Source organism: Cannabis sativa, chromosome 1 (genome assembly GCF_029168945.1).
Source record: "Cannabis sativa cultivar Pink pepper isolate KNU-18-1 chromosome 1, ASM2916894v1, whole genome shotgun sequence".
Classification (NCBI taxonomy): Eukaryota; Viridiplantae; Streptophyta; class Magnoliopsida; order Rosales; family Cannabaceae; genus Cannabis; species Cannabis sativa.
In genome coordinates this window covers 29,411,318-29,533,499 of record NC_083601.1, presented here as the reverse complement: position 1 = coordinate 29,533,499, position 122,182 = coordinate 29,411,318, and the positions used below count along the sequence as shown (strand labels likewise).

The 122,182-nt window shown below is 31.6% G+C and overlaps 16 protein-coding genes across 20 annotated transcripts in view; 8 read left to right on the top strand and 8 right to left on the bottom strand.

Annotated features, from left to right (window-relative positions):
- Positions 1-20,920: 20,920 nt before the first annotated feature.
- On the top strand, positions 20,921-24,862 carry LOC115705392 (dnaJ protein homolog). Its single transcript, XM_030632726.2, has 7 exons — positions 20,921-21,274; positions 21,378-21,540; positions 22,002-22,167; positions 22,264-22,408; positions 22,550-22,826; positions 22,946-23,144; positions 24,288-24,862. Exons 2-7 carry the CDS (start codon positions 21,391-21,393, stop codon positions 24,608-24,610), a joined length of 1,260 nt encoding a protein of 419 aa, XP_030488586.1. The 5' UTR covers positions 20,921-21,274; positions 21,378-21,390; the 3' UTR covers positions 24,611-24,862.
- Positions 24,863-30,522: 5,660 nt separating this feature from the next.
- Positions 30,523-43,642, bottom strand: LOC133032847 (uncharacterized). The gene is made up of 3 exons (XM_061107346.1): positions 43,607-43,642; positions 31,990-32,370; positions 30,523-31,918 (listed from the first exon to the last, which is right to left on the bottom strand). The coding sequence occupies exon 3, from the start codon at positions 31,692-31,694 to the stop codon at positions 30,657-30,659; it is 1,038 nt and encodes a 345-aa protein (XP_060963329.1). The 5' UTR covers positions 31,695-31,918; positions 31,990-32,370; positions 43,607-43,642; the 3' UTR covers positions 30,523-30,656.
- LOC115716195 (uncharacterized) lies at positions 34,401-36,485 on the top strand. 2 transcript variants are annotated; one of them, XM_061107348.1, is made up of 5 exons: positions 34,401-34,843; positions 35,023-35,102; positions 35,287-35,331; positions 35,423-35,470; positions 35,555-36,485. In XM_061107348.1, the coding sequence occupies exons 3-5, from the start codon at positions 35,329-35,331 to the stop codon at positions 36,119-36,121; spliced, it is 618 nt and encodes a 205-aa protein (XP_060963331.1). In that variant the 5' UTR covers positions 34,401-34,843; positions 35,023-35,102; positions 35,287-35,328; the 3' UTR covers positions 36,122-36,485. The 2 variants fall into 2 exon arrangements, with proteins under 2 accessions (XP_060963331.1, XP_060963330.1); XM_061107347.1 differs by having other exon boundaries at positions 34,401-35,102.
- LOC115704847 (uncharacterized) lies at positions 37,224-38,093 on the top strand. Its single transcript, XM_030632059.2, has 2 exons — positions 37,224-37,432; positions 37,528-38,093. Exons 1-2 carry the CDS (start codon positions 37,226-37,228, stop codon positions 37,663-37,665), a joined length of 345 nt encoding a protein of 114 aa, XP_030487919.2. The 5' UTR covers positions 37,224-37,225; the 3' UTR covers positions 37,666-38,093.
- On the bottom strand, positions 38,206-39,659 carry LOC133032857 (uncharacterized). Its single transcript, XM_061107349.1, has 2 exons — positions 38,810-39,659; positions 38,206-38,730 (listed from the first exon to the last, which is right to left on the bottom strand). The coding sequence occupies exons 1-2, from the start codon at positions 38,976-38,978 to the stop codon at positions 38,537-38,539; spliced, it is 363 nt and encodes a 120-aa protein (XP_060963332.1). The 5' UTR covers positions 38,979-39,659; the 3' UTR covers positions 38,206-38,536.
- On the bottom strand, positions 39,668-43,244 carry LOC115704256 (uncharacterized). The gene is made up of 5 exons (XM_061108823.1): positions 42,606-43,244; positions 41,050-41,916; positions 40,606-40,926; positions 40,121-40,507; positions 39,668-40,015 (listed from the first exon to the last, which is right to left on the bottom strand). The coding sequence occupies exons 1-5, from the start codon at positions 42,867-42,869 to the stop codon at positions 39,668-39,670; spliced, it is 2,187 nt and encodes a 728-aa protein (XP_060964806.1). The 5' UTR covers positions 42,870-43,244.
- A 9,405-nt stretch (positions 43,643-53,047) lies between the features above and the next one.
- On the top strand, positions 53,048-54,042 carry LOC115706804 (RING-H2 finger protein ATL70-like). Its single transcript, XM_030634537.2, has one exon. The coding sequence runs from the start codon at positions 53,243-53,245 to the stop codon at positions 53,816-53,818; it is 576 nt and encodes a 191-aa protein (XP_030490397.1). The 5' UTR covers positions 53,048-53,242; the 3' UTR covers positions 53,819-54,042.
- A 2,087-nt stretch (positions 54,043-56,129) lies between these two features.
- Positions 56,130-57,817, bottom strand: LOC115708181 (acetylserotonin O-methyltransferase). Its single transcript, XM_030636390.2, has 2 exons — positions 56,718-57,817; positions 56,130-56,633 (listed from the first exon to the last, which is right to left on the bottom strand). Exons 1-2 carry the CDS (start codon positions 57,543-57,545, stop codon positions 56,307-56,309), a joined length of 1,155 nt encoding a protein of 384 aa, XP_030492250.2. The 5' UTR covers positions 57,546-57,817; the 3' UTR covers positions 56,130-56,306.
- Positions 57,818-67,756: 9,939 nt separating this feature from the next.
- Positions 67,757-69,135, top strand: LOC115704255 (putative RING-H2 finger protein ATL71). The gene has a single exon (XM_030631471.2). The coding sequence runs from the start codon at positions 67,999-68,001 to the stop codon at positions 68,584-68,586; it is 588 nt and encodes a 195-aa protein (XP_030487331.2). The 5' UTR covers positions 67,757-67,998; the 3' UTR covers positions 68,587-69,135.
- A 439-nt stretch (positions 69,136-69,574) lies between these two features.
- Positions 69,575-70,406, bottom strand: LOC115704254 (cucumber peeling cupredoxin-like). Its single transcript, XM_030631470.2, has 2 exons — positions 70,178-70,406; positions 69,575-70,089 (listed from the first exon to the last, which is right to left on the bottom strand). Exons 1-2 carry the CDS (start codon positions 70,404-70,406, stop codon positions 69,575-69,577), a joined length of 744 nt encoding a protein of 247 aa, XP_030487330.2.
- Positions 70,407-74,811: 4,405 nt separating this feature from the next.
- LOC115704517 (upstream activation factor subunit UAF30) lies at positions 74,812-77,210 on the top strand. Of its 3 annotated transcripts, XM_061107345.1 has the most exons (4): positions 74,813-74,960; positions 75,005-75,043; positions 76,286-76,485; positions 76,825-77,210. In XM_061107345.1, exons 3-4 carry the CDS (start codon positions 76,312-76,314, stop codon positions 76,951-76,953), a joined length of 303 nt encoding a protein of 100 aa, XP_060963328.1. In that variant the 5' UTR covers positions 74,813-74,960; positions 75,005-75,043; positions 76,286-76,311; the 3' UTR covers positions 76,954-77,210. The 3 variants fall into 3 exon arrangements, with proteins under 3 accessions (XP_030487579.1, XP_060963328.1, XP_030487578.1); XM_030631719.2 differs by having other exon boundaries at positions 74,812-75,043; XM_030631718.2 differs by having other exon boundaries at positions 74,813-75,072.
- Positions 77,211-77,305: 95 nt separating this feature from the next.
- On the top strand, positions 77,306-79,211 carry LOC115704848 (uncharacterized protein At3g28850). The gene has a single exon (XM_030632060.2). It carries the CDS (start codon positions 77,827-77,829, stop codon positions 78,997-78,999), a length of 1,173 nt encoding a protein of 390 aa, XP_030487920.2. The 5' UTR covers positions 77,306-77,826; the 3' UTR covers positions 79,000-79,211.
- Positions 79,212-87,361: 8,150 nt separating this feature from the next.
- LOC115705386 (uncharacterized) lies at positions 87,362-90,801 on the top strand. Of its 2 annotated transcripts, none has more exons than XM_030632724.2 (10): positions 87,362-87,565; positions 87,672-87,801; positions 88,158-88,218; positions 88,300-88,432; positions 88,615-88,738; positions 88,953-89,009; positions 89,110-89,206; positions 89,442-89,649; positions 90,331-90,391; positions 90,580-90,801. In XM_030632724.2, exons 1-10 carry the CDS (start codon positions 87,471-87,473, stop codon positions 90,628-90,630), a joined length of 1,017 nt encoding a protein of 338 aa, XP_030488584.2. In that variant the 5' UTR covers positions 87,362-87,470; the 3' UTR covers positions 90,631-90,801. The 2 variants fall into 2 exon arrangements, with proteins under 2 accessions (XP_030488584.2, XP_030488583.2); XM_030632723.2 differs by having other exon boundaries at positions 87,382-87,565; positions 88,279-88,432.
- A 160-nt stretch (positions 90,802-90,961) lies between these two features.
- On the bottom strand, positions 90,962-94,842 carry LOC115705385 (uncharacterized). Its single transcript, XM_030632721.2, has 4 exons — positions 94,191-94,842; positions 93,239-93,394; positions 92,464-93,147; positions 90,962-92,345 (listed from the first exon to the last, which is right to left on the bottom strand). The coding sequence occupies exons 1-4, from the start codon at positions 94,524-94,526 to the stop codon at positions 91,260-91,262; spliced, it is 2,262 nt and encodes a 753-aa protein (XP_030488581.2). The 5' UTR covers positions 94,527-94,842; the 3' UTR covers positions 90,962-91,259.
- A 16,016-nt stretch (positions 94,843-110,858) lies between these two features.
- On the bottom strand, positions 110,859-113,887 carry LOC115703675 (uncharacterized protein At2g39795, mitochondrial). Its single transcript, XM_030630914.2, has 3 exons — positions 113,355-113,887; positions 112,879-113,231; positions 110,859-111,313 (listed from the first exon to the last, which is right to left on the bottom strand). The coding sequence occupies exons 1-3, from the start codon at positions 113,508-113,510 to the stop codon at positions 111,133-111,135; spliced, it is 690 nt and encodes a 229-aa protein (XP_030486774.2). The 5' UTR covers positions 113,511-113,887; the 3' UTR covers positions 110,859-111,132.
- Positions 113,888-119,225: 5,338 nt separating this feature from the next.
- The window catches only part of LOC115705380 (nuclear pore complex protein NUP1), an 8,101-nt gene continuing 5,144 nt past the window's right edge, over positions 119,226-122,182 (bottom strand). Inside the window, exon 9 of the mRNA XM_030632711.2 lies at positions 119,226-121,399. Within this exon, the coding sequence (XP_030488571.2) occupies positions 119,686-121,399 (1,714 nt within the window). The 3' untranslated portion in view covers positions 119,226-119,685. The remainder of the gene's footprint in view (positions 121,400-122,182) is intronic.

Sequence of the window (122,182 nt, the reverse complement as noted above, 5' to 3'; positions counted from 1 at the left end):
CAAGGGAGAGAGATAAATGGATTGATATCCCTTCCTTTGGCAAGAAAGAAAGAAGAAGCGAAAGGGGAGATAGTGAGAGGCTAATCCCTTCAAATATATGAGAATCCAAACAAAAAAAGGTTTAATAGTCCAATATTTTCGGCTCAATTGTATTGTGGGTTTCTCTCTTTTTTTTTTTTTTTGCCTTATATATAAATTTCATTATAACCCTACTAAATATATTTGTTGGTATTTTATCGTATTCCACATAGCAGTAGATGATAGGTTTTATCTCTAATATGGTATTAGAGTGAAGAACTTTGATGTTAACTAAAAATTGAGTGGTAATAAGAGAAAAAAATTGAGGAAGAATATTATCCAAACCTAAATATCTTCCTGATTACATTTGCGATACTACTGTTATTTTTTCTACTGCTCACCCTATTAATAAATATTTGTCTTATAATAAGTTAACACAACACTTTCGAGCAGCGGCTCTTGCTGCCCATTCTCTTGTTGAACCCACCAACTACAAAATAACAGTAAAAGATCCCATATGGCAAAAAGTCATGGACACTGAAATTGATGCTCTTGAAGCCAACGGCACTTGGATCGTCGTCAGTAGGGGTGTACATAAAACCGCTCAAACCGCTCAAACCGCCCGCACCGCACCGCACCGCAAAAAAAATGTGGTTTGAAATTCTTCGCGGTGCGGTTGCGGTTTGAATTTTTCCCAAACCGCGCCGTGCGGTGCGGTTTGCGGTTTTGAATTATTAAACCGCGATTCAAACCACACCGCACCGCATATTTTAAAATTTCAATTTTTATATTAGTTTAATTAATCCCATCCATATGAGCCCAACCCAAGCCCATAAATCTTAGGCCAAAATCCATAACTCTTCACAAACCCTCTTTTCTTAGCAACAAACCCAAGCTCATACATGTGTATTGAAATTTGGAGTTGTAAGTTTGTGTTTGTTTTATTTTTAATCTATTGTTGAAAGTATGTTAGTTGTACATTTATATTGTTGTTGGAATTTAATTAGTTTCAAGTTTGTTATTTTGATTTTAAGTGTGTTGTTGAAATTTTAAAAAAATTATTGACTTATTGTTATTGTTATAACTTTTATTAATCTTAAGTTTGTTGTATTTTCTTAAGTGTTTTGGAATAATTATATTAATGATAGTTTAATTATTTTATGATAATTTCAAAAAAAAAAATTGTGATAGTTCAAACCGCAAAAACCGCACCGCACCGCATCTTTTTTTGCGGTGCGGTTTTTGCGGTTTTTTAGCATCGCGATGCGGGTGCGGTTTGGAAAATTAGAAAAACCGCATGTGCGGGTTGGTTTGAAAAAATGGTTAAAAACCGCACCACCCGCACCACGAACACCCCTAGTCGTCAGTCTCCCTAATGGACACCATGCATTGGTTGTAAATGGGTATACATAATCAAATACAATGTTGATGGCTTAGTTGATCGTTTCAAAGTACGATTGGTTGCCAAAAGCTTCAATCAAAAACAAGGTATTGATTACTTTCACACCTTTGCCCATTTTGCAAAGTTTAATACCTTAAAACTTCTGCTTGCCATTACGGCAATTAACAATCGGTCTCTGTACCAACTTGATATCAACAATGCCTTTTTTCATAGCGATTTCAATGAAACTCTCTATATGACACTCCCCAAAGGATATAAACTCAAGGGACAAATTCCCCCAAATGTTCTTTGTAAATTGACCAAAAGTCTATATGGCTTGAAACAAGCCTCTAGACAATGGTTCACAAAACTCAACAATTATCTTCTATCAACTGGTTTCACCCAATCTCTCTCAGACCACACTTTGTTCATCAAAAATGATAAAGGCATTTTTCTCGCCCTTTTAATATATATTGATGACATTGTGGTTACCTCCAATAATGATGATGTTGTTACTTCTTGCAAACAGCAACTTAACTCTGTGTTTCAGCTTAAGGACCCAGGTCTTTTACATTTTTTCTTAGGTTTGGAGATTGGTCGTTCTTCCTCCGAGATTTCTGTCTCTCAAGGACCATTCACCTTACAACTTTTGACTGACATAGGTTATTTAGGAGCTTCCGCTGCTCCCACTCCAGTGGAACCAGCATCCGACTCTCATCCGATGTTGGAAAACCATTAGAAAATCTAAAAATTTACCGCATCCTCATTGGTAAACTCATTTACTTAACTATTACACGACTTGATATTTCTTTTGTCGTAAATAAACTAAGTCAATTTTTATTCAATCCGAGAGTTACCCACCTCACTGCTGCTCATAGAATATTACAATATCTTACGGGTACCTCTGGCCAAGGGCTATTTTTTTACCCAGCATCTTCAACTAACTTATTTGCTTATGTTGAAACTGATATGTCAAGTATAGACTTTCATCTCAATATTTTTTAGATGTTGATTGGGCTTCATGTAGTGACACTAGAAGGTCTATTTCTAGCTACAGTGTCTTTCTTGGTAGATACTTAATCTATTCGAAATCCAAAAAGTAGTCCATCGTATCTCGTTCATCCGCTGAAGTAGAATATCGGGCTATGGCCAAGGCCACTTGTGAGATTACCTAGTTGTTAGCATTCCTTCAAGACTTTGGCATCCATCACAAAGATCCCACCATCTTTTATTGCGACAATACAGCCGCCATCCACATTTTTAAAAACTTTGTATTCCACGAACGACCAAGTACATTGAGATTGACTATCATGTCGTCTGAGAGAAGATCCAAGAAAGCACACTGAAGCTAATTCATGTTACCACCAAAAACAACATTGCTGACATTTTTACAAAACCTCTATTTCTTGCTTATTTTCATACCATTACTACCAAGATGAACTTAAAAAAATTGTATATTTCATCTTGAGAGGGAAGTATTAGGTTTAGTGGCCCAATATTTTCAACCCAATTTTATTGTGGGCTTCCTTTTTTGTGCCTTATATATAAACTGTTGGAATTTATTTTACCAGGATCTTAGATCTACTCACAAGTATGTTGATTAACACCCTAAATATGAACTTTCTAAAACGATAAAATAAACACATATAAAGTTTAGGAAACCTTACATTGGGTGCAGCGGAACATAATGACTCCTTCCGTTCAGATATCTAGCCCTTGATTCCTTTCTGTAGCAGAGCATTATCAATATCTGAACCTGGATCTCTTTCTCTGAATCTTTGATGCTGAAAATCCTTACTGAAAGTCTTTCTTCACGATCTTCCTTACTATGATTGAGGTATCACTTGTTGTGTGTGGGCACTACTCATACACTAAGGATTTCGAAATTTCAATGAAGAAGAGAAAGAGAGTGGGTTCGGCCAAAGATAGGGAGAGAGAAGGCTCAGTTTTTTCTGAAGGAAAAATAGAAAATTTAAGTGTGTTTTTCCTGAAGCCTTCACTATCTATTTATAGCATTCCACTAGGGTTAGGTTTGAATTATTTGGCATTAAAATAATGAAAAAATCAGTTTAAATTTCCTACAAAAGTGGCTGGCCCTATACTAGTGGATTTGGGCCTCACTTTTTGCAATTTTGCAGTTTTATCTTTTCTGCATCTGATTTTCTCAAAAATGCCAATTTTCTAATTCAACCATTTAAATGCCAATTCTAACTATTTAATAACTATAAATAATTATTAAATAATATTGTCATTTATCATATTTATTAATTGAACCATACAAAGTATCATAATTAACAAATATGCCCCTATAAACTCTTTCTTTACAATTTCGCCCTTACTTAGTGAAAAATTCACAAATAGACATAGTCTAATTTGAGAATTATAATTGATTAATCAAAACCAATTACATGAGTCTTACAAGCAATATTATCTCAACTAGTGGGGGGACCATGGGTCTATATAACCGAGCTTCCAATAAGTAGATCAAGAATTTAGCACTAAAATTCACTAACTTATTAATTCTTCGTTGAATCCACGCATAGAACTTAGAATTGCACTCTCAGTATATAGAATGCTCTATATGTTCCACCATATAGACACATCATTAGTTATCCATTGTTATAATCCTAATGTGATCAATGATCCTCTATATGAATGATCTACACTGTAAAGGGATTAGATTACCGTTACACCCTACAATGTATTTATTCCTTAAAACACTTGACCCCGTATAAATGATATTTCAGCTTATGTGAAATGAGTACTCCACCATTTATGTTCGTTTGGTCAAGCTCGAAGGAGATCATCCTTTGCTTACTATTCGCCAGATAGAAGCTATAGATTCCATGTTTATGATAGCGCTCCCACTCAATTGCACTACCGTGTTCCCAAAATGTACGTATCACCCTGACCTAAAAGTAGGCTTAACTAACAAATCAAAGAACACGAATAGCCTTTCAAGATTGAGCCTAATCATAACAGGATTAAGAACATTTGATCTAGGATCAACTAGGCGATATTGACTTGAATAGATATTACGGTAAGTTTAATAAATCTAAGTCAAAGTTCAATATCGGTCCCTTCCGATGCATACTCCATGCATCCAACCTGAGCTTTACTTTAACCAATGCTCTGGAAAGAACATAGCACTTCTCCAAATGCAAGTAAACTCTGTTGTAGATTATCATATCAGTAAAACCCTGTGTCTGATAAATCTAGGAAACTTTATTCACATAGTCATGTTTACTTTCCAATGTGTTGACGGCACAATAAACAGGATCAAGTATGTGAAAAGGGTTTCAGATGAATCTATACATTATGTACATATAATCATGAAATAAATCATGTGAACCATGCAACATTAAATGTTATTTCTGATCTATATTAATAAGTAAATCTGATTATATTGAAATGAGTTTTATTTAGGGCATAAAACCCAACAAACTCCCACTTGCACTAATATAAAACAAAAAGTGCGTTTCAAATAATCTCAACACCTCGATATACAAATCAAGTGTAGTAGTAGTAAACTCCTCGTAATAGGATCTGAAAGGTTGAATTAAACAGAACCTTTTCTCCACCATTACTCTTCCTTTAATCACAAAATCATTGATAATGTGAATTCCTCTCTATATGTCTACTCTCTTGGGATACTGGATTCTATATCTTTGGCAACTACATTTGGTTAATCAGGAAATTAACACTAGTAGTTTAAGGCAATTTGGAATGGTGCCAAAGATGTATAGAACTTTCCTTAGACTGAATAAGTACCTTTCTTGCAACCTTAACATGCAGTCTCTCTCTGGTAGACCTAGAAACTACAGATAGGTTTTTACACTTCTCCAAAATCACTATTCCACCCCCAGAGTAACCACCATCTTATCAGAAAGATTTACTAGCACAAAGGCAAATTTCGAAATCTGATATGGTGTAGTCTAAGAGTTTTAAACACACCCTTATAGACTAACATATAGTTCCTCTTCTTAATCTTAAAATTTACTTGATTGTCTTCCAATGTTCTTCTCTTGGATTAATCTGATACCTACTCATTACTCCCACTCAACAGCAGGTGTCTGGTCTAAGGCATACAAAAGCATATCTAAGACCTCTCACTGTTGACATAAGAAATTCTTTCATGGCTTTATCTTTTCTGGAATAGTTAAGACTTTTCCTTAGATAAATAAAATCTATACCTAAGAAGTTGTGAAGCTTCTATAGATTGCCATTAGAAAGAAAATGCTTCAGCATCTTACTAAAGTAAGTTGCTTGCATTAGAGTAAGTAATTACCAGGTATACCACAAGCCATAGGTTTAGATAAACTCAAACCTATAATACTAGGAACAGGAAGTTTTGTTAAGTCCATTGAATGGACTTATAAACGAAAATTTCCTTTTATGTCCTTGTAATAGAAAACTTTAGGTTACTCCATGTGAATGGATTAAACCATAGTTCTATTGGCTTTCTTCTTAGTTTCTTATCTTGACAATCCATTACTTGTTTAAACTCACAATGGATTTTAATCACTAGTGTCTCCCAAGTCATAAGAAGGTGAGTTCCTAGAAACTCTCCCACTACGACAAGGCACCGTGAATTATGTCTAAGAAACTAAATGGTATTGATCTCTTCGGTTGTGACAAGACAACAGAGGCAGTGGGATCATCATATGTTATATAAGATGATAGAACACTTTTGGAATCAAGAATTAAATATCTCCTTTATTTGCTACTTGTTTTTCAGACTTAGTCATTTTCTTAGAAAAGTAGTATTTGTTTGAACAAACACTTTCTTATCTATTGACAATGGGATAGTCCACCCCTAATCACTTAGAATAGCTAAGAAACCATGGTTAACAGTTCTAGCTTTTCTTAAGATTTTGATTAGGTCATCCATGAATCTAGTAATGATTTACATTAAGTATACAACCATTACATCATTCTGAAATTGTATTACCATAGAAGGTATTAGGCAACGACTAGTAACTAATCATCAACATGCAACTCGAAATTTTTGGGGAGGTAAGTTTTGATATAATTCAAAAATCAAATTAATGATCTTTGAACTGCATATCTACTAACTATTTCTCCACCCCTATCAGTTCGCAAGATCTTTAACCACTTACCTTAATGGTTTTAACCATTGCTAGAAATTAATGAAATTTTTTAAACATTTCAAATTTCTTGCTAAAAGGTATAATCTAGAGTTATCGTTTGAAGAATACAACAAAAAACTCATATCCACCCCTGAATGTACATTCATCTGCGAATGAGATGAACTACTTTCAGTGGATATAGGCATATTAACTCTTTGCAGAGATTGATCTTGTCAAATCCACTATGAACAAGATACAAATGCCAGAAAAAAAAAATGGTAGTGTCTATTGATGACATAGGTTTAGTTACATCAAAGAGTTCTTAGAATACTGTAAGTGGATCCTGGTCACAGAATACCTAACTCATATTCCATACAGTTTTAATCCATTAATAGAAGATAGATATTAAACACTTGAGAAAGTGTAACTGTATTGTATTCTGGAATTAGAAATATAAGAAAATTTCTATTTGGAATCTAAAATTAAAGTCAAAGACTTAAATTTATACCAGATATAATGAGTAATTCTATCTTGGACCAGCACTACTAATACAAACTCTAAGTCAGATTTGCCCATACAAGTAGGAGATTTCTAAGATTGAGGATTTATATCAATTGGGAATAGAATTTCGGGATTATAATCATATGCGTCATTTAATTTCTTAAGAGAAAATATAATGACATGAAATGATTTATAGACCATTCATCCAATGATATGTTTTGAAGCTAATTCGAAATGAATAAGCTAAGAGGAATTAGGATAATTTCGTTTAAAATAAGAATCCAACGATGCTTCGATTAGCGAAAGTCAAAGTAATCTTATTTATACAATCTTCTTGTTTCATATCGTAAAAATGCTAGTCTAAGGTGTCATCAATTGATGAACAGCTAGATGTCGCATATACAATATTTATCTTTCGAGATCTAACACTATTATGAATGTCTAATGGTGAAAATCCACTAGGGATTTATCTCATTAGATAAACAAGCCAAGTTAGACCAACAATGAAGATTCGAAATTAAACTACAACTTAATAACAGAAAATAACATGGTTCAATATAAATTCATACACAATTCAGAAATTATAAGCATATAAAGAAGTAAAATGAATGACAAGTGAAAATACTAAAACATACAATCCTAAATAATTTCCAAGGTTTTTCAACAAGGCGATACGAGTGTCCCGTTTAGGCGAGAGTCAAAGCATCATCCATTGAATAGAGTTGTCAGCTCATCTAAAATGATAACCATTCTAGCAACCTTTTATTCGATCAAGATTGGAATTCAGCGTTGTCCCGTTTAGGCGAGAGTCAAGGCAATTCTATCTTACGAGCTTCCACCATTGTTTCATAATTTGCAAGTCAAGTATGGTCGCCACCATTAGGGTGATCTTTACCATACAAAACACTTACAAACTACTTATCATGCGAGGTTAAACGGTGTGAAATTGCTAATGAACGTTCCTCCATTAGGGAGGATTACTCACTAAAACAAACGCGGTGTAAAACCCACAATGGAGATCGAATGTCTTAATAATAAAGCTCATTATTTAAAGAGAGTTGTATTTTCTTTGATTTTCTTTATTTAATCTATTTATTTTAAATATATATTTATTTAAATTTCCAATTTAGAATGAAAAATTCTAAATATAAATTTTAATTTAATATTTATAAATTTTACTTAGATGGTTATGAAAATAACATGAATTATTTCCATCTTAGTAATAATTTCCAATAAATATTTTGAAAAATATTCAATTTAAGTTGTTACAAAATTAATTTAAATTAATTTACAACTCAAATTTAATTTTCTATAAATATATATTGCATTTCGAAAAATTAAAATATTCAAGGATACAATTTTCGAAAATGCAAGTTAAAATAAAAAAAATTAATCCTGGAAAAATTATTCTAATTTAATGTTGGCCCAAAATTAATTAATAAAATTAATTTACAACAAAAAATATAATTTTCCTATTTAATTAAATATATAAGAAAAATTTCAAATATTTAAGTATGATGATGAAAATCAACTTAAATATTAATTTTCTATTTAATTAAATACACTAGAAAAATACTTCAAGCAAAAATATCATCTATCTAGATTTTCCTTTGACTAATTAATTCAATTTCTAATAATATATTTTAATTCATTTATTTTTAAATTAGTCAATTAATGAAAAAATCATTGATTTAAGTTGGTCCAAAATTAAAATAAATAATTTACAACTTTAATCTATTTTTCAAATAAAATTCGAAATTCCAACATTTAAGAAATGCAATTTCGAAATTTGATTAATAAAATAAATAAAAAATATATTTTGAAAATTATTTAAATTTAGTTGAAAAATTAAATTTCAACTAAAAATAATTTTCTATTTAATTAAGTGTCATGAAAAAGAAATATTTAAGTATCATGATGAAAATCAACTTAGATATTTAATTTTCAAATTAATTAAATGTATTAAATTAAAGAAATAAATAATTAAGTGTAGAGAATGCTTAATTATTAATCTCTAGTTTAATACTAGGAAAAATATACTTAAAATAAATTGTACCAAAATTAATTATATAAATAATTAATTTCACAATGTATATTATTTTCCTATTTAACATTAGAAATAATAAGTAGTCTAGAAATAACTATCTAGAAAATATCTTATTTGACTAAGTATCTTTTCCACAAAATTTGAAAAAATATCTAATTTAAGTTGTATTAGAAAAAATCTAGAACTTAAATATTTTCAAATTTAAATTTAATTAAATATCAAAAATTAAGTTGTAACCACTTAATTCAAAAATATTCCATTTTAAGTTAATATTCGAAAAGATATTAACCTAAAAAATATCTAAAATATTCCATTTTAAGTTAATATTCAAAAAGATATTAACTTAAAAAATATCTAAAGAATCTTAATAACCAATGCCTAAAATTCCTCAACTTAATTTTGAAATTTGAAATTCAAAAGATATTCAGATTTAAGTTAGTTAGTTGTAGATAACTAAATATCAACTTAAATAGGAATATTTAATGAAAAATTTAAATTAAGCTCCAGAAAGAATCTAGATGGTTATAATTTTATATTTAATTAAATACAAGAAAATACATATAGTTTAGCTTAGAATAAAAAATTCTTTAAACTATAATTTTCTTAAATTAATTTCAAAATAAATGAAATTAATTATGTTGCTAATCAATTTTATTAGGTTAAACTAGTTTAATTAACCTAGTACAGTTATTCAAATCAAGCAAATGGGCCTTCACAATTGGGGTGGTTCATGTGAGGGGGTGCTGGGTTCAGTATGTCGTACCCACTACTATGGCTCCCAACTCTCACACAAGGCCCAAAAGAGAAGAATTTAACCTTAAAATGAACAACTGTTATTAATTGAATAGGCCCAAAAACTAAATGGGCCTAAATAAATTCTATCAAGAACTATGATAATTTATTTAGCAACAACAACCTATATGCATCTATAATGAAATTAAACACATAGGCTCACACAGACACACTTTGGATGGGTCCTATCATGTTGCTAGGTCATACATAGATGAAAGAAGATTGTGAAAATTACCTATTACAAATTATTTACTTGACCAAGGGAGCCATCAGATCATTAGATCTGGCAAAAAGTAACCATGGCTATTTGCAATCAAGTAATAATAGGTTTTGAAAACTTACACATAAGCTAAAACACAAACTCATGCAACAAGGTTAGCTGGATAGTTGGATGTAGGATTTATTTAATTTTAAATTAAATATTTAATTTCGAAAATAATTAATTAAATAATAAAAAAATTTCGAAATTTTTTTAAAAAAAAAAATTGAAAAATTCGAAATTTTAAAAAATTTAAATTTAAAATTAAACCTACAATTTTTGAAAAATTAGGTTTCAACCAACCTAAATATCATTTCAAAAATTTGCTAACTATTTTAAATTTTAAATGTTATTTTATAAATAAAAATTAAATAAAAAATTAAAAAAGATAAATAAATATCTTTTTCAAATTTTAAATGTAATTTAAATAAATAAAATAACAAAATTTAAAAAATTAGCAAAATATCTTATATCATTTAAAAATTACATGATTATAAATATCTTATTTTAAATTTAAAATAAGGTCAAAATATCTAAAAAAAAATTAATTTAAAAAAAAATATATAAAATCTGACCTTAAATTTAAAAATAAGATAAGATATAATCAAATTTAAAAATAAGATAGATTTTTAAGCAAGAAGATAGATACTAATTCTATTCAAATTCAAATTACACTAATATCTTGAATTAAATTTAAAAAATATTAAATTAATTCAAAAAGATAATTAGAATTGAATTAGGAATAGTAATAATATAAATACAAAACTATACCAAAAATCAGAAGTTAATTCCATGAAAAAGCATGAAAAATCGAAGAAAACGAAAAAATTGTGAACTGTACGGACAGATTTGCGATCGCAGGAAAATTTCAGCACAGCCCCGATTTTTTTAAATCTTCAAAAATTCATAACTAATTCAAATAAAATCGAAATTGAGTTCTGTAAAAGGCTAACTTACTTAATTTTTTCCATACTATCCAATAAAAATAATTCCAGAAACAAAATCGCAATTATTTTTCACGAAAATTTACAAACATCAATCAATCATCAAATAACACTCAATACAACATGATACCATCCAAAGAACATACAAACAATCGTTTTAAAGTCCAAATTTCTTGCAAGTAAATCAATTACCATGGCTCTGAGGCCAGTTGTTGGAATTTATTTTACCAGGATCTTAGATCTACTCACAAGTATGTTGATTAACACCATAAATATGAACTTTCTAAAACGATAAAATAAACACATATAAAGTTTAGGAAACCTTACATTGGGTGCAGCGGAACATAATGACTCCTTCCGTTCAGATATCTAGCCCTTGATTCCTTTCTGTAGCAGAGCATTATCAATATTTGAACCTGGATCTCTTTCTCTGAATCTTTGATGCTGAAAATCCTTGCTGAAAGTCTTTCTTCACGATCTTCCTCACTATGATTGAGGTATCACTTGTTGTGTGTGGGCACTACTCATACACTAAGGATTTCGAAATTTCAATAAAGAAGAGAAAGAGAGTGGGTTCGGCCAAAGATAGGGAGAGAGAAGGCTCAGTTTTTTCTGAAGGAAAAATAGAAAATTTAAGTGTGTTTTTCCTGAAGCCTTCACTATCTATTTATAGCATTCCACTAGGGTTAGGTTTGAATTATTTGGCATTAAAATAAGGGGAATTTTTAAATATACACATAAAACTAATAATATTTATGTATATAACGTCAGCTATTTTAATAACTCACGTAACGCCCTTAGTTTACCGAAAGTATAAATTAATCTATACTCATTCACTTCCCGTTTTACTCAGCATATCATTTTTTTTTTCATTTTTTTTTCTCTTTCTTTGTAGCCTAGCCAACTATTTTTTATTTTATTTTTTAATAAAACATAAACACAAGATAATATGCCAACAAATTGTTTTAATGTGTTTTTTATCATTATTTATTTATGTATTTATATTTTTCTCCTTTATAAATATGAACATCTCTATATATATATACAATTTCATAAAACTTTTTAGTTTCTTTTATATACTATATGCTATAATTAGAAAATAAACCACTAACATATATATATATTTTTAATAAGTGTTCCTTTACAATTATATTATTTCATATAATTTTCTTTATTTAAAGAAACTAAATAATGGTTTAATTTCAAAAAAAAAAAAAAACTAAATAATGACTTTTTTAACAAATTAAATAATATCTTAAACATTACAAAAATTTATTTTAAGTAACAATATACTATCTTATTGTTTCTTTTACATTATTTTTGTTTCTAGCACTATTTCAGTTACTTTCAAAAACCTATTCAAGAATTTAATAAGGTACAGTAAAAAATAAGTATTTACCACATATCTCTTATTAGTAAAGTTATTAAATATAATAATTTTTATAATATAGTTAATTCTATAATATTTAAAATACTATTTAGTTACTTTATAAGTTTTTTTTTTAAGAAATATATTAAAATAGATATTAAGCAAACTTATTCTAAATATATTATTTGGTAACTTTTAAATATAAAATATAAAAATTATAGAGTAATTTATAATGTTGGTTTTTATATTGAATTTTAATATACTATGTGCTTTTCTTATATAAAAAATAAGATTCTAGTAACTTTTCTTAATCCACAAAATTTGTTGCTATATTAAATTTTGTTTCAGTTTGATTGTTAGCTAAGTATAAAATATATTTTAGAAATTTATCTACATTGGTTCATAGTAGTAACTTTCAAATATTAAATAAAAAAATAATTAATAAAATTAGTTGGTATATTTTATTTTGTTTAAATTTAAATTTTTGTATTTTTTTTTTGGTTAATTAAATCAAAAAAAAAAAAAACAAAATGGTTACCTTTGATTTAGATTATTTTTTTTAGGTAACGGTAAGGTAAAGAAATATATATTTTTCACACATCAAAATAATAATATTGAAGAGTAGTAATACAATTCTGATGGCCAAACAATTACCAGTATAGTTGAAAAGTATTTTTAAAATTATTTTTTCAATAAAAAAAATATCTAAAACTATTAAAAGAAAAAAAATTTATAAAAATATAAATATTTGATAAATGTCCCATCAGGAAAAGAATTATTATAAGGAAAATAAAATGTAGCAAGTATATGAGTTAGATAAAAACAAGGAATAATAGATAGATATTCAAGAAAAAAAAATAGTTTATTATCGTAATAATACAAGAGAAAGAGGAGAAAAACAAAATAATATATGTAGATTGTAAAGCAAAATAGGCTGATACGTATACAATTATCCAAACAAAATTAAAAAACTTAACGGTATATGCTATAATTAAATAAGCAGTGTTAATTGTGATATTTATTTCAAAATTAAGTCACTAAGTGTAAAAATGAAAAAATCAGTTTAAATTTCATACAAAAGTGGATGGCCCTATACTAGTGGATTTGGGCCTCACTTTTTGCAATTTTGCAGTTTTATCTTTTCTGCATCTGATTTTCTCAAAAATGCCAATTTTCTAATTCAACCATTTAAATGCCAATTCTAACTATTTAATAACTATAAATAATTATTAAATAATATTGTCATTTATCATATTTATTAATTGAACCATACAAAGTATCATAATTAACAAATATGCCCCTATAAACTCTTTCTTTACAATTTCGCCCTTACTTAGTGAAAAATTCACAAATAGACATAGTCTAATTTGAGAATTATAATTAATTAATCAAAACCAATTACATGAGTCTTACAAGCAATATTATCTCAACTAGTGGGGGGACCATGAGTCTATATAACCGAGCTTCCAATAAGTAGATCAAGAATTTAGCACTAAAATTCACTAACTTATTAATTCTTCGTTGAATCCACGCATAGAACTTAGAATTGCACTCTCAGTATATAGAATGCTCTATATGTTCCACGATATAGACACATCATTAGTTATCCATTGTTATAATCCTAATGTGATCAATGATCCTCTATATGAATGATCTACACTGTAAAGGGATTAGATTACCGTTACACCCTACAATGTATTTATTCCTTAAAATACTTGACCCCGTATAAATGATATTTCAGCTTACGTGAAATGAGTACTCCACCATTTATGTTCGTTTGGTCAAGCTCGAAGGAGATCATCCTTTGCTTACTATTCGCCAGATAGAAGTTATAGATTCCATGTTTATGATAGCGCTCCCACTCAATTGCAGTACCGTGTTCCCAAAATGTACGTATCACCCTGACCTAAAAGTAGGCTTAACTAACAAATCAAAGAACACGAATAGCCTTTCAAGATTGAGCCTAATCATAACAGGATTAAGAACATTTGATCTAGGATCAACTACGCGATATTGACTTGAATAGATATTACGGTAAGTTTAATAAATCTAAGTCAAAGTTCAATATCGGTCCCTTCCGATGCATACTCCATGCATCCAACCTGAGCTTTACTTTAACCAATGCTCTGGAAAGAACATAGCACTTCTCCAAATGCAAGTAAACTCTGTTGTAGATTATCATATCAGTAAAACCCTGTGTCTGATAAATCTAGGAAACTTTATTCACATAGTCATGTTTACTTTCCAATGTGTTGACGGCACAATAAACAGGATCAAGTATGTGAAAAGGGTTTCAGATGAATCTATACATTATGTACATATAATCATGAAATAAATCATGTGAACCATGCAACATTAAATGTTATTTCTGATCTATATTAATAAGTAAATCTGATTATATTGAAATGAGTTTTATTTAGGGCATAAAACCCAACATAAACCTCACTATAACCCTATTGAATACACTTTTTGGAATTTTGCTTTATTTCACATACCAGTAAATGAGAGGTTTTATCTCTAATAGATATCTTTTTTATTCTTTAGAAAAAATAATATATAATTTATTTAAAATAATATAACTGTAATTTTAATAATATTAAAATAATACTTGTTTTACTTTTTATTCTTCAAACTTCATTTTTAGAAGAATGCTAATGACATATCTACTGTTTATTTGTACCTATAAGTTATAGTATTATAATTTTTAGACAATTCTTGTACAGGGGCTTGGGAAAAGATCTCATGAGTGGGGTCTTCTTTAGTTTATGAGAAAACAATACATGAGCTAATGAAATTTGGTTTTGTACGTTGGAGACACATTATTGAGTTATATAATTTAAAGTATTATTATTGGAGACTAATAGTGTCTATCATGTTTTATGGGTGGCGCCTCATAATTGGTTAGAAATTTTACTTAAAAGTTATTTTCTTAAACTATATGAGATTTAATATTTACTTATACCAAATTAGCAATAGTGATATGACACCGATGAAGATGTAAGATACCAATAAATACATGAGACTACGGTGGAAAGCTAATACTTTTCTCACACAGAATTAAATTCATTATTTTTAGAAACACTTAATTATTTCTTTTTATGTTATTTTATTATTCTTTCTATTTTCTATAGTAAATGTATGCTTTTGAATATCTCACTTTTTTGAGCAAAAAATAAATATTTTCCATTTTTTAAAATTGTGAGTTTTGCTTCACATATGGTATATGTCTTGTGAAATTTGTCATCTCAATTTCTTTTTTTCTTCTCTCAATCTCTTTCTAAAATTGAAAAAAAAAAATTAAAACCTAAAATATAAATGGCTCTTTTTTCCTCCTCTCCACCTTCTTCTTCTTCTTTACAGTAGCTCAATAGGTACTTCACAAAAGAATCTTAGTTGTATTATTTGAGATGAAAGCTTAACCATTTTTTGAGTTAAAAGCTTCACCTTCTTGGATCTCACTCTTAAGACTAGCGTTTCAAAGATTCACTAAACCTAAATTTGGTCAGATAAGGATCGTCAATGTCTCCAAACCCATAACCCATGCCAGCTTCGACTTTCTTTTCTCACTGATGAATACACATTTGTACACTCATTCCTAATCAATTATTAGATGAATTAGTATTTATTTTTAAAATTTTGTATAATTTTGATGTATTTTTTGTAGTGTGCAATATTGAGCATAAAATAATAAAATTATAACAAATTAAAAGTTTACTGTACATATTTGCGCAAAGTGCCGAAACCAAGAAGCGAACGAGTTGAGAAACAAGCAAAATCACGAAAAAAATGATTTTTGGCGATATAGCACTGTGAATATGGCGTTATAGCGTGGCTCTAAAAAAATCAGCATGTTGAGGATTTCGGGAATTCTCGAAAGGTGCTATAGCGCTGTACCTATATTTTTTTTTTTAATTTAAATCCTAATTCTAGATGGATTCTTTCTATTTTTTTGGGTCTATATAAATAATGATGTAAATCGAATTTGAGAACGACTGGAGAGATACAAACAAATAACTTTGAGATTAGAAAACGCATTGAAGAGTAAAAGAGAAGAGATTTCAAGCAATCATCATCAACTATCACCATTAGCGTCTTTTTCTTTTTCTTCTTCTTCTTTATTCTTTTGTTTAGTTATTTAATTAAGAGCATGAATTAAAAATTTTAGATTATTCTCATATTTATTCATGCTATTTTGTTTATGTAATTTTGTATTAATTATCATCTTGTTAATGTTTAATCACCATTAATTAGTATAGAGATTTTAGACTTTACATTAAAGAGAAGTAATTTAAAATAAGGCTTAAAATTGCATGACATGGGAAAAGTGTGAGATTGAGATATTCCACTAATTCTATGAGTTTCATTTAAAGAGAATCATATTACTTTATCATTGCTTAATTGATTAACATTAAATAGAGATATGTTATTAGTTAGTTAAAGTTAATTTTATAATCACTCGAGAGAGTTTAATTACATTAGGACTCTTGAAATTACAAATTATAAAATAAATTAGGATGATTGGTAAATTGAGATTCATAGTTTGAAATAGAGAAATCAATGCTTTAAGTATTTACTTTTTAATTAAAATCGTTGTTAGTCTATTTACTTTTCAGTTATTTTATTATTTTATTTTTAATTATTATTTATTTTGAATTCTCTAATTAAAGCATAAAATAAAAAGGTATAATAATTAGTGAAATTTAATAATTAAATGGGTTTAATAACGCAGTAAAAATTGTGTATCACTCACCATCATCTGTGTTGACACAGGTGACATCAACCTCGCAAAAATTTTGAATCTTTCTCATATCTCTATTTTTTTTTTTAAAAAAAAAGAAAAATATATATTGTTTGATTAGAAATGAAGAAGGAAAATTAATCATTGCAAAAAAAAAAAAAAAGGAAAATTAATTATTTAAAAAAACTATATTGTCTTTGGCCCTTATCCTACCACAAAAATTATTGCATAAGGGCCAGCTACATGGAGATAAATTTGGGTGTATAAGTTAAGTCTAATTTGATGAGTTCTTTAAACAAAAAAAAAAAAAGTTTGACTTATTGAGAGGGAAGACATTACAATTTCCTAGTAAACAATCTTTCTTCCTAAGGGAGAGAGGGGACATTGCACACATTTTAAAGTTGTGTAAACAGTTTTTTAATTTTAAAAAAAATGTTATACTACGTGTTACCTCACAATAACATATGATGTGTCAATAATTAATTAGTTTTAAAATACCTCTGGAGTCTTTTTTCTATATTTCTATAGTAAAAAATAAAAAAAAAAGTTGAAAAATATTTTTTTTTTATACATTAATTAAATTTATCTTTAAATAAAATTTAGTTAAAATATACTTCTTTGAGTCTATTTTGTCATTTAATAAAACAAAAGGTCCATTTAGTAATTTTCGTAAAGCACAAGGTCCAAAATGATATTTACCCAAAAATTAAAAAAATTAATTTAAAAGAAGTATGTAATGTAATTTCGTCTTAAAAATTCCAATAATTTTATTACATTTTTGTTATTCTAATTAAATTACTATACTATTTTACTATTTTAATAATTTGTTCAATTTACATAAGAATAGAATGAATATTTTTTAAGTGGAATTATATACATCCCAAAAATATATAAATATATTTGGCATAAAATACATATATTTTTAATTCATATTTTTTTTTTCTTTTCTTACGTTGTAACGAGTTCCATATAATTGTGTGCATAAATTATTCAATCCAATGATAACTGACCGATTCAATTACAATTGACTGTCAAACATTAGATATCCAATTGTGATTAATCGGATTGGATGTTATTTTTGAATATCCAATTTGATCGGATCGGATGTTGGATGTGGTTTCCAAAAATTCAATACATCCAACATCCAATCGAACTAATTAGAATTTTTATTTAGTTTGGGTGAGTAATTAGATTTTATATTGTTGTATGTAAAATATATATGTATATATAAAAATTAACAATAAAACTTTACTTTTTTTTTTCTTGGATTGGATGGATCAAATCCGATCCAATACATACTGGACCTATAATATTGGATGGATCCGATCCAATCTAAAAAATACTAGGTTTAAAATATTGAATAAACTCAAATTAAACCAATAAATATATATGAAATATATCCAACGGATAGAACCGATCAAATCCAACATCCAATGAATGCTGGATCGATTGGATGATTGAAATTAATTGGATCGAATGATCAAATCTAACATCCAATATATAATTAGATCGAATTTGGATATTCTTAAAAATATTGAATGTGGTCCAATGAACATCTCTAATTCCATACATATAATTTGATTATTAATACAAAATATTAAAATAGTAGAAATTCTATTAGAGTTCAAATAATAAAATATATCATTTTCTAAAAAAAATATGGAAACAATATTAAAAAATTATTAAAATTAACAAAAATAAATATAAAAAATGTATCAAGATTAAATATTGAAATTAGTTTAAGTTGATTGATTACATCTAATGGATTTGGATCTAACCGATCCAATTAAATTATTTATTGGATATTTAATTTTGTAATCGATCCAATCTAATCAAATTAAGTCATCCGATTCAATTCGATCCAATAAATGTATTGGATTAGATTGGTTCCAACCATTGGATGCATTAACTAATTTTTTATTGGACTTAATTGGATTCATACAATCTATTTTAGCTACCATTTAAGTTGATTTCATTTAAAGAAATATATATGTATAAATATAATTTAAAACTAATAATCCAACATACATAATAAACAATAGTTTAGTCTAACTTAATTATCATGATCACATAATAAAACTGCTAAAAAATAAAACTTATTCAGTACTAATGACAATTTTATTAGCGTTTAGAAAGATGAAAATCAATATTTTAAATTTAAGATTTTTTTTTCTTTAATCTCATGTGTTAAATATATATTAAATCAATTAATATATTTTTTAAATAAAATATATTAAATATGTAAAATTATAAATGTATTTTAAAAATATATAAATATAATTAGATGACCATTGAATAATGATTGGATCAGTTCGATTCGATTATTTATTGAATCAGATATCCCATCCAACAACTAATCCAATCGGATTGGATTTTCAAAATTTAACATCTGATCCGATGTAATTATGATTGGATATTCGTTTCAATTTGATCGGTAAGGATTGGATCAGTCAGTTACAATTAGATTATATGACTTTCTACACACCCCTAATTTTTATAATTTCTCAAACTGCAATCGCAGGATCTTAAAATAGCAAAAACCACACCACCAAAATGCGATGTGGTGCAGTACAGTTTGGGCGGTTTACACTATCATCATCATCAAACATTATAATAAAATTTAAAAATCAAACTAATAAAGCTTTAAGAATACAAAACAAAAGAATCTTATTAAAGTTTTAACATCTATAATAATCATCAAGTCATTATGTTGAATTGTCTCTGAAAAATAAAGTAATATACATATATATTATATATATTTGTTCTTATATGAAAAAAGAATAAAAATCATATTGTAAAAATTGGTGACTTTGTAATATATAATGCAGTGCGATTTGAATCGCAATTATTAAACTCAAAATTGTAAATCGCACTGCATCTTACCTTGCAGTTTGACAAAAATACAAATCGCAACCGAATCGTAAAAAATTTCAAACTGTATTTTTTTGTAGTGTGGTACAATGCGAACGATTTGTGCAGTTTAGATAGTTTAGTAAACACCTCTATATATAAACTAGAAAACAAAACCACACTATATAATAATTTAAAAATATATATATTGTTTGAGAGGAAATTACTCAATGAGATATTAAATAATTATTTAATAAATATAGCATAATTTTGTTTGTGCATATTTTATGACATTTTTATTTTTTTTGTGGTATTTACTTTCTATTATTTTTTATGGTATTTGTTTTGTCATTTATTTTTTTTAAATAATTTAAAAATTTATATTTAAATTTGTAAACTTTGACTACCCTACATTTTTATATTTATATTTTTTTCTCATCATTTTTCTTTTTATTTTTTTATTCTTCTTTATCATTTTTACTTGATTATTAATTTCTTACACATTATTTCTTTTTTATTTTTCTATTTTTTATAATATTTAGATAATATATAAGAGAAAAGATAATTTTTTTTTATGTATGATATAATGTAAAATTTAAAAGTAAAAAGATAATTCATTTTAAAAAATAAAAAGATAATTAATTAAATAAACAACATTGTAACTTTAAAATTAATGATTATATTTTCACTTCAAATAAACAATTTTTTTAACATATTTTTTTGAAAAGATAATAAACTAATATCACTGTAAAACTTAGTTTTTAACGAAGTTAAAAGATTTATAACTACTAAATAAATAAATAAAACTATACAATAAAATAAATATCTGTTAACACAAAGACCTGGACTTTTCTACAAGTATGTGGAATCTTACTAATCCTGTGTGTGTAATATATATAGTAGGAGAAGTATCGTGATGTTTTCCTCAAATCAAACGGTTGATTATATAATTGATTTCAAACACTTTTTTCAGAATTAGATTGGAAATAGAAATATTCTAGATCCTTCCTATGCTTCTCGGCCATCCACTCGTCTAGCCATCTAATTCGAAGTTAATGTGAATTGTCAATACTGCCCTCATCACCGCTTTCCAACACAATAAATCCCAGCCGTTCACTTCCTCTCTTTATAATCGCAGATCTACCCCAATTTCTTATTCTTCTTTCTCTCTAGCCGTCTCGCCTTGTTGCTCTTTCTCTCGCTTTCTCTCTCTTTCTCTTCGCTCTCCTTACACAAAGGAAGAAGGGAATAATCGAGTTTGCATACTCCTTAGGGTTAGGAATAGGTACTTTGATCCTTAGCTTCTGGGTTTTTGTGATTCTGAAATTATTAGTTCGATTTTTGAATTTTTAGTTCTGAATTTACTTTTTTGGGTTTTGTTTTTGCAGAATTTATAAGAGGATGTTTGGGAGAGCACCGAAGAAAAGTGATAATACCAAGTACTATGAGGTGTTGGGCGTTTCTAAGAACGCTTCGCAAGATGATCTGAAGAAGGCTTATCGTAAAGCTGCCATTAAGAATCACCCCGACAAGGGTGGTGATCCAGAAAAGGTATAACTTTATTTTTTTGGTTGTTGATTTTGATGGGTGGATCGGCCTGATAATTAAGTGATTGTTGTTATGATATATGTCTCGGATTAGTTTGTTGATGTGACTGGGTTGATGTTCGTGAGCTCTTTGAGTTATTGGTTGGTGAAACTGTGTAGATCCGCGTTAGAGGGTCGTTACTTGTTTGTATATGCGGTTCTTTAAGATGGGTTCATTGCGAAATTTTCAGGCATGGACCTAGGATTGTAATCCATCCATGACTGTTTGACTGACTTTTAGTTTACCTTCTTCGAGGTAGTGGATGCTGGCGATTATACAGTTACACAAGTGAATTTTAAGCTTGACTTAGAATGCTATTTACTGGTTTTAACTCTTCTTTTCCGGCGATCCATGTGTTATTGTTTTAAATGATCTTTTGGATATTTTGTTGATGACTAACGCTGGTTTTCTTTTGTTGGCTCCAGTTTAAGGAGTTGGCTCAAGCGTACGAGGTTTTGAGTGACCCAGAGAAGCGTGAGATCTATGATCAGTATGGTGAGGATGCCCTTAAGGAGGGAATGGGTGGTGGAGGCGGTGGCCACGATCCATTTGATATATTCCAATCCTTCTTTGGTGGCAGCCCATTTGGTGGTAAGAAGACTGACATTCTATGACGATGAGCATATTGTATTGTCCTGTAGTGATGCAAAATTCATTTTTTGAACTGGAATTCTTCTGTTTTCTTAGGTGGTGGTGGGAGTAGCAGAGGCCGAAGACAGAGAAGGGGAGAAGATGTAATTCATCCTCTTAAGGTTTCTTTGGAAGACCTATACAATGGCACATCAAAGAAGCTATCCCTTTCCCGCAATGTACTTTGCTCTAAGTGCAAGGGGTTAGTACTTGTCGTCTTTCTTTATGTAAATACATACACCCACGCACAGTAGGGGGTAGTCGGGAAACAAAATTATATAGACGCACACACTTTTTGAATTGTTTTTACTCTATGTTTACTTAATTTATATAATGTATGCAGCAAGGGCTCAAAGTCCGGTGCTTCAATGAAGTGCCCTGTCTGTCAAGGCTCTGGAATGAAGATTTCCATTAGACAGCTTGGTCCATCTATGATTCAACAGATGCAACACCCTTGCAATGACTGTAAAGGTACTGGCGAGACCATTAACGACAAGGATCGATGCACGCAATGTAAGGGTGAGAAGGTTGTCCAGGAGAAGAAAGTCTTGGAAGTTAATGTGGATAAGGGTATGCAAAATGGACAAAGAATTACTTTCCCTGGTGAAGCTGATGAAGCTGTAAGTCCTATTATTTTGTACTTTTTATTACTGAGTTTCCCTTAAGCTTACTTTGTTATCGTACTAGGTCGTATAGTTTAGGTTGTTAATCTACTGTTTGGGCTCTTTTTTTCTTGCAGCCTGATACTGTTACTGGAGATATTGTATTTATCTTACAACAGAAAGAGCACCCCAAGTATAAAAGAAAGGGAGATGACATATTTTATGAGCATACCCTTAGCCTTACAGAGGCACTATGTGGGTTTCAATTTATTTTAACACATTTAGATGGCAGGCAGCTCCTTATTAAGTCTCAACCTGGAGAAGTTGTCAAGCCTGGTAAGTGAAATATCATTGCATTACCTCCTGTCAATTGTTTGAAACTTGTAATTTGAAATAATATTGTCGCAGAAGGTTTTTCTTCTGTTTTTGCCATTTCTTAGTGCAGGCATGTCTTTTTTGTCTGGTGGAACTAGACTTAGCTGAAAGTAATGAATATGCGTTTGATTAGTTGATTGTTATTTGACTTGCCTTTTGGCTTTGTTTATCCAGTTAGACTTAACAATTTATAAGGGTATTTATTTAGTATATGCTACACAGTTCAAATGTTTAATACTGTAATGTTCCAACTGAGTTAAGGAAGCTGTTTGATTGTGATTTAACCTACGTTTTGGCCTGGCCTCATTCAGTTAAGACTTGGACAGTTTATAAGGGTATTTATATAGGATAGGTTACCTAGTACAAATGTTTAGTACTGTTATATTCTCACTGAGTTAAAGAGAAGGTTTGATTGTTATTTAACTTACCTTTTGGCCTGGCCTTCTTGGACTTGACAGTTCATAAGGGCATTTATTTAGTATATGTTACTTAGTTCAATTGTTTAATACCGTAATGTTCCAACTGAGTTAAGGACGCAGTTTGTTGCTTATAGATAATTGTTAATGGTAATGCAATTGGTAAGCCTTTTACTCTGTTAGGCAATAGTCATTACTTACTGGCCACCCTTTTGCTGCCCTTCCTCTTGTGCTCTCTGGGTATTTCTAAGTATGATTGAGGGAGCATTATTGGGGGCTGTATTTATGACATTGACTATTCACGACAAGGTTTGTTCATTTGTTTTAAAAGGCTTCACATGTATTCTTTAAGTTGTTCTCTTGTAAAAGGCTTAGTCTAGTGGCTCTTGGCAGTGCCATACTAGTGTTTACGACTAGTTGAAAAAACATGCTTTTTATGTAGTTAATGCTTATACATAGTGGTGAACTTCAAATTGTCATTTTAGATACAGAGACTCTTCCATTGAGTGTAATTTAAAATACAGGTCATTGCTCTGTTCTGCTTGATTTAGTTAATGCTTCCTTTTTTTGGGGTACTCTGTTTAGAATTTTTAGGTTTGTTAAGGGTGCCAACTATTGTGACTATTTCCTGGCAAATGCATGTACTGCTATGGCTCTAAACTTGTTTGTGTTCTTTTTGTCGTGACAGACCAATTCAAGGCTATAAATGACGAGGGCATGCCAATGTACCAGAGGCCCTTCATGAAGGGCAAATTGTACATTCACTTCACCGTTGAATTCCCAGACTCTTTGAGCCCAGAACAATGCAAGGCCCTGGAGACTGTGCTGCCACCAAGGGCAGGAGCTCAGCTTACCGACATGGAGATAGATGAGTGTGAGGAGACCACAATGCACGATGTGAACATTGAGGAGGAGATGCGCCGCAAGCAAGCTCAGTCTCAAGAAGCTTACGATGAAGATGATGACATGCACGGTGGTGGTGCTCAAAGGGTGCAATGTGCTCAGCAATGATGAGAGCGAGGTAGTAGTGTGAGCGGTGTTTTAACAAATTATTTGAGAGAAATAAACAGTTAACATTGTTTCTCCTTTCCTTATAGGTTTTGTTTCTTACTTTATTCTCTCTTTTTTTTTTCTTTTTTCTTTTTTAGTATTTAAATTCTTCTTTGGGAGGTTTTCCTCCCCTTAAATGTTTGCAAAACCTTTGTGCTGGAGTCTAGAAATAGTAACTCTCAGACATATTAAGATATATGCTTGGTTTGTTCATCTGGCCGTAGAAGACACGTGAATATGTTTTTAGGGAATGAACCTATTGCAACTTACTAGTGAAACTAAGCTTAACTTTGGTTTTCTTAAGCTCAAATACTTTTAAATTGGGTTAAAAATAAAATAAATAAGAATTCTTAAGTTTATTATTATGGATTAAATTATTTTACTGACTTCTCTAACAATTCTTCACCGGAGAAAATGTTGACTTGTGCTCGTAAATCTTCTCTTTTGTTTGGGAAAAGAGAAAGAAAGCTTCTTAAGTGAAAAGGTTAGTGTAGAAAGTGAAGTCATTGATAATAAAAGGAGAAAATTAGGAATAAGGTTACATAAAATATATATGTCTATGATTTGATTCTTTTATTTTCAATTTTTAAAAAATATATCGTGTTTTCTAAAATCGAACATGTTGATTGTGGAGCATGTACATTATAATAAAATTTAAAATGTATAAAAAAAATTGATAAAAAAAATTTTGTTACATTGAAATGATCATTTTTTTTATTTTTAAAATAGAATGTCCATTCTACTAAAATGGTGGAAAGAGTATTCCATTGGAATACCATTCCAATACTTTAAAATACAACCAAACAAAGAAATAGAATAAAAATTGTTTCTATTTCATTTCATTACCTCTAACCAAATGCCACCTAAAAATTTGAAACAGTATATTCACTAGAATAATAATACAAAATTTTGATAGGGATTAGGTTTATGATAAATAATTCCAATTTCATATTTGGTGGTAATAATGTTGACTGGATAAATAATCCTTTCTTAAGATTTATAATTGGGTAGCTGTTTTTATAATTTTTATTAAATTAAAATAAGTAAATTTTAATATAAAATTATACCAAAATAAATATTTTAAAATAATTATATAAAGCACTAATTTTTATAAAAAAGATTACATATTTACGTTTATAAAATATATATATATTTTTTTTATATTTTTACAATTTTCTATAGAAAAACACGAAAACAACAAAAAAACTACATAAAAGTAGCATGAAAATAACATCTAAATAACATCAAAACAATAACAAAAAATAACATACAGATAACAAAAAATAACATATAAATAACAAAAAATTAACAACAAATTAACAAGAGTACAACATAAAAAGACTGTATTTTCTGTAAATAAAATAAAAAAAATCGTAAAAATGTTTAAAATTCCATGAAACCGTATTTTTGTAAATTTTTTGTTGTTTTAGTGTATTTGTGAAATAATCCCTAATTATTTTGCTTTACAAGAGTTTTTTCACTAAATAATGAGGTTTTTAAAAAAAAATATTAGATTTTGGGTAAAATTTTACAATTTTATGATACTGTCTATTTTTTTTGTCTTTTAAACTGTAAACACACACACAAAAAAAAAAAAAAAAGAGACTCCCATCTTCTATAACCATAGATAGAACCATCACAGTAACACTAGAAAACCGAAAAATAACTATTAATTTTGGCGAGATTGAGCAAAAACAGTAAATTGACATTAAATAAATAATCATGACAAAACAACTGTAAAACAATAAACCATCACAGCAACACTAGAAAGTCGAAAAACAACTATTAATTTTGGCGAGATTGAGCAAAAACAGTAAATTGACATTTAATAAATAATCATGACAAAAGAACTGTAAAATAATACTAAAACAAATAAAAAAATATGAAAGGAAAAAAGAATTAAAAAAAAATAACCATTTGCACAACCTCAACACCAGATGCAATGCAATAACAATTATATTTGCAAGTCCAGTCTTGAAACATCAGAATAAAAAAAAAAAAACTACTAAAACAACGCAAAAACAAATGTAAAACAATGAAATATATAGAACTACTTAAAAAAACATAAAAAAAATCACACACTTCAAATTTTTTTGTCAAGGAACTCGTCAAATGTATTTATAGGAGATCAGAATAAAAAAACCACAAAAATAGTCAAAGAGAACAAAAAAAAATGTATTTATAGACTTCATCTTCAACACTCATGGATAGAACCACCACAGCAATATGAGAACACTCAAAAAATAACTATTAATTTCGACGAGAAACAGTGAAATCAACGTTAAATAAATAAACCATGACAAACAACTATAAAACAATATTAAAATAAATAAAAAAATTAAAAGAAAAAAATGATTAAAAAAACCAACAATCTTCTGCACAATCTCAACACAAGATGCAATAGAGACTATATTTGCAAGCAAGTTCTGAAAAATCAGAATAAAAAAGCCACTCTTATCTTTCCCGAAAATGTGAATGAAAATTTCAAATACTAAATTAGAAAATAAAAAGAAAATGAAGAAGAAAAACTTAACAAGAAATAAAATAAAAGGTTTACATATTAATGGAGAAAGATAGAGAGAAATAAAATAAAAAGTTTACATATTAATGGAGAAAGATAGAGACAACTTGAGGAAGAGAGTGAAAAAAAGAGAGTTATTTGTTATTTGTTCAATAGGAGTATATATATAAACACATAAATAGTTTCTTGGTTTGGGAGATCAAGTGGGCTTGCCCCAATTTTTTTTTTTTTAAAAAGAAAAACAATAATTATTTTAAGGAAAGAAAATAAAAAAAAAAACTGTGACTTTTACGATAGCATAGTAACAACATCACTTCAAATATTCAAGCTTTTGTTTATATACCGTAGCCCGAAAGTAAAAAAAAAATAGTACACAATATAAGAAGAAATAGTAAAAAAAGTAATTTTTTCCTAACAAGAGTAAAATTAAAAGAAAATAGGAAAAAACAGTATAGAGTGTAAATTTCTATTAAATAATCAAAGTGAGATTTAGAGGTTTTTTTTTTCTATTTTTTTGATAATTACATAAAATACTATTTTTGTAAAATTACTAAAATTTTACGTATAAAAGTTTTTTTTTTTTTTTAATAATTTTACGATTTTTTTTTTTATGATAACAACACGAAAATGATAAAAAAATTACACAAAAGTAATAGGAAAATAACATCAAAACAATAACAAAAAATAACATACAAATAACAAATTAACAAGAGTACAACATAAAAGACTGTATTTTTTGTAAATAAAATCATACAAATTATAAAAATGTTTAAAATTCCATACAACTATATTTTTGTAATTTTTTTGTTGTTTTTGAGTATTTATGAAATATATATTTTTTTTTGTAATGGACGGATTCTTAAATTGCAAAAGTGTTTAAAATTCTGTATAAATTTTGGGTACTTATGTCGCTAAAAAAATCATTAGATTTATGTCTCTTACAAACTCAAAACTTTAGGTAATTATACCGCAATTTACTTTTAAATTTACAAATAACCTAATGATTACGACATAAGTACTCAAAACAATTAAATTGGTATACTTTTTACGGTAAATTGCAGCATAAGTACCCAAAATTTTAAATTTGTAAGCGGCATAAATCTAATAATTTTTTCAGTAGCATAAGTACTTAATATTTGTAAAACTCTATTTTTTTTTTCAATTTTATCAATATATATATAAATTCTATTTTGAATTTATTAAAAGAAAATTTGCAAGTAACTGACACTATATATTTTTATCCAAATCTAATGATATAGAACATGAGTCTTATTATATGTGTTCTATTGATAATATAAAAGTATATACTAACGAAATTGATGAAAAATTACAGTTTGATACCATATTTTTATAAATTCAAAACTTTAAGTATTTAAAGATGCTAAATTTTATGAGACACTACTTTTATATTTGGAATAATTACATAAGACATTATTTTTTGTAAAATATTTACATTTTTACGTTCAAAGAATGAACAAAATTTCAACATAAAAGACCATATTTTATGTAAATAAAATTAAAAAAATCGTAAAAATGTTTAAAATTCCGTGAAATCGTATTTTTATTATTTTTTTTTTTGTTATTTTTGCGCATTTGTGAAATTATCCCTTTATATTTTTGTTACTCTTTTTATGTGTAAAACTTTCATATAAACTAACTTTGAATCGGGGCTTTGGCCCATTTATATAACCTTATTGGCTCCGTGTCTGAGTGTAAGCTGTATCTCATGTACTGTGGTTGCTGACATTTCTCTACGTGAATAAATTTATTTTAGCATGAAAGCGTACGTCTCCACATGAACACTAACTACATAGAAAACACCCCGAATGGCCGAACAGATACACGCACAAAATATAAAACAAGCTGTAGAAAAAGCAGAATAAATGAACAATAACCAAAAATAAAATAAAAAAATACACCTCAGACTCAGAGGTAGACAGGCAGCACAACCCTCCAACAAATAATAACAACCAGCATCAAACTGAAAAAACTAGGCACACAACAAAAAAGCCAGACATACATACAACTAACTACACCATCATCAAGCTTGTTCACTTACAGCAGTCCAAAACTACCAAAAACAAAAGACTTAACAACAATTCAGTACCACTACACTACACTACACTATAGTAGTTCCCCATAGTCATTGAACATCTGCCTATCTACTTGAGATGACTCAATAATTAACACTTGTGATATGATCCTGAAAGCCCACTTAGCCAAATTGTGGACAGTGATATTGTAAGTCATATGCTAATCTTAGAGAGTTTCAACAGATCACACCACTCTCCCAACAACCATAGCCTGATACAGGTATAGCCATGACCCATGAGTGGTACTAGTAGTCTTCCCTTTCGGCTCTTGGCCGGTTCATTCAAATCACTCCTAACAAGAAGTGCATCCCTTACTATATGAAATTACATTATTGTAACATATTTAGCTTCACTGACTTTCAGTCAAGCAATAGCCCAAATCTCTTTTCGCTAATTAAGAATCAATGCTACCGTTGTTCACCATATTGACAAACCTCGAAACCCAAGGCCTTCTGTCAAAACTCGACCTACAGAGCTTTTCCAAACTGGTAAGGTGCGCAAAATGCCTCTGATTCTCTCATTGGAATGATGCATATTTTTCATCACCACAAATACTATTCTTATTAATTACTTTTGTACCATTTTTTTTATGGCTAATTAGGATTCGTCGCCTTAATCATGTCCCTCGAACTTTTCAGTTAACTGCCAAAAATTCTCTCTGATAACTTGAGATTGTTGGATTCAACAACTTCGGTTTAATTTTACTAATGAACACCTGATGCGGATAGAAATTCAATCACAACGTTAGACGTATATTAGTTAGATTGAACAAAATTAGACGAAAATTGTTGAATTCAAAAATATTAATAGTTTGGATAAATTTTTAATAGCATGAATATTTTAGGGAGCAATTTAGTAATTTTTTACTTTATTTTTTCAGAATTATTATATATAAATTTTGTATGGGTGCGTAATATACAATGTGCAATTTCACTATAAGAAAAAAGAGATATAGGTACGACAAAATTAGTGCCAACAAATGTAGATTTTAGTGCCCATAGTTATTTTGGCACGACTTGTCGTGCCAATAGGTTCGTGCCTAAAATTAGCAATATGCACCACAAATATTGGCATGCCAATTGCCTGATCTAATGACACGACTAATGTGGTGTCAAGTTGGAAACGGAAACTTTATTAATCTTACATTTTAGCACTACAAAGTCGTGCCAATTACATTTTGTGTAAAGAAAAAAAAGTAAACTAAAAACAAATATATATATTTTAATTTAAATATAAATTATCAAATTAATAAAAATTAATTAATAAAAGTATTTTCTACCTCATAAATTAAAATCCAAACTACAATAAAAGTATTAAAATAACAATAACTAAAATAAACATTCAAATAAACAATACTTATAACATCATATTTATAACATTACAAATAACAATACTATAATCCCAATTGTGTAGAATCCTCATCGTCAGTATCATCATTCTCTCCAGACTGTTGTTCTGTAATATTTGGCATTTGGGGATAGTAAGACTGTTGTGATACTTCTGGCATTTGGGGATAGTATGGTTGCTGTATGTGAGACATTTGCTGCATCGATGGCAATGGTTGCATCTGAGACGTTGGTGCCATATGCTGCATCAATGGCATCGAAGGCGTATGCGGTGTCTGCTGCATTGAAGGCATCTGTTGCAAATGTGACATCTGATGCATATGTGTCATCTGCTGCACATGTGGTGTGTGTTGCATGAAAGATGGTTGCATATGTGGTGTCTGCATGGAAGGTTGTTGCATTTGTGGTGTTTGCTGCATCGATGACATATGTTGCATGGAAGCCTGCTGCATCTGTGGAGTCTGTTGCATCGATGCCATCTGCTGCATGGAAGGCTGCTGCATCGATGCCATCTGCTGCATGGAAGGTTGCTGCATTTGTGATGTTTGCTGCATCGATGACCTTTGCTGCATTTGTGGTGAATGCTGCTGCAGTTGTGATGTATGCTGCATCGATGGCATCTGCTGCATTTGTAGTAGATGTTGTTGCATCTGTTGTGTTTTCGGTGTCTGCTGCATGTTCATCACTTGCATTTGCAAAATCGGCGATGACATCCAAGGAAAAGGGGACATTTGCGGAGGTGATGACAAATGATACATAAAAGGAGGCGACTGCTGGGCTTGGTGATATTGCGAAGTCCCAGCTGGCTGTGAAGATGAAGCAGACCCTCCTCCAGACATTTGAGGCATTGCCATTCCGAGCAGCTCCTCATCAGTAGGTAGACGAACATCAGGTCCCAACCTTTGAGACATCCATAACATTAGTCTGGTCAATTTATCAATTTTTTGCTCCACTCTTGGATCCACAGGCATATCTTGAGTCGGAGTAGGTTGTGTGTTCCGCGACAATGATTGTCCCTTTAATTTTCGCCCCACTCCACGATTATGACCATGCCTTTCACCAAGTACCTCACTAAGTACACTCATTCCAACATCAGGAGTATTGGCTCGTTTTTCATAAGCTGAAACGAGCTCACCCTATTTTAAGAATATAAGTTAGAAAACATTAAAGATACATAAAATAGTATTTTATTTAAAAGTTATGAATAAATACTTACATGTTTCTATGCAGCCAATTGATTAACAAATGTATTTGACGATTTCTTGGTGTGAACTTCCTTCCAAGTCTCAATAAAATTACCCTTATTCTTCTACAAGAGATTAAAAAAATTAGAAAATGTGCAATGTAATATAATTTAACTAAATTGATATTTTAACTTACTTTTTCATGACGCCTCTCAGCCATAGATTTTGTTCCTTGTGTTGTAGGGTACTGCATCTTTTTTCTATTTTCTACATTTATTTTAGAACAAGCAATAAACTCCGGACTAGTGAAAAATTGACAAATAGGAAGCCATTGTTCTGGAGTCAATTCACTAGGCGGGTGGGCAACAGCATTATCAAAATCCACCGGACTTTTATAGTATTTTTTGAAATGAACATGTCTTAACATCTTTCGTTTCTTATATCTGTCTGCCATTTCAGCCCATGCAATGTTTGTAACTACTTTCAAATCCACTTCATTGTCCTCGTGAATACCGTCGACAAGAGGTCCATCTGATTCCCCGTGCCAAATTCACTTTTGATAACTACTTTCAAAGCCCTTGTCAAAAATATGTGTCTCCACGGTTAATAGATCATGTCGTCTCGTATTTCGACATCTCACGCATGGACATAAAATCTTTCCACTAGAGTCTATATGTTTCGATACAAATTCAATAAAGGCTTGAACACCTTCCCAATAAGCATCATCACAACGATTTTTTGTTATCCAACTTTTATCAATCGTCATTTAAATTTTTTTTTAAATGACGAAGATTATTATGATGAATTTTAAACAATTTATGCTCACTTATTATGATAAATTATTTTTAGTATTATGAATTCATTAGTTATTCACTTATTATGATAAATTATTTTAATTATTAAGAATTAGTTTTTTATTTAAATTATTTTTTAAAAATTATTTAAAATTATGAAACTTTTCAATTGAATAATTAACACATCATATATTTTTTTTCCATATTAAAATGACTATTATGATGAATTATTTAATTATTCATATTTTTAGAAATCATAAATTATTTTTACAATCATTTACTTATGATAATGAAACTTTTAGAAATATTACATTAATTAATTTGTATCTCACATCTCACATTTTCTCAATATCAAGAATTATAGCATATTATGACAAGTTAATTAATAACTATTCATCATATTAATTTAAATATAAATTTCTTACTTATTAAATTATTAAATTATGTAATCATAAAGATATTAATTTAAATTTTTTTGAATTGTTTACTAAAGTTTTAATATCTCAGTATCTTATTAAGTTAAAAATGAAGTTCAAAATTAATTTATAATTTATTTTAATTTTCTACTACAATTTGGGCAACATAACATTTATAACTAGATATTTTTCAAAAATTTAAAGAGAAAACCAACAATTAAAAGAACCAACAAGGATAACAATTAAACTAAAATAACATTTCACAATACATATATTAATTAAAAAATAACCAATACTAATTTTAAAATGCAAGTTCTTCCCAAAGATAGAGAACACCAATAAAAAGAGATTAACTTCTATAAAATAATCATTTAAAATATAATTAGTATTATATTTACACCTAAATAAACATCGTACATTCACATTCACACACATATATATTCACATTGATATTCATATTCACACGTATATATTCAGATAAATATATATCCACATATCTATTAATACATTCAAATTTATATTTACACATATATATTAAAAAAATACATATTTAGAGAAATTTACACGGTATATTAACTTTTACTATTTTTTTACAAAAATACTGACAGACGGTATTTTTTATTAATTTTTTTACTGTATTTTTTTATAAGTTTCATACTGCAGTATACTGTCTTAAGTTTTCACTAGTGTTCTATTAGTGTTTTACTAGTGTTCTACTGTTGTTTTAAGTTGTTTTACTTTTGTGTTTTACAGGTGTTTTATAAAAACACAGTATTTTTGAAAAAATTTCCGTGTGACAGTATTTTTTGTAAAAATTAATCCAAAATCCAATATTTTTATAAATTTCCCTATATATTGACTAATGGTCTGATGTATTCACTGAAATAATCAATTACACATTCTGAATTTTTAGTTAAATGAAAAAGAATAGTTAAAGAGTTATAATTTATGTCTATATGTGATTCAAGATGATAGAATGGAGCACATATAATTTTTTCATTTTTCATTGTTTTAAACCCATCAAAACTCATAATTGATTACATATAAATAATTATATAGGACTGTATCATAATTACGGACTACATTTTTCTCAGCCATTTCATCAAACACCCAACACGCACAACATGCTCTACAGTACAGCAATATTGTTGCAAAAATTATGCCAAAAATGATAGTAAAAAACTTTGCAATACAACAATAGCTACATTTCACAAGATTATCAAATTTTTCCTTATCATTAGTAGAAAAAGGAAAACAGTACTCTTTTGAAATCATTTTTTTTTTTCTGTTTGGTAAAAATGTGAAATAATATTAATGTGGAGGAATTTATAAATGGCAGGGTACAAACATTTTTTTTTTCAATTGATTCTAATTTGTACATATATATAACTACATTTAAATTAGGGAAAAAAACAGGAATATTCTAAAAAGGGAAAAATATTACAACAATACTGTGGGCCGGCCCAATGAACATTTGTACAGCCCAAAAGGAAAATATTACAAAAATACCACTTGCCCTTACCTTCAGCCGCACGTCACAAACGGAGAGGATGAATGAAGCTCCATCGATGCAGTCGGCCACGCAACCATAATGAAACCAGATCGAACGTAAAACAGCTGTAAATCCCGTCGAATTTCAATAGGAAACGATCAAATCCAACGATCTAAACATAAATTTTTTTAAAAAAAGAGCAGGACAACCGTGGAGAAACTGAAATTCAACATTTGATTTCGGTTTTTATAGTGCAATATCACTCAAACGATCGTCGAAAATTCAGATTGAAGCAATGTAAATCTGTATTGAACAGATCTGGAGCTCCCCCTCAAATCCAAAAAAAAGGTATGAACTGAATTTTTTTTTCAACAATGATACACAACATTTTTAGTTGCATTCTGGTTGATTCAATGGTGTGCAACAGGCAATTCATATGGTAAAACCAATAAACAAGAACTGATTCTGATTAAGGAAACAAGGGATACTAATAACTTTTTTTTAATTTTTTTTGCGTTGGCTTACAGTTGCATTATCGTTTGAAAATGGTTTAGAAATCATGAAGAAGTGTTATATGACAAGTACCAAGAGCTAGCATATATACAAGGTAAGATGTATGTTAATGGTAGCAAATTAGTTTTATAATAGTTGTAAATCGATCTGATTCGAATAAACATGATGAAAAATGACAATGCGTAAGAACTATGTAATTTTGGGGATATAATTGTGGTTTTTCAGTTGGTTTACAGTTGCATAATCATTTAATAATAGTTTCATTACGTTTTTTGCAGGAATTTATTGTGGAAAAGATAGAGGACAGAACAGTTTGAGAAATGGTTAGCTTCCCAAAATTTAAATGAAGTTTCTTAATAGTTTTATTCTCGTTTCTTTGTAGTTTATTAACAACCAAAAAAATGGCAAAATCAGGAATCAGGACAGGAAATACAATGCTTGAACAAAGGAACAGAGATAGAAGTAAGTTTGTACTCTATTTCATAACATAATAAAACCAGTTTTAAAATTCGTTGCCTCGGACTAATAACCATTGCAAAAACACAGGAAAGGAAAGACATTCCATTCCTAGTCTTCTACAATGGAAAATTCGATGATCGAATGAATTATGAAAATTATGAAGCCAGTGGACACTACATTTCTGCCAATTGTAACTATGAAGATTTGCAACAGAAACTCAAAGATGCCCTGGAATGCAACCAAGAAAACACTGTTTTGCAACTGAAATATCAAGTGAAGGAAGGATACCAACCATTGAGGATAAAGGATGATCAAAGCCTGCATTTCTACATACAACTCAAACTGAAAGACCCCGACTTCACAACATACCCAATGTGTGTGAATGTCATCAACAACCCAACAACAACCATCGATGCAACATTCTTTGGAAATGACAATTCATTAATTACACATAGAAGCGCCTTCCAACCAATCGAATACAATGCAGCAACAACAGAAGACTCAACAAATCAACAACATATAATTGAAGCAAGAGTACTGGAATTTGGGGAAGAAAGTTTTGACTTCATGGACTATGCAAAACTTGTGGCAGAGGAAATGGTTGAGCAACTGGAAAACAACAGAAAAAAAGGAACCATAAATCACAGATTATGACGAACTACTAATCACAGATCCGCATCATCCTGAAATAGAAGAAGCACAAATATACAAAGACAAAGAAACACTGCAGAGTGTGCTTGGTTTCTATGCAATTAGGAACAACTTCCAATTCAGAGTTAAAAAATCATGTGCAAGAACATACAAGATTTGTTGTTTGGATCCAAAATGCAAGTGGGCACTAACAGCATCCAGAAACGGGCCAACAAAGTCATTCATCATTCGAAAGTACGACAGAAAGGTGATACACACTTGTGATCTAAACATCAGATTTGCCGACAAGAGACAAGCTACAACGAAATTGATTGGAAACTACATCAAGCCACGGTTCACCAACATAAAAACAACTCAAACGCCACAAGACATCGCAGGAGAAATGAAACACAAGTATGGGGTCGAATGAACTACATGAAAGCATGGAGAAGCAAAGAGCACGCGCAAGAAGAATTACGAGGAAAAGCCAACGAATCATACAGGTTGCTGCCCGGTTTTTTGCACATGTTGCAAAAAACTAATCCCGGAACAATAGTGCACATGGAAACAGAGGATGACAACAGCTTCAAGTACTTGTTTGTCGCACTGGATGCATCAATAAAAGGATGGAAGAAATGCAAACCTATAATAGTTGTTGACGGAACTTTCCTTAAATCAACATATGGAGGTACACTGCTCTCTGCTTGTACACAGGATGCAAATGGGCACATTTTTCCACTAGCTTTTTCTGTTGTGGATTCAGAAAACAACAACTCATGGCAATGGTTTTTCACAAAAGTGAGAGAAACATATGGGATTAGAGAGGAACAGTGCTTGATCTCAGATAGACATGAGAGCATAAGTAAGGCAGCTTGTCAAGTATTTCCAGAAATCACACATTGCTATTGTGTATACCACCTGTTAAGCAACCTAAAAGCAACCTTCAAGAAGAATGCAAGCAAGCTGGATAAACCATTCTTCGCTGCAGCCAGAGCATACACAGAGAGGAAATTTGAATACCATATGAGCGAGTTGGACCGCTTGGACATCCGTGTAAGACCATATTTACAACAAGTTGGATACCACAAATGGTCAAGATACCACATGCAAAAACAACAGTATTCAACTATGACTTCAAACATTGTTGAATCTCTAAATGCAGCAAACTTGGCAGCTAGAGAGCTACCAATCACAACACTGATGGAGTCATTGAGAGCATTGATTCAACAATGGACATACACAAACAGGAAAAAAGCACAGAAAACAACAACATTTTTAACACCTACAGCAGAAAAGAAATTAGTCGACAACTTTGTGGAATCATTGACAGAAAATGTAATGACATGTTAAATATTTTAGTTGCATTTTAGTTTCTTTATAGTTTGTTTTTCGTTGTTATACATATTAACAGTTTTACACTTAATCCGCAGGTAAAACCAATAAACGAGACCATGTTCGAAGTCATTGAACTAACCAGATCATGGGTCATCAACCTCAAGGAGAAACATGCAGTTGCAACAGATTCCAACTTGATGAGTTACCGTGTGCTCATGCGCTTGCTGTTATAAAAGAGATGAACTTGAATGTTTACAACTACTGTTCGGGTTATTACACCACGCGAACATGGCTTGAAACATACAGCGGCTCAACATATCCGGTACACAATCACACAACTTGGGATGTGCCACAAAACATAAAAGATATCATTGTTCTGCCACCAAACCAAAAAATAAGATCTGGAAGACCAAGGAAACGAAGGTTTTTATCTGAATGGGATACAAAAAAACATAACAGGTGCGGCAAATGTGGACAACACGGACACAATCGAAAGACATGCAACAATCAAGCAATAAAATAGATACATATGAAATATTTGAATTGTTTAATTTTGTGTGCAAATTCAAACAGGTTGATCTGTGATGCTCTAAATACATGGGATTTCATTTTTATGAAATTTGAAACAGTTTTTTAATAGTTTCAAAATCGTTTTGTTACAGTTGCGACCCTTTGTAAAATATTAAGTACCAGAATGACTTCTTCTTTACAAGCTTTAAAGGCAGTCAGTCAATAATTGATAAAACATAACTTGAATAAGGGAAAAGAGTTAATGGAATACGAAGAATAAATATACATTCATAGCACTATTTAGGAAAAATGAAAACATAGTTTGTATTTAGTTGGTTAATAGTTTCTCCATAGTTGTGCGACCGTATATAAGAACTTGAACAATTAAAAAAACACACAACTTTGGGAAATACAAACCTATACAATAAAGATATTATAAGGAGTGAATGTCAAATATCCTAAAAGTTTTAAACCAGCTACATAGTATAAAATCAAATATAATACCTACATTGAAACAACAACACTAAAACTTGTCAAGTAAATAGATTCAACAAATAACATAATAGAGCCACCAAATTAAAAGATCCTATTTCTTCAATTTAGATGCCTTAGAAGACTTGGTTTGCTTCTCATCCTCGCTGTCAATACTTTCGTCAATTTTCCTTTGTCCGTACGAGTAGAAAAGTGAAGCAAGTCGGGTTCGATAAACTTCGATGTCAAAGTCTGCAGGGACATCCTTTCCGTGTATAAAGAATTCAGCAAAGGCAGCAACATATGCTCCACAATCACTGTTAAAAAACATAGAGAAAAAATAAACAGATTAGAAACTAAAAAACAACATAAAAGAAACTTAAAAGAAACACTCACTTCTTCTGCTGAGACGCAAGACCACTAAGCTCCACGATTCTGAATGGAGTCGTAGGGTCGAAACTGAGGCAGGAGCTTGTGCTCTATTCTTCCAGAACCCAAGTAAATCGAAAAACAAAGGCAGCAACACGGAATAAGCCTTCATCGCATTCCTAGCTGCGGCATTCATCTTCGCGGTTCTCAAAGAATTGTACAGAAATAACGTCCCTTCGTTCACGTCAAGACGCCCAAAAACCCAATGACTTTCCCTTCTTAAATTGATGATGAAAAGCACGTGATCGGCTTCATACCAAGGCTTGGAACAGGGAATGCGCAATTGGGTGGGCAGCGTGAATGTGTGACATCTTAGTCTTCATTGACTTGGCCTTGTTAAATTTGTGGTACAATGCTTGGATGGAATCATCAAAAAGACAATCAGTAGTTGCGAAATTCAACGTCACAGCGGAAGAATACTTACCTTTTTTCCGAAGGTAATAGAATATGGTGTTCATATGCTGAGAAAAAAAAACAACACAGAAACACAAATGAAAAGGTTTAACAACTGTAAAAAAACTGAAATGTAGTATCAAAACTAAAAAACATTTATAAAGCAACTAAAAACAAACTACCATAAGTACAATATAAATTGGAAACTTTACCGAGTCGTTCATAAACATGTCGCATGTGGCCAAATGGTAAAACCAAGTTTTATCCTCAACATAATCAACACCTAGCCTAAAACCCGGGGTAAATTTCTTTGCGCCGTCTTCATAACAATTATAATGCCTACAACAACAAAAAAACAGCAAAAAAATAGCATTAAAACAGGAATAAAACTGGAAAAAAAAATAATACAAAAACAGATTTAATAAAAAACGATCACACAGGATGTTTAAGCAATCCTTCACCAATCCAAGAGTCAAATTTTGCCTCAATCTCGGTAGATACGGGATCAGCAAAAGCATCATTAAGAGCATAAAGGCCCTTCACATAAGTCACCATTTTGAAATCCCTATCATCCCCAGCTGATTGAGAACCTGAGGACATAAGCTCCATTGGAGTGCTCCCGACATCAGCAGACCCGAAATCAACAAATGGAGATTTCAAGGCCGGAGCACGCTTCCTCTTATCCAACAGAGGTGTATCAGAGACAGTATCCTCAGTTTCTTCATCAGTATGAAGGGCATCTGACTTTTCACCAACAACATCTGGATTGGGTGCGGGGACCTAAAAAATAAAGAATGCATTAAAACAGTTGCAAAACATATTAGAAACTAATGAGCAACCAAAAAGAAACCTAGTTTTTTTGAAAACAATTAAAAGTAAACTTACATTGATTTTAGCAACAACCTCCAAGCCAGCCAACACAACTTGATCATCATCTATTACAAGCTGGCTCAACCCATCAAAGAAATCGTCCCCCTTCAATCGAGACTCATCGCCCTTCGGCTTCTCAACATCCTTAACATTTTTATCACTCCCTCCAACATCCTCAGAAGGATTCACATCAGCAGAAGGAACAGCAGTAACAGCCTTGTCAGCATCATCAGCATCCCCACCAACTTTAACCAACTCACCACCATCGTCGGAGTCGGAATCAATATTTTCTGGATCAGGCAATTGCTTCTCATCATCCTCGGCATCATCATCATCATCATCATCATCATCATCAGCATCATCATCAGAATCTTGAGTTACTAATTCATCCGATGACTTTCCCTGTATCAACCAACATAAATGAAACTTAAATAAAACAGTAAAGAAATTATACAAAAAAAAATATAAAAAAACCTAAACAATAAAATAAGAATAAATACCTCGTCAGAAGGACGACGATGAATGGCATTAACCTTCTCTTGGATATCCTTAATTACAGTCATTACGGATTTGAAATTAAAATCAACAAAACACCTCAACGAAATGAAGTCCTCGGCCAATGATGATTGATTCGAAATGAGCATCTCCAGCTTAGATTTCATCCAATCAATATCTGCTGAATCAGACTTCTTTGAAGATGACCCACCCTCGAAGGATTGCTTCGCTACACCACGTTCATCAATAGATTCATCGATAAATAGACCGTCAAGTTGAAGCTGCTGCCTCTCTTCATCAGTAGGACGCATGTTTTTTATCTTCAACTGAACAGCATAATCAAACATAATATGAAAAAAAAATTAAAACAATTGGAAAAACCAAAAAACAACAACATATATAAAACTGAAAAGAAACAGGAAAAAAACAGTAAAGAAACTGTAAAGTACCTTCTCCAAAGGTAAATCAAAAATCTTGCCCTTCAAGTCTCGAAGGGTTGGATTTTTGGTGACGATGGTGTTGCTCCAGTTCAGAATCCTGGGAATAGAAGATGAAACTCTCTTACAGAAAGAGTTCACCATTGCAGGACAGCATTCATAAAACCAAACAGTGAAAACCCAAGGACATCCCAATGCCCTATACCAGCCATCATATTGGCCTCCCTTCTCTGCCTTTCTATTTTTCATAATGATCCCATGCTCAATCCTACCTTTGAATGAGTCAATTGTCAATTCAAATGATTCCCTACCCCAACAATACTCATCCCACCGACCGCTATCAACTACATCTAGAACAAACCTAGACACTTCTTTGTCAGGAGTATTGCTAAGAAGAAAACACTGAATGAAATACAAAACAGCCATTTTCAAACCAATAGACTCATCCAAACCCCACCGACTACCCAAAAAAGCATCCTCGATGGCTTTGTTGTCAATAGTTTTTACACCACGGAAACATGTTTCTACCAATTGATTTGTTTCCTGTGAAAACAACAACTTGTTGCAATCACCGAAACAATCTAAACCAGAAATCAGGTAAAATTCTTCGGCACTAAACCGTATGCAACGGCCAGCAACCTTAGCCCAAAACTCCTTAGGATTAGGCTGTAAAACTTCCCTTAGTAATAAACTATGAACGACTTGTGGATGAAAAACAAACTCAGGCATATCCAGAAAATGCCCAAACTGAGTTTGACGAAACAAAGAAAGCAAATTAACAGATAAAGTGTTTTTAATATTATTTATCACAGAATAAACACTGGTGCATACACACTTAGATCTGTAAAAATCAGAAGGACTAAATTTACAGTCCCAAACCTGCAACATAACAAAAAAGGGCCAAGATAAATTATAAATCCTGAATAAAACAGTATGAAAACTGTAATACAACTACAAACAAACTAAAAACAAACTATCAATGGCAAACAACTACACAGAAAATAACAGCAAAGACCTTAAATCGTTTGGAAACATAAAAAAAACAGTAAACAACTAACCCTAAAAGAAATCGAAAAATGCAGTATAAAAAGAACAACAAAACTATATTAAAACAACAAACAAACTAAAAAACATATACAACTATAGAAAAATATAGAGCAAAGATTTGAAAATCGTTTTGAAATCTAAAATATAACAGCAAACAACTAAACCTAATGAAAATCGAAAACACATCAAAACATACCAGTAACAAACTATTAAAAAACTGAAAAGAAACTACCGAAGAATGATTGAAAACACCAAAAACGAAAACAAAACACATAACCTGTAAGCACAAAAAAACACTGAAAATAAAGAAAACAAAACAAAATTAAAGAACAACACCCAGACCAGAATCAAATGAAATGATCAAAAGCAACAATAAATAACTAAAAAATTTAAAAACATAAAACAAAATGCGCAAATGAAACCCTAAAATCACACAAAGCATAATGAACATGAAAACGCCAAAATCTGGGTAAAGCATAAATGGAAGAAAGGGGGAAACGAAAATAAAACTAAAAACCAACCTCAGTCCGATCTTCAGCATGTGTAATAGATTTTTGAAATTTTTTCCCAGAAATTTCTGGAAGCGTGGGCTCCTCCAAGTTCAGCTTCGATTTCTTCGAAGAATGGGGTCTCACACGCTTCGGCATGGGAGCTTCAAAATCAGAATCAAAATCATCAATGATTGGGCGTTTACCCTTGGATTTGTTGGCCAAAGATTTCTTGCCCATTTTTGATTTCTTTTTGAGAACTGGAGAAGGGGATGAAGATGACCGAGTGATTGCCATGGTATAAATAAGATTGAAAAAAAATGAAACAGAGAGGGAAAAACAGTTGCTAAATCGTGGGCTAAGAGGAAGTTGAAAATTCGTGGATGAACCAAAAATAAGAGGGAAAAACGTGATAAATTATGGGTGGTTAATGGAGGTTACTTGAATTCAAAATGAACTTAGAGAACAGAAATGAAGAATAGAAAATGAAATGAAAACAAAATGAAAAAAGAGAGGGAAGAGAGTATGATTTGATTGATGATGCATGGGGAGAGCACACGTGTATGCATGGTATGATGAGTAAGTGGTAAATGTGTAATAAAAATAAGTTTGTAAGTAGAAATGTAGTAATAGGCGTGTGAGGGTAATTATGTAATAAAGTGTGTAAAAAGGATTTTTCATGTAAAAATTTCTTTAAATTATCTAAATAATAATTTAAAATAGTGTTTAATTTGCTATAACGTGATTAAAAAAAATAAAAAAGATTTTTTCACTTTGAAATTTAAAGGCTTAATTTATTAATGAATTTTAATTTAACCAGATAATTATTCCCTCAAAATAAATATATAGATTAAATAAAGAATCTCAAAAAATTAAATAAAAATTACCCGAAAAAAAGGTCAGATTTCTCTTTTATTACACCACTATATGAGAAAACTCAAATCAAATAAACATAAAATAAACACAAATCAAAACCTAATAAAAAACCATAAAATTTATTTTATAAATTTAAATAGCATATATTCATTACTCACATTCTAAAGGATTGAACCTTTTATTCAAAATTGCTGCCTATCGAAGGACTCCATAGCCAAATCTTGCAATCTAACAAGTGAGAGTGATTATTGTGAGAGAGACAAAAATGAAAACTAATAAGTGTAGAGATTTTTGGGCTTACCGACGGCTTGGAGAGTGTGCTCCGACGACGGCTTGGACGGCGCCGATGGTTAGATTTGGCCAAAAAAAAAAAACTGTTTTGGCTCTGAGAGAGAGGCCAAAGACGGAGAGGGTTGGAGGAAAATGGTGAGGAATGAGATTTTGGGCTGAAATGAAAATGGACATTTCAGCTTCTTTTTTTTTTTTTTAAAATGAAACAACTTGGCCCGACACCTGTCGTGCCATATGTCGTGCCAATGTGCAAATGGCACGCCGAATGGGCCCGACCTTGTCGTGCCAATGGTCAAATGGCACGCGAAATGGCACGACCATGTCGTGCCAACTTTCTTGGGAGGGAAATTTCCCGCCTTGACCAGGTTTTCAAATTAACTTTGGCACGACATTTTGGTGCCAATTGCACCTACTGTCGCGCCAACTTGCAAAAAAATAAAAAAATAAAAAATGGCACGACATCCTATGTGTCGGGCCAATATAAACAATGAGATTGGCACCACTTTTGGTTGTGCCATTATTGGACGTGCCTATGTGGTATTATTGTTGTAGTGTTTGTAGAGTAGTGAGTAGAGTGTAGACTAATAAAATTATAGCAGTTGATCCTTGATAGCATTGTAACAGTAATAATTGTGGAGTATGGATAACAGTACGAGTACAGTTCTGTAACGACTACGTAATAATTTATATAATTGATGACTCATTATTACCTAACATCCTTTAAGAATCATTATTCACATATATTAATACTTCGCCTATGTTCTGGCAACCAAAACCAGCTTTTGTTTAATCACAAAAATGAAAATGGAAAATCAACCTTTGCTTTTTCTTCAACTCTTAAATATAATGAAGTAATTTGCTAATAATAACTTATATTCTCTCTCTATTTTTCTTTTTTGAGAGAGAGGAAATAGAAACCATCACATCTTCAATTGGTCAAAAATATGTTTTCAAATGTTGTCTTTTTCCTTAATACATTATGTCACCACATACATGTACATATTTTTCATCTCTAGATAGCTCAAAAGTCAAACATCATATATATATAAGAAAATTCAAGAAGAAAATAAGAAGCTAGCTAGCGGTACTGAATCTAATACATAGAAAGGTAACAAAACAAGAAGAGTCGTTTGTTAGGCTTTTATTTGGGCTTACATTAAATTTTATTAGTTTTATTAAAACTTGGGTTGATTGGATAGTTCTTTGCTGTGTTAGCCCATGTTGTTGGTGATCAATTGTTAATGGGCTTAGCATCTGTGTGTAAAGTCTAGGTGAAGCAGAAGTGTGAGCTTTTCTAGTTGACTGAAGCCTTTGATGAGCAGGCCCAGCCCAACTAGGGTTGTGTAGCTAAGTCCCCTCCCTAACTCTATAAATACATATTGTCTCATCACAATGGTATACCTTTTGATAATCAGATAAAATAAACTGCTTCTGATTTAGAGATCTAGGGAGGAAGACTTAGTTGATAGTATTGCACTATCGAATTGGAGTAACTGCTGTGGATCAATCAGAGATAATTGCTATGGATCAATCAGGTACACATACCTAATTATTATATCTTATTATTGTGTTCTATGTTATATACAAATAGATCTTGGGTTAATTGTTAATTTATCTAACATGTGGTATCAGATTGCCTATTGTATATGATTTAGAACCTATAATTTTTATAACAATTAATATGTATATGTTATTTTTTTCCAATTACATATTAATTTCGTTATTATTTTATGTTGAATTTTTTATTTTTCGATCTTAAAAGTTTAGGGGTTTTATTCCTCATTAAATTCTCCTTCTTTTGATATATTACTTGCATAAAATCATTGAGTAAATTAGGAGAATTTTAAGATTAATTTTTTAGGGTTTATGTATTTTTTCTTTATGAAATTCAATTTGGGATTTTTGATTCAATTGTTTCTACATTAAAATTGATGGTGCAAATCTCATTACCAATTGATTTAAAATGTTTCTACAAGTTTGATTTTTCGAATTGGATGACACACATAGCCAAATCGGGCTCTTTTATTTGTTCTTAGTTTTCGGATTGTGTTCAATCCAATTGACACCTTTTTTTTGTCCTTTACATCCGAAATTAATACCATAGATTGATAAGAAACTTCGTCCCAAACAAAACCCATCAAAAATCGCAAGTTTTTGGCCGGAAAACTGGACAGACCCGACTGGATCCGACCGGGTCGCGTGACCCGCTGGAGGTTGAAGAAGACCATCCCAGCAGCAACGCCCACTCGCGCAGGAGGCGCGTGGGGGCGCGTGAGGCCTCCTGGAGTGTCGTTTTTCGACGTTTTTTTTTCCATCGTGCTTAAAATTAAATTTCGGATTTTTCTATGATTTTTAATTAATTTTTTGACTCCTTTTAATAATTATTATTATTTTAATGATAATTATGTAGTTAAAAAATTATTAAAAATAATTTTTGATGATTTTTCAAAATCCGTAAATCATAGAAAATTTTTTGGGTTTCTTCTCGTTCCATAAGACATAGTCACTCTCTTGTTTAATTTATCTTGACTATGTAGTCTCCACCAATTTTCTTATATTCACATCTTTTAATTATTTGTTGTTCTAAAGTTATAAAACTTGATTGTTTGATACAAAAATAACGTGTTATGGTGGACACTTTATTTTTTGATTATCAATATAATAAAAGCAATTATATATCTCTTTTGGAAATTTGGTTGAAAATTATTAATTTTCAATGACTATTTTATCACCAAATTTCACATGTTGAAGAAAATATTATATCTTTTGGTTGACTATATGTGTAATTACTTGCCCAAAGGTAGTATTTACATATATTAGTTCACATTCCATGAAGTGAGTTAATATTAAATGTATATATTTTAATTATTTGCCCAAAGGTAATAATTTAAATATATAAATTTATTATTAGTTTTTTGCTTGAATTAATACATATTTTTAAGAAATTTATTTGCCCAAAGGTAATAAAATTCTTAAATGATATGTATTTTTTCTTTGTTGTTAACTTCATGAAGGTAGATCGTGTGTGTGTTATATTCTCACCCCAAAGGGGAGTTTATAATGACCAGTTGACTCTACAATATTTTCTAATGCATTGCTCATATTGCTTATTCAAGTTTTAATTTTTGGATTTTTTTTTTTGGTCTCCTTTCTGCGAACAACAATAACGTTTTCATCTGAATTCTGAATGCTTCAACTTTAAGACATGGAAACGAAATGTGAAAATTGCTTTAGGCATAATAAATTTGGACTTATGCTTTCGAGAAGAAAAATCTGTCGATCTTATTCTAATATCAGAATTGTTGCCCAAAAAATTCTTCATGCACATTGGAAAAATTCAAATCATCTTAGTCTCATTGCTATGAAAGTTCAATTCCATAACATTCTTTTGATGGTTTGCCAAACACCTCAAATACTAATGAGTTTTTCAAAGTAGTAGAAAAACTATTTCACACTAGTGAAATCGCTAAAGTTGGACATCTTATGGATGAAATGACAACCATTAAGTATGAAAAATCAAAGGAGTGCGAGGTTTTATTCTAAAAATTATTCATGTTCAGTCCGAGTTGAAAGAACATAATATTCCTCTTCCCGGCTTTTACACCTTTTTTTTTAAGTTCTTCATGAACTCGCTACCTCTTTTAGCTTTATCAAGACTGCCTAAACACTTATAATAAAGCATGGAGTGTTAGTGACCTTATTTCTCAGTGTGTAGCTGAAACACGCAAGCTAATAGAATGAGAAGAATGAGTCTTCTCACTTTGTTTCTCAACTCAAGCCCAACAAAGGATAAAGAAAATATGAAAAGAAGCAACCACAACCAGGGGCTAATAGATCTCAGAAAGCCAAGTGAGAGGGAGTCAATGCTTACAGTGGACACTTATATAGGAGTTGACGTTCTTTATGTTGGCACATTAATTCTTGAATTACCGTTTAGTGTTCAGATTGTTTTGAACAGTACTTTATTGATTCCTACTTTTAAAGTAATTCAGTTTCGCTTCCGCTTTTAGTTAAACAATGATTTTCTTTTCGTTTTCCCAATTATAGTGTTAACATTATGTTTAACTCCGAATAATTGGAAACTGTTTTTACTCTGATATTCTTTCAAATTATCATTGACTTCCTTAGCTTCCTTTTTCAATGTTGTGAATACTGTGGGTAAAAGACCTCATATTAAGGAAACATCCTTATTGTTATGGCACAAAAGATTGGGTCATATTTCCAGAGAAAGGGTTGATCGTTTGATTAAATCTGAAATACTTCCTCCTCTTGATGCTTCTGATTGGGATACTTGTGTTGATTGTACTCGTGGAAAATTGACTAAAACAAGAAAGAAGACTGCAAACCGCAGTCAATCTTTATTGGAAATTATCCACACAGACATCAGTGGTCCTTATTCCACCACGTTGTGCAGAAACAAATATTTTATCACTTTTATCAATGATTTTTCTCGTTATGGATTCACCTATTTAATTAAAGAAAAATCTGACGCCCTTGATAAACTCAAAATTTTTCGAAATGAGGTTGAGAAACAATTAGGAAGAGTCATCAAAGTTGTTCATTCTGATCGTGGAGGAGAATATTATGGTCGTTATACAGAATCTGGACAACACATGGGGCCTTTTGCAGAGTACTTACAAGAAAATGGTATAGTTGCTCAATACACTATGCCTGGTTCACCTGAGCAAAATAGCATTGCTGAAAGGAGAAATCGCACTCTCATGGATATGGTGAGAAGCATGATGAGTAGAACAAGTCTTCCAGAGTTTTTATGGGGTGAAGCACTTATGACTGCAACTTATATTTTAAATCATGTTCCCAGTAAATCTGTTTCCAAAATCCTTTTGAGTTGTGGATTGAGAGGAAGCCTAGTCTTAATCATCTTTGTGTATGGGGTTGTCCAGCTAAAGTAAAGATTTATGATCCTAATTTGAAAAAGTTAGATCCGAGAACAAATCGCTGTTATTTCATTGGTTATCCAATGCGCTCAAAAGGCTATCGCTTTTACTGTCCCACTCGTGGTACGCGAATTGTTGAATCTCAGACTGCTAAATTTCTGGAATTTGATGTTGCTGAAAAAATTCCTTCAACATCTCTTGAAATGGGGGAGTCATCTAAAGGAATTTTTATTCCTATGTCTTTTTCAAGAGATGATAATAATAGCAGTCTTATTCTTACTCTAGTTGATATCACTCCCATTACTGATGAATATATTGCTTCTAATATCTAAGATGACGAGGGTCCTATTATTGATGAGGAACCTATTATTGAAGAAGATTTTGTTGTTGATGAGGGTCTTGTTATCAGAGAAATCTAATTGTGGAATATGTCATTCAAAATGATGGTCAATAAATAGAGGTTATTCCAGAAGTACCTCCTATATGGAGATCTCAAAGACAAAAGATGTCAATAAGGTGTGATGATAATTCTATTTACCTTGGAGAAGGTGAATGTGATCTTGGTCATTTTGTGGAACCTCTTACTTTTAGTGAAGCACTTAATAGTTCACATTCTTCAAAATAGATAGAAGCTACGGATGATGAGATCGACTCCATGAAGAAAAATGGTGTATGGGAGCTAGTTTTATTAGCTGATGGTTTTAAACCAATAGGTTGTAAGTGGATTTTAAAGGCTAAAAGGGATAAAAAGGGACAGATTGAAAGGTTTAAAGCGCGTTTAGTGGCTAAAGGCTTTACTCAAAGAGAAGGTATTGATTACACTGAAACTTTCTCACCTGTTTCCACTAAAGATTCATTCAGAATTATTATGGCCTTAGTTGCGCATTTTGATTTAGAGTTGCATCAAATGGATGTTAAAACTATTGTTCTGAATGGAGAATTGAGTGAGCAAATTTTTTATGTCTCAATCTGAAGGCTTCGAGGAAAATGGAAATGACAATTTGTTTTGCAAATTGAAATGATCTATTTATGGTCTCAAACAGGCATCTCACCAGTGGCACTTGAAGTTTGATAAGGTTGTGTCACTGTTGGGTTTCATCGAGAACAAGTTTGACTAGTGTATTTATATGAAGATCAGTGGGAGACATCATATTTTTCTTGTTCTTTATGTAGATGATATTTTACTTGCCAGCAGTGATTTGTCATTACTAAATGAGACCAAAAATTTTCTGTCTTCCAATTTTGATATGAAAGATCTTGGAGAGGCATCCTATGTTTTGGGGATTGAGATCCATCGTGACAGGAATCGAAAAGTTCTTGGCTTATCTCAAGAAGCTTACATTAATCGTGTGCTCAAAAGGTTCAACATGGATTTGTGTAAAGCTGGTTCTGTTCCTATTCTGAAAGGGGACAAGTTCACTAAGCAGCAATGTCCTAAGAACGACTTGGAAAGAGGAGCAATGAAGAACATCCCTTATGCAAGTGTAGTAGGGAGTTTGATGTATGCTCAGGTTTGCACTCGACCTGACATAGCTTTCGTAGTCAATGTTCTTGGGAGATATTTATCTGATCCTGGCCTTGATCATTGGGTTGCAGCCAAGAAAGTTTTGAGATATTTGCATAGAACGAAGAGTTTTATGCTTGTGTATAAGCATGTCAACAATCTTTAAGTTGTTGGTTATTCAGATTCAGATTTTGGTGGTTATGTAGATGATTTAAAGTCAACTTAAATTTGTATTTTCACTTTTGTTGGTGCTGCTATTTCTTGAAAAAATGTTAAATAGACTTTAATCGTATCATCTACTATGTATGTTAAATTTGTTGCATGTTATGGGGCATCTTTGCAAGCTTTATGGTTAAAGAATTTGATTTTAGAGATACGACTAGTTGATCCTATTTCCTCTCCTATACTAATCTATTGTGATAATAGTATTGTTGTTTTCTTTTCAAAGAATAATGAGATTAGTAGTGCTTCCAAAATTAAGGAAATAAAGTATCTCACTATTAAAGACTTGGTTAAGAAAGGAGACATTGTGATAGAATATTGTAAGACCAAGTTGATGTTTGCAGATCCTCTAACCAAAGGATTAAGTGCCATATTGTTTGATAAACATGTTTTTTGATATAGGCATTTTATAATCTTTTGCTCCTTTGGGTTAGTGGGAGTTTCTTGCTTTATCTTTTGAGATTACATTTATATGTAATTTACTTGTTGATGTTATGAACTACTTTGTGGGCCAATACCTTTTTGATTATTGGATGTTTATGCTTTCAGTTAGGCTTTGTTATATTCTCGAGAATAATTGAATTGAAAGCATGTAGTTCATATCTTGTTGTGATCATTGTATTTTAAGTATATTTACTAAAAGACAATGATATGTTGTTGGCTTAATTCTTTAAGCATATTTAGTGACACTTACTTATTTTAAGTGGTGTATGTTTAATTTCACTGGCTTATTTATTAAGCATCACGGTATCAGTGAAATTGAGGACTGATAAGGATATTATGTTATTTTAAATTGATCACATGTTGAACATAATTCCTTACCACACTACTAGACTTATTGACCATGTCGATTTAATACTTTGGTATTTGTGATTATGAATGTCTTTTGTTGAGTTAAAAGCAATATGACTGTCGTAGTTCATTATCAAAGGTTAAATTGGACCGGTATGTTGAGATGCTATCAGAGAACTATCATTTTTTAAAGTGGCCACAAATGTTTTCCTGTTGTTCAACCCATGAGTCGTTTTCAAATAAAATTATTTTGATATATAATATATATGTATTAAAATCAATGTAGCCCAAGTGGGAGAATGTTAGGCTTTTATTTGGGCTTACATTAAATTTTATTGGTTTTATTAAAACTTGGGTTGATTGGATAGTTCTTTGCTGTGTTAGCCCATGTTGTTGGTGATCAATTGTTAATGGGCTTAGCATCTGTGTGTAAAGTCTAGGTGAAGCAGAAGTGTGGGCTTTTCTAGTTGACTGAAGCCTTTGATGAGCAGGCCCAACCCAACTAGGGTTGTGTAGCTAAGTCCCCTCCCTAACTCTATAAATACATATTGTCTCATCACAATGGTATACCTTTTGATAATCAGATAAAATAAACTGCTTCTGATTTAGAGATCTAGGGAGGAAGACTTAGTTGATAGTATTGCACTATCGAATTGGAGTAACTGCTGTGGATCAATCAGAGATAATTGCTATGGATCAATCAGGTACACATACCTAATTATTATATCTTATTATTGTGTTCTATGTTATATAGAAATAGATCTTGGGTTAATTGTTAATTTATCTAACATCGTTTCCTTTTTTTTTTTTTTTTCTGTAAAACATATAAGGAAAAGAGATTTATTATTTATTTTTTAATAAAAAAAACATTTAAAGGGGGAAAAAATGAAAAACGGAAACTACATACACAAACAACTCATCCACCGTATGCAAAACGTTTATTATTCTGATATTGTATTACATAATAATAAAAATGTCTGACTTACTAAAACAACTTTGTTCTATTGCACTTGATTGCATTCGTTTCACTATTATTTTTATTTATATTGATGATATATAAGTTATTTGTTTTTTTCGGCGGAGTGATATAATTGCAATCAAAAACATAAATATTAGAAATGATTTTACTTTAATTTGTCATGGTTTTATCTCTTTCTCTAGCTATATAGAACTCTGACATAATAAGGAGGATACAGTGAAGCAGAATTTCAGTCGAAAATAAATATTAAAAAAAAAGTAATACTAAAACGCCATTTCAACACCAAAAAGAAAAAAGAAAAAATGAAATAGAAGATGAAACTTGGAAAAGGAATATCATTACATGCAATGTGATTCATGCTTTTTGTTTTTATCTTAAAGATAACATGTGTCCATATAATAATAAATATAAAACGTTTGAAATTAGTGAAATCAATGACGGGTATTATGGAAGTTATTATTTTGATGATAAATTTGAGAATTTTTCGTTTTTCTATAACTTATTTATTAATATATAGGGGTTTTATTACTCTATTTATCTGTTGAGTTGACCTTGGGTTGGGTGCATAAAAATATGAAAGAAACCAAACAAGGCAAGTTTGTTAAAAAAATACACCATTTCGTTAGAGATGACATTGACAGGTAAGTTATTATATCTTCAATTTACAATTTAGCAGTTAATTAGTAGCTATTGGCTAGCTAGGTACATTACGTTAAGGAAATGCCATTAGCCAAATACTTATAACAATAATGGTATGATTATGTTAACAATTATTCACTACTTTTCAAATTATGATTAGTACGGAAAAAGTCATTCATAACTAATTTAGTAATTAACTAGTTATATACGACGAGGGACACACGGACAATTTCACAAAATATAAAATAATTATTTTAATTTACATTTTCTTTTTTATATATCACACCGTTATTGTTAATATTATTAAAATAAGTAATAAAATATTTACCTCTTTAATTTCCTCACTTCTCTCAATTCATAACATTTAAACCCCAAAAATAGTAAGAAGTATATATAAAAAAACGGAGAATAAAAAATAAAAAATAATAAAGAGTACTAGCTAACACATATAGCAGAAGATTACCCCATCATGAACAACAACCCGTTGAGCCCAGACGACGACGTTTCGCCAAATCTAGGCGGGTTCAGATACGGAATAGGAGTCTCAGTTGGAGTTTTGAGTGTAATCATAATCGTAACCCTGTTATCCTACTTCTGCACCCGAAGGACTCGCTTATCCAGGTCCCCAAACAGGACCGCAGCCCTCGTGGTTATCACAAATAGTAGTAGCGACGACTTTGATCAAGATCATAATCACAATCATAATCATCAGGTCGAGCAAGGGTTAGACGACGCTGTTTTGGAGAGCTTTCCTAAGGTTATGTACAATCAGACTAAGGTCCACACGATTAAGGGATCCAACGGTCGAAATCATCACCAGTCGTCTACTACGTCGGATTCTAGTTGCTCTATATGCTTGGCCGATTATAACGACTCTGATTTGCTCCGGTTGTTGCCCGATTGCGGTCATCTCTTTCATTTGACCTGCGTTGACCCTTGGCTACGTCAGCATCCTACGTGTCCTATTTGTAGGAACTCACCCATTCCCACTCCGTTGACCACTCCCTTGGCCGAGGTCGCTCCCTTGGCCTCCCGTCGAGATTGAAATTTGTTTATAATAATCTACGAAGGCATGACCTCTTTTTTTGTTCTTCTTTCTTCAATATATTTTTTTTTTATTTTTTATTTTTATTCATTTTGCTAGAATTTTATGTAGATGATGTTAGATTTATATTATCCCGTTCTTTTTTAAGATGGGATTATATGAAATTGGTTGGTTAGTTCAGAATGATTACATGCAGGGGTGAATTAATTTGATCAATTAAATTTATTATCATTTTGTATTATTTTTTCGTGGGAAAAATTAATTAATTAGGATAGAAATATAAAAATATGGGAAAATGCCAAACATAACAAAAAACTCATACAGCTGCCATTTGCTGTAGTTGACAACAGAGCAAGCTGCCGGCTACGCTCTTACATTTGGTCTTTATTGCATTATTAATTATTATAAATTGAAGAAAAAAACAAAAAAATATGTTAATTGATTGGATTGGGATCATAAATATCTATTAATTCAAGGATAGAAGTTAATAAGTTATCTTTTTTTTTACTATTTGGTTTATTGGAGGATTTGAACTTATTATGAAGACCAACTCTTTCACAGAAAAAGTGTGAAACCACTAATTATGACCACACATACTTAAAATTAGCTAATTTGTTGGATTATTGTTGTTAATAAATACTTAAAATTTGTTTATATGTACTTAAAAATAGTTATTTTTTTCACCAATTAGTTTATAAATAGTTAATTTGTTAGATTCTTGTTAATAAATAAATACTTAAAATTTAAAAATAGCTCTAAAAGTACTTAGGTTGTTTGGCTTTGGTTTTAATTTTTAGTTTTTAGTTTTTAGAATTATGTTTATAAAAGTGAGAGAATAGAAAATAGTATCTTGTCATTTTAAAAATTTAATAGTGCTTAGCACAAGTTTTTTAAAACTATTTTTAGATTTTTTTTTACTAAAAAATATCAATATTTTACACCATGCCATGACTTGATCCTATTTTATATCGGACCCGACCGAACCTAGATCTCGGCACGAACCTAGACCCGATCCCAAATCCGAACATCGGACCCGAACTCGGATCCAAACACAAACTTGGAGCCGCACCCAAACCCAAACTTGGACACCGAACCCCAGACCCCGGACCTAAACTTCGGACCCAGACCCCGACCCGAGACACCAGACCCGAACTTGGACTCCAGATCTAGACCCAGACCTGGAGCCGGACCCGGACCTCAACCCTGGACCCCAATCCAGACCCTAGACTTGGATTCAAAACCCAGGGCTAGGACCGAGGCCCTTGGACGGGTTCAATGTTTCAAGTTTGAGTCCAGGGTCTAGTGTGCGAGATTTAGGTCCGAGTCTAGGATTCGGGTCGGGGTTTGGGGTCTGGGCCCAGGTTTGGGTCTGGGTCAGGGTCCGGGTCCGAGACTCGCTTCAAGTTTGGAATCTGGGTTTGGGTCGGGGGTCCTGGTTTGGGTTTGGGTTAGGGTCTAGAACGGGTCGAGGTCTGAGTCCTTAAATCCAACAATCTCAATAGTTCATGAGGCATTTTTAACGACCTTAAAATTTCAGGGGACATCATTTGGTACATGTCAAAGTTCAGGAGGTAAAAATCATAATTATGTTATTAAATAAGAAGAAAATATAACAATAATTATTTGGTGTAGTGGTAAAAGGTTTTACTTTAAACTAAGAGATCATGGGATCAATTCTCAATCTTTACTTTTTAGTTTTGTTTAAAAATATTTAATGTGTAGTTATAAGGGATTGAAGTTCGGAGCTCTCAAGAGTTTTTAAAAATTTTACCATTACACTAAGCACTAAAACTATCATTTTCATAATAGTTAAACTATATATAGGGGTCCCAAAATTTAATTTTGCCTTAGGCCCCATATACCTTAGGACCGGCCCTGCTCATATAAAATTAGGGACTAGCTTATATAAAATTAATGGATTATTTAGATTCTTGATATTGATAACTTAAATATATTAGACATGTATTGGTTATAGAGTTAGCCTAATAATGATATTGCACATTTAGTCCGTTTGAAATCCATCACCCATTTTCAAAAAATTGTCACAAAATAGACATATCTTAACTTAACCATCAATAATGTGTCTATTATTTGTTTTTTTTTTTCTGGAAAACCTCAAATTCATTAAAGAAGATTTAAAATCCTGGTGATCACAAGGAGATCCACCTCCCAAAAGGAAACAAAACCACAGCTAAGATGGGACACACCTAGCAAGAACATGAACAATAATGTGTCTATTATTGTTCTTGCACACCAACATAACAAACAAGAAAAAACGCTTCAAATTAAAAATCATAGTGCGAGTCGTTAATAAATAAAAATAGCAGAATACTTTATTGATAAAAATATATAAAATAAACAAAAGAGCTTAAACCAAATAACTTAGATAATGAAGACCATTATCCCCAAAATAAGAAATTACACAAAAGCCATTTAACATGACCACAATATTGAGATTAATAATTTATTAAAACAACCGAATCATATATTATATTGGAAAAGCCTCAATAAGAGAAGAGATAGCACCCTTAATAGATCTAACGTTGTATCGAGTGAAGCCTGCTTGGTGAAGAACGTACACCCATTGATCCAAGGTCCTCTCTTTGCCTTTGTTGGTATGAGCCATCATCACCATATCAAGAAACAAACCCACATCTTTAAACTCCAACTCATCTTTCTTCATACCATTATTTTGCTCTTTGTTATTTTCAATCACAGATTCAACGATTATCACTTTCCCTTTCTCTGAAATAGCTTCCCTACAATTCTTTAGTATTTGAATACAATCTTTGTCTTCCCAGTCATGAAGAACCCACTGCATATATAAATCCAATATTAAGTACTGATCAGTCTAAACTGAATAATTTTATATACTATATATATGTATATAAGTACGTACCATAAGAAAAGCAGCATCAGCTTTAGGAACAGACTCAAACATGTCACCACCAACATGGACAACACGATCAGATTTTAGCGCAACAGACACAACATGGGGAAGATCAAAAAGAATTCCTTCCTTAATCCAAGGACAACCCTTAACCAACAGCTGCATAGCGGTTCCATTTCCACCGCCAACATCGACTATGCTACCAACACCATCAAACACCTCCAAACAACTGTCTAATATTGCAGCCACTGTGACCCTGGCATTACAGGCCATTGCTTCATTCAAGAGCTGGCTGTGTTCAGGATTGGCTGCCGTGTAGCTCCATAAATCCTGGCCATTCGCCTCCTCAAATGGCGTCAAAGAGTTATCAATTACTTCCGCCTTGAGACGGGCGCTAAGGCAGTGCCACGGCGCCAGCATAGGCTTACTGCTCTCCATCAACACAAAAGATGCCATGCTTCTTTCTCCGGACTTGATGAGGAGTCGTGAGAGGGATGTTTGTACGTATAGAGTACCAGCTCCTTCATCATTAACGATGTCGTTTTTGATCTCTTTGAATATTCTTCGGTTCACCAAGAATCTCATGATGCGGTGAATGTTATGAGGAGTACAGCCTAAGGCTGATGATAACTCCTTGAGAGACATGGGGCGCCCATGGCGTTCGATGGTGTCAGCTATTCCCAGCTCAATGGCGCATTTCACTACAGCCATTTCTACGAACCCAAATACATATTTGTAGATATCTATTCTTGCTCGTTCCTCTTCTTGTTCATCTTCCTCCTTTGCTCTACATGTTAGTTCATCATGATGATCTCCTCCTTCTTGCATTTTAGCCATGATAATTTTGTATGTGGTGAGTGGTGTAATGAAGTTTTGTATGCATATATATAATAAATGATTGAATAATCACCTTTTTTCTTAATTGGTTTTATTTTTCTAGTGAATAAGAAACATATACTAATTAAGACTACAATTAGACTTAATGCCTCATATTCAAACTACATTTAGTAATATTTCCAAGTATATTAATAGTAAACACAGAAAATCATATATTATACATGAAAAAAATTTGGCACACCCGTGATTTTGTATCCAGATATGAGTTTTTTACTTTATATAATTGCGTCCATTGGATATTTCTAGAGATTGTAACTCTTATTGCCTACTAAGGAAGCTTCCCTAAGTTCTGTTGGTTTCATTTTTGTTAAGAAGGTGGAGCTCCTGTCTCCATCTATGAACCTTCGTTGTTTAGTTTTAGTTCTATAAATATTTGAGGTTGATAAAAGAAAAAGTCTTTTTCATCGTTTAGCCATTCTTTACCATAGTATTTGTAGATATCTATTCTTGCTCGTTCCTCTTCCTTTGGTACATGTTAGTTTATCATGATGATCTCCTCCTTGCAATTTAGCCATGATAATTTTGTATGTGGTGTAATGAAGTTTTGCATACATATATGTAATAAATGATTCAATATTCACCGTTTTTCTTAACTAACATTATTTATATCCAAAGGGTAAAGAAAAATTAGGGTTTCTGATTTCTAAATGGATAGCTATTAGAGGTTGTTTTTTTTCTCTAGCCCTCGCCTTTCTTGGGCTAAAGTGCGGCTTGGTCGGGGTTATGTTTTGCTACTATAATTCGATTTTTCCTACTGCGATTAGTTTTCACATAGTTTTGAGTGTTTTAGTTTTATCTCTACGACATAGTTTTCAGTGTTTTAGTTTAACTCTGTAACATAGTTTTGAGTGTTTTAGTTTGTCTGTATAACATAATTTTGTTTTGTTTTTTTTGTTGTTGATTCTTCTTATTTTTTCGATGACTCGTCATCATATCAATGTTGGTTAGTAATAACAATTTCTTTGCGATTAAAGGAGTTGTTAGTATTGCAGTTATATACACAATAGTTGAGTGCTCAAGATACGAGATTGAATGAACCTACTGCAATATTTTCTATCATTGTATCTTTTGAGTAGTGGATGAAATAGAATATCGGTATTCTTAAAGTTAATTGTGATGCTGCAATTATTAGAATATTTTATTTATGGAAATTATTTTCTAATTAAGGAAATGATTTTCTATTTAAGGAAATAAATAAATAATTGATTTTCTGTTAAATGAATATTTTATATTCATTAAATCTGGACAAAATCAATTATGTAATATTCTATATATGGTCAGATTTCTATATTCATTACCTGATTTGATTTCCTGAATTAATTGTCAAAATATTCTGACAATTAATGTGGCGCAGATACTGATGGAGTATCTCACCTATAAATATAGGGTCTCGGTCCCCGAGCTCCTCACTCATTCTGTTCATAACAGCAAATTCCATCTAAAGAGAGTTGAGAGAGCGAGGAAGCCCGATTACCCATGGTAGTCAATTTCCTTTGCAAATCAAAGCTTATGTGGGTTTGAAGCTCAAGATTCAATGGCTGGAGGTATTTCGATCCTTATTCATAGTGTATATATGTTTGATTAATTCCGCACTTAATACTTAAACATATACATTTCAGTTTATACCATTAAATCTAACAGTTGGTATCAGAGCAGTTTTTATCTCTGCCTTGATTTTAGTTTGAGTTTCATATTTATATATATACTTTTATATTAATATTTCATAATCTATATGTTCATATAGATATGCACATTTATATTCGTATATACAGTGTGTTTATATATATATATATTTAATTCAGTGTTGATATATATATTTATTTTCGTTTGTGTATATATTTATATATTCATATTCATTCAATCCCAATTATATATATACATATATATTTTCATACATATATACTTGTTTATTCATTCAGTTCATATATATATATATTCATATACATATATATATATATATTTTCTTCATTTCATTACGTATATATGTTGTATATATATATTATTTATATATCTAAATGCTATATACAAATATATACATATATACATTTCATGTTTATATATATACATACAGTATTTTTATTTTTCTGTATATATATGTATACATATTTATATATATATTGTATATGTATTAATACATTCATATATTAATATAGATTGTTCTAAGCATGAAAATCCACTTTGAAAAAACAAAGAAATCTCAAAATTATTTTTCAGAAAATTTTGGTGATTTTTAAAGTCTTTGTTTTATGTATTTTCGATGCATAAAATCTATATGAATGTCTTAATTTTTGCATTTAGATTCATTTGGAATTGATTTCATGATTTTTGGAAGTTTAAGGAAATTTTATTATGTCGTTTATGGCAGTGTATTTTTCAAAAAAAAAAAAAAAAAAGGGAAAAAAAAAAATTTCGATTTTTTTTTATATATTTTTTATTTATTTGGAAATATAAATTATTCTCCTATTGTTAATTTAGTCAATAAATTACATTCATTAATTTCCATTTTTAATTTAATACATATATTTAGAATTAATATGTTATTTAGTATAAACTGAAAATGGAAATTTGTTTTAATATGGTAATTAATTACATGATTTATTTAGGCATGTAATAATTGTGCAATTTGTATAATTGTGCATTTAATTATTTATTACCAAATTTATGTAATTTATTGTTTAAATTAATAAAATTTAAAAAATCTGCCATTAAGTATAGTCTTTAATTTTGCATTTAATTCATTCCATATAATTAATTGTACTAATTTGTATAATTACCTTATTTATACAAATTAATTATTAGTATAAATATTTAAGATATTATATGGTCATAAATGCATAATTAATTATATATTATGGAATTAAGCATTTAATTTATTATCATACAATAATTGTATTAATTTGTATTTATTTGGCAAATTTATGTTTAATGCAATTAATTTAGATTTGTATGATTTAAATGCTATACATAAATTCCTTTTATAGTGCTAGATATATTTAGAAATATTCAAACATTAAGATAGGTTGAATATTTTATATAGCACATTAAGTTTCATAAAACTTCATAAAATATTCATAAAACTTCCTAAAATGAATAAAATATGAATAAAATGTAAGTAATTTTGTGGTTTGACATAAGAAAACATGAATTTGGGACAAATGCTCGTATCTAGAACGGTTTTTAATGATCTTCGGACGACCACACTAGGAGCACTAATCTCAGTGATTGTTTATTATGTTAACAACGAAATTACTTTTAGGTAGAGCCCAATACCTAATGTCAAAGTGAAAATATAATTTTATATAATTAGGGAGTAGCCACAGCATCCTTATTTGTATAAAATTATATATTAATTAAAATTCACCTTAATGGACATAACTTGTAATTAATTATATAGGTATAATAATTTTACCCCACAGGGATTTTATTATATTTGTATAATTAATTAGGATAATATGTTAAATTAAGTTCTCTTAATTTACCCCACAGGGAGTTATGAGGATTTAATTTAATAGTGTTATCACAAATTTAATTAAAGATAGATAATAAACCTTCATTTTCCAAAACTAATTGTTTAATTAAATCTATCATAAAGTTCATCTAATTTTATTAAATTTAAAATTTAGCCCACAGGCAATTTTGGATTTAGTAAAATTTTAATCTTCAGTTTATACTTTGGTGTCTAGTGAACCACATAATTTTAAATAATTAGGGAGTAGCCACAGCATCCTTAATTATATAAAATTATATATATTAAGTGGATTAAGATCACATAATGGACATGAATTATGTGAACATAATAATCTTACCCTACAGTGATTTTATTATATTCACATGATTAATATGTTAAATTAAATTCTCTTAATTTATCCCACAGGAAATTATGTAGATTTAATTTAATAATTTTATCATAAAGTATAAAATTTTGAAACATTTATAAATAATTAAGTGTTTCATACCTTTCATTAAGATAGAAATATTAAACTTTAAGTTTTTCATAAATTGTGTAAATCTATCATAATCTACATCTAAATCTAATCTTATTAAATTAAAAATTTAGCCCACGGGCAATTTTTGTTTAATAAGATTTCATATTTAAGCATGTTTATTCATTGGTAAAAACATGATTCATTTAAACCTCAAAACTATATATGTAATTTTATTACATCACTATTCATAAATTTCTTCCATACTAGTAGAAAATTTCTTCCATAACAGTAGAAATTTTCAAAATTTATTCTGATAACTTCATCTAGCATATACAGTTTTTACTGTATAATTAAGAAAAATAAATCACACTTTATTATCACCAATAAATTTTAATTTATTGTGTATGAATTCATTTTAATATAGTTAATGTGATTATTAACACATAGTGGATTATTTTAGATTGTTATTCCACATTCATAATTTCTTGCAAGGTTTACAAATAAACCTAAGAAAGTCAGTAACTGTGAGCAAATCTTATCCACAGACAAGATAAGTTCTCACATTTAGAAGTTTAAGGAACAAGCAATATAGTAGTGGCTTTGTTTTAAAATTGGCAAAGACCTTTATGTTCCAAGATTCTATTGAAACTTGATTTAGACACATTTAGAGGTCTTTACTACAAATGATGTCACTCATAAAGATATGCAAGTTCAATCTGACAATAAGAAATGTGTTATTAATAAGAATTCTTCTACATTATAGCACCAAAGATTATGGAACATATCTCCATAAATAGAATAAATGTTAGTAAATGGTGGGGATATTCATTACACTTGATTTTACTAACTTTATTTAGTACTTGTGTGAATTTCATTAAGAATATGTATTCCAACAAGTCAAAATCGGTGCATACTAGAATTCTATCATATTAGAAATCATACAAGTCAATTAATTTTGAAGACATGGACTCAAATTTTGCATCTCCTTTTTAACGATTACTCACATAAATAATTTTTCTACAAAAGTATAGATTTATATGTTTCAAAGACATTTAAATCTTAAGTAGAGAAATGGTGCATTTTGCATATTAAGATAGTGAGATCAAATATAAAATGGAGAATACTACATTAAAATTCGTGAGTATGGATAAACTCCCAGTCTATTTGTAAAGTTTCTTTAAAAGCATGGGTTCATTGCCCGATACATATGCTTGGTACACCTAAATTATAGTGTGTAACAGATTTAAGAAACTAAGCATTTTTTGGACATGGGGTGGAGCCTACATAGCAAACTCCAATCTTTCCTAAATCTTTGTCTATTGATACTCAACAATGGGGTGTACATATCGAATCGTGTTCTAACCAAAGTTATTTCTCAAATATATTTTGAGTTGTGATAAGGTTGAAAACCGACTTGATGACATGTACACATTTTATAAATACCCATATATAATTAGAGTACAATTGTCAAAGAAAAGATCTGGGTCCTAAACAATAAATGAGCATATTTCATTTGAAAAGCTATAAGGTTTAAGGGTTACATATTTTATTATCCATCTCACAACACTAGAATTGTGGAATTAAGAATTGACTTGATCAGTGGGAGTGATCAATCTAGGAACCTAGTTTCCGAGAAAGATCATTCATATTTTCTCAAATTTTCACCTCAAGTGTTAGATTAATTATGATTCACAACAACCCTTAAGATTAATGGTTATTGAGAATTCATAACTAATCATTAATAATCTACAAGTCATTGATAAAATTCTAATAAGTTATGTTATTTAGTAATTGCTAACAATTTCTAAAATAACATGCATATTGAACCATTTGCTCTTTTAAGAGTTTGTTGGTCCATCCTTAAGATGACTTATTAGAATAGTAAGATCAATGTTTTCTAGTGATTACATTTTGTACAATAAGAGTTCAACTACAATATTAATTTGAGACACAAATTAAATTATAGGATGATAAAGAATTGAAGTTGTAGTACAACATGACATGAATGAAGAAATGAATATCTTAAAGAGCAATAAAGTTTATCTTTAGTAAAGTTGCCTAATGGGGTGGAGAACATTAATTAAGCATAAGTTTTTTCACCAATAATATTCATTAGGCAACATTGAGAAACATAAAGATATAAAAGAATATTCATTGCTAAGAAGTTCATTTTGAACTAAGAATCAATAACAAAGGAGATTTACATTCTCAATTGTTTTTATAAAAGATTCTATTATAGACCTTGGCATTTGTTGCTTGTTTTTAATTCATTAATCAATTCCAAATAGTGAACTAGAGGAGAAGGTATATAGACTGCCATAGAGATTTTCCTCTAATAGTGGTGAACGTATGCAAGCTTAAAGTGTCTACCTATAGATTAAAACAAACATCTCACAAATTGGTATTATATCATCTTTTCCTTTAGGTTTGAAAAGAGAATTATGGAAATAATTATATACCAAAAAGTTAGTGGGAGTAATATTTGTTTTATATGTCGACAATATGTTACTTGCAAATGATGATAAAAGTTTTCTATATAAGTTGAAATCATTCATATCTTAAATTATTATTTTGAGATAAGGAATATAAATAATATATATAATTTTAATTAATTAGAGAGTAGCCACAGCATCTCTGATTAAATAAAATTATGTATTATTCATCAGATATAACTTTTATCTTTAAGTGTGATAAATTCAACTCGAACCAGCATCTGAAAAATGATCTGGAGTGAGAATAAATTAAGAACATTCATTCGCTTCTATTTTAGAAGCCTAATGTATGCCTAAGAGTCTGAATAAGACTTTGCATTACATTTGTTTCAGGATCGTTAAGCAGTATCAGAATAACTAAAGTTAAGACCACTTTATTCTTCATACAAAGTGATGAGGTGTCTTTAAGATACTAAAAAAAAAAAAAAATTATATTCATACATATTTTGTTAAGATGAATTGACCATCTGGAAATATAGTTAACCAATTAGATTCTAATGTACTTCACTGGTTGTATTGATTCACGTAAATCAATATTTTATTACGTCCTTAAGATTACCAGTAAGTTATATTGTAGAGAATCTTGATTGTTATTTCCACTATAGAAGTCAGATTCATTTATTGTTTTGAGGATACATCTCGTATGATGTATTATAGAGTTTCATAGTAGGCCTAGAGTTCAGAATTACAGTTTCATTAGGCCATTAAGAAAATTTTGCGATAAATTCAGCTACAATATTTATGGCTAATAACTCTAAGAGTACTGGTCGAAGCTAGCATATCGACATTAAGTATTTAGCCATAAAAAGGCGTGATAAGTGGTCATTAATCACGCAAACTGAATTGGGTGATCGCATAGATCCTTGACTAAAGGCATGCCGCAACACAAATTCAAGGATCATAAAGTAAATGTGGGATTCAGTTAACCCATATGCAGTTTTTTATTTGTACAACCAAAAATTATTCAATGAAACTCTAATTTCGATATTTTCTCATATTTATGTGCACCTTAATTTCATCTGAGAAAATTATCGTAAGAGGACCTGAATAAACATAAGGGTTAGGGTTTATTCACTTAAGTACATTGCCACATAAAGTACATTGTTATATAATAAATATATCGTAATACATGGAAGATAATACTCGACTTATAATGAGGACATGTCGCTATGATTCGTATGTTTATTATATAATGAGGAACGTTGGGTTTGAATATTTTAGTTTAAATGCTGACCAAGTGGGAGAATATTAGAATATTTTATTTATGGAAATTATTTTCTAATTAAGGAAATGATTTTCTATTTAAGGAAATAAATAAATAATTGATTTTCTGTTAAATGAATATTTTATATTCATTAAATCTGGACAAAATCAATTATGTAATATTCTATATATGGTCAGATTTCTATATTCATTACACGATTTGATTTCTGAATTAATTGTCAAAATATTCGACAATTAATGTGGCGCGTATATCGATGGAGTATCTCACCTATAAATATAGGGTCTCGGTCCCCGAGCTCCTCACTCATTCTGTTCATAACAGCAAATTCCATCTAAAGAGAGTTGAGAGAGCGAGGAAGCCCGATTACCCATGGTAGTCAATTTCCTTTGCAAATCAAAGCTTATGTGGGTTTGAAGCTCAAGATTCAATGGCTGGAGGTATTTCGATCCTTATTCATAGTGTATATATGTTTGATTAATTCCGCACTTAATACTTAAACATATACATTTCAGTTTATACCATTAAATCTAACAGCAATCTTTTTTAATCTAATTTTATTTTAATTTTTTTGTCAAACAATCTCGAAATTATAGGCGGCTGATTATTTGACTCATTTTTCTAATTCTAACCCTATGTCTCCAATGAAAGAGATATTCTGATTAAATTGTAGACTATTATTTTAATTAATTGCCATTAATAAAATTTCATAACTTATTAAAAAAAACATTATTTATATTGATTTTTTTTTGTTGAATTCTATTTATATTGATATATGTGGTTTTATTTTTCAGTATAAGAAACATATACTAATTAAAACTACAATTAGACTTAATAGTTTATAATAGTAAAAATAAAATTTAAACAGTTACTTATCACTAAAAAAAACTTTATTTTTGCTGCTGGAAACTATTTGAAATTTTTTGAAAATTTATCTGTGGTTCTGAATAACTACAATGTATACAATTATAAAAAAAAATTTGCTAAAAAATTATTTTGGATGCTGAAATTGATAGGAATGTATAATAATAACCCTTATTAATTTTTAGAATGTATACTATAGAATGACCCTTTGTAAAATTAAGAGATCTAAAATAGGAGTGTGCAGAAAGTCATCCGATCCAATACAACAATTTAATCACAATTGATCTAATAGAATCGAATATCTAATCATAATTAGATCAGATTTGATGTAAATTATCAAAATCCAATTGGGTTGAATCAATTGTTAAATGAGACATATGATCCAACGAACAACCGAACCAAACCAATCTTATTATCAATCAATTATATTTATATGTTATTTTAAAATATTTTTATCAATTAATTTTTTTTATATATTTGTTTATTTTGTTTAATAAAAAATATTAATTAATTAAATTCTTAATACACACTTGCACACGTGAGATCACATAAAAAAACTAAATTTAAAATATCACACATTATTTTCCTAAACGATTAAACTAAAAAGTAATTTATTTTATAATTTATATGATATTTGCATTTGATGCATTGAGCTTGTTTATTCACGCTTATGCTTATTAGGTGGGATTGGATTTTTATTATATCTTTATATTTTGATTATGATATGTTAATGCTTATTATATATGTTAGATTTGTGTTTTATTACTATAAGAATTAAGTTTTTCATTATGATATATATTTTTTAATGAAATTAAAACAATATAAATAAAAACTTATACAAAGCCACCTACACTTTTTATGCGCTTTCTTTTATATTAATATATAAATTTAGGTTCTTATATTTTAATCATATTTTTGTACAAATAAAAGTTTACCTCATTAAAAATTTCTTATGATCTATGCATCTAAATCTTCTATTTTTTTTTTTCCTTCTCTATTTTATATATTCATAATAGTATTGGAGATTTTCCTTTAGTTTTATCCTCCAAAGATTTTTAAAATGGACTCAATATATATTATGCCACAATTTACTATACAATTTTGGGAAACTTACAAAAATATTGGAATTTAGTTTAATTTTTACAAAAATACTGTTACACGGAAATCTTTTCAAAAATACTGTGTTTTTATAAAACAGTACTAGTAAAACACAAAGCAAAACAACTCAAAACACCAGTAGAACATTAGTGAAAATTTAACACAATATAAACTTATAAAAAAAATACAGTTAAAAAAAAACTATCTGATAATATATTTGTGAAAAAATAGCAAAAAATTAGTATAACATGTAAATTTCCCTATATTTTTAGGACAAACATTAAAGAGAATATAAAAATTAAACGCTACCTATACCATTCCCGTGTTACAATATATATGCAGTTATTTTACTTTTTCGATAAATTTTTTTATATGCAGTTATTTGTTCCTGCAAGTTAACATATTTATTTGTACACAAACTGTATCTCTTTTTGCCAAATTTATTAATAATTTTTCAACACGGCATTTCTTATATTTTAATCATTCTCCTTCAGTAGATATATGATTCAGTACAATATATCAATTACATACATCTTTTCCTAATAAAACTAATTAATAAACTATTTATTTTGCACTTGCTAGAGTACAGATTTTGTTAATGACTAATATATAGAGCATCATATATGAAAATGAAGTAAATATAATTAATTAATTTGACCAAAACATATAAAAAAAAACAATTGACCACATCAATTTACTATAGACTACTATAATCATCATCATCATCATCATCATCATCTACCTTTTCACAATTCATTGCCAAACATAATATTAATCCGAAATATATATGTATGGATTCCATTACGGCATCTTCCCCATCTTCAAGCTCATCATCATCATCATCAAGCTTCATCAATGAAACCGCTTACATAATAATATTCTCCTTAGGCCTTACCTTAGTTATTTTAACCATAGCCATCGCTTTTTCCTACTTTTGTAGAGGCGAGGTTTGGTCTCCCACCACTGACCTCCAACACCAAAGAGCTTCCCCGATCGCCGCCACCTCCCCAAGCAACCCGTCTCAGGCGGTTATGACCGGTAATATTAAAGAAGGCTTAGATGAAGGTCTTCTTTCTACTTATCCAAAGCTTAAATATTCTCAAGTGTTGAAGCAACAAGGATTAATAAACTTAAGCGCGGGTTCATCATCATCATCAGGAGGAGGGTGTTGCTGCTCAATATGTTTGGTTGATTATAAGGATGATGATACTCTTCTAGTTTTGCCGGATTGTGCTCATTTCTACCATGTCAACTGTGGTTTCCGGTGGCTTCGATTGCATCCCACGTGTCCGGTGTGTCGGAAGTTGGCTAATCCAACTTCTTCGGTTGAACTAGTTTCTCATCATCATCAAGATGATGATCATGTCGTTTACCTTTGATTTGTTCCTGTTAATAATTTCTTTGATTAATATTATTATTTTTTTCTTGGTGGGGATGAATATGACAAACTTGTTTAATTATTAATCTGTTAGTTTTACTCCTTGTTCTCAAAAAAAGTAGGTGAAAATAGAAATTAATTTGGAAAGGGAACCATTATCCTAAAATATATGTATATTTTTTTTATTTTCTCTCTTATCCACATGATTTATCATTTTTTTTTAAGTGAGTTGGTATTACGTTTTTTCTTTTAATAATGCCACATGGCTTATAGCTCAACCAAGAGAGATGGAAAATCCTCTACCATAATAAGTTCTGTGCCCATCAGAAAAGTATTGAGGACGCTCTTGAAAAACTGCAATTATTCAAAATAACATGTAATGTTGTAACCGTATGCTTGCAAATTGGGTGCATTATAGGGCCCGGATCTGGCTCAGGTGGGCTATGTCGGCTCCCACACTTTGAAATGGCCTCAATTTTGTAAAAATACTATATTATGTTTAATGTTTTATGACACTATCATATATATTTTGCATAGGCCTTCTCAAAGACTCAAAGTTCAAGACCAGCCTCAAGACCAGCCTCAGTGCAAACAAAACATTGTTTACATGTCACAAAATTATTTTTTATTTTTTTTTTGAGATAGATTTCGTGTCATAAATTTAATTAATTGGGGATTAATTTCCCTCATCAAAAAGAAATAAAATAAAAAAATGTGGGCATTTCAGCAACAAATGATAAAAAGAACATTAAACAGATAAAACTTTATTAGTCGATCGGTCTATTCAGAATATTTCCTTTTGTTTATTAAAGAACACCATGTTATAAAGTACATGTAAAATGAGACATAGAAATAGCTAGATGAAACAATAATAAGGACAATTCCCCTAATAAAAACAGACAATAACAAATCTAGAGACTTGTTTTTGTTCCTAATGCAAACCTAAATTAAAGTACTAATTAAAATTTACTACAATCCATAATCTCCTACTACATTTTTCCCCCAACAAAGCAAATGAATAAAATCATACACAATCCAAAACCAAACTTGTTTCCTCCACTCATAATAGCAGCAGACTTGTTCGCTTTAGGTGCATTATTCTCCGGCGAATGGCGACCATTTCCGGCACTGGGTGAAGGATTAACAGCTGGACTTGGAGCAGGTTCACCATGACGAGATCCATTATTATACGGCGGCGGCGATGGTGACGACGGAGGACTTCTAACAGTTGAAGGAGCCGGGGAAGGTGGTGGCGATGCCGGTATCGCCGGTGCTGGCGACGGAGGATTTGTTTTAGGACAATCATGGACGGTAATGGCGATCTTCTGGCCGAGATTGCAGTAGTTGGACAAATTACAAATGAAGTAAAGTACACCTTGCTGTGTCAGGGGAACGATTGCTGGTCCTTCGTAATATATCTTGATTGGGCTCCATGAGGTGCAGCTCTCATACTCTTGTCTTGTCACTTGGATCACGTTGTAACGCCCCGTTTCGAAATCAAAAGCTGTAAAGACAAAATATTTGAATATACATATATAATGTATGTATTGGAATTATGTATCACTTTATATTAAATTAGATAAAAATATTACCTAGTGAGTCGCCGAGTTTGAAGAAGTGGGAAGAAGACCAGTTTGAGTAGTAATAAGGGGAAGGAGGGATGGTCCAGAGGGAATCTCCGACCCAGTATTGGAGTCCCGATGGCGGTGGGAGTGGTGGCGGTGGTGGAGTTAAGCAACAACCCAACGATGGAACTATCATGATGATCATCACCATGACTGTTATCAAAACGACGTGGTTTTGATGATGATGCACTGCCATGTGTTCAAAGTTTGAAGTGATCTGAATTATTGGCTTTTTTTGAGAGATCGATGGAGGCTTAATTTCTGTTTTTGTTATGTTAAAGAAGAAATTCCATGCAATGGATTATGGAAGATGATATTATATAGTTGGTCAAATAATGTACTACGGTTTTACGACATTAAGGAACAAAATTAATGCAGATATATGTTACTTAGATATTTTGGTCAATGTATGTTTACGTTGTTTATTAGTTTTAAGGATCCGTAACCATTACATTTAATTTTCCGGTAAGAGTAATTGCATCCTTTTGCAAATTTGAATTATCATTTTTTTTAGAAAATTTATCAAAAGTTAATAAAATGTGACAAAATAACCTAAATAAATACGATTGTTGTATCTTTATAATACTACCATCATCGATCATCCCTAATGCAAGAGGTAAATTTATTCTAAATTTAACAACAGCAAATAAGTTTATATTATATTTAGTCCACTATTTATAATTATGTATACAAAATAAATACAAAAAATTTAAAAACTTTTACATGAAAATACAAAATGACATTTTATTTACAAAAATACTTCATAAAGTGTGGACAGCATTTTTACTTTTAATCTGCTTTTAATTACCAAAGTACATCTTACTCTATCACTTACACACTATCACTCACACACACGCTATATATGCATGTCACCTCACTTACATAGGTTTTTCCTTTTTTCCTTTTTCTTTTTTTTTTATCATTTTTATTTTTATTTTGAGTTTTTAAGTTAGTGTTCTGTTTCTCTATCCATTTCTTTTTCAGTTTTTCATTTCAAAAAATCACATTCTTCCCCCACAATTAACTTACGATCAAAACCCATTCAGCTATATCCATCTCTAACTTCTTCATCTAACTGCCACCATTTTCATTCAGCTTTTTTCATATCTTTCATTTCGTGTATATAATAGCTATTTAACTGTTCTTCTGCTTCTCCATCTCTATTGCCAAAAAAAGCTTCAAAATGGATCATAAATCAATTGCTAACAATGCTAAAGGGAAACATCGAGTCATTGACGATGATGACTCCGATTTCGCTCCCCCCGTGGCTAAAGGTGGTCGTCGTCCAATGAAGAAGAAGTCGAACGTGTCTTTGCCTGAAAAATTTCAACTTCGATGGCCAAAAGGGTAAGATGAAGTCAACTTTAAGACAACCGTGATAAAACTGTAATTAATGCAACAGTTATATTTGTTGTGAGTCAATTAACAAAAAACCACATAACAACTAATAATTTCATATATTTAATACAAACTAATATTACAACAATCGTGTTTTATCTGTTCAGGTTGCATATTTTGACAATTCTAAATCTAGTTTTTATAATACTATATGATATTGTAGTAACAAAAATATTATTCAACTAACATGTAACTTAATTGCAACTAAAAATGTTAAATGTGAATGTGTACTTGTAAGAAACTATTTGTCAGTATTTTTTTTGTCACTAATCGATAATTACTTGTACCTTAATAGTAATATGTGGAGAAACAACTCTTAGCAAAATGTTTATACAACTGTTATGAAACATTAAAGATTAGAATATTGTTTCCACGTACGTAACTTTATCTACATATCTATTTGTGATTTAATATGAACAAATTGACTATTAAAAATTTGGAATAACGAAACTGCACCAGGATAAATATTTTACTATAGTATTGATGTGATTTTTTTTTTGGATTATACTTGAGTTTGATTGTTTGGGAACTCCAAATCAACTTTTTCAAATTTGCATTTCATGAATCTGAAAATTGAAGTCAGGGTATTAGTTTTATGCGAATTAAACTGAATTTCTAATTGAATTTTAGTTTCGTAGTAGTTTTTCTGCACTTTTTTTTTCATGAATTCGAAACAACCCCTGTATTGATTGATTCTGGTCGTCTTCTCAAGTGAAGTCGCCATAATTAATGGTGGTTCACTTTCTGGTTGGGTTATATTTCGATTGTGTTGAGTTGCTAGGTTGGTCAATCATAGGTTGCATGATCATACGAAGGTTTCAATCCCAGGAAGCGTGGATCATGGGTTGAAGGTGTGTGTAAGAGGTATTTGTGTAATTTTTTTAGGGAAACTTACAAAAATACTAAAATTTGGCTTAATTTTTACAAAAATACTGTCACAAGAATTTTTTTAAAAAAATGCTGTGTTTTTATAAAACAACAATGGAACACAAAACAGAACAACTAAAAACAACAGTGGAACAACTAAAAAATAATCGTAGAACAACAGTAAAAACTTAACACAATACACAAAACTTACACAGTATTTTTGAAAAAGAAAACACAATATTTTTGAAAAAACTTCTGCCCCAAAGTAAAAATATTAAAAAAAATTAGAAATTTCAGTATGTGGTGTAAATAATCTTTTTCTTTTATTTGGGCTGTATATTTGTTTATTTGGTCGGCTGAAAGTTTTTTTGTAATATTGTTATATTTTTTGGTTAAAATTGGAAAAAGCCCAAAAATTTAATTGTTATTGACGATCATTTATTATTTTATTGTAAATATAAAAAATTATTATTTTTTATTGTTTAAACAATGGTAATGTGGCAAATAAAGAAGTTAAAGTATGTAAAAGTCAATGAATCATAATAATTAGGTGCATTATAGTAAAGAAAAAGTAAAATTTATTGTAGACTAAATTTAGCACAATATTATATCTTATGTCAAATTTAGCCCAACTTTTGGCACAATATTATATCTTAGTCTGAACCAACGCTCTCTGCTCTTTCCCTCGAACTAGTCGGTGTCGCCATTAAAGGTTCCTAAACTCTTAGACCCACGAGTTCAGATCTCGAACTAGTCGGCGTCACCATTAAAAATCTCATATGTTCATCATTTCTTTTCTGTTTTTATTTTTTCATTTATTAATTCTCATTTTGGTATTTTGTTTGATTTTATTCTAAATCTAAGATTGTTTTTGCAGTTTGATTTTGTTTATTATAATTGAAATTGATTTGGATCTAATAAATGCAATGGCGGCAATAGTATTGTAGTGATATGGTTGCAGTGGTAGTGGGTAGTGGTGTTTGCATGGTGATGGTTGGCGGTGGTGGTGGTATTGCAGTGGTAGTTTCGGTGGTGGCAATAATGGCGGTGGTGTTGGTACGATGATTAAAGAAGAAGAAGAAAAATGGGAGAAAATGAAAAGAAAGAAATAAGAGGCATCAAAAAGAGAAAAAAAAAATTGTTTTTTTAATTAATTAATTTATTTATTTTTAAAAGATCTTTTACTTTTTAAATTTTTTTAATAATTAAATTATATGGACCAATAAAATAGTGCCATCACATGTATGTTATGTCGCATAGACAATATAGCATAGTAGTTAAGAGCAATAAATAAAGGGATTATTTCACAAACACACAAAAACAACAAAAAAGTTATAAAAATACGGTTTCACGGAATTTTAAATATTTTTACAATTTTTTTAATTTTATTTACAGAAAATACAGTCTTTTTATGTTGTACTCTTGTTAATTTGTTGTTGATTTTTTGTTATCTATATGTTTTATTGTTATTTTGATATTGTTTAGATGTTATTTTTATGTAGTTTTCTTGTTGTTTTCGTGTTATTTCTATAAAAAATTGTAAAATATATATATAAAAAATTCTTTAAACATAAAAATGTAATTTTTTTTACAAAAAATAATGTTTTATGTAATTATCTCATAAATAAATAAACAATACAACATGTCTTAAAACTGCTAAGAAAATATGGGTTTAAAAGATTTTGACTTCAAAATATGAGTTTTGGAAGTCATCCGATCCAATTCCAACCGACCGATCCAATTTCAACTGATCTAATAGAATCGGATATCCAACCATAATTGGATCAGATCGGATGAAAATTTAAAAAATTCAATTGGATCGGATCGGATCGGATGTTGGATGAGACATCTGATCCAATGGATAACCGAATCGATCCAATCCAATATCATCCAATGTCCATCCAATCATATTTAATATTTATAATTTTATATATTTAATTATTTTATTTAATATTTTATATATTATTTTATTATCTGTGTTGGATTATTAGGTTTTAAATTATATTTTTTCATTTATATTTTTTTCTTTTTAATGAAATCAACCTACATAGTGGCTAAAATTGATTGGATTCATTCATTGGATTTATTGGATGGATCCAATCCAATCCAATAAAAAACTAGTTAAAACATTCAATGGATGGAACCGATCCAATCCAATACATCAATTGGATCGGATCGGATGACTCAATTCAATTAGATTAGATCGGATGGAAAAATCCAATATCCAATAAATAATTAGATTGGATCGGATGGATCCAAATCTATTAGATGTGATCCAATGAACACCCATTGTATGTGGGGCAAAATAAGCAAAAGATAAGTTTTGGTGAGCCTAAAGAGAAGAAAATTACTTTTATAGGGGCTGCCTGCCACCCTTTTCACCAGCGCCGGCCTCAGCAACTCACTCTTCCCGACAGGGACAGCAGCTATCCTCCTCTCTCTCTCTCTCTCTCTCTCTCTCTCTCTCTCTCTCTGACATACATAGGCAGCCGCAGAAACCCTCTCTCTTTCTCTATCTCTCTCACATAGGCAGCCACTGCAACCCTCTTTCCTCTCGGTCTCTCTCTGGTAACTCTAACCTGCAACTTTGATTCCTGGTAAATATAACCTTGTACATATATATACATGTATAGGTACCTTGATACAACTTCCATGAGTTGTTGGTAAATCAGAGGTGTCCATGATTGTCCACAATTGTCGAATCACTGCTCATTTTTTAAATATTGAATTGACTAAGCATGACTTCTTTGGTGAAATATCTGTGCTAATTTGACGATGATGCCCAATTAGTTGTTGTGTTTCATTTGTGCTTTGTGAATGTAAGTTTTACATTTATTCTAGCTGCTTAGTTAATGTAGCTAAGGTGTTTGGTTAAATGTTTGAATGAAAGAAAAAAAAAAGCTAATGTTTTTGCTTTGGCAGATGGACTAGACATATTAGAAAACATAATTTTGGATCATGAACTGGAACTATATATGTAATATGACATATATATAATGTTAGATTATGGTTTTGCTTTTGTTAAGATAAAATGTTTATAAGCTTTTTTAGCTAGCTAAATAGGCCATGGGGGGATTTCCTGCCCCAACACCAACCCACTCCCACGGGGAACTTATGGGGACAGGGTCAAAGGGATGGGGAATGCACTCTCCTCCCCGTTGACAATCACTGCTAAGTGAAGTGAGTGGTGTGGGCTATTTCGCGCCAGAAGTTTGTTAAGTTACTCTGAATCTCTTTTTATTCTTCTCAAACCCAATCCTTCCTCTTTTGTTTTGTTTAATGGTAACGTCACATATTTCTCTGGTGAGATGTAGTTAGGATATTGCCTGCTTTTCAGTCTTCTTGGGAAAAATAACTTACTCTGTTATTACAATTTTTTTGCCTTTTCAATAAGCCAACATTGTGATGCTACATTGTTTCTGAGTCTGCTGTCTAGTTGATGAAGTAGAGTGGTTGCACTTTTAGGTGATTGAATGTTTTCTGGTCTGTTAGGGATATTGTTTCCGAAGCTATTTAGAGAGAAAAAAGTGAAGTTTGAGTTCTACTTGTAGATCATGCAATTGGATGATGAATAGCTTGAGATAATTAGTTCATTCTGGAACTATATATCCAGTTTGCAAGGTTTTTTCCCCTTTTGTGTTAAATGATGGAAAGTGGTATTTGAGTTCAATTCCAGAGCATGTAATTTGGTGATATAGATTATATTCTCATCGCGCAACTATATTTCAATTAAAAATGATAATTTGTTTTGTGTTTTTCATGAAGAGTTATGCTAAGAGCATCGAAGTAACTTCATTCTTATTGTCTCAGAAAGATTAGAATCAAGTGTGTGAACAATGTTGCCACCTCGGATGAAGCAGGCCATTACAGATAACCCAAAGAAGCTGGCAAATTTGATTGATCTTATAAATCTTCCTACGCCATTAAGGGAGTTCATGGGGCAGTCTCAGACTTCTCGTCTTGGCTGTTTCATGCGTGTCTGGTCATATATCAAGGAGAACAATCTTCAGGTTCTTCTGTTCTGCACTTATTTTCTTTTTCTGTTAGTAAAGTCGTAAACTTTGTAATGATGGGCAACATACAAAATGTTTATGCTGTATTTAATACCAGCTAGTGAATTATATATATATATATATACTTGTATTCTTTTCAGGACCACAAGTTTTATCTAAAATGTCTTAGCATATCATATTACTCTAAACTAATTGATCGTTGAGCATCTGTAAAATTTCAATACATGGATTGTTGGAATGTCTTTATGCATTGTTTTGATTCAATTTATAGTGATTCATTAGGATGAGAATTTTATGTTACATATAAAAGAAGCTAAACTTAATTTTTCTTCCTAGGATCCCAACAACAAGAATGTGGTCAATTGTGATCATAAGTTGAGGAGTATTTTATTGGGCAAGCCTCAAGTTGAGTTAGCTGATCTTCCTTCATTGATCAAGCTCCATTTTCCAAAGAAAACAAGCTAAATTGGCAATTCAAGACAGCGTGCCTTCCCTCCACTTCCCCAAGGCGTATCTCAAGCAAGAAACATCCTCGTAACCTCAATTTTGGCATGTTGTCATAAGTTTTGTATTTTGTTTTCATTCTTATACTTGTAATAAGAAATTAAAATCAGCAATGCTACTTTCCTTTCACCACTTTTGTAATGAGAACAAGCCGAACTTTTCTTATTAATTACTTGTCAAGGAAAAAGTGCTTTTCTTTAAGGGGCTAAAAGTAAAAACCAAGTGTTTGTTCTAGTGAAAGTTTTACCATTATCATGTTTGTCATAAAAAATAATAATAAACAAAAAAAAGTATAGTAAGAGCTAAACGTGAAAGTTTTTCATACTATGTAATTTTAATCAAAACTCTTAAATTATGTAAAAACAGTGTAGTCAATTATGACCGTTACCCAATAACCCATGACTTTCCCCTGCCTAGCTATTATAATGGCGAATACATTATTTTTCATGCTTTCCTCTAGATATCACACACGTGTGCTATATAATACACTAATTTCTTTTCTTTTTACTTTTTTCTACGTGGAACTATATTAATGCGTCTATGTAAATACTTATCCTGATTCGCATCTCATAGGATTCCTCCTCTGTCCCACAAGCTACAAATACTAGGCCTTGGTTTTAAATTGCCTTAGTAAATTTCTAGCCGTTGGAACCAAAAATTAGACAGCACTGAACTGTGTCTCTTCTTCTTCTTCTTCTTTTCTCGAAAGAGTCGATCTTCACTTTCGTCCAATCTTGTTGGCATATTTACACTAAGAAAGGGCATTTTCATAACTGAATCAATCTACCCCAGTTTAAATTTTGAAAGCTATATTTGGGATTCACGGCCAAGAAAATGAAGGGCGTGAAAGGAAAATTGCTCAAGAAAATCAAATCGATCAAACCCGTTGGCTATCTTAAGTTCCAAGATCGAATTCTTCAGGTGAGTTTCTCAAATGGGTTTGTAGATTCTTCTCCCAATAATGACAATATTCAAGCTCCGAGAAAGTGTAGTTTCGAAGGAACAGAGGTGAAGAAAATCAACCGGAGTTGCGTGACAGTGCAAGAACCAGATGTTATCGATGTGGAAGAGCTGATGAAAGACCTTGAAGATGATGAAGATATGGGTGAAGACTTAGACAACAAGGAGAACATTGGTCCGAATATGGCTAAGAAGAACTCGTTTTATCTCAAGCCCAATCCAGAGATTTCTATGAGAGCTGACCAAGGATTAAGTGAGAACAGGGTTTTGAAAGATTCAGAACTATCGACACCAGAACGTAAATCAACCCCATTATCAGAGATCGACATCTCGTCTTTCCGGCGGCCTGATTTGAACTCGCTTAGCCTATTTGATCCGAGACTGCTCGATGCATTTCATCAAGCAGTTTTGGAACATATCAGAATGAGTGAAGCAGAGAGAAAAAACAGAGCAGAGGAAAATACCAAAGAGGAAGAAGAAGAAGAACAGGAGCCACCTTCGAAAGCTCCACGGATCGAAAAAGATGGTAATGATGATGATGATGATGATGATTATGACCCTTTAGAAGAATTCGAAGAGAAATGTCCTCCGGGTGGTTCAGACTCAGTAATCCTCTACACAACAACACTGAGAGGGATTCGAAAGACTTTCGAAGGCTGCAGCAGCATCCGCTTTCTTCTCGAGAGCTTTCGGGTACTGTATTTCGAAAGAGATGTTTCGATGCACTTAGAATTTAGGGAAGAGTTGAGAATGATGTTGGATGGAAAAGCAGTTCCTCCTAAGCTTTTCATAAGAGGGAGATACATTGGTGGAGCAGAGGAGGTGTTGGGGCTACATGAGCAAGGAAAGCTTAGGCCACTCTTTAAAACTGTCCCTATTGATAAGAGTGATGGTCCTTGTGAAGGGTGTGGAGGAATAAGGTTTGTGCTTTGCTTCAATTGCAATGGCAGTCATAAGGTCATTGCTGAAGATGATGATGTTTGTCAGTACCATGTGTGTCCCAACTGTAATGAGAATGGATTGATTATATGCCCTCTTTGTTGCTGAAACACTTTTTTTTTTTTAATTGTGTATCCATGATTTTTTTCATTCATATTCTTTTTGTGCTGGTTGGAGTACAATTTGTGGGGGATTATTTGGCCATATAAATATATACTTGTTTCTTTTGTGGATTGAAGTCAGCTTCTTCCTTATTCAATATGTAAAATTCAAAGTAAGAAATAAATGGAAGATTCCTATTATTTTTTCATGACTGAAAATGCCAAGTTTTCTTTACATTTCTGCCTTTTTTCTTTCAAGTTTTAAGATGTGCATGTGTGTGGATTATTCCACAATAAAAAGAGAAGTGTATTGTTTAAGACTGGAACATTGATCTCCTATCAAGCAATCTGCAATTTTATCAAAGTCCAAAACATGTCTCACTTCAAGCTCTTTCTTTAAGACTTTTTCACGTACAAAGTACAAGTCTAATTTAATGTGTTTGGTTCAAGCATGTAGGAGCTATAACACTCGCCAAGCTTCCCAATTCTGCTTCTGTGGATGATCTTGAAACTTTCTGTTGTTTCTTTGATTGCTAAGCAACAAGATTCAATCCAAAATAAATGCAGAATCTACTAGTTGATCTCCTATCATCCGGGTCAGCTGCCCAATCTATATCACAAAACCCCACAAGTCCAATGTGTTAGATATTCTGATGTGGAGACCAAAGTGTAAGGTGCCCAATAGGTACTTGAGAATTCTCTTCACTGCACACTAGTGAGATTGCAGAGAGTTGTGCACAAATTGGCACACCTTGTTGACACTATAGGTTATCTAAGGTCTAGTTACAATGAGATATTGCAGGCCACCAACGATTGATCTATAGAATTGATCACTTTCTATGGGATCACTGCCTTGTGCTGATAGTCTTAGACCAGATTTCATAGGAGTGGAGTTTGGCTTGGCAAACTGCATTTTTGCTCTACACAACGGGTCCTTAAGATATTTAGTCTGAGAGAGATAGAGGCCTTGACTTGTTTAAGTGACTTCAATGTCAATGAAGTACTTGATTTACCCAAGTCTTTTAAAGTAAAAATACGGTTCAGATTTGATATTAAAGCTAAGATGAGAGATGAGTTGTTGCCTATAATTAGTATATCATTTACATAGATGAGAATTAGAGTGGTATTTCCATGGTGGTGCTTGAGAAAGAGGGATTGATTAGCTCTTGAAGATGAACCCAAAGGAGGTTAAAGTGGAAGTAAGCTTCTCAAACCAAACTTTTGGAGCCTCTTTGAGTCCATAGAGTGCTTTATGTAGTTTGCACACAACTTGAGGTTGACAAGCATCCTTAAATCTTGGTGGCTGCAATATTTACACTTTCTCATATAGTTTTCATTTAAAAATGCATTATTCACATCCAGCTGATGAATTGACCAAGATTTAGACAATGTCAATGTGAGAAAAATTCTGATGGTTTCAATGTGGTGATTTTATGTTCTAAATAAAACTCATGTCAATATAATCTTATTTACTAATTAATAAAAGATTGAAAATTATTTTATTTTTCTTGATTCACATGTTACTTTCATAATTATATGTTTAATATATAATTTTTTATTAAATCTCAAACATATTGTTTCATGATTATAGTGTTGTCAACACAGTGAAAATAATCATGATCATATGCTTCAAACTATTTAGTTTCACAATTTATCAGTGCACTAGATTTACATTGACGTGATAATCAGCGATGTAGTTTGCTTACACTTATTTAAGTGAAATGTCATTTCTAGAGCATTAGGAAAGTAAACTTGTATCAGATGTATCGGTTATACATCAGACTAGATCGATATTGATAGTAGAAAATATATTATAAACTTACTGTTATATCTTTATAAGTCGATGTCACTTCGTTGATCTTAGGTCAATTAATCTTAATCCTAAGATATTTAGGTTCTAGGTTAATTATTGTTAGATATTAGATGTATATTAGCTGTAAAAGAATTAGATATTTAGTAGATATTTAGTCTCCTAATTTTGTATATAAATATGTATTATTCTATGAAATCAACACACAATTCGAATCACTATTTTCTACATGGTATCAGAGCATTGTGATTCAAAATTCGAAATTCGAAATTAGGGTTCTGAAAAAAAAAAAATTAGGGTTTGAGTTTAGGGTTGTTTTTTTCGAAAATCCTATTTGGAGTGAACATTTTTTCTCACCGCCCACTTAGGAGGACTGCCCAGCCGCCGATCTACGAACCCCCGAAGTCCGGTCGCCGGATTCCTCGCGCGTGGGGCTCACGCGCCGCCTGAAGCTTCTGCGCGTGGGGCTCACGCGCCGGCGCGTGGAGGCGCGTGTGACGGTGCCTTCGACGGCGTTCTGTTGCCGATTCTTCACTGGGTTCTTCTAAGCCCACTCGCATCTGTTCTAGGTTGTAATTCGGTATTTGTTTGTCTTCTTCGTGTTTGGGTGTTCATTCTTTGGTGTTCTTTTGTTCTTTTTCTCTGTCCTTTGTGTTTGCTTTTGAGATTATGGCACAGATAAGATCAGATTCAAAATCAGTTGTTGTTTCTGATGTTGTTCTTGTGATGTCTAAAATCACGGATCATAAGTTGATTGGTTCGAATTATTTGGAATGGAGTAAGACGATTCGACTGTATTTGAGGAGTATTGACAAAGATGATCACTTGACTGACGATCCTCCTGAAGAAACAAACGATTCAAGGAAAATATGGCTCCGTGAGGATGCTCGCTTGTTCCTTCAAATTCGAAATTCTATCGATAATGAGGTAATTAGTTTGATTAATCATTGTGAATTGGTTAAAGAACTAATGGGTTACTTGGAGTTTTTGTATTCTGGCAAAGACAACATATCTCGCATATATGATGTTTGCAAAGCTTTCTATCGCGCGGAGAAACAAGATAAGTCTCTTATGAATTATTTTATGGCTTTCAAGAAAACATATGAAGAACTTAATGTGCTATTACCCTTTAGTCCTGATGTAAAAGTTCAACAGCGCCAACGAGAACAGATGGCTATTATGAGTTTTCTTGCAGGACTCTCATCTGAATTTGACTCTGCAAAGTCACAAGTTCTCTCTGGTTCTGATGTCTCCTCTTTACAAGATGTGTTTACTCGTGTTCTTCGCACAGAGACTACCTCTTCAACTCCTCTTAATAGCGCCTTGGTGAGTCGTAATAACCCGCACCGGACAGAAACTCTACTCCCAGTGGATTTAAAGGAGGTAATTCACAAGGACCTGATAACCGCACACCAAATTCTGGGAGCATCATGTGCAATTATTGTAAGAAACCAGGCCACACCAAGTTTGAGTGTAGGAAGTTACAATTTAAGAATCGACAACAACACTCTGCCAATATTGCAAGCACTAGTGATGCATCTGACAAATCGGTCCTTATTTCTGCTGATGAATTTGCCAAGTTCTCAAGGTATCAGGAAACACTTAAGTCTTCATCTTCTTACATCCTTTGCGATTGCTGATTCAGGTAACTCTAATGCATGCCTTCTTTCCAAATCCTCAAAATGGGTCATTGATTCTGGTGCCACAGATCATATGACAGGTAATTCCCGTCTCTTTTTCACTTTTCAGTCTCACAGTCCCACTTCTGTTGACACCTTAGCTGATGGGTCAACAGTTTCTGTTCTTGGATCTGGCACTATTGTTCCTACACCTATGCTATCTTTGTCATGAGTCTTACATTTACCTGATTTGTCCTTTAATTTGCTTTCTGTTAGTCAACTCACTCGTAATCTAAATTGTTGCATCTCATTCTTTCCTGATCATTGTTTGTTTCAGGATCTTATGACGAAGAAGATTATTGGTAAAGGACATGAATCTGGTGGCTTGTATGTTCTTGACCCACTTCCGCCAACCTCTATTGTTTGTTCGAGTGTTGCTTCCGCTTTTGAGGCTCATTGTCGTTTAGGTCATCCATCCCTTCCTTTGCTCAAGAAACTGTGTCCCCAATATAGTAGTTTATCTTCATTAGATTGTGAGTCATGTCAGTTTGCCAAACATCATCGTGTTAGTTTGAGTCCACGTGTCAATAAACGTGCTAGTGTTCCTTTTGAGTTAGTTCATTCTGATGTTTGGGGTCCTTCTCCTATTTTGTCTCAACCTGGATTCAGGTATTTTGTTACTTTTGTGGATGATTATTCTCGTGTAACTTGGTTATATTTAATGAAAAATCGTTCTGAGTTGTTTTCTATATTCTCATGCTTTTTGTCTTTGAGATTCAAACTCAATTTAATGTATCTATTTGTACTTTGAGAAGTGATAATGCCAAAGAGTACACGTCTGCTCAATTTCAATCTTATATGACCTCTAATGGCATGCTTCATGAAACTTCTTGTGTTGATACGGCACCTCAGAATGGTGTTGCAGAACGTAAAAACAGACATCTTCTTGAAACTGCACGTGCTCTCTTGTTTCAAATGAAAGTTCCTAAACCTTTTTGGGCCGATGCAGTTTCCACGGCATGCTTTCTTATTAATCGCATGCCATCCTCTGTTCTTAATGGTGAAATTCCATTTAAAATTCTTTTTCCTAATAAGTCATTATTTCCAGTTGCTCCGCGAGTATTTGGTAGTGTTTGTTTTGCTCGCGATGTCCGTCCATCTGTCACCAAATTAGACCCTAAGGCACTAAAGTGTGTCTTTCTTGGTTATTCTCGTCTTCAGAAAGGGTATAGGTGTTATTGTCCTGATCTCAACAAATATCTTGTTTCTATTGATGTTACCTTTGTAGAAAATACACCTTATTTTTCCTCTTCCACTACTTCTACTAGTCAGGGGGAGGATGATGATTTGTTAGTTTATTCTGTCACATCCTATGCGCCTGCTACATGTTCTGGCGGGTCTCTTGTTCCTTCACCTGCCTCGGTCGTCACCCCCACAATACCACCTCCACCACTCCCTCGGCCTCCACCACCTCCACCACCTCTACCACCTCCACCACTCCCTCGGCCTCCTATAGTGTACACCAGGCGCCCCCCTCCTCCACCTCCTGTTTCATGTCCTGCACCTGCATCTTCATCATCAGATCCGGAAATCTCAGATGATCTTCCCATTGCACTACGTAAAGGTAAACGCCAATGTACTTTTCCTATTACTTCTTTTGTGTCTTATAATCATCTCTCCTCTTCTTCTTGTTCTTTTATTGCTTCTCTTGATTCTATCACTATTCCTAAAACTGTTCGAGAAGCGATGTCTCATCCTGGTTGGCTTGCTGCAATGATAGAAGAGATGAATGCTTTGGTTGCGAATGGTACTTGGGTCTTGGTTGATTTACCTTCCGGAAAATAGGCCATCGGGTGTAAATGGGTGTTCACGGTTAAATTCAATCCAGACGGCACAGTTGCTCGCTTAAAGGCCCGTCTTGTTGCCAAGGGTTATGCTCAAACCTATGGCGTGGACTATTGTGATACTTTTTCTCCTGTTGCTAAACTCACATTTGTTCGACTGTTCATTTCCATGGCAGCTACTCATCATTGGCCTTTGCATCAGCTTGATATTAAAATGCTTTTCTTCATGGAGATCTTGAGGAAGAAGTATATATGGAGCAACCTCCTGGGTTTGTTGCTCAGGGGGAGTTAGGGCGAGTTTGTCATCTTCGCAAATCTTTATATGGATTGAAACAAAGCCCTCGTGCTTGGTTTGGTAAATTTAGTCAGGCTGTTGAGAAGTTTGGTTTGTTGAAAAGTAAGTCAGATCATTCTGTGTTTTATAAAAGATCAACTGTTGGTATCATTTTGTTAGTGGTGTACGTTGATGACATCGTTATTACTGGAAATGATACTGAAGGCATCTCATCCCTTAAGTCTTTCATTCACACCCAATTTAACACGAAAGATTTAGGGGAGCTCAAGTATTTCTTGGGGATTGAAGTTACTCGGAGTAAACAAGGTATTTTTCTGTCTCAAAGAAAGTATGTACTTGATTTGCTAACTGAGACAGGGAAATTGGGATCAAAACCTTGCAATGCTCCAATGAATCCAGCTATGCATCTTACACGTGATGGGAAACCATTTGAAGATCCTGAGAAATATCGCAGGTTAGTTGGAAAGTTGAATTATTTAACTGTGACTCGTCCAGATATTGTATTCCCGGTTAGTGTTATCAGTCAGTTCATGTCTTCTCCAACAATTCATCATTGGGCAGCATTAGAACAAATTTTATGTTACTTAAAAGGAGCACCAATACGAGGTATAGTTTACAAGGATCATGGACATACCCAGATTGAGTGTTTTTCTGATGCAGATTGGGCAGGCTCCAAGGTAGATAGACGATCCACTTCAGGATATTGTGTATTTGTTGGGGGCAATCTGGTCTCTTGGAAGAGTAAGAAACAAAATGTTGTATCTAGATCCAGTGCTGAATCAGAATATAGAGCTATGGCCCAGTCTGTGTGTGAGGTAGTATGGATTTATCAGCTTTTGACTGAATTCGGGTTTAAGACTTCTATTCCAGCAAAATTATGGTGTGATAATCAAGCTGCTCTTCATATTGCCTCGAATCCCGTATTCCACGAGCGAACTAAGCACATTGAGATTGATTGTCATTTTGTTCGTGAGAAAATTCAACAAGGTCTGATCTCCACAGGATATGTGAAGACCGGAGAACAACTAGGAGATATTTTTACAAAAGCTTTGAATGGGGTGCGGGTTGATTATCTTTGTAACAAGTTGGGCATGATTAACATCTATGCTCCAGCTTGAGGGGGAGTGTTAGATATTAGATGTATATTAGCTGTAAAAGAATTAGATATTTAGTAGATATTTAGTCTCCTAATTTTGTATATAAATATGTATTATTCTATGAAATCAATACACAATTCGAATCACTATTTCTACAATTATATTATATGGGTTCTTTGACTTGTTTGTTATTAGCTTACCCACAGGACTAGCCTATACTTACATCTTGGAATTCAATAGTGCAATTGAGTGGGAACGCTAAAGTGACAAAAATCTAACTCTATGGCGCATAATGGATTTTGGTCATGGCTTAGATTCTGAGCCCAATTATCTTTATTTTAAGTCCATCTCATCTTAAGCTAATCCTAAGGAGTGCTTATAGAAGGAACATGATGAGAGACAAAAGAGAGACCTAATACTATGTCAAAATATATAATAGAGTGAAAAAGATATTCATTATTGATATTGAAAAAGAGCTTGGAAGTATATATATACATGACTTAGCTCAACTGAGCTGAACCAAAGACTAACTGAAAAATTAATCAGTTAAGAGAAAGTTAACTGTAACAAACTAAACTAACTTTCTTCAACAATATGTATGTAGGAGTGCATTAATAATTTTGCCACTATCCGATCCATAAAGAAAATTTGTTTTTTATACGTAGATAAATAATAGTTTATTTACTTTTTTAGTATGATAATATGTATTGTAATTATAGCATGCGAAAATATAATTCAAAATTGTCCACTTTGAGCATATTATAAAAAATATTGGTGCAACTACTGAACTGGTATTAAAAAGATTGAACTAGTTTTAATTATGTATTAACCCAAAATATGATTATTTGTGAAACAATAATTTTTTTCGGCAATGTAAAAGATCTATTAATATTCATTTACAATAAACTAATAGATATTAGTAAAGTTTTATCTTCTTCTTCTTCTTTTTTTGTTTTTTGTTTTTTTTTAAGTAAAAAGGTTTTGTGGGATTATGTGTTTGCCTAATACTAATAAAATAATGGGGTAGCCCAAGATGAATCTAAATGGATTGTGGGTTGCTCCTCCTAGCCCATTTGAGAATGAAATAATATTGTGTTTGAGAACTCTCCATCCAAGGCCCTACCTCATATGAGCTCAAAGTTTTGAGTTTCATTTTCTAAATTCACTTTAACATGTTTATGTTGCTTTTGGAAGTTCAATGTATTTGGTATTGCCTTATATAAGTAAGAGAGATCATACAATTTGACATTTTATATTATACTCCATAACAAGTTAATTATAACCGAGATTGATTTTACCAAGTAACTAACTAACTCATGTCGACCAAAACTTATTAATGCAAAGACACGAGTTTTATCAACAAATGATGGCTAGGTGAATTTTCATTATTATTTATGGTTTTCTTTTTGTCAATGTTTATAAAAATGTAGTTTTTTTTTTCAAAAACAATATTTTGTGAGAAAAATTCCAAAAAAGTTTAAAAAAAAATGAAAAAATATGTTCAGAGTAACCATTTACCATATATTACACCTTGATAATCTCATAAAATACTATAAAATGTGTAATTTTCAGAAAAATGCATATATATACATGAAAAATGTTAACTATTATGAAAAATACCAAAAACAAAATTTACTTTGGAATTTGAGCATGAGTAAATTTTAGTTACCATTATCTGTTATTGTAATTATATGTATTTTTGGTAAGGACTGTAATATCTTAATTTGAATGAAAACATTTTTAGGGGGAGGAAAGAAGAAGAAGAAAAATAAAAACTGGTTGGAAAAAAATAAAAAGATGGTTTCTCAGTAAAATGAATTATCATCTTCAAAGCTTCTTCAAAACTCTCCCAGTCAGCTTGAACGCCGTACGGAACCACCGTTGCTTTTCGGTCCAATTCAGAATCAGGTTTCCCCTTTTACCACCCACCTATCCTATGCTCACACTTTGAAAAAATGATCTTAGTTATTAAAACTTACACTAATCAGTATATATGTTTTTCTGGGTTCGGTAGAATTTGTCTTGATAAGACAGAAATGGAGGAGAATGGTCTATCTGGTGGTTCTGAGGTGGTGGTGGCTGACCCTGATAAGTTATCAAACAAAATCTCTGCAATTCGGGCTGCTGGTTCTGCAAAACTCCAAGTACCTTCTTGCATTCCCTTTATTCTAGTTTTTATTTTGTGATTTTTGGGTCCTTGATGTTTAAGAAACATAGCTCATCTACAGGCAAGGCAACACATTACATAATGTTGTAAGGAATAGAATATACATATACATTTATATAATTAGAGCAATCTCATTTTTATTGATTTGTAGATATAGATAGTGTTTTACGATTACTCTACTTAAATAATTTGCTGTGTGGAAAGTGAGAATAGTTCATACAATGTTCAGAATCAGAAGTGCTGCTACACTTGTTTGATTTCATTGAATTGGTTAATTTTTCGGTGACTTTCTTATATTTGTTGATATATACTAATGGTACATTTTCATACCAGGTAATTGCAGATTTTGATGCCACACTAACCAAGTATTGGGTCAATGGTCTTCGTGGGACAAGTAAGGCACCCTAGTGCTTAAATGGTTTATATAATTCTCTATATGTTTGATTTGTCTCAGTTTTATTGATAACAACCATAGGTAGTCATGGCCTTTTGCGACAGGTGAATCCGGAATATGATATGAAAAGGAGGGAATTGTATTATCACTATCATCCCTTAGAGTTTTCGCCAACAATTCCAATTGAGGAGAAAACAAAGCTCATGGAAGAGTGGTTCGCATCTTTACACATTCACTACTCTAAAATGCTTCCATCCATGATGAAACTATATTAGCATTATGTCCACTAGGGTAGCTTCTAATCACACTTTGTCATGAAGTGTTCTGCATCTAAGATAAAATTAAGTTTGGACAATAATTTTCAAAAGATTGAAACTGTCAATAGTATTGATGCAGGTGGGGAAAAACACATGCTCTTTTAATCGAAGGAGGTGTTACTTGTGATGGCATAAAGCAATCTGTTGCTGATTCTACAATTGCTTTTAGGGAAGGTGTTGGCGAACTACTTGAACTTTTGGAGGTAAAGTTCATTTTATGTATACCACGTTTTCTGGATGGATATATATGCATCACAGTGAGGCATTGCAACAGCAATTCCCTTCCAATGATTTGATTGGGACTATATTTTGAAGAGTATAGGATGGCTATCCTAGGCTTGATTATTAATTTCATAAAGAATAAGTCTCATTTTTTAATTTTCTTCCTTATATTTTTGTTGGTTTTTGCTATCCCAGGAAAGAGACATTCCTGTACTTATATTTTCAGCTGGACTAGCGGATATAATTGAAGAAGTGAGTGATAAAATTTTACTTCTGGAACTAATGAATATTATGTTTTAATTGTGGATCTGACTTACAGTTTGGTTTAATGTCACTTATTTCTTAATATCAGGTCATGAGGCAGAAGCTTCACAAATCTTTCAAAAATGTGAAGATTGTCTCAAACCGAATGGTATTCAATGAAAAGGGCTGTCTGGTTTCTTTTAAAGGTAACCAATTCTTTGAAGACATTAACCAATTGTAAGAGGCAAACGAGAATAATATTGTTAGGGGGTAGGGGTATTTTAGCCTGATGAGTAGTGCTTAACTTCATGATCTTTAGAATCATAGCTCGGGCTCAGCCTTTCTTTCTTATGCCAGTATTTGTTTTTATTTATTCATTATTAAGTGATAGAAGATTTAGAGGGAGTTCATGTTTTTTGTTTCCACTAATTTTTCGTACAGGGAAGACAATTCACACTTTAAATAAGAATGAACACGCACTTGAAATGGCTGCTCCTCTCCACAAAGAACTGGGTGATGTAGATGAACCAACTTCTGACAATTCATCAGTAAAGACAAGAACCAATGTGTTGCTTCTTGGTGATCACCTTGGAGACCTGGGAATGTCTGATGGTTTGAACTATGTGACCAGAATTTCTGTGGGATTTCTGTGAGTAAATTCTGTCAATTCTTTTTACTTAGCTATTAAATTTGTTTCTTTAACAGTAGCTTGCATTATGTTTTACTCTTTTACAGAGTTAAAGTTTGTATTGTGAGATTATCAATCAGTTAAAGTTTATATTCATTACTCAACATATTTCCAGTGTTCCATAAAAAAAAACATATTTCCAGTTTTTATTTAGTTTTTGAAGCTGTATTTGTACTGTGTAGTTTCAATGACTAATTATTTGAATAAGATTGCAAAATAAAAACAATTTTTATTTCATTCATTTGTTTGGTTGCATTTTAAAGCTGGAATGACTTTTCTATCATTTTGGTGGAATAACTATTTCACTTTAAAATGGAAAGAAAAACTATTCCAATGGAAGATAAGAAAAAATTTAATGCAATTTTTTTATGCATTTTAAATTTGATTTTATTCCATTCATATTCTTGTGTTTTCATTCCTTCCAAGTTCCAACCTAATGGCACCTAAATTTATTCTTCTAGAAGGGTTAACAGCACCCTCTTGGATCTTATAATAAGATTCCTTGACTTCTCTATTGTGACAAAGCTGTGTTATGTCTGCTACATTACCCTTTTAAGAATTTCAACAAATGAGAGCTACTTTGTACTTCTACCTAACTTTGATTCTTAGAAAATTCATTGATGATTCCTGTTGGTGTTTCAGGAATGATAACGTTGAAAGCTCGCTCGATGCCTACCGCAATGCCTTTGATGTTGTTTACTTGGTAAGTCAAACATCATTGCTTAGATCATTTGCTTATGTTGTAACAACCTGATAAACTTTTATGCAATTGTTTATAAGGTTAGCATTTATCTTATCTTTGAAAGCAACTTATGGTCCAGTGCTTATTTTTCTACTCTGGTACACAATTGTCAGATGCAACTTCTAATTTTATGTATGCTTTGACTGCAGAATGATGCTCCGATGTCTGGGGTTGTCAAACTTGTTTCTCAGCTGTGGTAAACTGATGGTGGACAAGCTCCAACCCTATGACCCCATAGTGAAATAGTTCCTACCTACCCAATAACACTAGCTTTACAGCTGTGGTAATTTTGGCTTTGCCCTAACCAATCAGAAAGTTTGGATAAATATTATTGATAGTAATCTTTTAATTATACAAGTTCAGTTCAGCAACTATTTTCTATTTTCATAAGGTAAGCACCGTAAAAAAAATGTTAAAGAGAACCAAAGTTGCAAAAACAAAATCAGCAATGAAAGCTAATTTTAGTAAAACACGAAACCTTCTCTTCATGACATGGTTATGGAGTTTAAGGAAATTAATGAACATGGTTAATGGGAGTTAACAGAAATTAACGATCAGAAACCTTTTAGTTTAAGTTATAAAACCACATCAAAAGAGAACCAATTAACAAAAACCAAACTACGCTATATACCTAAACTAAAAAAGTAAAGAAAGGCTTACACTTCTTCCCATTCTCACAAACAGAAATGGGAAAGCTGCCCTATACACTTGCTCAAAAATATGCTTCTCAATATTGACTCAATTTCCTCAAGACAACCGGACAAACAGAGAAACATAGGAATTAGGATTATAATGCAGAGTTATTTACCAATGAGTGAAAGGGTCCACCCTATGCAACAATCATTGGCATTGATATTACTGGTGCTTCAGCTGTGACTTCATTTGCAGAATATTCAGCTGTGCCATGTTGTAACTCCGTGTAGTGAAATTCAATCTGTAACCGGTGATGAATCGGCGTTGATGCCATTAGACCCTTTTGGAGATCAACCTGCAATTCCCTTATTGGAATAGCAGCCAAGAAGCTCTTGATATATTCCTTACATGACTCTTTGCCTCTGCATACAACTTCAGCTTCAACTTTATTGTCATTCTCCACCTCATTCAGGCTCTTCGGCTGACTCTTTTCAACTTTAGCTTCCTTTGAGTTTTTTGAGTGTCTCTTTTCAACTTTACCTCTGCCAGTTTTTTCATCTAATTGCTTCTTCTCTTGAGGTAATCTTTCAATGATTGTGTCTTTATCAAATTTCAGAACATAAGCCTGATTACACCCCTCAAAAAGCCTCTCACCCAAAGTGTCAATTATGTAGTAAGCGTCACGCTCTACCTTCAGGACAAAGAAATGGTCATTCCAGCTTATGATATAGATGGAAGAAGATTCACCGTTGCACGGCAAGTCTGATGCCAAGCGACTAATCTCATCCCACATGCTATCAAAGGACATAACACCATTAAGGAAGTCAAGTTCCCCTTCTTTGAGTCCTTCAGGATGGAAGAAACCAATAAAAGATTTCTCTGGAACAACCGTGAGAGGGCGGACTTTAGCTTGCAGGACTGTCTCAAGATCAAAGTGTCTGTCTGGGAACCGTTCTATGTATTCCTTGTTCTTACAAAGATTTCTCCATTCTGATGATCCATCTCTAATCAAGCTATTGAAATCAGACTTAATGGGCATTTCATCTTGGTTGGACTGCAACCAATCAGCAATGACAGCAACCAGGGCTGTGCACGCACTCTCTCCTGCAGCACGTTCACTTCTTTGATCAATTGAAGCAAAAAAGACTTGTGCCTGAAGCTTCATTAGCCCATCACGGCTAGTTACTTCCTTGCTCTCCCAACAGCCCACAGCAAAAGTATCCTCCCCAAATTCAGAAAATGATGATCGACTAGTTGTAGAACCACCTTCTGTTTGATACCACTGCAAAAAAGTTGTCATAAACATATCAGAATCCTAGGAACATGTTATTTTGAAAGTCAAACAGCAAAAACAGCACACGAACTACAAAAAGAAAAGACAAGCTACAGTTGTTATTTACCCCTAAACTGGATTCATCAGAGCTCAGCTGCCTGCGATCAAAATCAATATCATCCCCACCCTCTTCTCCATAATGCTTTTTCAAAAGAGGCTCTCCTTTGGCTTTAGGAGTAAGGCTCATTTTCCTCTTCTTCCAAGGCAGGATTCTACGCTTTGAACTACCCTGTGATATCTGCTCAGAGACTGGTGTACTAGAGCTTTCCATACATGAGCGATAGATATCAGGCTTACGGTTACTATAGTAGATCAAACACTCATCTTCACTACTGACATTAGTATTAGAATAAAATGATACTTGAGCACAGTTTGCAAGAGCCAGTGTTTCATAACTGACCGACTGCCTTACACCGAAATCCTCACTCTCCTCTGTCTCTCCCCCAGCATCATCATCAAAAGAATCTGTGTCAAATGGAGAATGGCTAGCACTAGCAGTATCTTCGCTTCTAATAGAGCTCCTGCCATCACTCCCATCTTCCTCATGACGCGTCTTTTTAGCTCTTCCAACAGACACATATTCTTTAAAGGTTTTCACCTTTCGCAGACCTGCCTTAAAAGCAGAATACTCATCTTTTGTTGTTGAGAAATTTTCCAAAGATCGGGGAGACGTAGGAAGAGGTGATGTTGGTCCTTGCACTGACACTGAAAGGTCTTGAGCAGTTCCTAATTCTAGTAGCACAAGAGATAGCTGCATTGTGGATGAACTTACGATCAGACAAACACATAAGGAAAAGCTTAACAGATAGTAAAATCTAAACGAAAAAGACACTGTAACTTACAGTCACTGAGGGACTAGACTCAGAGGTGCAACCAGGGGCATTGAGGGGTATTTTGAGCCCAAACTCCTTTCCCTCATTCATAGAAACGTAATCTGCAAGGTTCAGTGATGAAGTTCCAAGAACAAGGGCCCTATTTTTCAGTCCTTGGTTCACACCCTGTTTTATTATAAAAACAAATAAGTGATACTATCAAAGAAAGTAATAGAGACAAATAAGTGATCTACCATTCCTATTAAACAAAAAGATTGAACAGGTCCATTAGAACATTAAAAGAAGTTTACAATCGACAAGAGGCTTATTAAAGCAAAGAATATGCCAACCGTTACTCTCTCAAACAGGGCAGAAAAGTATAGAAAATATAAATAAAATAATTAACTGCAGGAAGCATTGACCAATTACAGATAGCTATTTTAAACATAACCCCGAGTGTAAAGTTTGTATTTAAGGTAAAAATTTAACAAGAAAAGGTCCTTGTTTGATTACAACACTCTTTAAAAAGTCTAATTCATACACTGAAAACAAGAAAGATAGAATTTTACTATTTGAGAGAAGAGAGAAAATTAATATTAAAATCTTTTTAACTCTGTTAAATCACCACTGCAGTGAATAAAACATAGGAAACGTTTTACAGAATCATATTCCAACCATATCTCTAATCATCTTGATATGTAACCCAAAGCTACCCTGCTCAAAATTTTCTATGAAAAAGAAAAAGAAAAAAACAAAGACATCTCATCATCCATAGCTAATATCATGACTATATCAGACGAAAAATAGATAATAAGAACAATCATATATGGGCAATAAATCAGAAAGATCATATCAGAAAACCCAGTAGCTTAGTGAAAAAAAAAAAGATAAAAATTCAATCACTCACGCGTATATGTTGAAAAATCAAATAAAACAAAAATATGTCGTCATGTATTGTATGATTTTCAATATAGGGACTCACGTTGAAGAGAGTTAATGCGAGCTCCCATGGATGAAACGCACCCTCTTTAGGACCCGAAAAGTTACAGACAGACCGAAATTCTTCATCAAATTCCACGACTCCATTGTCACTAACAGAGCTTTCTTTACTCAAATTCTTCTTCGTTGAGCGCCTCAGAGACCCCAAAGCCGTACCCTTTTGACCCTTCCATTGAACCTCAACGAATACCCTTTTCTCTTCGCCATCCAACTTCACCAAATCAAGCCCTTCAATCCGGCGAAACGACACCACTACTTCAAATTTCTTGGACCAAACAACCGGTGGCCATGGCGGCCATTTCATCATCCTCACCACCATTTTTTTGCTAAAAGGAGAAAAATCCCACACAGAAGAAGAAAACCAAAAACTTCTCCAATCTAATCTTAAATAATAAAAGTAACAACTTTGTAGAAACGAATGAACGAGATTCAAGGATTCTGGTTTAACAGAAATCAGATTCCGAAATATGAAAACGGGTTTCTCATAGATAATAATGTTTCTGAAACAGAAATGAAAAGAGATATAGATGGAGTCAAAGAAGTTGATATATGAATGAGAGTGTATTATATGTGTATATATAGTATGGATTATACCGTTCAGTGAGAAAGAAACAAGGAAACTTTTAAAGAGATGAAAGAGAAAGAGAGAAAGAAAGGCCGGCATTAAAATAGCACCTAATTAACCAACGTCTCTTTCTCTCTCTTAGAATTGGAGTGCTTTTTTTCTTTGTTTTGCAGTTTAGTCCTTTAAGTATTGTTTATTTATTATTTACCTCCCTAAAATTCTCAACCCTCTTCACTCGGCGAAGAAATTTGTTATATGTGCATATGTATGACCCACAATTGTTTTGAATCAGTGAAAAATGCCCTTCAATTCATGATTCACTAATATTGTTTGGATTAGAACCTTTTAACACTTTTTTGTAGCATCTCAAACAAGTTACAATACGTACAATCTTCCTCTCCAATTTTTTTTATATAACATGCATAAGATCTGATTCACTCTATAAATAGTGAAAAAGTTAATTAGTGAAAGAATCTGATTTTTTATTATTGAAAATTAATTTGGTACATTCATATTCAATGTTTTTTGATGCATTTTTTGCATTGAATTAAGATGCATATGTCTAAATTCAGTAATTCATTTTGATAAATTTCATAAGTTTTTTTTTAATGGGTAAATTACATAAGTTTTGAGTCTTTTGACAATAAAATATATTAATAATAATAATGCACGCGATCAAATCAGTAGGCACTTGTTATTTCTATTTTTTTTTTATATATAAACAATGTTAATTTTAGAGTTAAATCATAGGAGAACATGAATTCAATGAGAAATGATATCTAATATCTAATATTTAAAACACAAGAGAATAATATCTAAAGGTTCTCTTGAATTTGGAAATTATATCAATTGTTTTACCAATTAAAACTAACAATAGCACACCACAGTCCACACTAGTGATGAGTATTTAATACTAGGTTATTATTATTGTTATGTGATTAGTTATATTTTTAGTTTTTATTTTTGTTATGTGTAGTTTTAAAATTATATAAATTAAAAGAAATTAATTAATTTTTTAATTATATTTCTTTTTTAAAAAAATAATATTTAAAGTTTTAAAAATTTAAAGAGAATAAATATAAAGTTTAAGAGTATTAAAATTGAAAATACTCTCAATATTAAAAATAACAATAAAAAAATAGTAATATCTATAAATAATATATTAATATTTATATATATTTAAATTAATTTAAAATTAGTATAAGTTTAATTAATTTAAAACAATATACATTTAAATTGATCTAAAATAAATAATAATAATATTTATATATAAAAAATTAATTCTACTAACACAATTAAATTTAACAAAATATTCTTGTATTTTAAAATATTCCGTTTAAAAAAATAACCACATATAAAAATAAAGATTTAAGATCAATAATTCTTTATTTTTTTTACAAAAAGAAAGGGATCTTATCATGGTTAAAAAGAAAAAAATAATACCTTTTTATCATTTTTATAACCACATATTTTTTTGTTAAGGACCTAATTAAATCACATTAAAGCATGAGATTTTTTTTTTCCTTTCACAAAGATTATTTGTTTTCAGTGGTAACAGCCTGTCAATGTTATAATTTTCTCTCCCAAGATTTTTATGTGGATTGATCAGTGGATTTCTTTTTCATAAGAATTTTATATTTAGTAATTCTATATAGGTATAATCACCAGATGTAAAACAACTCTTGTGGAGCTCTAATGTTATTTTTAGTTAAATAGTTTGGGATTGAATTTTTATTATTATGGCTAATGAGTAATTTAATGAGCTAATCTTATGATACCTACAAAAAATTATACTAAAACTTAAACTCCCTTTTTTTAAAAAAAACAAAAAAACTTAAACTCCCCCATTTTGCGTGATTTTCATTCATGTTCATATTTTTGGGAAAATATAACTGTAATATATTCATCAAATCTTTACATACTCAAATAATTCCATATTGTATACTTTTTTTTTTTTTGAAACAATGCCATATTATATTTAAAAAATAAATAAACCACACCGAATAAAAAGGAATAACTCAACTGAAATAAAATGAAATCATCATTTAATTTAGGGGAAAAAATATGTAAGAAGATATTGAAAAACTTGCGTTTGTAATATAATTATAGGGTGACATATTATTTTGATGTTTTTTTTTTTTTTTTGAAACAGTTATATTATTTTGATGTTCACATGAAAATATTATTTCATATTTTGGGCACAAAATATATAAATTAAAATTTTATTGTATTTAAAGAGAGTGGTGGTGGTGCGTGTGGCGTGGGGTAGAGTAAATGGATACGAGTTACACGTGCACAACACTGAGAGTTGACCGAATTTTATGATGAACGCGTAAGCGAAGAATGTGAAAACAAAACAAAACTTCTCTCATATATCATATTATCATCATCATCAAGAAGAATAATAATAAAAGTTATTTGTTCAAAAAAATATACATAATATGGTAAACTAAAGGTTCCAAAAACTTGTGTGGCTATAATTCTGTCAGCCAAAAAAATCCATCGAACTCCCCTAAATTGTCCTCTCCTCCACGCACCACTTTCTAAAAGTTTCATAACATTTCAATGTGGTAAATTTGACTTAGCTCAATCCATTTATTTCAACCTCTGCTTTAAAATTCTCAATTTTGCTAACACCAATAACCAAATGTGGAAAGTGAGTCATAATATATGTACGTAATATTATAAATCTTGATAAGCATTACGTGGTTGATTTATTCTTTTTAGATAAAATTCAATTTTTAAGTATATTTTTATTTAATAAAAGAAATCGATCTTAAAAAGTTGTTATTTTTAAAAATACAAAGTTAAAAAAATGATTATTTTTTAATTTATTCTTTTGAATCTGACTTGTTAAACTTATACCGTATATACGGAATTTTTTCATATAAAAAAAATCATACAAGTCATCGGCTGTATAATAAATAGTTTCTATAGTTTAATGATTTATGATTAAGCAAACTACTTACTTATTTTTAGGAATTAAGGTACGTAACTCAAAATGTATTATGAATTTAAAATTATTGGCTTGGATTTTATAATTATCTAATTGTTATTTTATATATTATTAGTAAAATTTATACTGAAAAATTAATTAAATAAAATTACAATAATGAAAAAACGACGGGGTGATTATAATAATATATTAGATAGGTTAAATTGACCTTAGACAGTTTTTTCTTTCATTTTTAACCCATAGAACCCTGTTTGAATTTTTGTTTTCCATCTTAAATACTTTAAATATTTTCACTTTTTTTAAAAAAAAAAAATAATTTAAATATTTTCACTTTGCCCATCTCTTTTTTTTTTTTAAAAAAAAAAAGTTAATATTGATTATCCAAAAATAAAAAATTTCTTATTATCTATGTATGTACATCTCTTTTTCAAGGTGTCTCTATTACTCCTCACCCATTTATTCTTTATACAAAAACACATGCAAAATATTATTGGTAAATATCATCTTGAAAAGTGCATGACTAACACACTGTGAGTCTGTGATTATATAAAGTGACAGCCAAGTCTGTGACCACACAGAAATAAGAATTAATGTGTGGCTAATTTTCATCAAATAATTTTTTGCGTGTTAATCCACCCCACTCAAAATTCTTGCAGTTTAACCCCTCTAAGTCCCTTTTTCTTCTTCAAACCACTCATAAAGAAAACAAAAAACACATATAACAGCTATGATTTAATCATCAAACGAAATTTCAATATGATTAGTTTTTTCTGAAAGCCAAAACAAATTTCGTACGAAAATCGTTTATTTATTTTAATAGAAAGTTAATCCCATCAAGATTATCATGTAATTGTAAGTTGTTACATTACATACGTACCCTCAAATGAAAATCCAAAACTACTTAGCCTATACTTCCTCATGATTTACATATATAATAATAAAATAATAATAATAATAATAACAATCAAGCTAATTAAGCATATACTTATAATTGAGTGTGAATCTCTCATACAAAACACAAGCAACCCCATCCACATAATCAAACCACTTGCTAATTAATTTCGTTTATGAAACCAACTTTATTATTATGGTTGAGATTAGACTTAGTAGCATTTCTTTGGTCTTTTTTTCTTTTTTAATGTGCAACTATATTTAAAATACTAATAAGAAAAAGTCTTAGAATTTTTATAATGGTTATTTCTTCATTAAATTTGTCATGAATTGCAAGTCATTCTTTTTTTAGTGATTTTATTGGGTTAAGGGTGTTTTTTTTTTTTTTTTTTTGATGATAATCGGATTAATGAGTATTTGTTTTGTGTTTATTTTTGCACAAGTTTAAATACATTTTTCCTAATGCATTTATCTATGTAAATATGATTTAATTTGTCTTAGTTATATCTTTTTTCACTTATATATCGAAAAATTTTCTGAATTATAATGAATTAATTGGTGGTGTCCATAATATTACTATTTTTTAAAAGGTAATATATATTTATTTAGCTAGAACTCATATTTATTTTTTCTTTTTAATTTCTTCTTTTGGTTGAGCAAAAAGAAAAGTATAGTCTATAATAGGCCACCCTTAAAGTGGTGATCTAGAACAAGGAGAGTTAACTAACACTGGTAGTATACTCAAGGCTAGGCCTTGTGTTGTGTTCCCTTCTTTGTTTTTAATAAGAAGTTCAATCAATGTATATATATTTTTTCTTGATTAATGAAAATGGCATCTTTTAGAACAATTTTTTTAAAAAGTTTAATGTCGGTTCTGTAACTATGTGGCTTATAGATAACGTCATATAATGATTCATGAAATCAATAATGTATAGTTACAATCATTTTTGTTTAGGCCAAGTTCTATATATATAAGGGGATGTATCTTCATAATGTATAGGATAGGAGTACAAGAAACCACTTCAGCAACAACCTAACTCTTAAAGTTGGAATACGTTTATTTTGATCACTTTATAACTTTCTTTCATTAATTAAATAAAAATAATAACGTCAGTAGTTAATAATTTTTTATATTAAATATTAAATTACACAAATAGTTAGTATTATAACCCATCTTAAGACTTTATTAATAAACTTAATACATATGCCTTTTTTATTTTTGATAAATAAAGGATAATCAAACAATGTTACATTACATGATTATATGTATTGTTTGTTTTTAACTAAATTAAGAACCTTTGACTAATAATTATGAAAAACTATTTTCCAGTAATTAATTTGGTATTATATTTTTAAATCAGTTTTTTTAGACGATAAATTCAAGTCGCTTTTAAGAAAGAAAACTACATTACTTTATAGTATTTAGTACAAAAATGTTTCTTTCCCAATTTGAATTGCACCATCTCCAATGAATATTATATAATTTGAATTAAATTTGGCTAAAAATAAGTTAATGTTACATTTAGTCTAAATTTTACAATAGTACTCCAACACACTAAAAGTGAAATTTACCTTTCTTTGATAAAAATGTGTAAAAAAATCAAATAAAAACATTAAAATTTTATTAAAAGTCTATAAAAAAATTATTAAATATAAAAATAATTAATAATTGCATTAATAAGTGTCAAAAAAAAATATAAAAAAAAAATATTTAATATGGTATAAAATTTAATTCATGTTATATTTTGTGCTAAATTTAACACAAATTTTAACCTTTATTAAATTTAAATCATTTTATAAACTACCATTAAAATTTACTTGTATGAAAAATAAATTAAAATATGTATATACATTACATCTGGAAATGCACTATATACCAATCGTCAGCTTTAATATGATTTTTTTTTCAATTAACTTGATAACAAACTTTCAACCTACTTTCCCATGAATTTGTTTAAATTAATCTAAACAGGACGTCCTATAAATAGTCAAATAAATTATTTATCTTTTAGTGTATCTATAAACTCCTTTATATGTTTATGTTTGTTACTATTTTTATTTTTATTAAATAAAAAATCACTCAAAAATTAGAACTAGATATATGTCAACTCCATGACTAACTAGTAACAGATTTTACTACTACCAGGACGGTACGACCCTTCGTAAAACACAAAATATTGGCAAGTCAAATAAAAAACTTTCTCGATATTTTTCCACGGTAGCATATTTCTATCCAATTTTTCCGACAATCGAATAGGCGTCGCTCTTAATGACTGACGGAATATTATACCCGACTAAAAACCTAATTTTGTAATAGTGAACTGTAGCTAAGTACCAACAAAATTTAGATCTTTGTTTTTATTTGGTGAAATAAAAATTAATTTTGTAAACAAACTATGTAAGACATAAAAGTAAACAAATATAGAGGTTTCAATCAATAAACAAGAAATTAGGGAAAATAACTTTAATTACTTTAACTACCAATTCATTAATACTAATTGTTATTCATATTTTTAGAGAAAGGACACGTGGTATAAAAGTGAGTAGCACCGGGTTAAAGGTTCACTCATTAAGTTCCCTTAATTAGTCAGGATCGCTTAGAAGTTATACAGGTTCGGGAAAAGACTAAGCCTGAAATCTACCTGGAGACTTGTCCTGCAGCATACCACCATCCGGGAGCCAGAGGTCTTACTGCTTCTCCATAATTCGGAGAAGACCAAGCTCAACATATGTTCAAGAGACATCTTGAAGGCATTCGAAGAGTCTCACGCGGACACCAACCGCTTAGAAGAAGTTGAACGTCTACCATGAAGAGACCTCAACCTATAGTTTAATATAATTTAATTCTCAAATTCTAATTCTCATGCGATAGCAGATTTACTAAAGAAACGTATATTCAAGTTAGGACTTATAAATCATAACTTATATGCAAACTTTCTAATCTCGTGATAAATTTAAATAAATAAGATGCATTAAGCATAAAAATCATGAATACCACACAAACCATATATTAACTCTCGTCCTATATCGAAATTTATGTTTATTTCACCATAGTATAATCAATACTTACTTCTCAGATTTTGTATTGAAATCATAAAATATTTAATTGGTGATAGGCAATGAAAAAAAATTAAGTACGAATGAGATAGATACACATAAAAAATTGGAAAAAAAAATTACATTAAAACTAAAATAAAGTGTCAAACAATTTCTATTAACATTTTAATAATAAAATAGATTTATATATCTGAGAAGACTATAAATTACTTGAGTAAACCTACTATTGCATAGAATTTGGTAATAAGAATTGAATCATGTTAGACCATAATGGATAGATACAATTGAAATCATATCCCTAATTTCACATTCATTGTTAAACCTCTTATTTGTTTGTTTTATTTATTTTTGCTTAATTTATCTAGTTTCAAAATTTATCTATTCGATTGCTAAATAGAAACAAAAATTCAATATTGATTGTTACTTAGCTACAGTCATCGTGGGAACGATCTCACTTACCTGAGTGTTACCTGCGTGTTGAAAATATACCACAACAACTCTCTGTCAGGTTGTGTCACGGCGCCATTAGCCTCCGTCGCTGTGCAAATTCCAAATTACATTGAAAAATGCGCTTTCAACTCCAATTTAGTACCAACTCTTGCTTTTTCACTTCTGTTATCTAAAATGAGTGTATAAACCTGAAATCAACAAAAATAAGTATAATTCTGCTCAAAAAACGCATATTAAAATACTTAAAAAGTATACTAAAACTAGCCTAACAATGGTCACATGGCCTTGTGTGTTGACTCTTGTAATAGCTGAAGCCTGTGGCCATTTTATATGGTATTAGACTTTGTGTTTCAGCTTAGTTATGCTCATGTTAAGGTGGAATCAGATTGTCTCAGTGTCATCAATATTGCTCTCAAAAATCATTAGGTGAATCATTCATATATATTGTATTAATTATTAAAAATACTTTAATTTATTATCTGTGATTTCTCTTTTGCTTATTGTCTTAGGATTATTGTTGCCCACTCAAGGACAAAATTAGCACTTTTTTCAGATGATTATTTTGGTTGGTAGCTTCGCTACCTTAGTTATATTAGCACCTCTTTGCAGCTGATATTTATTGATTAATGATTTTTTTGGGACACTTTTTTCTATCATGAGGTATGTCTTACTCGTTTTACTCATGAGATTTTAATAAGGCTAGTTTAAAATAAATACTAAAGAAAAATAAGGACTTAATTTAAATAAGTTGATAAAAAATGAATGAGGCACAGCTCAAAATAATCGTAAGAGAAACTATTTGGAAGAGAATGCGGTCATATGAATTAAGCCAGTGAACATGTCACGTTTGTAATTACTCGCCGCCACAATCTTCATTGAAATTTAAAATAGACCATATATATACTCCAAAAAATGAGTTTGTTAGATGTTTATACTTTATACATAAATTAAATCCCCAACCCAACCAATGAGAAAGAACCTTTCAAATGCATGTATACCCATATATTTTTATGTACTGATTACTGTACATGTTTACATATGATATAGCACATAAAATATTGTTTTATTTTTTAGTAGCCCAATAATTACGCCATAATAATTAATATATATTTTTATTTAATGTATAAAGTATATATAAATTTTTAAATAAATTAAAAAATATATTAATTACGCTATATAATAAAAATACATTAAATTAGGGGTGTTCATAAAATAGCCGATCCAATCCAGTCCGCAAAGTGCGGATTGGATTGGATTGAAAAATTCAAAATCCGCACTTGTGCGGATTGGATGTTGATTGACATGTAAAAGTAACCGATCCAATCCAATCCACACATATTTATAACAAAATTAAAAAAATTATATATACAAATAATATTTTAATGTAAAAAAAATAATAATTTAAAAGTCTAATACATATAATACAATTATATTACAAAACTTAATAGATAAAATGTATATGCTATTCTTATATATTTTTTTTCTACATACAATTTAAAATTAAATTAATTTTTTTTATATGTATACAATTTTTTTTCTTCTTTTGAATTTGTCAATTGTTATTTTATTTATTTAATGTGTTGTTGGAGACATAAAATAACTATAATTTGTTTTATTTTATTGCTTGTTATGTGAAAAAAAAATATTTTTTTTATAAATATTAAATAATTTAATAATAAAAAGTAACCAATCCAAAGTAATCGATCCAATCCGCACTTTTGCGAATTGGATTAGATTGGATTTGAGCTATTGTGCGGATTTGATTGGATTCAAAAAATGAAATCCGCACTTAGTGCGAATTAGATGTTGTTTGACCAAAAAAATGCGAATTAGATCGGATGAACAGTCCTACATTAAATAATAAAGTAAATATATAATTTTGTTATTAAATTATTCTATGACGCCATTTCAAATGTATATATATATATATTCTATGACGACTCTCATTTGATATGATTGAATTTTATAGTGCTAATTGTATAATTTGTATTGCTAAAGTATTTACAATAAGAAATCAATATATAAATTAGTTTAAAAAAAAAAAATTCAATATAAATTGCATGTCAAACTATACATATATATATAAGAAAAAACGTACATACTCATATCACCTAAATATATACAACTATATATAACTTCATTTACATATATATATATCAAATCATTTCTTTTAAACTTTTTAGATTGCTAAAAATTTTACCAAATTATTAAAATTATTAGATTTAAAGATTCTTGTCTAATTTTACTAACGGAAGCTTGACATAGATGAAAGTTCAGAAATACATATGTTAAAGTTCAAAACATAATTTAGTAGATATCAAAATTTAAAGGCATAATTTAATTAGTACATAAACAATCGTCACCTTAATATAAATTAAACAAAATTGAACAAAAATCTTTAAATTTAATAATCTCAATATTTTAAAAAAAATTTCAATAGCTTGTCAATTTCGAGATGACATAATTTAGTGCGTACATTAAAATTCAAGTAGCAACAACTTTAATTAGTCTCTCTCCTTAAATTACTTGAAAGCAAAATCTTTCAACTCTCAATATATGCTAAAAACCTAATCCAATCATAGATTTAAGGCAATCTAATTGAGTGTGAAAATAAATAAATAATATGTAAAGTGATATAACCTAAAATCTGATGAAGACAAACAAAGTACAATGTAATAAACAAGCCAGTTAGGTAGATTTTTGATTTGGCGTTAAGTAATAAAGCTTGGTCTACATTTTAATCCCTTTATATAAATTATTATATATATTAGCAACAATATTGATGATATATGCAAAGAAATTAAGAATAATTGAGTGCATGAATATAAAATAATTAATAACCACCTAATCTTTGGTCGAGCCTCCAAAAGAATGACAGTTTGCCACATAATATTGTAAATTCATTATAGTAGGCCTTAATAATTTATATGGAAATTTAGGTAATGATAATGATAATAATGAACAGAAATCAACTGAGCATATGATGATGATGACTACTACGACCAACCCTTAATGGCCACAAATAAATGAATAAATATATAGTAAAAATGAGAACTTTATAATATATTTATAAATTATATATGATATTATGATTATAATACTCACATGCTTGCTTTGGTCGACTTTAGAGTTGTGTGACCAAAAATATACATTCTTTAAGGGAATTCATTTTTCTCCTATACTTTATAATATAATGCATTAATTCAGACCAAGTAATAGTACTGCACTACAATATTGAGGCTAAAGAAACGAGTCTGAAAAAGATTATTTTAAATAAAAATAAATAAATAAAAACATAAATCTTGTGGCAAATGTGGCTTGAAATTTTTTTTTTCTTTGGTAGTATTATTGTTTTTATTGAACTTTGTTGCGTTGAATTTTATTAAGGTTAATATCCTATTAATCGATATCTTCTATATATTGGCTATAGGAAGCTACTTAAATTTTCATAAATTAGGTTTGGCTAGAGTCTCCAGCACTAACAAAAAGTTATGAGTTTTTTCTTTTTTTTTTTAAGGTCAATATATAAGATAATGGAATGTAGTGTGTAGGACGAATTTTGTTGTATATATATTTCATTGGCTCTAGAGTTACAATTTTAATTGTTTTTCATTGATATATTATTTATATGCATATAGTGTGATATAGGACATTGTATTAGTTTTTAAATTTACAATGGAATTTATAAGTATAAGAGCTGGTTATTTTTTTTTTTCAGGTAGGAATAAATGTTCTGCATGAAAATTATTATATTTAATACTTATTAATACTATTATTAAATTATTAATTAGGTTATGTGGTGAGAGGCAAAAGTTATAGTAAAAATTGTATCTGGTTCGTGATTGAAATAAAAATAATTAATATATTTAGGAAAAAGATGGTTTATTTTGTTATTCTATACTAATATTTTGTTTTTCTAGCGAATTTTTTAATTATACAGTAATTTATATAATGAGTATTGAGTAATCATATATGTCAAAATTACACACAAAGTTGACACAAATCTATGAATGATATATTTGTCTAGTCTTTTTTGGTGCAAATATATATCCTTAAAAAATTATTAGAAACTTCAATTTCCAAAATAATAAAGACAATTGTTTTGAATTAGTATATTTATGAAACGCGTTATTGATTATGTAACATCATGATCTAGCCTGTTGTAATTAAATTCTACATCTAAAAGGTATAAATTTGTTCTGTAAAAGAAAGTACAAATTTGATCTCACGATCAATTGCAACATTTATTTATCTATTGAGGTTTCTAATGCTACACAAAATCTGTGTCGTATAATTAGTAAACTCGAGTCTAATTGGTCATACTTTAAGAAAATGATCAGATAATATCCATGCACATGTGTTGTTAAAGAGTTTTACATTGATAATGCATTGAAATTAAATAACATATATAAGATATATGAGCTACTTATCTTATTGTCAATTAATTTTGAGATAAAACTTCATGCATCTTACCGTACACTCACCTATTCTACTAATTTAACCATACACTTACGCATTCTAACAAAAACGGACAATCACCTATAGACCTACACATACTAACATTTTAAAAAGAAAAAAAAATTACATGAAAAATAAAATTAAGAGTAAATTATTATTATTATTATTATTATTATTATTATTATTATTATTATTATTATTATTATTATCACATAAAAAGTACCTAAGATCCAGAATGCATTAAAAGATCAACAGAAATAATAATAATAATTTTCTGATAATATTCAGAAGAAAAAAAATCTAAACAACAGAAATAAAGAAGCAAAAAAGTAAGTTAAAAGAAGAGAGTGAAGATCAAAAACAAGTCAATTTGGCAGAAATAGTAAATAGAAATAACCATTTTTTTTAATAAAACGACCAAATATTTCATTGATGAGAAAAGTCAAAAGTATATTAGTCATATCAATACAAGGAAGGAAATTATGCGAATTATTTTTGGTGTAAAAATTTCATAAAAATAACCATTAATTTTGAAAGAAAAAAAAATAGACATAGTGTGAAACTATTTTACAATATCATTGACGACACGATATCACTTTTCTTTTTCTTTTTCTTACTCAATTAATTTCTAATTTAGAATTAGAAATGAACTCCTACATGGGATGCGTGAACACATTATTTCAATAACTTATTAAATAATAAAATTGATAAATAATAACAATAGTCTTCTTATCCCTTGTGCGTGAACCTGGCAAACCTTCATCATCTAACTGGAATTTTTTTGTTATTATTTTTAATAAATAGTTGGAATTTTCCCTCAATTATTAATTATATCAACAGGGACCAAATGAGCCATACTGCAAATGTCCCTCCCAAGCAAAATTATAACCAAAGTCTCATCATTTTTTTAATTTTATTTTATTATATTTTTCAATGGACTTTGTATTGAGTCTGCAAACAAAAGGGTTATATATTATAATAGTCAACTACTTTAAAATCAATATTTGAGTTCAAAATCCTTCATAATTAAACCAAAAAAAAAGTAGGTCCACTCTCGTGAAGAGATGGGTCTCATAGTATGGTCCATACATTAAGGAGGTTGTGCATTGTCTCTCCATTTCTTCTTTTCAAAGTCTATGGATGTGAACCTCTAATACATGGCCTTTTCTTTTCTTTTCTTTTTTTCAAACAAAAGAATGCAAATTAAAAAGAAAAAAAAAAAGCTAAAAGCAAATGGATTGGAAACAAAGACGTTCTCAAACTTCATAATGGTTTTTTTAAGCATATGTCAAATCTTAGAACCCTTTTAGTTGACATGCAATGATGATAGAATAGAGAGGCTAATTAATAAATTTAAGCTTATATATAATGAGATACATTGCTTTAGGGAATAGATTGAAGCCACTCCTTAAGACAGGTATCTATCACTCTTGCTCTTTTTTTCATGTGCTACTTATTATTGTGTTGTGTATAAAAGAAAATGCTTGTGGTACTTGTTCCAACTATGAAACCTTATTTCTCAATAAACAAAAACAAAATCTAGTACTCTTTTGTGTGGACCTGTCATCAAGATTTTTCTTTCTTTTCTTTGTTTTAAATAAACAAATAAAATAGTGATGAGGAACTTGAGAAATTCATCCACTTGCCCAATCAATTGAAAATGAGGTAGACAAGTTTTTCTCCTTTCACAGTCCCTACCCTATAATATGATCTTCATTTAGCAATGTCACTAGGCCCAGTCATAAGCACCATCTGTCAGCCCATCAAAAAGCAGGCATGACAACTATGTAGATAGATACATAGTTAAATTTTATAGAACTAACCATAGACTTGGAACACTCTAAACTAAGAATTATTCAAGCTAATATAATTGTAATTAATAGCATAATATCAATTAGTAAATTATGTCTTGGCTGAGGCAGACTTGATACCTAATACCCACTGGTGGACTTAGAAATTTTTGCCAACCGAAGCAAAATTTTAAATATATTTTTTATTTAATATATTAGATCTTAAATATAGTAAAAGAGTTCTTCCTTACCCTCAACCGTCAAAAATTCAAACTTTTCTCTTCAAAATCTGAAATAAAATATGTCAATGATAAAATTTGAATCCTAAATTTTTTTTAAGAAGAAAAATAGATAAATTTATTATCACACGAATTTATATATATGTGGGTTCTAAAAATATAAAAATCTGACACTTTGGTTAACATGAATAGGATTACATCTCACAATCAATTGAAAAATGTGATTATGTATTTTATATGGGAAATTTGATTTTATATACTTAAAAAATTAAAAAATTTTATTATTAAACTAAAAATTTAAACCCTAAAAAAACTATACATTTTTTTTCAAAACCCCAAAAATACCCCCCTCACAATTCTCTCTCTCTGCATCATCTCTCTCTCTCTCTATCTCACCCCAACCGCCCACCCTCACCACCACCTCCGACCTCCATCCTCCGACCTCCGACCCTCACCGCCACCTCCGACCACCCGCACCAACACCCCGACCCAGCCCCACTCTCTCGGACCGCCCAAAAGTCGCACCCCGAAAACCCACTCTCTCTTCCTCTCTCTCTGAAATCGCAGAAAAAAAAAAATGGTCCAGGTCCGATGGTCCGACCATCGGACCTGGGACAATTTTTCTCTCTAAAAACGCAAAAAAAAATAAATAAAAAAAAAAATTGTCCCAGGTCCGATGGTCGGACCATGGGTTCGATGGGTCCAATTGGTCGGACCCCATCGGACCCATGGTCCGACCATCGGACCTGGACCAATTTTTTTTTTTTTCTGCGATTTCAGAGAGAGAGGAAGAGAGAGTGGATTTTCGGGGTGCGACTTTTGGGCGGTCCGAGAGAGTGGGGCTGGATCGGGGTGTTGGTGCGAGTGGTCGGAGGTGGCGGTGAGGGTCGGAGGTCGGAGGTGGTGGTGAGGGTGGGCGGTTGGGATGTGAGATAGAGAGAGAGATGATGCAGAGAGAGAGAATTGTGAGGGGGGTATTTTTGGAGTCTTAAAAAAAATAATTTTTTTATGGTTTAAGTTTTTGGTTTAATAATAAAATTTTTTAATTTTTTAAGTATATAAAATCAAAATTCATATTAAATTTTTACACAGTGGCACTTTCTAATAAATAAATAAATACTCATAACCTTGCTTGCTATATTTGCTCTTGGAGAAGATTCTAATATTGTTTGGAGGGCTATTATGCTTGAGCTTATACATGCTATTGTTGTAATCGAACTTTTCATTAACATACAATAGCGGTTTTTCTCAACCAAAAAAAATACAAAGAAAAAAAAAATAGTTTGATTTTATGTAATTTTTTATTAACAAAACAGAAAGCAGGTAATTTTCACAATTTTAAAAGTACACGACAGCTACATTAAAGATTTATACATAATAAATATTAACATAAAAATTAATAATTTACAAGAAAGTACCTTATCACAAACAATTCACAAGTAACCCAAAAGACAAATGTAAAACAAAAAAATGCAACAGTAAAGTTTTAGTGAGTGCATGCCGGCTGATTGTCGCCCACCAAGAAATTCCTCCACCACGTTTGGTCGGTCATCCTCCACCACGTGCTTCCTCTCCTTCCATCCCTCATAGTTTTTTCTTTTTTATTTATTTACTACTATTATTATTATTATTATTTGATACCGACGACCACAATTTAAAATTTTGAAGCAAATAAATTATATAATAACAAGCTATTGTTTATAAAAAGTTACTGTAGAATAAATTCTTTAGTGTTGTTTGTGTATTTATTTTATAAAAATTGTTCTTTAGTATAATCTATATAATCTGGACATAATTATGTATACTCCAAAAGGCCCAAACATGGGACCATCCGACCATGTATTAGTCCCAAAGACCGAATAAGCGACAAGCCCCTTCTTCTCTACTGCTTATGCTTATACAGTGAGAAACTTACAAAAATACTAGAATTTGAGTTAATTTTTACAAAAATACTGTCACACAGACATTTTTTTAAAAATACTGTGTTTATAAAACAACAGTAGACCAACTAAAAACAACAGTGGAACAACTAAAAAACAACCGTAAAACAACAGTGAAAACTTAACATAGTACACAGTATAAAACTTATACAGTATTTTTGAAAAAAATTCTGCCTCACTGTATAAAAGTAAAAAAATTAAAAATTTTAGTATGTGGTGTAATTATCCCAATAGTACTACACCACATGGTGCGCTATGTGACCCAAATATCACTGAAGTAAATTTAAATCTATTAGCACCAGAAATGACAAGAACTCGCCTCCAAGACCAATACCATTAACAGGAATGTTTTTGCTTAGACAACAAAATGACAAATGGTTGTCTGAATTTTCATAACAAAGACTAATTAATGGTCGGCAAGTATTAGCTTGGTGCCTGAATTACTCTGCCAAACAAAATATGCAACAACAAAGAAAAGAAACCTTTACTCACCAGCAACCGAATTGTAGAGACGCCATTGAGTATTAAGGAATCTAGTATAAGATTTGACACACCTATATCCTAAACTATTTTATAAAACTAAGCTTCTTTAGTTGACTTGTTTTCGGTTATGAATGTTCCCACTGATTTGAACCACCGCATAAGGTTTCTGTGATCTTTTACATAGAGCCATGCTTGAAGAAATAGAAAGAGACTATCATTTACACCTCGCTCCTCTATGTAGCCATGGAATGCATCTCTCATCCTCTCATCAATGTCTCTGTAAGAGTTTATGAAATCAAATTAGATACGGATTCTTTACCGTGTAAATAAAATTGAAAGAAACAAAACTGAAGAAATTTCTATGAAGAAGTTCAGTGTTTTGTGAAATTACATTCTAAACATCACACCTAAAATAAACTACTTAGGCATTCGGAGTTTATATCTTTCTAATTCAGGCTCATACAATTCAACTGAAGCATCAGAAGTTAGAAGTTCGTCCTTTTCTAATTCAAGTAAACAGTACAAGTGAAGACTTAGAAACTGTAGACAGTAAACCTTTTTCCCAACTAAATACAGCAAAAAAATTTCAAGAGATGAATGAAAAAGGAAAAATACTTTAGAAAAATAACTGAGCCTATTGGTTAAGTTTAGTTTTATGCTTACTTATGTTCATAAAAAAATTAAGCAATGGTGGTACACTATATAATCTGGGAAAAAGGAGGAATCACCTATTCTTCCATCCAGTTGTAACATTCAGTGTCGTCTTATTATTGACTAGATTACGAAAATATACAGTTGATATGGCAAATTGAAGGCAACCCAATTGATCCCTAATAAGAATTACTTTAGTACTCCAACTCCAAAAGAATGACTTAACGTATAGTATATAGGAGGCGTTTGGTTGGGAGGAATGAAAATATAGGAATAGGAATGGGAATGGGAATAAGAATAGGAATGGAATAAAATTTAAAATGCATAAAAAAAAATTGATAAAAAAATAATTAAATGCAACCAAACAAAGGAATGGAATGAAAATTGTTTCCTTTCCATTTCATTACCTCCAACCAAACGCCACCATAATTCCTAGGCGCTAGCTCCTAAAATTCAATGTAATCCTTTATTTTCTCTTATACAATTCTAAAACACCATACAACATTCTGCAAAAGAGGAGATCCCAAACCAATCCATTCCATCCAGCAGCATCACAAATCCTATGTTCTTAAATCTCCACAGAACACTTGCCTAAGAGAATAAACAACAAGCCACTCTCCCCACCCCAATAAACTTCTAGAAAACCATCTCACAAAAGGTGGCGTTTGGTTGGAGGTAATGAAATGGAATGGAATGGAAAGAAAATAATTTTCATTCCATTCCTTTGTTTGGTTGCATTTTAAAATATTGGAATGGCATTCCAATGGATTGCTCTTTCCACCATTTTGGTGGAATGACTATTCCATTTTAAAATAGAAGGAATGACCATTCCAATGTAACAAGAAAAAAAATTTAATTATTTTTTTATCAATTTTTTTTATGCATTTTAAATTTTATTCCATTCCATTCCTATTCTTATTATCATTCCCATTCCTATTCCTATATTTTCATTCCTCCCAACCAAACGCAAGTCCATTGACTATTTTTCCGGCTATGAACTTTATCCATAGATACCCAAATAAGCTTAAACTTCCCCATTTCAAAAGTTCTGAGTGTTTAACTTCAAACAAGTATAAGACCCCATTATCTAAAAAACAATCCAACACATGGAAATGCAAACAATCCAGATTCAAACGAAAAATAACAAAAATGGAACCCAAACGCAAACGTAATAACAAAATGATCACTTACTCGAAAACAGGGCCGTTGTAAGTGGAAGGAACTGTCATAGAAACTGAAGCAAAATTCTCGTCCTTGGGTCTCATGGAAACAGAGTGAATCCCCAAAGCATCGGGATACAACCCACAAAGAAAATGCAGAGAATCCGACTGTCCGGGCTTCGAAATATCGACGTGAATAAACAATTGATTGATATCTTCATCGTCAACGTCACCATCATCGTCTTTATCGGCACGGGGGATAATGTTGGCCATTCTCATTACAGATATACTGATCTCCTCTTCACCGTAGCTTTTCCTCAGGACCGGACCGTTCCCGTCCAACGCTCCCTTCAGGATCGTGAACGAGGATGGAGGATTCACTTTCTGAAAAAAAAAAATTAAATTAAAGAAGCACACCCATTCAATTCAACACAGAAACAAGATCTTCAGATAAATCAGCTGAAAATACACATATATTTATTGAGAGAGAGAGATGCGGATACGGACAGGGGGAGGGCTCATTTTGGAGACTTCGTGATAGTGTTCTTTGAGAGAACGGAGAATCATGGAGTTGACAGCGGAGGAGACGCTGGTTGAGCTCCTAGTTGGTAGCATCCTCCATGGGTGGTTCTGGATTACGGAGCTAATCACCTTCTTCCACATTTTCACTTCCTTTCTCTTAAACCCTTTTTTTTTCTCTATTTCAGGGTTTAGGAATAATAAGAGAAGACGGAGGGGAAGAAAGGAGGATGCGCTGAACGGGTCGGGTCGGGTCGGGTTCGGCTCGAACTTCCAATCCAAATACCGTCGCTTTTCTCCTTTGAAAAAAATAATTAAAAATGTGATGTGATCAAACCGATCACAATGTCCAAATATCAAGAACAATCTGATTAATCTAAGTCTATGACAGATTGGCAAAAACTCAGCACACAAAGATTGTAAGTAAAAACAGTAAAAGAAACTGAATTAAACAAGAGAGAATGAAATCAAGATTCAGCCATTAGACTACTTTCCATTAAACATGTATGCAAAGAATACATTGTACATCAATTGGTGATTCAAACTAGAGAATGAGTGAGAGGAATTGAACTCAAAACTGAGCACACCAGGAACTGGTTTCTCAACACCAGTCCTCAACAATCTCACAGCCTCTCTCTCTCTCTCTCTCTCTCTCTCTCTCTCTCTCTCTCTCTCTCTCTCTCTCTCTCTCTCTCTCTCTCTCTCTCTCTCTCTCTCTCTCTCTCTCTCTCTCTCTATTATTTCTGTAAATTGAAATGTGAACCACACGTAAGCTAAGAGTTAGTTGAGTCTATTTATAGACAAACCAACCTAACTAACTTAACCATAAAACCGGTAAATCAGTTAAAAAACTTAAAGAATATTCTGCCAAGTCTTAGTTTCTAGGCCATATTACAACAATTCCACCTTGGCATAGACACTTAGACTTAGAGAACCAGAGTATAACAGGCGGAACTTTGATGGGAGATGAGAAACTCATCCAATTTCCTTGATGTTGACCAAGTTTAGACAGTGTCTAAACTTGGCTTGAGTGACACATTTTGTAAAAGTGTCTGCAGGGTTGTGGTCAGTGCAGATTTTCTTCACTTGAACCTCTCCATTGGCAATGATCTCTCTGATGAAATGTAGTTTGATGTCGATATGCTTTGACCTATCATGGAACATAGGATTTTTCATTAAGTGCAATGCACTTTGATTGTCACAGTGGACAGTCATGTCCTTAGAGTTGAACCCGAGTTCTTTTGAGAGACCTTTTAGCCATAGTGCCTCTTTTATTGCCTCAGTTGCAGCCATGTACTCAGCCTCTGTGGATGACAGGGCTACAACTTTCTGCAGGTTTGACTTCCAGCTGATGCATCCACCTAAAGCTGAGAAGATATAACCTGTCAATGATCTCCTTGTGTCAATGCATCCAGCATAATCAGAGTCGACAAATCCTTCAACCTCACATTCACTTTTCTCTGTAGTTTTGTAGATCAAACCCATGTTCAGAGATCCTTTAACATACCTCATGACCCATTTTACTGCATCCCAGTGCAGGTTTCCAGGATTAGCAACAAATCGACTCACTATGCTCATGGCATAGGCCAAGTCAGGCCTTGTGCATACCATGGCATACATCAAGCAGCCTACACAGTTTGCATATGGTATGCCATCCATGCTTCTTCTTTCTTCCTCAGTTTGTGGAGCCTGCTCCTTAGTGAGCTTAAAATGTTGAGCCAATGGTGTCATCACAGGTTTGGCTTCATTCATGTTGAACTTCAATAGAACTTTCTTCAAGTATCCCTGCTGTGTTAGCATGATGAAACCAGGTCTATTTCTCCTGATTTCAATTCCAAGAATTTTCTTGGCTTCTCCCATATCCTTCATCTCAAATTCACCTTTGAGTTGGCACTTTAACTCACTGATTTTGTGTTTGTCCTTGCCTACTATTAGCATGTCATCAACATACAATAGAAGGTAGGTTTCCTTGTCAAAATAAACACATGGATCATATTTGCTCTTGGTGAATTTTATTCTTGACATGAACTTGTCAAATCTGATATTCCATTGTCTAGGTGCTTGCTTTAGGCCATAGAGGGATTTGTGTAGCAAGCATACCTGGTTAGGATTACCATTGTCAAATCCCTCAGGTTGCTTCATGTAGATTTTCTCATCCAAAGTGCCATGTAAGAAAGCTGTCCTCACATCCATTTGATCTATTTCTAGATCTTGAGCAGCAGCTTTTGCCATAATGGCTCTAATGGAAGCTTGTTTCACCACAGGTGCAAATATATCATTGAAATCAACACATTCTCTCTGAGTAAATCCTTTTGCCACAAGCCTTGCCTTGAATCTTACTGAATTTTCATTAACTCCCTCTTTCTGTCTAAACAGCCACTTACTATCGATCAATCTTTGCCCTGGTGGTCTGTTCACAACAGACCATGTTTTGTTTCTGATCAATGACACTTTCTCTTCATTGATTGCCCTCAACCAGTGTTCCCTGTTTTTGCATTTCAGTGCCTCCTTGTATGTAGTGGGTTCAGAGTTTTCGAGTTCATCGGGCAAAGAAATAGTGCAAATGCAGAGAAATCTGCATAACCAAGTCTTGAAGGAGGTCTGATGTCTCTTCTTTCCCTGTCTCTGGCCAAGAGGTAATCATCAAGCTCTCCTTGTGTTTCATGAGATTGTTCTTCAATCTCTTGAGCTTGATTCTCATCTGCTTCTGAGTCTTTGTCTGTGCATAGTGACCGATCCACCTCAAGATTGACTCTGCTATATGGCTCTTCAGTCTGCAGTGTTGGATTTGGTAATGGTTTCATGGCCATTTCTTCTTCTCTGAAAGTGACATCTCTGCTGATGATGCACTTTTTGAATCCTGATTCAAGACACCAAAGTTTATATCCCTTAACACCTTCAGGATATCCCAAAAACATACATTTCACTGCCCTAGGCTTCAGTTTGTCTTGCCTTACATGAGCATAAGCAGTGCACCCAAAAACCTTTAGATGGTCATAGGTTTGAGCTTCTCCAGTCCACTTTTCTTGTGGTGTCATGAAATTGATACCAGTGGAGGGGCATCTATTTATTAGATAGCATGCTGTGTTCAGAGCTTCACCCCAGAATTTTCTTTCTAAACCAGCTCCTTTAAGCATGCATCTAACCCTTTCAAGCAGTGTCCTATTCATCCTCTCTGCCAGACCATTTTGTTGAGGAGTGTCTCTAATCGTCAAGTGCCCTGCCATCCTTCTTTGCCGCAACTCCTTGAACTGGTTTGAGCAGAATTCCCATCCATTATCTGTCCTAATCTTCTTGAGTTTCTTACCAGTTTGATTCTCAAGGAGTTTTCTCCAATTGACAAATGTGTTGAAAGCCTCATCTTTGGTTTTCAAGAGATAAACCCACACCTTTCTTGAGTAATCATCAATGATACTCATGAAATAGTAAGCACCACCAAGTGTAGGAATTCTTGAAGGGCCCCAAAGATCTGAGTGCACATAAGCCAACTGTTCTTTGGTTGTGTGCTTTGCTGGTGTGAACTTCTGTCTGCAGCTTTTGCCATATATGCACTCCTCACAGAAATCCATCTTGCATGACACCTTTCGATTGAGAATTCCTTGCTTCTTCAATTCCATCAAGCCTCTTTCACTCACATGTCCCAGTCTCAAATGCCACATTCTTGTCAAGTCATCATCACCTGTACCTGTAACATTTGAAGCTAGGCCAGTAACTGATTTTCCATTAAGAAAATACAAGCCATTTCTATATATTCCTTTCATTACAGTAGTGGAACCTTTAATTACACTAAGTGAGTTTTCATCAATTTTGATTTTACATCCTTTTGAGGCTAAAACACCAATTGACAAGAGATTCCTCTTGAGTTCAGGAACATACCTGACATCAGTGATGATTCTTTGAGCACCATCATTCATCTGCATCACAATAGATCCAGTCCCTTGAATTGTGCATGCCTTGTTGTCACCCAAATAAACAAAGACTTCGTTTTCTTCTCAAGATTGCGAGAACATTTCTTCACAAGGACACATGTGAAAAGAACAACCAATCGAGTATCCATTCTTGTCCGTAATGCAGTGTTTGACACCACCAGAACACCAGCTGAGTCATAACCATCAGCAACATCAGCTTGTCCCTTTTCTTTGTTCTTTTCTTTCTTCAGTTTGTTCTTCAAAGCAAGGCATTCATCTCTGAAATGTCCTTCTTTCTTGCAATAGAAACACTTCTTGTCAGTTGTGTTTCTTGAACCTGTCTTTGCTTTCTGGTTCCCTCGATCACCACCATGTTTGTAGTTCTTGTGTCCTTTCTTGTCATGTCTTCCTTTAACAAATAGACCTTCTCCATTGTGCTCTGTCTTGTCATCTGATTTGCTTTGAATTTCCTTAGAATTCAAGGCTGCTTTCACCTCAGATATAGTAAGAGTATCTTTGCCATAAAGAATTGTATCAACAAAGTGTTCATACAATTTTGGCAAAGAACTCAGTAGGATTATAGCTTGGTCCTCTTCATCTAGCTTCACACCAATATTGTTCAAGTCAAGAACAATCTTGTTAAAGTCATCTAGGTGTCTTCTAAGCTCCTTGCCATCTTCCATCCTCAAGGTGTACAGTTTCTTCTTCAAGTACAGCTTGTTTGCAAGGGACTTCTTCATGTAGATCGTAGCAAGCTTTTCCCACAGTCCAAGAGCCTTCTCCTCATCTGCAACTTCTCTCAGCACTTCATCTCCTAGACTGAGTAGAATTACAGAGTGTGCCTTGGTCTCGATTTCTTGTTTCTTCTTCACATCTTCAATTGCTTTCAATGCATCCACATTAATGGCTTCAACAATGCCTTGATGAACCAACAAGGCTCTCATCTTGATTCTCCAAAGGCTGAAGTCATTGGCTCCTGTAAACTTGTCAACCTCATACTTAGTTGATGCCATTTCTTGATTTCAATCTTGCTGCAGTAAGACTTTAACCAAACACTTCTTGATCTTCTTGATTGAACCTAAGCTCTGATACCATTTGATGTGATCAAACCGATCACAATGTCCAAATATCAAGAACAATCTGATTAATCTAAGTCTATGACAGATTGGCAAAAACTCAACACACAAAGATTGTAAGTAAAAACAGTAAAAGAAACTGAATTAAACAAGAGAGAATGAAATCAAGATTTAGCCATTAGACTACTTTCCATTAAACATGTATGCAAAGAATACATTGTACATCAATTGGTGATTCAAACTAGAGAATGAGTGAGAGGAATTGAACTCAAAACTGAGCACACCAGGAACTGGTTTCTCAACACCAGTCCTCAACAATCTCACAGCCTCTCTCTCTCTCTCTCTCTATTATTTCTGTAAATTGAAATGTCAACCACACGTAAGCTAAGAGTTAGTTGAGTCTATTTATAGACAAACCAACCTAACTAACTTAACCATAAAACCGGTAAAGCAGTTAAAAAACTTAAAGAATATTCTGCCAAGTCTTAGTTTCTAGGCCATATTACAACAATATGAAACTTTACCAAAACACCTCTTTAATTATCCAAAAATAAACTTAAATCACAAGTACCCCACTCAAATTATATAAATCATAAGAGTATTTGTGTTTAGAATAGTGGTAAGTCATTTTAATAAATAGAACTCATCTTAAATAAAAATAATTAGGTGAAATTACGTAAATTATGTGTGAACACATATCATTACAAACATATATGATGTGACAAAAGTATTTTACAAATATATTACATAATGTTAATAGAGGCAATTATATTAAATTGCTTTCAATGGTTTTGTCAAAAAATGCCTCTATATCAATAAACGGTACAAAATACAAAAGTAAAAAAGAGGAATGCATATTGCATATTCAAAGTGTGTTGAGCAAAAGACTCTTTTCATTAACAAATACGCATACCAATTACTTTTATGTTACAAATACAGAGTACACTTAATAAGAGAGAAGAGTCTAATAGTACAATTGCCCAAACAGGAATAACTTGATCTACTTGCACTACAAAGTACAAAGCAACAGAAACATAATCGTCCTTAAGGCTACAAATGATACAAAATTGTGACAACTTATGCCTGCATTGCGACCATAATTTTCCCTTACAACCCAAAAATAGAACAAATGAAAAAAGACTAAAAATTTTCCAAAGCAGATTTTCAGCTGTTCCGTTCTGAACTTTTAAGGGGTTGATGATCCTTATCACAACGTTTTAAGAGGACCAGCCAACCCAGCAACCTTCTGCTCCCTGATCTTGTACAGAAACATTTATTTGCCAATTGCAATTTTCCTAAGAGCTTCAATAGGAGAACAAAATAGACATAATCTTTTCACTTCTTCCGTTGCTTGCTTTTAACTTTTATATATTTTCTGTTGGACTTGTCAACTCCACTGCCCCCGCTACCCAGCGAGAAGTTGCTTCCATCAGCCATTAGACCTAGATTACCAGGAGCCTGAAATGGAGAAGGGTTCTGTGGGTTAGACGGATTTGGTTGGCCCCCAAATTGAAACGGATTAACAACTGAGGGAGCTGGCGCTGAAGCAAATGCAAAGGCCGAAGGAGCTGGGGTAACATTTTGTTGCCCAAATCCTGGGACTGCAGGAGCTGATGCCTGAACAGTGTCCTCGGCCATGCTGTCTTCCATACTCATTTGATCATTGTGACCTGCCGAAGCACCAAAAGCAAATGTAGGACTGGCATTTCCAAAAACAGTCTGTGTCGATGCAGGACCTGAAGAGGAATTAAATAAGAAAGGAGAACTTGAGGATGCACCATTAGATGATGCAAACATGCCAGGCGCACCATTGGTGGCAGCAGGCGTTGATGCTCCAAATATAGACGGTGAACTGTTTGTGGTAGTGCTAGCAGCTGAAGTTGCTCCAAAGGCAAATGTGCTTGGAGTAGAGTTGAAATTGAATACAGGTGGAGATTTTGAAGGTTGCCAACTGGAACCAAACACACTAGGTGTACTGGTACTGCTGGAGCTAACCAAGTTGGCTTCAGACGAAGAAGAACCAAGTCCAGGAGTACTTCCTGAACTAAATGGTTTAATAGAAGTTGTTGAGCCGAAAGGAGAACTGCCAGAAGAGAAAGTGGTACTTCCAGATAGCCCAAATATTGGGGAGGATCCTGAAGAAGAACCAAATTGGAAAGGATTGCTCTGAGAAAATGTTGCAAGTCCAGTCCCGGTAGGGGAAGCCTGAGAACTGGGCACTGATGAAATCCCAGCACCAAAAGAAAGACCCAGAGATTGGGTGGTAGAAGTTGAAGAGGTGGCAGCAGCAGAAATCCCAAAGAGTGTACTCCCAGAGCTTGCATTGGTAGAAGGTGTGGCACCAACACCTGCACTGCTCTCATTACCAACAGATGAAACCTGCTCTGTCTTAATGGCCCCACGAGTGACATCAAAAGAAGATCCAGAAACTGGTGGAGCTGCAGGTGAGGCTGTAGAAAATTTAAATACAGATGCAGCTGGTACAGAAGAGGTTTCTGAAACTTGTGCAACTCCAGTTGATGTATAGCCAAATTTAGTTGCAGGGGAAACTGGTATTGAAGAAGTTTCAGAGGCTGGTGCAACTGCAGTTGAGTCAGTAGATGATCCAAATTTAAATACAGATGGAGCAGGTACTGAAGAATTTTCTGTAACTGGTGCAACTAAGGATGAAGCCTTTGATGACCCAAAAGGAGATACAGGTACTGCTGGAGCTGGTGTTGAGGTGGAGAGACTGCCACTGCCAGTGCCAAATGTAGTGGTGCTTGGAGTGGGAACATTGCTAGTACTATTTCCAAAAAGTGATCCATTTGATGTGTTTTGACTTGTACTGGAAACTACAGGAGTAGAAGATATCGAAGCAGAAAATCCATTATTAAGACCATCCCTGGGTGTTGTTCCAAAGGCAAATATATTTGCACTTGATGATGAAGCTGCAGATGGAAGTGCAGTCTCAGGTGTCCTAAAAGAAACTCCTACATTTGAATTATTCTTATCTGCTTCAGGTGACATTGGAACAGAATCTATTGCACCGGTTGCTGTTGTGGACAAGCTGTAAAGAGATAAGCAAACATAAAATGTTCAGAACAATTTCAAAATCACATAATAATTCAGCAGTCCCAAACTCAATCAGGGGAATAAAATGAGATGGCAAAGAATAAAAAAGAAAAAAAATCACTCCTCCATCTTCTAATTAAGTCTCAAGAAGTTGGACCCTACTAGCTATTACATGTGAATCAAACATTTCACATCTTACGATCTCACAAATTCATTTCACACCCAAATTTCTGCATCATGCATTGGCATTGGATCAACTGTCTAGACTATATAGCAATTCAACCACCCAGCAAGAAAAGAAAAAGGGGTAAAAGTCTACACCTTGTACACAGCACAAGTCCGTTTGCAACGACCAACAGTTTTAAAAACATGGCAAACAAAACAAGAAATACAGGGAAAAGGCCTACAAACAGAAGTTGTTGTTAAAGAATGACTGGTGCAACGTTTATCACAACAAATATAACTTCTATCCATAAATTTTGACGTTGCAGGTTCTGAGACATAATTAGAGTCTCTCAAAACAACACTACTAAGTAAAATACGGTCACATTCATGCAGACAGAAAATCATAGAAAGCCCCAAAGAGACAACCAACAAATTTATTAATTCAAATCTAGGTTCCCCAACTATCCCTACCTACAATATTCGTGAATCATAAAACTATAGCAATTACTGTGTAGGTGTCCAAAAGGACTGGAACCTCAATCATAGTCAAAGCAGACTACATGTCAGATCATTCAGCTACCCCCTCTTGAAAACAAAAGCCACATTCATAAAT

Bases quoted from the DNA above. Each gene is read 5' to 3' on its own strand.
- LOC133032857 (XM_061107349.1), bottom strand. From the start codon at position 38,978: ATGAATGCCGCAGCTAGGAATGCGATGAAGGCTTATTCCGTGTTGCTG. The intron at 38,731-38,809 runs GTGAGTGTTTCT...GTTTTTTAACAG, and splicing joins CTTGCGTCTCAGCAGAAGAA to TGATTGTGGAGCATATGTTG.
- LOC115704254 (XM_030631470.2), bottom strand. From the start codon at position 70,406: ATGGCAGTGCATCATCATCAAAACCACGTCGTTTTGATAACAGTCATG. The intron at 70,090-70,177 runs GTAATATTTTTA...TTGTCTTTACAG, and splicing joins CAAACTCGGCGACTCACTAG to CTTTTGATTTCGAAACGGGG.
- LOC115704848 (XM_030632060.2), top strand. From the start codon at position 77,827: ATGAAGGGCGTGAAAGGAAAATTGCTCAAGAAAATCAAATCGATCAAA.
- LOC115706804 (XM_030634537.2), top strand. From the start codon at position 53,243: ATGAACAACAACCCGTTGAGCCCAGACGACGACGTTTCGCCAAATCTA.
- LOC115703675 (XM_030630914.2), bottom strand. From the start codon at position 113,510: ATGTGGAAGAAGGTGATTAGCTCCGTAATCCAGAACCACCCATGGAGG. The intron at 113,232-113,354 runs GTCCGTATCCGC...TTTTTTTTTCAG, and splicing joins CCAAAATGAGCCCTCCCCCT to AAAGTGAATCCTCCATCCTC. The intron at 111,314-112,878 runs GTAAGTGATCAT...AAACTCTTACAG, and splicing joins TACAACGGCCCTGTTTTCGA to AGACATTGATGAGAGGATGA.
- LOC115716195 (XM_061107348.1), top strand. The intron at 35,471-35,554 runs GTAAGTTTGTAC...GCAAAAACACAG, and splicing joins ACAAAGGAACAGAGATAGAA to GAAAGGAAAGACATTCCATT.
- LOC133032847 (XM_061107346.1), bottom strand. From the start codon at position 31,694: ATGAGTGTACTTAGTGAGGTACTTGGTGAAAGGCATGGTCATAATCGT.
- LOC115704847 (XM_030632059.2), top strand. From the start codon at position 37,226: ATGACTTCAAACATTGTTGAATCTCTAAATGCAGCAAACTTGGCAGCT. The intron at 37,433-37,527 runs GTAATGACATGT...CTTAATCCGCAG, and splicing joins TGGAATCATTGACAGAAAAT to GTAAAACCAATAAACGAGAC.
- LOC115704255 (XM_030631471.2), top strand. From the start codon at position 67,999: ATGGATTCCATTACGGCATCTTCCCCATCTTCAAGCTCATCATCATCA.
- LOC115705385 (XM_030632721.2), bottom strand. From the start codon at position 94,526: ATGGTGGTGAGGATGATGAAATGGCCGCCATGGCCACCGGTTGTTTGG. The intron at 93,148-93,238 runs GTAAGTTACAGT...TCCACAATGCAG, and splicing joins AGTCTAGTCCCTCAGTGACT to CTATCTCTTGTGCTACTAGA. The intron at 92,346-92,463 runs GTAAATAACAAC...ACTTTTTTGCAG, and splicing joins CTGATGAATCCAGTTTAGGG to TGGTATCAAACAGAAGGTGG.
- LOC115705386 (XM_030632723.2), top strand. From the start codon at position 87,471: ATGAATTATCATCTTCAAAGCTTCTTCAAAACTCTCCCAGTCAGCTTG. The intron at 87,802-88,157 runs GTACCTTCTTGC...TTTTCATACCAG, and splicing joins CTGGTTCTGCAAAACTCCAA to GTAATTGCAGATTTTGATGC. The intron at 89,010-89,109 runs GTGAGTGATAAA...TCTTAATATCAG, and splicing joins TAGCGGATATAATTGAAGAA to GTCATGAGGCAGAAGCTTCA.
- LOC115704517 (XM_030631719.2), top strand. From the start codon at position 76,312: ATGTTGCCACCTCGGATGAAGCAGGCCATTACAGATAACCCAAAGAAG. The intron at 76,486-76,824 runs GTTCTTCTGTTC...TTTTCTTCCTAG, and splicing joins TCAAGGAGAACAATCTTCAG to GATCCCAACAACAAGAATGT.
- LOC115708181 (XM_030636390.2), bottom strand. From the start codon at position 57,545: ATGGCTAAAATGCAAGAAGGAGGAGATCATCATGATGAACTAACATGT. The intron at 56,634-56,717 runs GTACGTACTTAT...TTATATATGCAG, and splicing joins CTGATGCTGCTTTTCTTATG to TGGGTTCTTCATGACTGGGA.
- LOC115704256 (XM_061108823.1), bottom strand. From the start codon at position 42,869: ATGGCAATCACTCGGTCATCTTCATCCCCTTCTCCAGTTCTCAAAAAG. The intron at 40,927-41,049 runs GTACTTTACAGT...TATGCTGTTCAG, and splicing joins TTGATTTACCTTTGGAGAAG to TTGAAGATAAAAAACATGCG. The intron at 40,016-40,120 runs GTAAGTTTACTT...TTTATTTTTTAG, and splicing joins AGGTTGTTGCTAAAATCAAT to GTCCCCGCACCCAATCCAGA.
- LOC115705392 (XM_030632726.2), top strand. From the start codon at position 21,391: ATGTTTGGGAGAGCACCGAAGAAAAGTGATAATACCAAGTACTATGAG. The intron at 21,541-22,001 runs GTATAACTTTAT...TGTTGGCTCCAG, and splicing joins AGGGTGGTGATCCAGAAAAG to TTTAAGGAGTTGGCTCAAGC. The intron at 22,168-22,263 runs GTAAGAAGACTG...CTGTTTTCTTAG, and splicing joins TGGTGGCAGCCCATTTGGTG to GTGGTGGTGGGAGTAGCAGA.